We start from the raw sequence: 144179 nt of genomic DNA, 5'->3' as shown, positions 1-144179 counted from the left end.
AGGTTTAGAGAAGTTGATTGTTATTTCAACAGGTTTTACTGTTTTATTGAACAGATTCCTAGGAGTATACTTTCATTGAAACACATTCAGGAAAGTCACATCTTTGATAAAGAAAACATAAAAACTGCGCCTCATAGAAAAACAACAACACATAAATACTATCTACAAATAAAATGTAATAAGTAAGTTTATCATGAATTAATACAGAAAAGAAAACATTGAGATATAAATTTGATAGAGTTTTGTCTTTTCTATTTTGTATTCTCTTTTTTGCTCCCTCTACGTGTGTGTGTGTGTGTGTGTTGTTTGTGTGTGTGTGTGTGTGTGTTTGTATCCTTATACTGATTTCTTTTTTGTTTCTCTAATTTCTTTCTTTTTTTTTTTGTGACATGTTTATTTGTCTCCTGCTAAATGTAGCGATTTGTTTTGAATGTTTTGATATTCTCTTTCCCAATGCCTAGTTCTCAGTCCTAGAAGATGTGGTCATCATGATGAGCGTTGGACATGAAAATAAACTCTCGTAAAGTCATGAGACATTCATGCATCTAGTTAGGATGTATTTATGTGTTTCTTTGCGTGTGTGTGTGTGTGCGTCCGGCACGAGTTGTTCTACTGTCCAGGTCTTATAAATATCAGACCTTCTATTTCATGGATGTCATTATGTCATTGTCCTCCTTATCAACAATTGTATAAATGTGTCAAAACTCTGTCTTCCAGTTATCTATGGATTGCGTGACCCTCGTTTTGATTACATGTTGTAGGCCTGTGTTATGTAATTATCTTATAGTTGACGCACTTTGAACGCGACATTGAGTGACGTCACGGATAGTGTGGGTTTTTTTTATTGATGTATTATTTACTTCAGTTGGCATTAGGACTTCGAGACCTCAGCGACAGAGACTCGACTCATTCTCTTAGGGAGAAACATAGAATGATTTGGAAAATATGCATTGGAGTATGAAAATAATAATTTTTTTTTTCAAGGAATTGGCGAGTTTTATGAACAAGATTCTCGAACGCTCCATTTCGTTTTTTAAGCTTTAGGCGTAAATAAATGTTCTAATTGAATAGCATATTACAAGACAATCCATCGTTATTTGTAGGTGGTGATGTAATACGTATATACATATATTAAAGAAATTAGCAAAGTCTTCTCTCTCTCTTTCTCTCTCTCTCTCTTTCTCTCTCTCTTTCTCTCTCTCTTTCTCTCTTTCTCTCTCTCTCAATTTCTCTCTCTCTTTTTTTTTTATTTTTTTTCCCTAAATTAAAAGTTATTTACAAACATTTTCTTGTCATTAAAATTATTTTCGGCCTCAATTGTCGTCGACCGTGTTTTGAAGTTCTGACGTCACAAACCTAAGCCGATGAGTCACTAGCTCAGTACGAACTGGCCTACAAAATGTATATCATTCCTAACAACAATTAGAATGGCTTTTACCATTGGCTATTTCTTGACAACTAGGTCTATGGTAATTAAAGTGTATTGGGTTCAAATCAGACTACAACGAGTTCTTAATCTTTCTCTAATCTCCGCTTATTTTTTCTAGGCTAAGTGTTATTAAATCTCCGTGTTCATACTGACATGTTATTTTATGACCGTCTAACTTCTGTTCATATCCCTGATAGAAACACTGATCTCAAGAGATGTGAAAGAATCAAGAAATAGATCTAGTTAGGTCTACATAAATCATCATAGGAAAATACCCAATACTAACTTAGTGACCCTCCCACATCTGGTACTTTGTCAACCAATTACTCGCGCTGTTGGCTCCCTACTGTTGAGGCTAAAACAAAACTTTGCACGGGATATGATTAAGAGCAATTAGCTACATTTTTAATGACGTCATTCTGTGAAGGGACCCGGGAAAGCGCTGTCCTAACAATGACTTTTCTAGCTGAAAATAGTCGCCTGGAGACTTGTGTACTATTGTGCTAATAAATGTTTTGTTATTCACTTGTCAAGGTTACTCGCAAATTGAACTTAATTTTGACGGATATTTTTTGTTGAATGTACAGAGACTACCATCAACATCTATAAGTAAAAACTACAGATATAAGAGGCATTCAAACTAGTCTTCAATACAGTGTCGATAAAAAGTCAATAAAGGTTTCCACGCATGCGTGTCTCTACGTTTGTGTGCTCTATTGTTAGTTGAATCAGTTGACGTATTATTTAGAGATTAATGTTACATCGATACAATCCAATGTGTTTATTTTAATTTACATTCTATTCTAAAATACTAATAATGGAATAATATTTAAGCTATACCGTAACGAAAAATCTCCAGATACTTTGTACAAGTTAACTAAACAAAACAACTACACATCTTTTCATGGGCTATTTCCAACTATTCATATGAAATCGTAGAACACATAATATGTAGCAACATCATAAACCACTTAGACAAACATTATGTCCCTACTCAATACCAACATGGCTTTAGGAAATATACATCATGTGAAACACAATAGGACTAATTGATGATTTTTCAAAAGGTTTAGGTGATAGTGAGCAAATAGATGCTATCTTACTAGATTTTTCTAAGGCTTTTGACAAAGTTCACCACCAAAGTTTGCTTAAAAAAATAAAATATTTTGGCATTGATGGTCCACTGCATCTGTGGATTAAAGATTTTCTGATAGGGAGAGAACAAACTGTAATAATAAATGGCTCTAAATCAACACCAATAACAGTAAATTCAGGTGTACCGCAAGGAACAGTCTTAGGTCCTCTACTATTTTTAATTTACATAAATGATTTACCAAATTGCATTAGTTCAGGAACAAAAGTCAGATTATTTGCAGACGATTGCATAATATATAGAACAATAAAAACAAAAAAAGATACAGAAATTTTATAAAGAGAATTAGATGAATTACAGAAATGGGAATCAAATTGGAGCATGTCTTTCCACCCAGAAAAATGTCAGTTATTAAGAGTAACAAAAACACTAAAACAAATTAATTCCATTTATCTTATGGTAAACCAGTAACACAAACTAAAAACGCAAAATACTTAGGTGTTATAATAAATGAAAAATTGTCATGGAATCCCCATATAGATGAAAATATCAAAAAATCAAACAAAGCATTAGGGTTTATTACAAGAAATTTCTATAAATCAAATAAGAACATAAAACAAAAATATTATTTAAACTTGGTTAGGCCAATAATAGAATATGCATCCTCCGTTTGGGACCCCTCAACTCAAGAAAATTACAAGAAACTGGAATAGACACAAAATAGAGCAGTGTGATTCACAACAAACTAATATTCACATTTGACTAGAGTAACACCTTTAGTAAAATCTCTAAATTTAGAAAGCCTTCAGGCCAGAAGACTGAAAAGTAAAGTAGTAATTATACATAAAACACTGAACCATAATCCTCAAGTAGAAAAACAAAATTTAATAAGGTACTCAGAAAAACACAAAGATAAAAGCGCATTCCTCGTTCCCTATGCTAGGACAAATTTGTACAAATACTCCTTCTTCCCTTGTGCTATTAGAGCATGAAATGATTTGCGTGAGCTAGCCAGGAAAACCAGTGACTTGGTAGAATTTAGGTCATTGGTTAATATGCATAGGCATGACTAAGTGCATGACGCGTAGGACGTAATCATCTTCTTTTTTGAAGTAACGTCTGCATTATATAAGATAAGATAAGAAAATCCACAAGGTCTTACTTTCTAATGTCTATGAGCTACTCCTGTCTTCTACTGTCAGAAAACGTCATACACTTTTATAGTTGGTGTTGAACCTGAATGTCCAATCCCAATACAACCAAATCTTGCTATTTATTTTGAAGACTTTCTTGTCTACCTACAACTTTTGAATTTCCCAGTTAATTCTTGCCTCATAAACTCCTGTGTATTGTTAATTCTGACAATTAGCCATGCGGTGATAATTCAAAGCAAGGAACTGGAGAAAACAAATGTTAAAGTGTTGAAAGGGTTAAATTTGTTTTAGTAACAACAACTAGTTAATTGTAGCTTACGAGGTCATAGTTTCAGTCATCTTAATAAACCATAGCGGTTCTTTGAAGTTTGTTATGTCGTCTGCATCCAGTAAATACAGCTCATCTTCAATCAAAACATTTTCGGGATGACCACACAAACACATCAGGAAGAGATTCATTCGGGTGCTCAACCTTCGACCGCTTAGAGCCTTAGATTCATGAAACAATGTAACAGAAACACGACACCTCGATTCATGGTGTGGCCCGAACCCAGAATGGTCTGAACCATCAAGGAAACTTCAGACAGCAGACAAAAGCCTGGTTGGGGGGGGGGGGGGGGCAGAGAGTTTCCGCTTCCATCTTGACTGCTGTGGGAAATCCTTCCCAATGGCCAGTGGGACCTTATCTCAGATGACGACCGTATTGTCCAAACAAACATAAAAACAAAAAGTCAAAGATCAATACAAATGACTAGGTCTTCATTCGATTTCATATCAAATAAAAAATCCCATTTGACTGACATTCTTATGTTTTCTATTAACTTTCATTCAATTTTCTTTTGATTTCAGAACATATTGAAACAGATTTTACCTGAGGCCTAAATATGACATTCTCTCGTCCATCCTCCCCCCCCTCCCCACCCCCCCACCTGTCTATGTGAATCTTCGTAAGTCTTCCCATTCCTCCCAACACGAGTAGATAAAGCATTGATCATTCAATGGTAGTTATGAGAAATTTGTCAACATTAAATTTTAAAACTTACAAAAAAAAAAAGCTGATTTATTTTAAAATTTTATTTTGCAAAAGTGAAATCACAATATTCTTAAATCGTGAAATAAAACAAAAATCAGACATAATTGTTTAGTGTTATATGCATTTCTATCTTTAAAAAATCTCATAGTATTAATTTTCTTTAATAAATATTTTGACCTGATAAATGTATTCCAACGTTGGGTTCTTATCAAACTGTGTGGCTATAAATAGCCCCCGCCTGACCAGGGAAAGCTGCAACAAAACAGCTTTATGTCCTGAATGAACTCATCACATCCTCGGCCTGTCACCAGCTTTACGTGTTGCTAAAAACGAGACAGAGGATCAGAGTTTTTATCGTTGCCTTGTCCTATCAAATCCGTCAATGATCTTCCACGCCTGCCCCCCTCCCCCTCAATGTCTTATCAAATCTAATCAATCGCTGGGGGAAGCGAGCACCACTGCCACTTGTTTCTATACAGCTGACAAAATGAAGAGAGAAAAATGGGATAAAAGATCCCTTGAAAGAAAATCCAGTTGATTCTTACTTAACGATCAGACTTCTGGACAGCGGTCAGAGTGTCCTCTCTCCTAATGAGTTGTTATCCTTGTGTTCTGTTGATAGAATTTATGAAAACTGACCTCAGGCTACTGTGTTATAATGAGACGATCAAAACTGAACAATAGCCGAACTAGAAATGAAAATAAAACCCCTTCCGGCCATATTTATTTTCAACCGTTGGATTCTTCGTGAATTGGAATGTGATTGGTTTATTTTTTTATCGCTTCATGTTTATTGCATGCTCACTGCGTAATGGTCCAATCTCTTTTGTGGACCAGTTGAGGGGGGGGGGGGGGGGGAGAGATACTGAGAGAAGGTTTCCGTGCTGCCTTTAGGCGCTCAGCTAACACAACTTAGCTCGAGTCGGGTTTCGAGCCCGAACCACATGATAGGTAGCAAAAAGATGTATGCCTATTAGCCCTACATTCACACATGTATCGGTAAAAAAAGAAGATTTACAAAAATGCATATTTTATTTTAAGTAAGTAGAAAACGACCTGACGTTATCTCAATATTCTAAGGGTGATAGTCAATGCTATGACCAAAGACTATCATATTATTAGGGTTATGAGTAAAGGGTTTGGTAACTTTGGGTATTCCCATTGGAAAAAATAAATGCTTTAATGCTCTATATCAGTGATGCCCATCCCAATTCATCCTGCAGGCCATTTTAATTTCCGACACAGGTGACCGAAAAGGTACACAAACGAAATAAAATCGACCTAAAACAATTTTATTAGAAACCTGTGGATCTAGTACTTCGATTAATTAATGGGATATCTTAAAGTTATCTTTTTTTACGCGTCGGAAAATGGCTTGATTTTTTCTATTTAAAATATGAATATCTTTCTAACTACCTTTACCAGTGACTCATTTTCTTGTCTCATAGCAATCCTCCAATCTCTAGGCTTAGTTTAACAATCTTTATCCACAACTCAAACCAAGAATGGCGTCATATTTGTTTTATAATGCAGTTTATATGTTGTTAAAAAAAAACAACAGCTACACTTTATTTACAACACAAATATGTTGGATTATTATCATGTTCCACAAAACAAAAAATAAAACACTCTACACTTTCTCTGGTAGATGGTAACTGTGGGCTGTTCGTTTTATTTCGGAGTCGTTTGTATTGGCGTGTTAAAATTGTTTTCACTAGAAAGGCAACACCGCGGATTCGTTAAATTTACACTTAAGTAACACGACCTTTATTTGATGGGAGCTTAAAACTTTTAAATGTAACCCACTATATTGCAGTATAAATGTTGGAATGAATTAGAATTCAGTAATGAATACTGTATAAATTGAACAAGTTTGTGGCCTTTTACATCACGAGAGATGATATTTTCCCTTTACAACTGAAGAGGAAGTCAGCCCCACACTCTTTTCGGCAGCCGTGACATAATGCCAATAATTGAAATAATTGACAAAAAAAAAACTCCACTGACTGAACGGACTTTTAATGAACTGATAAATGTTTCACATATTGTCAGTTTAACTTTTTTACACGTTGACTGGTTCTAGCTTAAAGTTTCTCTAGTACTCTAGAAGACATTGATAGAGAACATTTTCGGTACCAACTTTCACTATCCGAGACGATCCATCTCTAAAGGTCTGTAGTTTGTTTTAAGAAAAATTAAAGTAAATTGTCCCTCGTGCAAGTCACGTTAATTATCGACCCCAAAAACATAGAAACTTTACATTACGCATGTAGTCCGGATCTCAATCAAAGAAAATATGAGTTATAAAACTCAAAACTTAGTTGAGACTCGAAATCTACAAATCCAGTGAAGGATGTAATATAAAACTCAGCAAGATAGATTGTCCAGTTAAATGGACAGACGGATCGATGTAGATCACAGGTTAAGTACACTTTTGGCTAAATTAACAGTGACCAACTGAGAGGTCTTTCCGACATTAATCTTCAGGATTTCTCCTCGAGATCTCATCCACCAGGATTGAAAGTCTGAGCCAAGTCATATCATCTTTCTCTTTTCTTATCTGACTTGTATACTATCTACTTTTCTTCTATAGAATAGGTTCGGTAATGAACGTTGGTCAAAATCGCTTTGTTTCTTTGGTGAGTAGATTGATAAGAGGTAGATCTTCTGTTTTGTATTGCAAACCATCTTTTCAGTTCATACACCAAGTGTTTCTCCTTAGAAAGTCACTTCATTAGATAGACAATTACAAAAAATCATTTAAATTCAAGGATTCTTTATCTCCACAGTATACTAGGACTTCAAAGACTTGGTTACATTACAAAATCTCAGCGGTTCCATCCAAAACGAGGCGGTTCCATCCAAAACGAGGCGGTTAGGTCAAGAGCTTCACGTTGACACAAAAAATAAACTCTACCACAAAGTTGAAATCTACGCACGACCATAACTTAGCGGGGACGTCAAAAACTGACAATATCTTTTGACAAACACTACATTGAATTTACAATCTGATATGTTCGTCAGAGCTGATTACTGTAAGTCTCTTAAATGGTGGTGCTTTTAACAAAGAACATTAGCAGCGAGGAAAAACAAGAACAATAACGGCAGGCTGTTACGTTAAGTCTAAGGTGAGTTTTATGTACTGTACATATTTGGTAGTGTCATCTGAAATCTTAAAAGGCAGGCGAGATGCGGGTCGTCCTCTCGTTAGGTGTACTGATGTATACAAGCGTGACAAGAAGATCTTAACAATTGAGACCTACAGGTGGGAGAAAGAAGCACTGGGTAGAACTAAATGGAAAGCAGGCATCAAGGAAGGCTCCTGGAAGTAGGAAAAAGGGTGAAAATGCTGCGGCATATGGTTAGAATTACAGATGCCCAACCTGGGATTGCAATGATAGTTATGAGAAATTTGTCAACATTACATTTTAAAACTTACACACAAAAAAAGGCAGATTTATTTAAAAATTCTATTTCGCAAAAGTTAAATCACAATATTCTTAAATCGCGAAATAGATTGTAAAGCAAAAAAAAAAATTACTTAGTGTTATCTGCATATCTTTCTTAAAATAATCCTGCACAGCCTATGAGGGCTTGACCTCTTTAATCGCATGAGAAGTTGCCAATGGAAAGGATTCTCTTGAGACGAAAAATGCCTCACAAACAGTGTGCATGCTTTGTAGGCTGACTTTATGGCATTGTAGTGTGCGTGTGCGTTAAGTTCACTGTAGCAAGTAGTAAGTGCGCTGTAGCTAGCGTTAAGTGCACTTTGGTCACTGTTGAGTCAGTTATGGTAAGTGTTAAGTGCACTGTTTCAAATGTTTGTTACTGTAGAAAATGTTTGTTAAGTGCACTGTAGAGAAAGTTAAATGCACTGTAGCGAGTGTTAAGTGCACTGTAGCGAATGTTTGTTAAGTGCACTGTAGTGAATGTTTGTTAAGTGCACTGTAGCGAGTATTAAGTGCGCTGTAGTGAATGTTTGTTAAGTGCACTGTAGCTAGTGTTAAGTGCACTGTAGCGAATGTTTGTTAAGTGCACTGTAGAGAAAGTTAAGTGCACTGTAGCGAGTGTTAAGTGCACTGTAGCGAATGTTTGTTAAGTGCACTGTAGCGAGCGTTAACTGCACTGTAGCTAGTGTTAAGTGCAATGTAGCGAGTGTTAAGTGCGATGTAGCGAGTGTTAAGTGCACTGTAGTGAATGTTTGTTAAGTGCACTGTAGTGAATGTTTGTTAAGTGCACTGTAGTGAATGTTTGTTAAGTGCGCTGTAGCGAGTGTTAAGTGCGCTGTAGCGAGTGTTAAGTGCACTGTAGCGAATGTTTGTTAAGTGCACTGTAGCGAGTGTTAAGTGCACTGTAGTGAATGTTTGTTAAGTGCACTGTAGCGAGTGTTAAGTGCACTGTAGCGAATGTTTGTTAAGTGCACTGTAGCGAGTGTTAAGTGCGCTGTAGCGAGTGTTAAGTGCACTGTAGAGAATGTTTGTTAAGTGCACTGTAGCGAGCGTTAAGTGCACTGTAGCGAGTGTTAAGTGCACTGTAGCGAATGTTTGTTAAGTGCACTGTAGAGAATGTTTGTTAAGTGCACTGTAGCGAGCGTTAACTGCACTGTAGCCGGTGTTAAGTGCTATGTAGCGAATGTTTGTTAAGTGCACTATAGAGAATGTTTGTAAAGTGCACTGTAGTGAGTGTTAACTGCACTGTAGCGAGTGTTAAGTGTGCTGTAGCGAGTGTTAAGTGCACTGTAGCGAGTGTTAAGTGCACTGAAGCGAATGTTTGTTAAGTGCACTGTCGAGAAAGTTAAGTGCACTAAAGCGAGTGTTAAGTGCACTGTAGCGAATGTTTGTTAAGTGCACTGTAGAAAGCGTTAACTGCACTGTAGCGAGTGTTAAGTGCGCTGTAGCGAGTGTTAAGTGCGCTGTAGCGAGTGTTAAGTGCGCTTTAGCGAGTGTTAAGTGCACTGTAGTGAATGTTTGTTAAGTGCACTGTAGTGAATGTTTGTTAAGTGCACTGTAGTGAATGTTTGTTAAGTGCACTGTAGTGAATGTTTGTTAAGTGCACTGTTGCGAGTGTTAACTGCACTGTAGCGAGTGTTAAGTGCGCTGTAGCGAGTGTTAAGTGCGCTGTAGCGAGTGTTAAGTGCACTGTAGAGAATGTTTGTTAAGTGCACAGTAGCGAGCGTTAAGTGCACAGTAGCGAGCGTTAAGTGCACTGTAGCGAGTGTTAAGTGCACTGTTGCGAATGTTTGTTAAGTGCACTGTAGAGAATGTTTGTAAAGTGCACTGTAGTGAGTGTTAACTGCACTGTAGCGAGAGTTAAGTGCGCTGTAGCGAGTGTTAAGTGCACTGTAGCGAGTGTTAAGTGCACTGAAGCGAATGTTTGTGAAGTGCACTGTCGAGAAAGTAAGGTGCACTAAAGCGAGTGTTAAGTGCACTGTAGCGAATGTTTGTTAAGTGCACTGTAGCAAGCGTTAACTGCACTGTAGCGAGTGTTAAGTGCGCTGTAGCGAGTGTTAAGTGTGCTGTAGCGAGTGTTAAGTGCACTGTAGTGAATGTTTGTTAAGTGCACTGTAGTGAATGTTTCTTAAGTGCACTGTAGTAAATGTTTGTTAAGTGCACTGTAGTGAATGTTTGTTAAGTGCACTGTTGCGAGTGTTAACTGCACTGTAGCGAGTGTTAAGTGCGCTGTCGCGAGTGTTAAGTGCGCTGTAGCGAGTGTTAAGTGCACTGTAGTGAATGTTTGTTAAGTGCACTGTAGCGAGCGTTAACTGCACTGTAGCGAGTGTTTAGTGCACTGTAGCGAATGTTTCTTAAGTGCACTGTAGCGAGTGCTAACTGCACTGTAGCGAGTGTTAAGTGCACTGTAGATAATGTTTGTTAAGTGCACTGTAGCGAGTGTTAAGTGCACTGTAGCGAGTGTAAAGTGCACTGTAGCGAGTGTTAAATGCACTGTAATGAGTGTTAAGTGCACTGTAGCGAGTGTTAAGTGCACTGTATCGAGTGTTAAGTGCACTGTAGTAAGTGTTAGGTGCACATTAGCGAATGTTAAGTGCACTGTAGTGAGTGTTAAGTGCACTGTAGCGAGTGTTAAGTGCACTGTAGCGAGTGTTAAGTGCACTGTAGCGAGTGTTAAGTGCACTGTAGCGAATGTTTGTTAAGTGCACTGTAGAGAATGTTTGTAAAGTGCACTGTAGTGAGTGTTAACTGCACTGTAGCGAGAGTTAAGTGCGCTGTAGCGAGTGTTAAGTGCACTGTAGCGAGTGTTAAGTGCACTGAAGCGAATGTTTGTGAAGTGCACTGTCGAGAAAGTTAAGTGCACTAAAGCGAGTGTTAAGTGCACTGTAGCGAATGTTTGTTAAGTGCACTGTAGCAAGCGTTAACTGCACTGTAGCGAGTGTTAAGTGCGCTGTAGCGAGTGTTAAGTGCACTGTAATGAATGTTTGTTAAGTGCACTGTAGTGAATGTTTGTTAAGTGCACTGTAGTGAATGTTTGTTAAGTGCACTGTAGTGAATGTTTGTTAAGTGCACTGTTGCGAGTGTTAACTGCACTGTAGCGAGTGTCAAGTGCGCTGTAGCGAGTGTTAAGTGCGCTGTAGCGAGTGTTAAGTGCATTGTAGTGAATGTTTGTTAAGTGCACTTTAGCGAGTGTTAAGTGCACTGTAGTGAATGATTGTTAAGTGCACTGTAGTGAGCGTTAACTGCACTGTAGCGAGTGTTTAGTGCACTGTAGCGAATGTTTCTTAAGTGCACTGTAGCGAGTGCTAACTGCACTGTAGCGAGTGTTAAGTGCACTGTAGAGAATGTTTGTTAAGTGCACTGTAGCGAGTGTTAAGTGCACTGTAGCGAGTGTAAAGTGCACTGTAGCGAGTGTTAAATGCACTGTAATGAGTGTTAAGTGCACTGTAGCGAGTGTTAAGTGCACTGTATCGAGTGTTAAGTGCACTGTAGTAAGTGTTAGGTGCACATTAGCGAATGTTAAGTGCACTGTAGTGAGTGTTAAGTGCACTGTAGCGAGTGTTAAGTGCACTGTAGCGAGTGTTAAGTGCACTGTAGCGAGTGTTAAGTGCACTGTAGCGAATGTTTGTTAAGTGCACTGTAGAGAATGTTTGTAAAGTGCACTGTAGTGAGTGTTAACTGCACTGTAGCGAGAGTTAAGTGCGCTGTAGCGAGTGTTAAGTGCACTGTAGCGAGTGTTAAGTGCACTGAAGCGAATGTTTGTGAAGTGCACTGTCGAGAAAGTTAAGTGCACTAAAGCGAGTGTTAAGTGCACTGTAGCGAATGTTTGTTAAGTGCACTGTAGCAAGCGTTAACTGCACTGTAGCGAGTGTTAAGTGCGCTGTAGCGAGTGTTAAGTGCACTGTAATGAATGTTTGTTAAGTGCACTGTAGTGAATGTTTGTTAAGTGCACTGTAGTGAATGTTTGTTAAGTGCACTGTAGTGAATGTTTGTTAAGTGCACTGTTGCGAGTGTTAACTGCACTGTAGCGAGTGTCAAGTGCGCTGTAGCGAGTGTTAAGTGCGCTGTAGCGAGTGTTAAGTGCATTGTAGTGAATGTTTGTTAAGTGCACTTTAGCGAGTGTTAAGTGCACTGTAGTGAATGATTGTTAAGTGCACTGTAGTGAGCGTTAACTGCACTGTAGCGAGTGTTTAGTGCACTGTAGCGAATGTTTCTTAAGTGCACTGTAGCGAGTGCTAACTGCACTGTAGCGAGTGTTAAGTGCACTGTAGAGAATGTTTGTTAAGTGCACTGTAGCGAGTGTTAAGTGCACTGTAGCGAGTGTTAAGTGCACTGTAGCGAGTGTTAAATGAACTGTAATGAGTGTTAAGTGCACTGTAGCGAGTGTTAAGTGCACTGTAGCGAGTGTTAAGTGCACTGTAGTAAGTGTTAGGTGCACTGTAGCGAATGTTAAGTGCACTGTAGTGAGTGTTAAGTGCACTGTAGCGAGTGTTAAGTGCACTGTAGCGAGTGTTAAGTGCACTGTAGCAAGTGTTAAGTGCACTGTAGCGAGTGTTAAGTGCACTGTAGTGAGTGTTAAGTGCGCTGTAGCGAGTGTTAAGTGCACTGTAGGTAGTGTTAAGTGCACTGTAGTGAGTGTTAAGTGCACTGTAGCGAGAGTTAAGTGCACTGTAGCGAATGTTTGTTAAGTGCACTGTAGCGAGTGTTAACTGCACTGTAGCGAGTGTTAACTGCACTGTAGCGAGTGTTAAGTGCACTGTAGAGAATGTTTGTTAAGTGCACTGTAGAGAATGTTTGTTAAGTGCACGGTTGCGAGTGTTAAGTTCGCTGTAGCGAGTGTTAAGTGCGCTGTAGTGAGTGCTAAGTGCGCTGTAGTGAGTGTTAAGTGCGCTGTAGCGAGTGTTAAGTGCACTGTAGAGAATGTTTGTTAAGTGCACTGTAGCGAGTGTTAAGTGCACTGTAGCGAGTGTTAAGTGCACTGTAGCGAGTGTTAAGTGCACTGTAGTGAGTGTTAAGTGCACCGTAGCGAGTGCTAAGTGCACTGTAGTGAGTGTTAGGTGCACTGTAGCGAATGTTAAGTGCACTGTAGTGAGTGTTAAGTGGATTGTAGCGAATGTTAAGTGCACTGTAGTGAGTGTTAAGTGCACTGTAGCGAGTGTTAAGTGCACTGTAGCGAGTGTTAAGTGCACTGTAGCGAGTGTTAAGTGCACTGTAGTGAGTGTTAAGTGCACTGTAGCGAGTTTTAAGTGTACTGTAGCGAGTGTTAAGTGCACTGTAGTTAATGTTTGTTAAGTGCACTGTAGCGAGTTTTAAGTGCACTGTAGCGAGTGTTAAGTGCACTGTAGTGAATGTTTGTTAAGTGCACTGTAGCGAGTTTTAAGTGCATTGTAGTGAATGTTTGTTAAGTGCACTTTAGCGAGTGTTAAGTGCACTGTAGTGAATGATTGTTAAGTGCACTGTAGTGAGCGTTAACTGCACTGTAGCGAGTGTTTAGTGCACTGTAGCGAATGTTTCTTAAGTGCACTGTAGCGAGTGCTAACTGCACTGTAGCGAGTGTTAAGTGCACTGTAGAGAATGTTTGTTAAGTGCACTGTAGCGAGTGTTAAGTGCACTGTAGCGAGTGTTAAGTGCACTGTAGCGAGTGTTAAATGAACTGTAATGAGTGTTAAGTGCACTGTAGCGAGTGTTAAGTGCACTGTAGCGAGTGTTAAGTGCACTGTAGTAAGTGTTAGGTGCACTGTAGCGAATGTTAAGTGCACTGTAGTGAGTGTTAAGTGCACTGTAGCGAGTGTTAAGTGCACTGTAGCGAGTGTTAAGTGCACTGTAGCAAGTGTTAAGTGCACTGTAGCGAGTGTTAAGTGCACTGTAGTGAGTGTTAAGTGCGCTGTAGCGAGTGTTAAGTGCACTGTAGGTAGTGTTAAGTGCACTGTAGTGAGTGTTAAGTGCACTGTAGCGAGAGTTAAGTGCACTGTAGCGAATGTTTGTTAAGTGCACTGTAGCGAGTGTTAACTGCACTGTAGCGAGTGTTAACTGCACTGTAGCGAGTGTTAAGTGCACTGTAGAGAAAGTTTGTTAAGTGCACTGTAGAGAATGTTTGTTAAGTGCACGGTTGCGAGTGTTAAGTTCGCTGTAGCGAGTGTTAAGTGCGCTGTAGTGAGTGCTAAGTGCGCTGTAGTGAGTGTTAAGTGCGCTGTAGCGAGTGTTAAGTGCGCTGTAGCGAGTGTTATGTGCACTGTAGTAAATGTTTGTTAAGTGCAATGTAGCGAGTGTTAAGTGCACTGTAGTGAATGTTTGTTAAGTGCACTGTAGCGAGTGTTAAGTGCACTGTAGTGAATGTTTGTTAAGTGCACTGTAGCGAGCGTTAACTGCACTGTAGCGAGTGTTAAGTGCACTGTAGCGAATGTTTGTTAAGTGCACTGTAGCGAGTGTTAACTGCACTGTAGCGAGTGTTAAGTGCACTGTAGAGAATGTTTGTTAAGTGCACTGTAGCGAGTGTTAAGTGCACTGTAGCGAGTGTTAAGTGCACTGTAGCGAGTGTTAAGTGCACTGTAGTGAGTGTTAAGTGCACTGTAGCGAGTGCTAAGTGCACTGTAGTGAGTGTTAGGTGCACTGTAGCGAATGTTAAGTGCACTGTAGTGAGTGTTAAGTGGATTGTAGCGAATGTTAAGTGCACTGTAGTGAGTGTTAAGTGCACTGTAGCGAGTGTTAAGTGCACTGTAGCGAGTGTTAAGTGCACTGTAGCGAGTGTTAAGTGCACTGTAGTGAGTGTTAAGTGCACTGTAGCGAGTTTTAAGTGTACTGTAGCGAGTGTTAAGTGCACTGTAGTTAATGTTTGTTAAGTGCACTGTAGCGAATGTTTGTGAAGTGCACTGTAGCGAGTGTTAAGTGCACTGTAGCGAGTGTTAAGTGCACTGTAGTGAGTGTTAAGTGCACCGTAGCGAGTGCTAAGTGCACTGTAGTGAGTGTTAGGTGCACTGTAGCGAATGTTAAGTGCACTGTAGTGAGTGTTAAGTGGATTGTAGCGAATGTTAAGTGCACTGTAGTGAGTGTTAAGTGCACTGTAGCGAGTGTTAAGTGCACTGTAGCGAGTGTTAAGTGCACTGTAGCGAGTGTTAAGTGCACTGTAGTGAGTGTTAAGTGCACTGTAGCGAGTTTAAGTGTACTGTAGCGAGTGTTAAGTGCACTGTAGTTAATGTTTGTTAAGTGCACTGTAGCGAGTTTTAAGTGCACTGTAGCGAGTGTTAAGTGCACTGTAGTGAATGTTTGTTAAGTGCACTGTAGCGAGTTTTAAGTGCATTGTAGTGAATGTTTGTTAAGTGCACTTTAGCGAGTGTTAAGTGCACTGTAGTGAATGATTGTTAAGTGCACTGTAGTGAGCGTTAACTGCACTGTAGCGAGTGTTTAGTGCACTGTAGCGAATGTTTCTTAAGTGCACTGTAGCGAGTGCTAACTGCACTGTAGCGAGTGTTAAGTGCACTGTAGAGAATGTTTGTTAAGTGCACTGTAGCGAGTGTTAAGTGCATTGTAGCGAGTGTTAAGTGCACTGTAGCGAGTGTTAAATGAACTGTAATGAGTGTTAAGTGCACTGTAGCGAGTGTTAAGTGCACTGTAGCGAGTGTTAAGTGCACTGTAGTAAGTGTTAGGTGCACTGTAGCGAATGTTAAGTGCACTGTAGTGAGTGTTAAGTGCACTGTAGCGAGTGTTAAGTGCACTGTAGCGAGTGTTAAGTGCACTGTAGCAAGTGTTAAGTGCACTGTAGCGAGTGTTAAGTGCACTGTAGTGAGTGTTAAGTGCGCTGTAGCGAGTGTTAAGTGCACTGTAGGTAGTGTTAAGTGCACTGTAGTGAGTGTTAAGTGCACTGTAGCGAGAGTTAAGTGCACTGTAGCGAATGTTTGTTAAGTGCACTGTAGCGAGTGTTAACTGCACTGTAGCGAGTGTTAACTGCACTGTAGCGAGTGTTAAGTGCACTGTAGAGAATGTTTGTTAAGTGCACTGTAGAGAATGTTTGTTAAGTGCACGGTTGCGAGTGTTAAGTTCGCTGTAGCGAGTGTTAAGTGCGCTGTAGTGAGTGCTAAGTGCGCTGTAGTGAGTGTTAAGTGCGCTGTAGCGAGTGTTAAGTGCGCTGTAGCGAGTGTTATGTGCACTGTAGTAAATGTTTGTTAAGTGCAATGTAGCGAGTGTTAAGTGCACTGTAGTGAATGTTTGTTAAGTGCACTGTAGCGAGTGTTAAGTGCACTGTAGTGAATGTTTGTTAAGTGCACTGTAGCGAGCGTTAACTGCACTGTAGCGAGTGTTAAGTGCACTGTAGCGAATGTTTGTTAAGTGCACTGTAGCGAGTGTTAACTGCACTGTAGCGAGTGTTAAGTGCACTGTAGAGAATGTTTGTTAAGTGCACTGTAGCGAGTGTTAAGTGCACTGTAGCGAGTGTTAAGTGCACTGTAGCGAGTGTTAAGTGCACTGTAGTGAGTGTTAAGTGCACTGTAGCGAGTGCTAAGTGCACTGTAGTGAGTGTTAGGTGCACTGTAGCGAATGTTAAGTGCACTGTAGTGAGTGTTAAGTGGATTGTAGCGAATGTTAAGTGCACTGTAGTGAGTGTTAAGTGCACTGTAGCGAGTGTTAAGTGCACTGTAGCGAGTGTTAAGTGCACTGTAGCGAGTGTTAAGTGCACTGTAGTGAGTGTTAAGTGCACTGTAGCGAGTTTTAAGTGTACTGTAGCGAGTGTTAAGTGCACTGTAGTTAATGTTTGTTAAGTGCACTGTAGCGAGTTTTAAGTGCACTGTAGCGAGTGTTAAGTGCACTGTAGTGAATGTTTGTTAAGTGCACTGTAGCGAGTTTTAAGTGCACTTTAGCGAGCGTTAAGTCCACTGTAGCGAATGTTTGTTAAGTGCACTGTAGCGAGCGTTAAGTGCACTGTAGTGAATGTTTGTTAAGTGCACTTTAGCGATTTTTAAGTGCACTGTAGCGAGTGTTAAGTGCACTGTAGTGAATGTTATTTAAGTGCACTGTAGCGAGAGTTAAGTCCACTGTAGCGAATGTTTGTTAAGTGCACTGTAGCGAGCGTTAAGTGCACTGTAGCGAATGTTTGTTAAGTGCACTGTAGCGAATGTTTGTTAAGTGCACTGTAGCGAGCGTTAAGTGCACTGTAGCGAGTGTTAAGTGCACTGTAGCGAGTGTTAAATGCACTGTAGCGAATGTTTGTTAAGTGCACTGTAGTGAATGTTTGTTAAATGCACTGTAGCGAGCGTTAAGTACACTGTAACGAATGTTTGTTAAGTGCACTGTAGTGAATGTTTGTTAAATGCACTGTAGCGAGTGTTAAGTGCACTGTAGCGAATGTTTGTTAAGTGCACTGTAGTGAATGTTTGTTAAATGCACTGTAGCGAGCGTTAAGTACACTTTCTTAACACCGGCGATAACTAATGGCAATGTAATAACATAAGCGGAAGCGTTTCTTAATCCCATTAACCTCAAATCATTAATCCTGCCCTAATGTTTAACCAAGTAATGAGCCTCCAATTGTTTCGTAACATTGCTTACAGGAGGAAACAAGAGAAACTAAAGCGGTTTGTAAAACGGTCGTTTATGATTTATATAGGAGCCTTGGAGATCTTGGAGATAATCTTATACTAACTGACACTGATCAACTTACCTTCTTATACTCTGTCCTGATACTGCAAACAAAGTTCAAGAGGTCAAAAGGTGCTAATCAAACACTTAGATTTGGACATAAACCGATGTGATTAAAATTACTTCACAATGTGTATATATGTTGTTGTTTTGCTATAGTACAATACAAAAAACTGTCCAACTGAAATCTGTCTCTGTTCAATTTCGAGCTGCCATCTGATATAGTGCCGTCAACACTGTGGTAGCCCATGCGTGTTAAAGTATTTCCTATTGCGAAGCAACAACTTTAAAACAAAATCAACCCAGGTCACGATTCTGCTGTGGGCGACACAATAATAACACTTTTCTGAGATAGATGCCACTAGCAATAACAAAGGCCAAGAAAACATAACCCCAGGCTATGAAAAGCTCAATCTCTATGCAGTACATTATACAACTTGTGTCTATAGACCTCAGTTATTTCCCTTGCACTTCTGAAACTATGTGTAACCATTTCTTAGGCTTTCAGAATGCACTTTATAGAGAACTCGCGTTTCACTATTATTTTTTGTTAGAACCTTTAATAAATCTTATTTTTTAATTTACAAAGAAGAATTTTTTTTTTTTAATTCTTTTATTTACATGCACTAAATAAAAGAGAACGATATATGTACCATTCTGTATTTCAACCCTACATTTGTATTACAAAACAAAACTATTATTTTATTCTTCACAAACTATCTTGTGGTGGGCAATACAAGCCTTTAGCAAGAAAAACAACAATATTTTTTTTTATAAAAACAAAACTTATATTCAGTATAATTGTATTAATTAGCTTGAATATGTCATGTAATTAAATTTGTAATGTATTTCAAATAAATAAATACATAAATCTGTGCTATTAAAAATATTTTTTCACCAATTAATAATGTTTAGCGCAACTTCATGCTTTAGCTTTCTTAATGCGTTATGTTCCTATCACTTGTCTGGACCTGTTGGGGTAAAGAGAAAGGGGAATAAGGGAGGTATCTGTGTGAATGTTACCGTGAACGCTTTTTAAATGTCTAAAAAGAAAACGTGTTCACTCAGGGCTCAAACCTCCGCAAGGGGACTAATTCAACTTTTACCACCACAACTGTCAAGTGCAATTTCTTTCTCTTGTTGAATACCAAACAAAAAAAATTACCAATATTTAATTAACTAATTGATTTTTTTAAATTATTATTCTTGCTCTTCTTATCTTATCTTATATAATACAGACGTTACTTCAAAAAATAAGATGATTACGTCCTACGCGTCATGCATTTAGTCATGCATATTAACCAATAACTTAAATTCTGCCAAGTCACTGGTTTTCCTTACTAGCTCAGGCAACCCATTCCATGCTCTAATAGCACTAGGGAAGAAGGAGCATTTGTACAAATTTGTCCTAGCATATGGGACGAGGAATGTGCCTTTATCTTTGTGTCTTTCAGGTAAGGTACAAAAAAAAATACTTAAAAAATTCAACTCGATTCGAAATCAAATGTGGGAGAAATAACATGCACAAACTTCTCATCTGACAGACAGACAGAAGGAGTTCCTATAAGCTTTGTTTAAATAAATGTGTTGCTACAGGGTTTGACCTCCCAATGACTCAGCCTCAAGCAAAACAATACAGCAGAAGATGACATTGGAAGATGACTTTGGAAGAGGACATTGGAAGAGGACATTGGAAGAGGACATTGGAAGAGGACAACAAAACAGAGTGACGGACAAGTGAAATTAACTACATCTGTAGAAAGTAGTCCATGGTGGTTTAACTCAGAACTGACAATACACAGTACAGTGAACGCAAATGAAGATTAAGCTATTGGATATAGATCTAGATAGGGGCCTACATCAACCTTTAACATTGATTACATAGAGAAAATGACTTGGAAGATCAGGGTTCTGAGATGACCTAAGAGTGTTTCAACTATTTCCAGGCCCCTGAAGCCCTAGGGTCACTTACAATTCTCCCAGAGGTCAGGAATAAAGCAGAGACCTTACACCCCCGCTTCTGTCTGACAGTTCCTTGCTGTGTTGATGCCTTCCCCCTGTCTGCTTAGGTCCATGACCTAAGGAGACAAAGTCTGATCACTCTAAGGGATATTCGGGAAACTTTATAAAGAGATTGATTTGTAATTGATTTTAAAACATTTTTTTTTACAAATTTTATCTCCTTGTTTTTTGTGACGGTACGCAGCGGTACGGCGTACCGGCACCTTTTTTAATGTGGTGAAAACGTTATTGCTTTTGTTGCAATTTAACGACGTTTATTATTAATTTATTAGTAGTTAAAAATTAGGCAATACATCACTGAATACAGGCACCAATTTTCTTTACAAAAAAAAAAAGTTATGCAACGTTTTCCCAGCAACTTAGCTTGTTATCTGACGAATAGGAACTGATCCTTGTTCTAAGTTCAACCGGTATAAATGTAGAGAAAATCACTGAAATACACAAAGTTTACAACATAAACTAATATTAAGATTTATAGTTCTAACGCAAGTACGTAAATGTTGATTTCACAAATCCTATATCGACTCACTCAATTCAATCTAAATACAGCTCACATTAAATTACGAGTCATTCCGGCTTGTCTTCCCCATTTCCACATTAACTTCCTTTGAACAAAGCTTATATCAACTCACTTTGTCTGGTCAAAAGTTTGGACTCTTGTCATTTCTTCCACACCCAGTCTCGGATCCAATTGAAATTTTGCACACTTATTTCTTGTACCTGATAAAACCAAATTTTTTTTTTTTTTTTTTTTTAAATAACCAATAAGTTAATTAACTATTGGTAATTGATTATTTTGTTTGGTATCGAACAAAGGAAATAAATCGCATTTAACAGATGTAGTGTATAAGTTTAATTAGCCCCCTTGTGGAAGCTTGAGACATGAGTGAACAAGTTATTTTTATGCATTTAAAAAGCGATCTTGGTAACATTTACAGTACCCCCTCCTTCATTCCCCCCTCCTTTATTCTCATTGGTTCAGACAAGTGATATAGGATCATAGTGTATCGAGAACGCTAAAAGCATGAGATTGCGCTTAACAAAAACAATTGGTAAAAATATTTCTAAACGCACAGATTTATTAGTAGTAATCTAGATCTATTACAAATTGAATCACCTGACTGATCTTTACTGATACAATTACACTTAATATAAGCTTTGTTTTTTAAAAAGTGTTTTTCTTGTTTATAACCTCAGATGTGATGGACTTCCATGTGGCTACATCAAAACCTCTTCAACCCATACAAACAATGTATATACCTTAATTTTACTCATGGTAAACACACACACACACACACACACACACACACACACACACACACACACACACACACACACACACACACACACACACACACACACACACACACACACTACACAACAGTAGACAGAATAGAGAAAATAAATATCTATCATCAAGCTCAAGATGTGAAAAGTCATTATGACCTTAATACCGAGTTTTGTTTTTGTTGTTGTTAGGGTGATACGGTGATTGCGACAATCCTCATCTGATAGCCTCCAATCCTCAATGTCAGTCATAAGTACGTGATGATTGTGCCCACGTTGTGACCTTGTCCCAATTAGTTTAATGAAGCTTACTGCCTCGTTTTGGACCTAGCTGCAGAAGTGGGACGCTGGTTTGTACAATCAAACTCATTTCATCTCGAGACGTATAAGATGCAATCATTTGCTCGATAGTTGGACAAATGTTTATTGCCGACAAAAAGTGACAGTTGAAGAGCAGGTGAAATGACAATTTAATAGCATCAAAGGAAATTGCTCTGATAATGTTTTTAGTTGTGTTTTTCAAAATGAAATTCCTCCCCCTCTCTCCCCCTTTTCTGTTTTTATTATGAAAACTTAAATTGCCAACTACAAAAAAATGTTGTGATAAATAAATTCTTTTGAATACAAATATACAAGGTCTAATTAATTGAGACATTGAAAATAAGTAATTGCATAATATTTGTATTACAGTTACATTTAGTTATCGTGTTCTTGGGTTTCCATTCACTCCCTTTGACTGAACAATAGAAATATATAGTCAAGTATCAAGTTAAAGGGCAAATGTGATGTAGTTGTTTTAAATCAAACACAATTTCATTTAGTAGGGAAAATGATAAAATGGTAAAGTGGTGGCTGAGCGGTAAAGCTCTAAGCTTCCGAAGCGAGGGATCTTGGGTTCAAAACTCGGTGAATACGTATATTTTAAACTTCGGGATTTCTAGGACACCCTTGAGTACCAACATCTCTAATGGGATACTTGACATTAACCGGGGAAAGTAAAGGCGGCTGGTCGTTGTGCTGACCAAATGACACCCTCGTTTACTATCGACTATAGAAGCAAGATTACCTTTACATCATTTGCTCTATAGGTACGAAAAAGGGGGGTGGGGTAATCTGTGTTGTTCATTCTGTGTGGTAAAGTCTTAGGTAATGTTATAATTATTTTATTTACTCAACGAATACTATGGAGAGGGGAGTAGAGAGAAACAGAGACAGAGAGCGAGAGAGAGAAAGAGACAGAGAGAGGGAGAGAGTCAGAGAGAGAGAGAGAGTGGAGGGGGGAGAGAGAGACAGAGAGCTATCGGGAGAGAGAGGAGGGAGAGAGATAGAAACACAGAGAGAGAGGTGAGATAAAGAAAGAGAGGGGTGGAGGAGACAAACAGAAAGACAGAGAGAAAGATATTATAGAGAGAAAGAGACACAGAGAGAATGCGAAAGCTACAAAGAGAAAGAGAATGAGAGAGAAAGATAGAGAGTGAGAGACAGAGAGAGTGAAAGAGAAAGAGACTGAGTGTGGGAGCAAGAGAGATTGAGATAAAAAAAAGAGAGAAAAAGTGAGAGACAAAGAGACAGAGATGGTGGAAGATATAGAGAGAGTGCCACATAGAAAGAGAAAAGAGAGACAGAGGGAGAGAACGTAAGAGAGACAGAGGGAGAGAAACGCGATATATCGTGATTTAAATGTAATTACCACCGCAAAAAAGACATTGTATAACTGTAGTATAACATATCAGTGTCTTGTCATCAAATCAATGCATAAATTATAAGCAAAGATGTGAAATGATTGAGAAAGATGTCACATCAGAATATTAGGGAAAACAAAGCTGCCAATTTGCTGAATTTAACGCCATGCTATGTTTATCCTGCTGTATGCTATGAAAGATCGTTGGAGGGAAATCAAAACTTCTTGCTGTACATGTTAGGAAGCATGTCCCTCCATCAATGAAAACCTGAGTGATTATTTCCATTTGGCATCAGCAAGTCCAAAATCTGGCCATTTAATAATTGATAGCTTACATGAATGAATCATTGAGTTGACATCGAGGCCAGTGATACAAATAATTATTTAAATTTAGCCAACATCGGGCCACTTCTACTCCATCCCTTCAATCAAAACAAAAAAACAAAAAAAACTTGATAATCACGTGTTTTTTTTTCTAATTACACAGACACCTATACATAGGACACATGGAAATAAATCAAAAGAAATTCTAGTTATTACACACGCTCACAAATACACATACACATTCTCACGTTGAAAGCCTGGTTCTACAAACGCACACACACACACACAAATGTAGCTACAGGTTGCAGCTAATAAGTTTTCTAGGGAGACGGATGCATTGCTATAACATCTTCCTTCACCAATCAAAATCCTACCCTCTACCCCCTCTCAATCCCTCCTCACTGTTCACGTGACACACACATAAAAACGTGATTATATATTGGACAGCTGTCAAGGGTTAATTGTTACCTTACTGCACATAAATACAACCTCCTCTAGCATCCCAAAGCAAGGGACAGGCTAGAAGCTGACCAAAGCAAGGGACAGGCTAGAAGCTGACCAAAGCAAGGGACAGGCTAGAAGCTGACCAAAGTGTTCACAATTGCTTAGCAATACTTTTTTTTTAAGGACATTGCTTTGTAGTTCAAATCAATTTAAATACGACATTATTAGAATTGTTTAAAAAACTAGATCGTTAAATTAAGTGACATCTTTTTCAATTCATACTGTTCTCGTAAGAAATGTCCTTCAAACAGATGGTTTCGAAGACGACTTTCATACAGTGATGCCAAAATACGACCGGTGGGCTAGATGCGGCGCGTGACGTGATTTCATACCCCCCCCCCCTATTTTTTTTTAAAAGTTGAAAAATGTATCTTTACCTAAGTTAGGGCACTGACTTTCTCTCTGATGGATTGGTACTATGACAATAATAAATGTGTAGGTTTATGAAATTGGAGAGCCGAAGAAATTCAAATGGACTCTGAATTTAGAATCTACCAGGAACAGTGAACGGATCTTAACTTTTTTGTGGAACATGATAATAAGCCAACATTTTTTGTTTGGTAAACTGTGGCTGTTTTAAATTACAACAACATATAAGTGGATTATTAAACAAATATGACGGCATTCTTGGTTTGAACAGTGAATAAAATATTGTTAAACTACGTCTCGAGATTGGAGGATCGATGGTAATATTTAGAAAAAAGAGACAAGACTATGAGTCGTTGGCAAAGCTATCTACGTTTTAAGTAGAGAAATGAAGCCAGTTTCTGACGCGTTAAAAAAAAAGATAAACTTCCAATATCCCACTAATCATTGTAAGTATTAGATCCACGGATTGTTTCAGGTCAATTTCGTTTCGTTTTTGTACATAATTGATCATGTGGCCCGCGACATGAGTGTCGGAAATTAAAATGGCCCGGAGGTCGTATTTGGTTGGGCATCACTGCTTTAATAAATCGTTGCAAATGGGAATCCGGAATGTATCTGCTAAACACGAAGATGACCTTACGCCGATCATGGTCACTCCAGCGTCCTTACTTTACTGCCTGGAATCTCTCTCACACTTGAATGTCTTCCATTCCACCTCCTTTACAATTTAGCATTAATGAACATATGAACATATAATGAACATACGTTTTTGTAAATCTAAATAATTGGGTTAAAGACGTCAAAAGAATGAACTTCAGAAGGTCACAATGTTTGTCACCTGAACTGCTAGATGGATAAAAGGGAAAGGGAAATTCTTTTGCTGAGGGAGTTTTACGAATAAAATTTTGAGAAGCACTGCTTTATTGGTTAAATCTTAAAACGAGTTCCTACAATTCGTGTTTATGTCCCAGTTTAACATTTTTCTCCAGTGCTAAGAGGATGATTAGACTTAGTCACGGAAACTGTAAAGATACTCTCAAAGTTTCAGTGTTAAAACTTAGTGAGTAAATGAGAACCTTAGACTTGCGTCATGTTCTAAAGTCTAGGAGAACTAGAAAGTAATAAAATCAAGAAGAGATTAAGCTGTAAGTCCTTGGACTGTTCTCAAGACGCTTGACTTCAAAAGGGGCACGATATGTGGACAAAGCTACTGCCCGGGTATGTGTGGTCATTTAGAACGACCGAGTCTCTCCATGGTCATTAGTGGGGGTCACGATGGTCGTTAAAGTGAAATCCTTCTTGTCTGGTAGACTATGTGATCTAACTCTCTGATAACATCAAACACACAACTCCCACAATCAAACACACAACTCCCACACTCAAACACACATACAAGCACATGAGGTCAAGGGAGATATATACATTATATAAATATTTGGATTTACATTTCTTTTATTTCTAAATAGTTTGTATAAATTTTATATGTATACAGTGAGTTATTTGTAAAACAAATAGGTGCCGTACTCAGTGATGGATTGCCTAATTTTGAACTACTAATAAATTAATAATAAACATCGTTAAAATGCAAGAAATGTATAATTTACCACTATATACATTCATATATACATATATAATTGATATATATATTATAAAACCTAATTTCCAACGCCAATTCGTGGTAATCGTTTGTTAGTCTAGGCAGGAAGGATGAATTCAGATTTTCATAACTTTTTGGGGAGTTTGCTATTGAAGCTCAATTGTTTTAAAACCTGGGAGAAATAAGAAATCTAGAAGCTGGCCAGCTTTATTGGTAGCAGGACATTAGTTATGGGTCGGGACTCATTGTGCTGGTCACGTAGAAACTCTCGTAAAACGGAGTCACAGAAATGAGAGAATTCTTTTTTATAGCTACCTTAGGACGTGTACATCTACGTACGTTTTCTGGGCTAGATGGTGGACTTGTATCCAACGGTCAGGCTCTAGAGAGAAAGAGATAGAGAGAGAGAGAGAGAGAGAGAGATAAAGAGAGAGAGAGAGAGAGAGTATCTTGATACGTACACTAAGAAGAATGATAAGGAACTTTAAGAAAATATTTTTATATTCAAACCTTTTTTTTTCATAACCAGTCCATGGATTAGTCAGTTCATGGTTAATTCTTTTCAAGGATTAGTCGATTCATGGATTAGTCAGTTCATGGTTAATTCTTTTCAAGGATTAGTCGGTTCATGGATTAGTCAGTTCATGGTTAATTCTTTTCAAGGATTAGTCGGTTCATGGATTAGTCAGTTCATGGTTAATTCTTTTCAAGGATTAGTCGGTTCATGGATTAGTCAGTTCATGGTTAATTCTTTTCGTGGATTAGTCGGTTCATGGATTAGTCAGTTCATGGTTAATTCTTTTCATGGATTAGTCGGTTCATGAATTAGTCAGTTCATGGTTAATTCTTTTCATGGATTAGGCAGTTCATGGATTAGTCTGTTCATGGTTTAGTTAGTTCATGGATTAGTCAGTTCATGGTTTAGTTAGTTCATGGATTAGTCAGTTCATGGTTAATTCTTTTCATGAATTAGTCGGTTCATGGATTAGTCAATCCATAGATTAGTCAGTTCATGGATTAGTCAATCCATAGATTAGTCAGTTTATGGTTTATTCTTTTCATGGTTTAGGCAGTTCATGGATTAGTCTGTTCATGGTTTAGTTAGTTCATGGATTAGTCAGTTCATGGTTAATTCTTTTCATGAATTAGTCGGTTCATGGATTAGTCAATCCATAGATTAGTCAGTTCATGGATTAGTCAATCCATAGATTAGTCAGTTTATGGTTTATTCTTTTCATGGTTTAGGCAGTTCATGGATTAGTCTGTTCATGGTTTAGTTAGTTCATGGATTAGTCAGTTCATGGTTTAGTTAGTTCATGGATTAGTCAGTTCATGGTTAATTCTTTTCATGGATTAGTCGGTTCATGGGTTAGTCAGTTCATGGTTTAGTCAGTTCATGGTTTAGTCAGTTTATGGTTTATTCTTTTCATGGTTTAGACAGTTCATGGATTAGTCTGTTCATGGTTTAGTTAGTTCATGGATTAGTCAGTTCATGGATTAGTCAGTTCATGGATTAGTCAGTTCATGGATTAGTCAGTTCTTGGATTAGTCTGTTCATGACTTAGTCAGTCATAGCTTAGTCAGTTGATGGTTTAGTGAGTTCATCGTTCTCTCCGTTTACGGTTCATGCTCTAGTCATTTCAGTGTAAGTTGATATGACATTCATTTTACATTGAACTAAACTATTTTTTTTTTAAAAAGAAGAAAAAAAACTATTCAAATCGATTCGATCAAATCTTTGTCAATAGAATACAAACTCTGTAGCCCAATATTGCAGAAGAGAAAGACCTGGTGTAATCCCACAATTCTCTCGCCCCTGTCACATATATAAACATCCAGGGAGACTCTAGCTGATTAAATCACACTCAACATTCACATAAAAACAGCAAGATTTTTTTATTTCCCTGGTACATCTGAGATGAATGCCATTTTTTTTAAAACGTAAACATCACTCAGTGAAATAAACGGAGATTTGTCTCTCTGGTGTCTTGGATGGAGCCACATAATTGAGTTATTGAGTTAAGAGATTATAATTTTAATTTCTAAAAACTGACAAATTTATTTTCGCAATGACGCAATTGCCGTGACACTTGGACAGTGCACTTAAGGGAGATCCTTGTTTGAGGGGGTGAACGGGTTTAAGAGACTTCTCAGAATCTAAGTGTTACATAGAATTGCTAGGTTGATGCTGGACTGCAAATTACCGCAAAAAAAATTCTTGGGAATCAATGAATAAAATTGTGTCTGATGTAGCAAAAAAAAAAAAGCTATTGCTAAGGAAGATGTATGTGTTTATTTTGTTATACTGTGGGATGGCTGATATAAAAATTGAGTTTACTGTTAAGATTTTCTTTTCCAGATTTATGTATGTCGATTAGATAAATATATTGATTATTGCACAGAAATTAAATGTAATGTTTTCATAAAATTCAGTACAATACAAGTTACTTAGTTCATTTCAGCATAATTTAATGATTAAATCATGTCTACATCAACAAACAGAAACTCTAGCAATGTTGTCATGTATACAATCAAGGCTTGGTTTCGATGTTTAGAATTGTTCCCCTTGTCTCTAACTTTGTAACTCATTATTCATGTCCAATGAAATATTCATTATGTCAATCAGAGACTAAATGTATTATTTCCACTCATTGATATATATCAAAACTAAACTCATTGCATTGATTTGGATCTTTTGTAAACCATTTACTACTGTGTATAATTATACAATGATATTTCGATATTCACTAAATAATATTTAATAGTATTCAGCCAAGGTCTTCCAGAGTGACTAGTGGATCGAAAGAGCCTAAAAGAGGACGCAGAAGCAGGGAGTGACAGTCCTTGATGAATGATACTGTTAGTGTCCTTGTAACAGGCCGTCTGCTTGGAGGACGCGGGGGGGGGGGGTCCTCTCAGAAATAATCCTTGCCCAGCACATGTTTGGTTTGGTGATCGGATTTGTTACACCTTGATTTCATTCTCTCATTCCTTTATTTCCTATGTCTCTTTTTGTTTTAAATGTTTAACTTAAAACTGTTGAGTTTGTATAGAAAAAAGAGTCACTGGGCTGTTTTCTTTGTCAGAGTTCCAAGGTGGTCTTCCCATGAAAGCTTGTTGTTGATGATAACGCCTAGATATTTATATGCCTTTACTTGTTCTATAGATGTAGTGTTTATTTGCAGTTCACGTATAGTTTGTTTTTTCTTTCTAAAATCTATTATAAGTTCTTTAGTTTTTGTTACATTCAGTTCTAGAAAGTTGTCGGTGCACCAGTTTGTAAACTCTTCTATCGAGCTTCGATACTGAGTTTCGTCTCCTGAAATAAGACCGACTATGGCAGTATCATCAGCGAATTTAATGAGTTTAACTGAGTCATAGATGCTTCTTATGTCATTAGTATAAAGAGTGTATAGTACAGGAGAAAGTACACAACCTTGTACATAGTACTCGAGTTAACGATTTGGTGTTGTTGACTTTAACATACTGGGGCCGTTGGGTTAAAAAGTTTAGAACCCATGCTTGTAAGTAAGGGCTTACATTTAAGTTACTCAGTTTCTTTATCATTAGATGTGGCTGAAAGCCGAGGAGAAATCTACGAAGAGGACTCGCGCATATGTTTTGGGTATATCGAGATGCTTATAAAGCTGGTCCAAAAGCAATAGAATGGCATCCTCAGTTCCTCTAGCTGCTTTGTATGCAAATTGGTGAGGGTCTAGGCTGTTATTGACTTTTGCTACAAGTTGTTTAAGCATGTATTTTTCAAAACATTTCATAACAATAGGTGTTAGTGCTACTGGGCCGAAATCATTTTAAGCAATCTATTTTTGGTTTCTTAGGCACTGGTATAATTTCTGAAGTTTTCCGAATGTGTGGAATTAAGCACGTTTGCAATGACTGATTAAAGATATGACAGAAGATAGAAGAGATTTGCTCCGCACATAGCTTGGTCAGCTTGCCACTAATTTTGTCTGGTCCAGAATCTTTTGTTACGTCTACTCTTTTAAATAACAAGGTCACTTCATCCTCAGTTACAAAATTGACGTAGGGCTCTTGTTTTCCTTTGGACAGAGTGTTGAAAAGTTCTTTGTGTAGATCAACAAAATCTTCTTTGTCAAAACGAGAATAAAAATAATTTAGTTCGTTGGCGAATTTCTCATCATCAGCCACTAAAATTTGTTCTCGTTTTGAGGCGCAGCCTGTTATTTTCTTTAATCCCTCCCAGCATTGTTTTGAGTTGTTCTTGGCAAAGAAATTCTCAATTTTTTTCTTTGTATGTTTTTTTCCCTTCAATTATTGCTTTTCTCAGTTTATCTTTAGCATTTATAAACTCTTCGTTGCTAGCCTTATACTTTGTTTTCTTTTCAGTAATAAGGTGTTTGATAACACCGTACCGCCGTATCAACTTTTGCACTGGCCTCTCCGTCTCGTTCTGGGCTTGCACTGGGTTCAACAGTTCCGGACTGACTTCACACACTTGGCTCGTTGTGTCGGACTCGATCACAGACCAAGATCAAGACGCCAGACATCTCAACTGTACTTGACAGTACTCCGCACTGAACCGTCGTAATGCTCCGTACAGAACCACTCCGTTGAACTGTGCTGTAGTCGACCGTGTTCTGAACCCCTGTCGTGCACCTTCTCTCGTGAACCTCGCTGTATTGATCCCCTTTTCTCAAGCGTCTTGACTGCGACACCTCCGCTCTTTATATAGGGTCCCTACTGGCTTTCTAGAACCGGACGGAACATCGCTCGACGTTTCTAGCCTCGTCACATGACTACATCCCTCGTGACGCTTCTGAGCTCTGTTCACGACGTCGATCCTTCCCGAACCATCATGTTGACACTCGTCTCGGCCGACCGTCGTAACTCGTCACGGTTGGCCGCTCGTCTAGCGCTGGCCTGGGGCAATTTGCGTCGGCTGACTACACTCACACCACTACCCTCCATCTGCCCCACCACCAGGTTTATAACAATACAGATGTTCACGGCTACCTGTTAATTCTTCCATCTTATTTTGTAAAGACTTGTTCCGATGGGTGGAAGGAAGCCTCTTTGTCCTCTTCTTCTACACTTAACTCGTATTCCTCCTCTACGTCCTCTCTTCTTACGTTTTGTGCTAGGGATTTGTTCGGTTAGAGCCTTAGGCTCGTTATTAGGTTCCAAGATGGCAGGTGTGTTGTCCATACTGTCAAGCGTCTTGACAATACATATTAAAAAAAACAAATTATTTAGAAGACACAAGGCAAAAATAAATGTCATGTGGGGAACGAGAAGGGGTATTTGATTGGGGTCTTTGGAATTGGCAATGTTGTTGTTTTTTCTAGGCCTGAAATTGGAGGTCTAAGAAATATTTACGGTGTCTAATACCGCACATCGCTTGCCGTATGATTAAAGGATGCAAAAAAACATACTATTATAAAACTAACCCTATACATTGAATTCAAAAGTGTGTGGTGAAGTCATTCAATCGGAGGATGCTAAACAAAAAAAAAAAGGGATTGTCATTGTAGTAAAATAAAAAGGGCCGAAATTGCGAAAGAACGATATGTGTGTGTGTGGGGGGGGGGATTTTCGGTTGAAAAACAACATAGGATATATTAAGGATATATTAAGGATATATTAAGGATATATTAAATATTGAGAAGCCGAGGGAAAGCCAGAGTTGTACTAACTTTCTTGTCAGAGTTGTTAAGTAGGACTAACTTTTGTTGTCATGGGCTGCTGGTAGGTGAAGGAAAGCAGATTAGTAAAAAGGATGCTGAAATGTACGGACCAAAAGCATGTGTGTGCGTGTGTGTATCGTGTGGGAGGGGGAGAGGTGGTATGAAGCGGGTCGTTCTGAATCAAGTCAAAAGTCTATGTCAGAGAACATGCGCATAGTGAAAAAAAAAACTAATAGGGGGTTCCAGGGAGCAGAGAGAGAGATAGAAGAAGAAGAAAAGAGGAAGAAAGCAGGCAGAAACAATAATTCACTGGTTAACAAGTATCGTTCAATTGTGACCCGCTTATAAGAACTTTAAAAAAAGGAGGGGGATTTCCGGCCATAATAAAATATAAATATTGAGAACCGATCAACGGGCGCAGCCGGTGTGTACTGCTAGTATTGGATCTTTAAAAAAAAAGAAAAAAAGATTGGATGTTCCGGCCATCATAAACAAAAATATAAAGCACCAGAGAACAAATCAATCCTTGAACTCTACGTGTACTTTGTGTTGTCTGTGCAGGGTATACAAGAAGGGAGCAACTGATTTAAGGGGACACAGAGACAGAGACGTGCCAATAGTGAATAGTGGAACTGGAGATAGAAGTTAAAATCGTTTAATATTTTGCGATTTAATTAGTATCTTGTACGTGTCTACGTTGTTATTATAACTCTGTAAATATTTGTAATGAAAAGTGATTGTATTTCGCTCATAAAGAGGATTTGAAGCTTTGTATCCAATTCGTGAGTTACCAAATACGCCTACGGGATTGGATTAGCTGTCAGGAGCAAACAACTCTACTCCCAATAACTCAACACTGGTTTATATGATGTGGAAGAACTAGAAATACTTGCTCTCTGTTTTTGGTCTGAGATCACTTCCGTAGAGTCCATTCTCCTGGGACTGGTGGAAATGGACCATTGAAGATGATGTTGAAGAAAGAAAAGCTGTGTTTGATACTATCTAACTACAGACCGATGCTACCTCCCCCCCCCCTTCTCCTGTTTACTAATGCCCTTGGGCACCTACGTGATGGAAAGCAAAGATAGTAGTGGCATAATCAGGGCATGTCAAGGCCTCAATCAATCACTTCATTTGTCGGGCAGCGATGTTTTGTTTCTGTCTTAAAGTGGATTTCTTTCAGCTTTTCTGTTTCATTGTCTGCCACAAACAAAAAGACTTTTTTGAAACATTAAAAAGATACAGAAAAAGAAAATGTAAGAGAAAGTGAAAAAGAGAAAAAGAAAGGGAAAGAGAGATGGAGCAATTGAGAGAAATAAAAACAGAGAGACAATGAGAGATTGAAGGAAAGAAAAATTGGAAAGAAACAGAGAGAAGCGAAAGAGAAAAGAGAGAGAGTCGACGGAAGAGATAAAAAGGAAAAGAAAGAAGTAAAAGAAAGATTTCAAGAAAACAATAAAGATAAAAGAGAGAACTGAATTTGGCTTCCATTGGATTTAGCAAAAGAAAGAATCTACATTTAATAGCTGAAGTTTAAATGTCAACACGAATTCGATGTTAAGAAAAACTGCAGTTGTCAGATAGACGTTTCATTTGATCCTGTCAGTACAAGGAAGTTAATTAATAACATCCGCAAGAACACTTTTTTTCTCTATATGAAGTTGATAGACTTAACATTTTACCTAAATCTCTGACATTTGACAGTATTATTGTCGGTAGATCACATACTTCCTAAGTAGTCTAATAGTCAAGTATATCTGAATTCTTTTGTCCTTCTTTGCCCCCAGAAAGTGGGCATTACAGATGCTTGAGAAAATATTTGGCCAATGAAAGAAAAGCAGCGACTACGGTTTATTGGGGCGACCGCTTATCCGTTTTATCTGGGGATTATTTTTTTTTTTTGTACAAAATTGGAACACGCCACTGATTATTCAATTGTTAGGCCAACATTTCGCTACGTCAGGACACTGGTGCCGAGAACAATGAGAAATGTATCAGCCCTGGTGACGGTAGTGACAAGTGCAAGAGGTAATAGACAAGGAAATAGCTACCTGCCAAACATGAAACTGATAAGTCTGAAACTGAATTGGTTTTGTCAGCATGTCAAGATATTCGCCCAGGAATTGCAATTTTATTTCATGTCATGTAGCAGAAATTGGCGCAGACTATTTGCGAAGCCAGTCCGTTAGGAAATGAGAGATAACCGGGAAAAGAGATATCCACAGTTTTCGGAATAAAATCATTTAATAAAGGTATGTACTTATGGATTCACTTTTTGGAGTTATTTGGATCGTCGTTGAAACAAAGAAATGAACTGTGATGTGCAAAATTACGTTCCAAAGTGGCTAAAAGATTTTCTTAAATTGTCGAGAGTGGGCTACGGATATTTGGTCCAAACGCTTAAAGGGGATCAAGTGACTCTATCCAGATGTGCGGAATGGCGTGTTGTCAAATGTCATCGATGATGCATTACTTAAAGAGGCTACGGAGTGATGGTGTAGTTGTATGTGTGTGTGTGTGTATCTTTGTGTGTGTGTGTATGCGTGTGTTGTGTGAGGATTATCGATATGTCTGGCTTCGTGTAAGAAATTAGCCATCACAAGTGGATGTCAGAGTTACGTCAGTGATCCTATGTAGTTAATTATTGTCGGGTGATAAGGCAGAAAGTTTTCTGTGCAGACTCTAAGCCGATAAGTGCAAGGGAGACTATTTCATTCTAACCCTTTGTTACCTTATATGATTGTCTGCTCCTAGCCTCTGTTCAAGTTAAAAGTGTAGCTTTTTATTTTTTTTTAAGTGTGTTTAATTTTCAATTTTTTTTTCTCAATGATCGCTTTCAAGTATCCTACATTATGTACTATTTTTTACTAAACGTAATTTTACATCAATATTTCCCTTTAACTTATTTTTTATCATTCTCTCTCTGAGTATAATCTCTTTCTCTCTCTCTCTCTTATTCGCAATGTTCGCATTTCATTTTTTTCTCCCTCTCATTCTCTCAATCTTTCACATTATTTTTCTCTCTCATTCTCGCTCTCTTTGTCACACTTTCCCTACCACATGAACGTCTGCATTGTCGTGTGGTATGCGCTCTGGACTGCCGTTCGGTGGTCTCGAAGATCCGGGGTTCAAACCTGCCTGGCGCCGTCCCCCGTCGTTCTTCAGATGGTTTGGTCTGGGTTGTATTCTCTTCAGAATCTTTAGGAACTTCCGAAGTATTTTGCACTCTCCATTTCTCAGGTTCTCTGTCTTACCATCACACTATAGTTGCTCTCTCTCTCTCTCTCTTTTACACACACACACACACACACACTTACTCTTCCCCTCTAACTCTGTCTTTTTTTTCCATATATTTTACTCTCTCTTTTTTCCCCTCTCTTTCTTATTCAGACTCTGTGCTCCACTTGTTCTACTAGATTGTATTCTGTCTATCCAACAGGAAATGGCTGCCATTTATCAAGTCCTATGTTTGTAAACAGATGTAGGATGTGGCAAGCTCACTCTTGCCTGGACATGAATCTCTAACAAACAGCGAGCCACATGTCGAGGACTCTGGGATTAAATGCAAATCAAATAGATTTATAATTCAAACTTTCTAGTATTTAGATCTAGACTAAATTGCACATTTTCTTTAGCTCCTATTAGCTTGCAATCTCTTCATGGGTTCTGGGTAGACACAGTGGAAAGGTATTTCGAAAATGGCTCTAACGAATTTTTCTTGAATTTGACGACTTTGTATACCTTTGAGAAGAAATAACTACCTAATTGGCACACAGTGAAAACTGTACCATTTGTTACTTTAAACACACACTTTCAAGGTAAATTTTGACCAAGTAAATTTTGTTTTGTATGTTTATACTCTTCAATTTCTAGTAGACGTTTACTGTTCTTATAGTAGGCTAAACTCCTTTGTCTAATATATATTATGTTCTTATGTCTATTATGTTAATAATTACAGGTAACAGTATGATGTAAAGTTGGTCTTTTGTTAGTCTTTAAGCTCTATACAAAGTGTCATTGTAAATTAATTGGCTTTGATAAATAGCATAGAAACATAAATTATGCTGCAATAAATATTTTTACTTTTAACTAATAATTGTTATGAATAGATAGACAGACAGACAGACAGACGGACGGATGGACGGATGGGCAGACAGACAGACAGACAGATAAATAGATAGATAAAAAGATAGATAGATAGATAGATAGATAGATAGATAGATAGATAGATAGATAGATAGATAGATTAATTGATTGATTGATTGATTGATTGATTGATTGATTGATACATAGATACATAGATAGATACATAGATGGAAGCACGGACAGACAGACAGACAGACAGGTAGATAGATAGATAGATAGATAGATAGATAGATAGATAGATAGATAGATAGATAGATAGATAGATAGATAGATAGATCCACATGTGATCAATCCTTGGTAGATTACTACAATTAACCAATCTCTAGTCTCAGCTACATCATTACTTTAGACAACACATAGATTAAATGGCACTTACTAGACGAGAAAGTTGAAACTTGCCACTTGTGTAAATTTTCGAGATATTTTGATGACAACTTTTCCACCTGTTTACTTTAGTGAATCTTCGTATTCAAACACTGAGTTAAACACATGACACGTTGTACTTCCTAACACATGCACATCAGGCGTTTAACTTTTGAAACACTGTGTTTAACAATAGTCACGTTGTCTAACACATGCACAGGAAACCAAATACAGACCCTATTGAGTTAATACAATTCTCCTCAACACCAAGAAATACTATGTCTCTGGGTCTCTAGTATTGTGTAATGAAAATCTAAATGATTTTTGAATATTTTTATTCTTTTGTTGCTAAAAATATTTTTAATGAAATGTGAGCATGTTAAGACTCCTATAAAATGTATAGGAGTCCAAATACAGATAAACAGTACGAGGTCAACTCTATGTAGTATAGACCTATATAAGTAAGAGGTTAATTCTGTTCACTTTACAAATGTATAAAATGTCAAGAAACCGTATCGACACTGTCCCCCGGGCGGACAAATGTTACTTTAAAAGTCTTCCCCTTGTCCGCTGAGATTTGAGAAGTGACTTAAGTCATGTGGTGCTGACTGAATGTGGAAGGAATAGAAAAAAAAAAGACCAGGAAATTTCGTCTTCGCTTTTTGATCGCTACATTGTTCCCAGCGCGTGCAAGGCGTCTGCTCTCTTGCATTTTGCTGAGCGTGAGCCTCGATTTGAAATTACGCTCACAACCGTAGTTTCAGATGGGGGGGGGGGGTTAGACGTGAGAGGGGGAACTGAACTGTATAAAGTCTGTCAACGTATGCTAATGAATATATCATAAATAAAATCAGCTAAGCGGGACACTGGGCGGGAAAAGTTCGATTCTTCCTGTTTAATAAAGCTGAGAAAAAATTGGATTAGAGCTGTGCCCAATCTATTGAGGAACCTTGGGTTCATCGTTTTGTCAGGCTTTAAATAAAGAAAATTAAAAAAATATAAAGAAAAGTAACATTTTAATTTATCTAGTGATAATTATTCATAAGTTTTTTTTTTGTTTTTTTGTTTAGAATCAGCTTACAAGAAATGTTTCCTGCGTGTTGTACGTGCCAAGCAATGCGTTGAACTGAAACAAAAAGTAATGGAGTGAAAATAAAAGTAGAATGATTCCTTTGACATTTAGCTCGGATGTTCTCACTGTAAATACTTTACATAGACACATGTTCAAAGTAAAGATCCCAGCACTCAGCAACAGAGACAATGCTCGGATTATACGTGTCACGTGCATGGGAATGAACGACTCCATTTACAATTCTTAAATGGTCTTCAGTGTCTAGCACTGTACTCATCAGCATGATGTGAAGCCAGTACTTTTCATAGTGTGGTCGAGTGGTAAAGCGATTGGCTTTCGAACCGAGGAATCTCGAGTTCAAATCCCGTGAAGACTCCGATCTCTGGCTTCTTAGGACGCCCCTGAGTCCGCCCAACTCGTTGTGGACTGGTATACGTTGCGGATGTAAAGGCAGTTGGTCGTTGTGCTAGCCACGTGACACCCTCGTTAACCGTCGGCCATAGAAACAGATGAGTTTACCATCACCTGCTCCCAAAGCTTACACGGTCTCGATGCTTTAGCTTTAGCTTGTTTTTACAATGCTTTCACTACACGAGCAGTGCAAGTGTCTAACTAGTTACATTACTTTGGCTAGACAAGATTTAAACAACTTATCCGAGGACAGGGACGAGAAAAAGGATGCTAAATTAGCATCATTACAAGCTTTGTATGCTATCATTACTAGTGTTTCAAAGTCTATGTTGGTCAGTGTTGGTATTACTATATCTAGGTTGGTACCAAAGGGTACCAACAATGTATTTTCCTTTCTTTGATGTAGCTCTTACATAGAAAAGTTTATGAAATTGAAACATGGGCCGACTTTTACAAAGCTTATATAGACTCCCTCTATCTGTCTGCCTGTCTAATAAAACGTTTGTGCACATTATTTCTCCCACATCCAATATCAGATTATGGTGAAATTTTGCACAATTATTTTTTTTTACCTGAAAACACAAAAATCAATACAAAAAAATAACCAATTAGTTTATTAACTATTGGTAATTAATTATTTCTTATTTCTTATTAATTATTTTTCATTACTTTACTGAAGTGGTTGTGTAAGCTGAATTAGTCCCCTTTATAGGTCGCCGCTTTAAAGTAAGTTTGAAACAAACAAAAGATAACTATACAATCTTCTATTTTCATAACCACCACACTAGCAGAGTGGTTAGTATGTCAGCTTGAGCAATGAATTTGAATGAAGATCAATGCTTTTGAAAAGCTATTACGGTACATTTCACCCAGATATCCCATTCTTTCTCCCAACCCCTCCATTTTTCCCTGGTCCAGATAAGTGAAAGGAATATGGCCTATTGAGAAAGCTAAATACGTGAAATTGCGCTAAACAAAAACAATTGGTAAAAATATTTCTAATCGCACAGATTTATTGTTATTGGTCTAGATCTATAACAAATTTAATTACTCGACTAAACCAAACTAATTGATACAGTTACACCTTGTATAAGCCTTTTTTTTTTTAAAGTATTTTTTTACGCTTTTCTTGTTAACCAAAACAAAAGCTGAATCGGAATAAAATATGAAGGTTAGGGGGTTATTCCCTGGCATGATATTTATACCCTCAACGCTGCCTGGTCAAGAGGTATGCTCTCTGTACAGTCGACTCGAAGATCCCGCATTCAAACACTGCCCGCCTCTATCCCTCCGCCGTAATACGAGAGGTTTGGGCTAGGATATTATAATCTTCTTATCTTATCTTATATATTACAGACGTAATTTAAAAAAAAACATAATTACGTCCTAAGCATTTCATGTGTCAATCTAGTCATGCATGTTAATCAATGACTTAAACTATGCTAAGTCGTTGGTTGTTTTTTGTTTTTTTTTGCTGATTCAGGCAACCCATTCCATGCTCTAATAGCACTAAGGAAGAATGAGCATTTGTACAAATTTGTTCTAGCGTATGGAATAAGAAATGTGTAATTATGGTTTAGTGTGTTATGTGTTATAGCTACTTTACTTTTTATTCTTCTGTCCTGAAGTGTCTCTATGATTTTACTAATGGTGTTACTCTAAATAAAAATCTTTAACTCTGAAGGAACTTAAGAAACATGTAAAATAAAACATAAACTATAACATCTATATACATATAAGATAAGTAACGGACATATTGACAAGTATGTTATATTACATTCACTTGCATTTTAATTGTTTTTAAATTAAAGATCTTTTTTTTATTTATTGTCAGGGCTTATGTTTGTGTAGATATAAAAACTCTTAGATATATTAAATATCTATTATAATATTCATTAAGTTGTATTAACTATAAAAGTCTAGTTGAATTTTAATAAGTTCATATGAATTTTAGGATATAAAATATATATATTAAAGTCCGATATGTTTTTGTGTGAGAATATTTAGTTAATTAATAGAATAATAAATTTATAAATTCTCTAGTTTCAGTCTGACAGACACATCCAGGGCCGGATATAAAGGAGAGGGGACGGGTCAGCAACTTTACCTTTCTCTTTTGAGCATTCCTTTCTCACATTCTTACTGGCAATACTTTAAATCTTTCAGTTGTCTAAACTGTGTTTAAGAAGTCTTCGCTTGTAGCGCGCTCGTAACATACAAAGGTGGCTCCGGACTTAACGACATTACGAAATTCCCAAACTATACATTTTTTTTAGATCAAAATTTGCATATTCATTTTTTTTAAAGTAGGAAAATGAAATTAAATTTAGAAGTTACCAGAACTCTATTTTTTTGTTCTACTGAGACTTGACATGCTTTAAGATATAAGAACAACTGTTCATATGTGGATTTTTATTCAAGCTTTCGAAAAGTGTAGGGACACAACAATCCTGCCCCGAGGGCTCAGTTAACACAACTCTGCTCGAGTCGGGTGTCGAACCTCGAGCCCCCTTCATAGGTACCCAAGCCAAGCCAAGTTCAAGCGTACTTAGACTCTCGACCACGCATAATATTGTAACGACTCTCTCTATCCCTGACAATTCAGGGCTCCAGATAACTTAACTATATAACAATAATTAATCATCAGCCAAAACTGCTGTAGCAAACTCTACTGGCTTCTCCATCTCAATCTTAATTCTGCGGTATTCTACTTCCGGTGTCGCTTCTAAAGGACAAAGGTCAACAAATAAGTCTATCACCTATATTTTTTGCTGCATGCAATTAATTTCAAACGCTTTGCTGATGTTACCTACAAACAGCGCGTTCGAACGCGATCGATTGTCATGTGTAATTTGCTATACTTTTTTGTTCAACTGGAGGAGGAAGAAGATTTGAATCTGAATATGATCAGAAAGTAACTCTATTCTTGAGAACACTGCGAAAAGTTATGATAATACTATAGTACCAAAGTGAATAAGTCAGAGTCGATAATGATGAAGTCCTTGACCTTCAGCTGTTTTGAGACTTCGCTAATACATTATTTGGATAAGGAAAGAAATGAATAAAAAAAGACATGACAAAAACATCATTCCACTCCGATTCCTAAACCCATTAGAAGTGATTTCTATTCTAATACACTTCCTCGTATCCTTTCATACAACTGGGACTAAGTCTTTTCTTTATGAGACTACATCATCTTATAGACCGGAGGAGAAAGTGGCTACTTTTAGAATATTGTTCAAGATTGAGCACCATTGAAGCTGACAGATTTCTCTTTGAAGGAATGGCATTAATAGTTTTTAAACATAGGTTGGGAAGTAATCTATGTTTATTTCTTTAGTAAGGCTTTTTAAATAAATTTTTTTCACAAATTTAGGTCAGAAAAACATTTTACTCCAGGTCAAAATAAACATTTTTGAAAAAAAAATGAGAGCTAAAAAATATCTTATCATGTGGTTTAGTAAGATATTGTCATCTGTTTGTCTTTACCTCGAGATTTTAAAATAGTGCAGTTTTGGTCACTGGTTAGATGGTTCTAACAAAATATTTTTAGGACTTCAACATGTTTGGTAATAAGTTAATTAAGCGATAGCCCTAGATGTCACTGTATATTAAACATTTTTCGCAATATAATAAAATACCTACATGTTTGTTGCTTTTATAATTTTTTAAATGCAAGAAAATATTATTCAACGTCTATTATTATTTTAATAAATTGCTTTGGTCTGAAATATACAAGTTGGATCTCAAAGTGTTCTCTAAATTATTTAATATTCATATAATTAAAGCTATTGCTAATCAGACTAAAACTTTGCATCTGACTCGCTGTTCTGTCGTATCCTTTAAGTTTATGGAAGCATCCAGTAATTAGAAAGTAATGAGCTCAACTTTCTGTAGTTTGACCATGATCATTCAAAAGTCTGTTTTAAGTGTCTTTCTTCTTTCTGTAGTTTGACCATGATCATTCAAAAGTCTGTTTTAAGTATCTTTCTTCTTTCTGTAGTTTGACCATGATCATTCAAAAGTCTGTTTTAAGTGTCTTTCTTCTTTCTGTAGTTTGACCATGATCATTCTAAAGTCTGTTTTAAGTGTCTTTATTTCTTCTTTCTGTAGTTTGACCATGATCATTCAAAAGTCTGTTTTAAGTGTCTTTCTTCTTTCTGTAGTTTGACCATGATCATTCAAAAGTCTGTTTTAAGTGTCTTTCTTCTTTCTGTAGTTTGACCATGATCATTCAAAAGTCTGTTTTAAGTGTCTTTCATCTTTCTGTAGTTTGACCATGATCATTCAAAAGTCTGTTTTAAGTGTCTTTCTTCTTTCTGTAGTTTGACCATGATCATTCAAAAGTCTGTTTTAAGTGTCTTTATTCTTTCTGTAGTTTGACCATGAACATTCAAAAGTCTGTTTTAAGTGTCTTTATTCTTTCTGTAGTTTGACCATGATCATTCTAAAGTCTGTTTTAAGTGTCTTTCTTCTTTCTGTAGTTTGACCATGATCATTCAAAAGTCTGTTTTAAGTGTCTTTATTCTTTCTGTAGTTTGACCGTGATCATTCAAAAGTCTGTTTTAAGTGTCTTTATTCTTTCTGTAGTTTGACCATGATCATTCAAAAGTCTGTTTTAAGTGTCTTTCTTCTTTTTGTAGTTTGACCATGATCATTCAAAAGTCTGTTTTAAGTGTCTTTATTCTTTCTGTAGTTTGACCATGAACATTCAAAAGTCTGTTTTAAGTGTCTTTATTTCTTCTTTCTGTAGTTTGACCATGATCTTTCAAAAGTCTGTTTTAAGTGTCTTTATTCTTTCTGTAGTTTGACCATGATCATTCAAAAGTCTGTTTTAGTGTCTTTCTTCTTTCTGTAGTTTGACCATGATCATTCAAAAGTCTGTTTTAAGTGTCTTTCTTCTTTCTGTAGTTTGACCATGATCATTCTAAAGTCTGTTTTAATTGTCTTTATTTCTTCTTTCTGTAGTTTGACCATGATCATTCAAAAGTCTGTTTTAAGTGTCTTTATTCTTTCTGTAGTTTGACCATGATCATTCAAAAGTCTGTTTTAAGTGTCTTTATTCTTTCTGTAGTTTGACCATGATCATTCAAAAGTCTTTTTTAAGTGTCTTTATTCTTTCTGTAGTTTGACCATGATCATTCAAAAGTCTGTTTTAAGTGTCTTTCTTCTTTCTGTAGTTTGACCATGATCATTCAAAAGTCTGTTTTAAGTGTCTTTCTTCTTTCTGTAGTTTGACCATGATCATTCAAAAGTCTGTTTTAAGTGTCTTTATTCTTTCTGTAGTTTGACCATGAACATTCAAAAGTCTGTTTTAAGTGTCTTTATTCTTTCTGTAGTTTGACCATGATCATTCAAAAGTCTGTTTTAAGTGTCTTTCTTCTTTCTGTAGTTTGACCATGATCATTCTAAAGTCTGTTTTAAGTGTCTTTATTTCTTCTTTCTGTAGTGTGACCATGATCATTCAAAAGTCTGTTTTAAGTGTCTTTATTCTTTCTGTAGTTTGACCATGATCATTCAAAAGTCTGTTTTAAGTGTCTTTCTTCTTTCTGTAGTTTGACCATGATCATTCTAAAGTCTGTTTTAATTGTCTTTATTTCTTCTTTCTGTAGTTTGACCATGATCATTCAAAAGTCTGTTTTAAGTGTCTTTATTCTTTCTGTAGTTTGACCATGATCATTCAAAAGTCTGTTTTAAGTGTCTTTCTTCTTTCTGTAGTTTGACCATGATCATTCAAAAGTCTGTTTTAAGTGTCTTTATTCTTTCTGTAGTTTGACCATGAACATTCAAAAGTCTGTTTTAAGTGTCTTTATTCTTTCTGTAGTTTGACCATGAACATTCAAAAGTCTGTTTTAAGTGTCTTTCTTCTTTCTGTAGTTTGACCATGATCATTCAAAAGTCTGTTTTAAGTGTCTATCTTCTTTCTGTAGTTTGACCATGATCATTCAAAAGTCTGTTTTAAGTGTCTTTCTTCTTTCTGTAGTTTGACCATGATCATTCAAAAGTCTGTTTTAAGTGTCTTTCTTCTTTCTGTAGTTTGACCATGATCATTCAAAAGTCTGTTTTAAGTGTCTTTCTTCTTTCTGTAGTTTGACCATGATCATTCAAAAGTCTGTTTTAAGTGTCTTTATTCTTTCTGTAGTTTGACAATGATCATTCAAAAGTCTGTTTTAAGTGTCTTTCTTCTTTCTGTAGTTTGACCATGATCATTCAAAAGTCTGTTTTAAGTGTCTTTTCTTCTTTCTGTAGTTTGACCATGATCTTTCAAAAGTCTGTTTTAAGTGTCTTTATTCTTTCTGTAGTTTGATCATGATCATTCAAAAGTCTGTTTTAAGTGTCTTTCTTCTTTCTGTAGATTGACCATGATCATTCAAAAGTCTGTTTTAGTGTCTTTCTTCTTTCTGTAGTTTGACCATGATCATTCTAAAGTCTGTTTTAAGTGTCTTTATTTCTTCTTTCTGTAGTTTGACCATGATCATTCAAAAGTCTGTTTTAAGTGTCTTTCTTCTTTCTGTAGTTTGACCATGATCATTCAAAAGTCTGTTTTAAGTGTCTTTATTCTTTCTGTAGTTTGGCCATGATCATTCAAAAGTCTGTTTTAAGTGTCTTTATTCTTTGTGTAGTTTGACCATGATCATTCAAAAGTCTGTTTTAAGTGTCTTTATTCTTTCTGTAGTTTGACCATGAACATTCAAAAGTCTGTTTTAAGTGTCTTTCTTCTTTCTGTAGTTTGACCATGATCATTCAAAAGTCTGTTTTAAGTGTCTTTCTTCTTTCTGTAGTTTGACCATGATCATTCAAAAGTCTGTTTTAAGTGTCTTTATTCTTTCTGTAGTTTGACCATGAACATTCAAAAGTCTGTTTTAAGTGTCTTTCTTCTTTCTGTAGTTTGACCATGATCATTCAAAAGTCTGTTTTAAGTGTCTTTCTTCTTTCTGTAGTTTGACCATGATCATTTAAAAGTCTGTTTTAAGTGTCTTTATTCTTTCTGTAGTCTGACCATGATCATTCAAAAGTCTGTTTTAAGTGTCTTTATTCTTTTTGTAGTTTGACCATGATCATTCAAAAGTCTGTTTTAAGTGTCTTTATTCTTTCTGTAGTTTGACCATGATCATTCAAAAGTCTGTTTTAAGTGTCTTTATTCTTTCTGTAGTTTGGCCATGATCATTCAAAAGTCTGTTTTAAGTGTCTTTATTCTTTCTGTAGTTTGACCATGAACATTCAAAAGTCTGTTTTAAGTGTCTTTCTTCTTTCTGTAGTTTGACCATGATCATTCAAAAGTCTGTTTTAAGTGTCTTTCTTCTTTCTGTAGTTTGACCATGATCATTCAAAAGTCTGTTTTAAGTGTCTTTATTCTTTCTGTAGTTTGACCATGAACATTCAAAAGTCTGTTTTAAGTGTCTTTATTCTTTCTGTAGTTTGACCATGATCATTCAAAAGTCTGTTTTAAGTGTCTTTATTCTTTTTGTAGTTTGACCATGATCATTCAAAAGTCTGTTTTAAGTGTCTTTCTTCTTTCTGTAGTTTGACCATGATCATTCAAAAGTCTGTTTTAAGTGTCTTTCTTCTTTCTGTAGTTTGACCATGATCATTCAAAAGTCTGCTTTAAGTGTCTTTATTTCCTCCTTAAAAACAAACTTTCACGTCTTTTACTTTGATTTAAAATGTGGAACAAAGACTAGTTCAAAAGTGACAAGTTTCTTATCTTATCTTATATGATACAGACGTTACTTCAAAAAAGAAGATGATTACGTCCTACGCGTCATGCATTTAGTCATGCCGGTACGTGACGTTTTGGCGCCACCGTTTTGGCCCCGCCGTCTTGGCGACGGGACGTTTTGGCGCGAGCCGTTTTGGCGACGGGACGTTTTGTCGCGAGATATTATTTGACGATAATTTAATAAGCACGTAGCTTTTATAACAATGTTTATTTCACTCTACCATAATATTGTATGTATAGTATGAATTCTAACACCGTTCAGCGAATTGTTTTTATTAGCAAGTGTTTGGTATGTATAGTTGGAGATACCATACTGTTACGAATGAACAGTGACAGGTAGAGGTCACTATGTGTGACCCCGGCGAGATGACACAGCACCGAGTGTTATCTGGAATCTATGCGTGTCAACAAAGACAGGATGTGACGTGCCTCACGTGTTGTTCCAGAGGACGAACAGATTTACGAAGGGGGGCATTGTGACAAATGAACAGTGACAGTTAGAGGTCACTGCGTGTGACCTCGGCGAGATGACACTGCAGCAGGTGTCCTCTGGAATCGACATGTATAAACAACAACAGGATGTGATGTTTCCTCCCATGTTGTTCCAGAGGATACTAGCAGTGTTTTTGCAACAATAGACAAGCGATTAGGGACTCTTTATAAACCAGAGAGTCCATGGGAAAAGAGTCAGTACAGTCGTCGTTACTGTTGTCTACTGTGCGAGACAGTAGAAGAGAGTGGACTTGAGCCGTTACAGTCGATACAGTCGATGTAAGACGTATACGCTACATGTTGCAGTGACGAATTGTTATAGTTATTATTCAATAAAGTTATAATAAGCTGAAAGTTGAGTCGTCAAGTTCTTTACAGTGTTTTTATTTGTGTGCCTACTAGTACATTTAGCCAGAAGATTCAGAAATACGTAACAATACAGTCATTAAATAAACCAATGTTAATGTAAACAAATAATTGCATCAATTTTTAGTCATCGTTTCATTTTTTTATATTTTTGTTTTTAATTTTAAAGTAATATCTTAAAAAACTTTTTTGAAAATAAAAGTGTGCCTCTTAATAAACACACATACACAAGCCAAAATGTTTATTAAAGAAAATGATGTGAAACACAAACACACATTTACATTTAGTGCGTGAAAAATATGTCTTAACACAAACACTCATGCAAAACATAGATATGAATAATTCTTTTAAATGAAATAATACAATAAACTTACATAATGTATTTCGCGCCAAAACGTCCCGTCGCCAAAACGGCTCGCACCAAAACGACCTTCGCGCCAAAACGGCGGAGCCAAAACGGCGGCGCCAAAAGGCGGCGCCAAAACATTCTGCTTCGTAGTCATGCATATTAACCAATGACCTAAATACTGCCAAGTCACTGGTTTTCCTGGCTAGCTTAGGCAACCCATTCCATGCTCTAATAGCACTAGGGAAGAAGGAGTATTTGTACAAATTTTGTCCTAGCAAATGGGATGAGGAATGTGCCTTTATCTTTGTGTCTTTCTGCGTATTTTATTAAATTTTGTATTTGAAGATTATGGTTCAGTGTTTTATGTAGAATTGCTACTTTGTGTCTTTCTGCGTATTTTATTAAATTTTGTATTTGAAGATTATTGTTCAGTGTTTTATGTAGAATTGCTACTTTGTGTCTTTCTGAGTATTTTATTAAATTTTGTATTTGAAGATTATGGTTCAGTGTTTTATTTATAATTGCTACTTTACTTTTAAGTCTTCTATCCTGAAGGCTTACTAAATTTAGTGATTTTACTAAAGGTGTTACTCTAGTCAAATGTGAATATTCGTTTGTTATGAATCTCACTGCTCTATTTTGTGTCTGTATTTATGTGAAAATGTTCTTTGCAACCAAAATTTTTTTATCACTAAATACTTAAAAGTATAAATAGTTTTAGATTCTTTGAGAAATCTAGAGAAATGATTCTAAAACTTTGCGCACAGACCAAAATTGTGTTTCTATATCCTTCTATTTGTACATGTGTTTTATAACTAGACATAACTATCACATCTCATAGATTTCAATGTAACCTATTTTCTTGGAACCTCATTTACACTACTTTCACGCCAGGTTCTTTAAAGTCTTCTAAAGATGGTAAGGGGGCCGTTACAAAAAAAAAAATCCTGCCCTGGACCTCAACCTGCATGAGTCCGGCATGAGTCCGGCAACAATTTAATGTGCAGCATTCAGCCCTGGTGTAGGCTCTTGGACTTGCTCCGTGTCTAATAGGTCAGTAAACCAGAACGTAACCTTACAAAAAATGATTAGGTCGACCTTTACTTTCATCTTCAGGTCTACACCGAATTACCTATAAAACAAAACTGCTTTTAACACGTTTAAGTGTTTATCGAACTATAGCCAGTAGCCCAAAGGGAGGACAGTAAAAGAGTAATACTGGTTTGATCCAAGGATAGAATTCAAGACATTAGGTTGGCTCAGTGGAATGACCTGGGGTCACGCGGTGTCTACGGTGTTTACTATTCAAGGGAGAGAAGTCTAATAGCTAGCGTTGTGTCAGTGTGCAGTCGTAAATCCGGTCCCGATACCGTCCTGAATTGTTGCCCTTTATTCCTGAATTGTGCATTTTGTTTGCTTGTTCATTTTTCTCTTCCTACCCCCCCCCCCCCCCATTCCCTTTGAAGTCAACCCAGGCTGTAAGTTAATAATAAGTCAGTAATGATTAGTCTTCAGAATATGGGCCTGGCAAGAACATAGAGTCTAGATCTTACATAAACATATTTCTGACAAAGCAGAGATCTTCATAGATTGTGAAATGGTTATACTATTTTAAAAAATGTAGCTTAACAAAAACATAAATCCAGCAAGTTGATCACTAAGGATGGATCCAGCATAGACCTAACAAGACTAACTAGGACTTGTAACATCAAAAGTAGTCATTTATCTATTTCTCATTTATGAAGCTGAAAAATTTACATAAAAGAGATACTTCGTTCTCATAAACAAACGTATAATGCATGATAATAAAAAAAAAAAGGTGCTAAAGTTTGCCCCCCACAAAAAGAAAAATTCTGTCTACTTAGAGTACACAATATTTTAGTCTGATGAAAAAGATCCAGATTTTTAAACACTAAAAGATATTAGTCTAGACTACAATAGGTGCATCGTTCTTTGCGAAACTGATATTTCGGGGTTTAGGAGGGCGCCACTAGTAAAAGTTTGTGAAACCCTGATTTAATAGATGGAGAAACTTTAGTATTTCGAGGATGCGAAGTTAGTTAGTGGCTATTAGCAATATATTCTTATGTTATAAACACATAGACTTACAAACAAATACACACATAACACACACCTGTGAATTGGGCACTGATCAACTAGAAAGGAGTCCAAGAGATTGTTAAGAAAAAAAGGGGGTTTGGACAAAAAGCAATATTCCTATATTGAATTGAGAAGCCGAAGAATATTCAAGAATTTATTTTTTTGGGAAGGGGTGGGGAGAAAAATGATACCAGCATTCAAGGGTCAAAGGTAATGTGTCCGAAAACAGGTGGTTCCGTACAACGCAACAGACACAAGACTTCACGAAATAAGAAGAGAACACATGGTTGCAGGCGGCTTCAGTGCGAGGCAGCTGGAGGTCACTTACAAAGGCCGTGGGATACACATTTTAGGCCAAAAGAAAATCCGCTGCCGAGGACAGACGTAAATCTAACTCGATCACACGGCGGGCAAAGGTTATGCCTGCGCTGGATGTAGCAAAATATGTAGGTCGCATCTAGGGCTGCGTAGCCACGGGAGATACTGCATTTCCTCATTAATCTTCAGACTCGAAGATAAGGCTTATTATTATTATTATTAGTAGTAGTAGTATGTTAGGAAGGAACAAGTATTCCACAAAACAAAATTCAATGTAGTCTTTTGATCACTGTCCACTAAGGAATGTTCTGGTGATGTGGCAGGTCTGCAGCAACCCGGGTATGCTGTTCTGCCTCACCGTGGCACCCGGCTGGAAACGGCTACTTGAGGGGGTAGCTAGGCTAAATAATGGCGAAACATAACTCCCGTGGGGATGCCCACGGGTAGACGAGAGTCCACCTCTTGCACGGGCGGGGTTGCAAAAAAGTCCCCACAAACCTGTCACACATCCTTGCGCTGTTCCTCAAGGGGCCGTTACATAAATGGTGAGTCCCCCACGGTTAGCTTGGTATAACGAAGGAAAATGGCGGAGGCTCCCGGTGTCCTCGGCCTTCGGTCATGTGCAGCCAAGCATGCGTCGGGGGCCAAAGGCATTGGAAACAGCAATGCTTTACATAGGCATTGACTCGGGTCTCTTTCAAACAGAACTCTGTTCACACAGGTTTTTTTTTTTTACTGTTTGGCGTCCAAACAGGTTTTTTTTTTCAAACTTAGAGCTCGAAGAGCCTTCGGCTCAGCTCTTAAGACGATCAAACGGTCTGCAGCAGTACCGCCCTCTGACAGGCAAAGAGATTGTTCCTAGGAATGTGAAGGGCCTGAAGGCAGATAGATAGATAGATAGATAGATAGATAGATAGATAGATAGATAGATTGATAGATAGATAGATAGATAGATAGATATATAGATAGATAGATAGATAGATAGATAGATAGATAGATAGATAGATAGATAGATAGATAGATAGATAGATAGATAGATAGATAGATAGATAGAAAGATAGATAGATAGATCGTTTCTTTACTACAATCCAATCGAACCTTGTGTTCCCCTAAGTAGTCTGTCTATGTGTCGACTTCAATTGTTTTCGTCCAACGTAACAAATACAAGAAGTCACGAGGTACCAGTATGATTGGGGGGGGGGGGGAGGTGATTTTTTTTTTTAAGCTGACCTTTTTTTTACCTAAGTGAAAAAAAAGTCAACAGGCGTAGCTGTTGGGTAAACAAGCTAAATATTCATAGTGTACATTTAATAGCAATGCGGAAACTCCCTTTTTTTTCTGTAAAAAGTTATATATGTATGTGTGTGTGTTTACTTCAGTTATGTTTTCATTGTTATGTCAAATTTCAGAGGCTTACTTTACTTTGAATGTTTTTATGGGTGCATAGACATGTGTGTATCCTACCAAATCAATGGCATAAAATTCAGTCAATGTGTAAATGTGTAGAATGAAAATAAATGAAGACCGATGTATTGTAATAGGAAATGTCTAGACTAATCTCATTAGTAGAACAGTCAGTTCACTGGAAACAGAAGTTTAGCTGGTGATAGAGTTGGTGATGGTGATGTCGCTGTGCTGGAGATGGCGCTGTGGGTTAATGACCTCTGTGGTACTAACAAATTATGTCGTTCAAGTCCTTATTTAGTTTTCTGAAGCCTGAACAATACAAAACATTTTAGATTTATTTCCTTTGTTGAGACAATTATCTTTTTTTTTAATTTAAAGAAAGTCGTTCAAAGAATCAGCAAAAAAAACCCACACAAAATAAGTAGATGATTTAAAAAAAAAAGATTTGTTTATTATTGGACTTATTTAGTTGTTTCCTTTTTTATTGGAGGGAGGGGTGGGTAGAGACATTTGTAAGTAAAGTCATGTCCCATGAGACCAGAAACTTTAAGATGTTTTTATTTCTTGACAACTTGAAGAGATCTGAAAGAAGTAACTAGATGGAGACCAGGTTTACTTTTATAAGACCACAAAACCTAAAATCTCATGACTTCTACAACACAAGAGCGTTATGGGAAGAGAATGCTACGTCAAGTCATCATACTAGGACAATTGATATTTCAGAGAATCAAATCAATTGGTGACGGAATACAATCTTAACTTTCAAGTTTATATTTGAATTACTTTTCGTAAGTTGAAATGTCTAGATAACGTTAGCTAAACTCTCTCGGAGACACAATTTTCTAATAAAACAACACAAAGTATCGGTCAAATGAAAAGGTCATTTGATTGCCATATTTCTTCATTATGACCATCTTGGCGTCCACAAGGCACACCCTTTGAGACCCCATTGAAAGATTTGGAATAAGCAGTAACTAGAGCATTGAAATATTCCTTTGACTAATCTAGTTGTTGTTTTAAAACGTATCTTTATTTTTTTTTGTCCGCTTTTCGTTCCACAAAATACTTAAGACAATTTAATGCAATGCATAATAAAATCTGATGTCAACGGTCGTTGACATTTTAAAAAGTTCATAACATCTTGAGATTTGAGGTCTAAGCATATCCTATCAGACGCCCCTTTATCCCGATGTAATATCCGGCACTGCTTACTATAATGAAAAATATAATATCTATTAGACCGTAGGCAATAACACGATGTGAATATTATGTATTAAATAACCCTAAACCTAAACCTAAACCTTTTCTTATGTATAAAAATGATAATGAAAACGGAAACATTGCTTGGAACTGAGCAGACGTATGTCTTGTCAAATGGAACAGTTTGCAGCAGAAGTTTCGATCTCAACTTAACATTCTAATATGCCATTACACTCCTCGTTTCATTTCCATTAGAGATTCTCTCTCGAGTCTTGCACAGAAAACCAATTTCCCGAGTTTGTTCTGCTGCACAAAGCCCAAAAAATCTTTAATAAAAAAAAAGGAAAGGTAAATAAATAAAGGGTGGGGGCGTTGGGCTGGGGGCGTTGAATGGGCAAGGAAGAAAGGTACGTCTGTGTTCTTTTGTGGCTTATAAATATTGACCTGGACAAACTTTTGAGTGTTCATAATTTAAAAAAATAAAATAAAACAATAGATGAACTCCACATTTATAGCCATATATTTCAATACTGTAAGATTTATTTCCCTTTTTCAATATCAAACAAAGTTACTTAATTACCTCTATTTTTGTTAGGAACAATGACTAATTGTGCCAAGTTTCAATGGAGGAACGTGTTTAAAATGTGTACGATAAAGATGATTGACTAAGAGAGATCCCTAACCCTATTCACGTTGCCAGTTTAATACACTTTCATCAGCACAGCCCTTATTCCCAGCTAAGTATAAATTCCCAGCGAAACACACATCCCCATCCTCCTATGCTCTATACACATCTCCAGCTTTTAACACTTCCTCAACCCCATTTGATCTCAGCTCATTACACTTCCTCAACCCCATTTGATCTCAGTTCTTTACACTTCCTCAACCCCATTTGATCTCAGTTCTTTACACTTCCTCAACCCCATTTGATCTTAGTTCTTTACACTTCCTCAACCCCATTTGATCTCAGTTCTTTACACTTCCTCAACCCCATTTGATCTCAGTTCTTTACACTTCCTCAACCCCATTTGATCTCAGTTCTTTACACTTCCTCAACCCCATTTGATCTCAGTTCTTTACACTTCCTCAACCCCATTTGATCTCAGTTCTTTACACTTCCTCAACCCCATTTGATCTCAGTTTTTTACACTTCCTCAACCCCATTTGATCTCAGTTCTTTACACTTCCTCAACCCCATTTGATCTCAGTTCTTTACACTTCCTCAACCCCATTTGATCTCAGTTCTTTACACTTCCTCAACCCCATTTGATCTCAGCTCTTTACACTTCCTCAACCCCATTTGATCTCAGCTCTTTACACTTCTTCAACCCCATTTGATCTCAGCTCTTTACACTTCTTCAACCCCTTCTAATCTCCAGTTCTTTAAACTTCTTCAACCCCTTCTAATCTCCAGTTCTTTACACTTCTTCAACCCCTTCTAATCTCCAGCTCTTTACACTTCTTCAACCCCTTCTAATCTCCAGCTCTTTACACTTCTTCAACCCCTTCTAATATCTAGCTCTTTACACTTCTTCAACCCCATTTGATCTCAGCAGTTTACACTTCTTCAACCCCTTCTAATCTCCAGTTCTTTAAACTTCTTCAACCCCTTCTAATCTCCAGTTCTTTACACTTCTTCAACCCCTTCTAATCTCCAGCTCTTTACACTTCTTCAACCCCTTCTAATCTCCAGCTCTTTACACTTCTTCAACCCCTTCTAATCTCCAGCTCTTTACACTTCTTCAACCCCTTCTAATCTCCAGCTCTTTACACCTCCTCAACGCCATTTGATCTCAGCTCTTTACACTTCTTCAACCCCTTCTAATCTCCAGCTCTTTACACTTCTTCAACCCCTTCTAATCTCCAGCTCTTTACACTTCCTCAACCCCTTCTAATCTCCAGCTCTTTACACCTCCAAGTATTTCATTGAAAGTATCTTATAACTAGACAAAAACACCACTAAACTATTTTATGGAGAGTCTATGCGTATTGGAATCCGTGGCTAAATTGTCTTTATAATGGAACAAAGATTTAGATAAATCTGAATCCTAAATATTGACAATAGTTAAACCCATATCTATGTGATATTTGCTTTTTGCGCCTCTGTTCCAAACAATGGACCATTTTGTAATTGACCTCAATATAGTCTTCCGCTAGTGATGGACATGTTTTGATCCTGGTAAGCTGGTGGTGTGGTGTTTACTTGTGATGGTTTGGCTGATTAATTCTCAGCTTCTTCCTGACTACTGCCCCCAAGTGTTTGCGTCATTTCAATATTGGTACTATCAAGATGAATGGCGGATGAATTCCTATTTGAGGTGTGTACAAGGGGACTACTTTTGGGTAATCAGAGAAGAACTGAAGTTTTGGTTGAAAGAGTTAAATTAAGACACAAAGTCATTCATAATTTACTTTGGTCCTGGATGCGACGAAAAGCGTTAAAAAGCAGATGTGTAGGTGACAGACAGACAGACAGAGTGAATTACTATAAGCTTTGTAAAAACAGAGGAGTAGGGCAGTAGCGTAGCTAGGGTGGGGGATAGGGGTCCACATTTGAAAATCCCTTCGAATGAGTGAACGATTTATTTATTTATGTTGTTATGTAAATTAGCGACCATGTTGTATTTATTCCACACATTAGACATATATTTATTAAGTACATTATCTCATGTCATGATGTCAAATGTCAAAATGCAAGAGCCTCCAATTCCCTAGCTACACAATAAGGTAAAGGATAGATAAACAGACAGATGTGTCGATAGTTCTGTGTACTGATTAGTGTTTAGAATATCATTGACTTAGGGAGATTGATCTAGATTATTCTAGATCATATTTCAAGATTTATATCAAACCATCCTTGATAGTATAAGAGGCATATAAAATATGTGAGTGTGTCTGTGTATATTTATGCCTACAATAACACAACTATTCATCAAAGGTTTTCTAGCTCTTTTCTCTTTAGGTAAAGCTGTTTACTTAAGACAAGGGTTACTCCTCCTTCTGCTAAGACTTTGATTTGTCTGACCTCCACAACTACAATAGCCCGAGAGAAAAAAAAAGAATGAGTTAAGTTATAGAGGAAGGGAAGAAAGTGAGGGGGAGGGGCAGTCAGTCACAAACTCAGAAGGTTAGGACAACACCGGAGTGAGTAAACCATTTTGCTCCTGATTTTATTTGATCCCGGGGTTTTCATGTAAGAACTTCCTAGCCAGCTCAGGACAATGTTAGGATTAAAGGATACTTCCGGGAGCTATTGGCTATGTCAAGTCTGAGATCACGTGACTCATGTTTCGGTAGGTCTATGCGACATGCCAAAGTTACAGTGGAACTACAATGTTAACATTGAAACTGTGTTTCCTGACTTTCTAAACACATACATAGCATAGTGTTTAGCGCTTTAAAAAAAAAAAAAGAAATATAAATAAATGAGTGACTGTAACACAGGAGTGGGCTCAAAATTTTCCCCTCAGGCCACATCTAAGTATTCAGCACAGCAAATATGTAAAGTGTTACTGACAAACTCTTTATCATGCTGCACTGAACCTTTGATCTATATTACTTGTAGGTTTTACCATTTCTACACTTCGCTTTCGTTATGAACAGGTTGTACATGATTGTGTATGAGTAAATCTTGACAGATTACTTGGATACTAATACACTGTGTGCATAATGAAAGAGAGTTACAGACCCAAACGTCCTTGTAGTTCTCATTGGTCTCAGCAGCAATCAGAACAAATACTTCATTCATAATATTTCATAAAATAGGTCCGGCTTTAGGTAATTGGAGGCCCTAGGCGAAGTAAACTAGGGGGCCACAAATAAAATATGAAAATAAAAGGACCAAAGAATAAAACTGCTCAATGAATTAAAACCTTTCTGCATCTATATCTAAATCAGCAGATTAAATAAATTAATACAGCGCGATTCCCGTAGCGTTCCGTGTGGCATCATAAGTCATAATAGTAGACATTTAGACTAGCAGACGAGTTATAGAGTTATATGTTTTAAAATTATTGTTGAGGCCTTGCGAGGCCCCCACAAGAATAACAAGAAGCATATTAGTGAACTCCCCTTTCTGACCTTGCGATCTATAGGGCAGATGATGTAAAGGTCATCTGTTTCTGTGGCCCACGCTTAACGAGGGTGCGATGTGGGCAGCACAACGACCAACCGCCTTTACTTTTCCCCTACTAATGTCAGGTACCCATTAGAGCTGGATGGCGCCCTAAAAATCCCGAAAGTAAAAATCCCAGTCTTCACCAGGATTCGAACCGGTACCTACGGTCGAAACCAAGCTCTTTACGACTCAACCACCGCGTATACTAAATGTACAGACAGACAGAAAGTCGAAGTGAGTTGATATAAACCGTGTAAAAAAACAAACAATAAGAACTTGTGTATGTCGCTGTAATAATGAAGTGCCGACAATATAGGCAAAGAGAGAACACAGACGTAGTACAGGGAATATAAGTCGGTCTACATGATTTCTGTTGTTGCTCTGTTATATATATATATATTTGTCGCTTTTGTCTTCATGGTACTTGTACATTTATTAGAACTGATCAAATCACCTTTTGATGTTCTGGCATTGTATAAAACATGATTACAAAAATCTTGACGTCATAATTTAAATACATTCTATTCTTGTCACATCTAGTTCTTCTATCTCCGCTACACATTATACAATTAGAAGTCTTATGAAATGTACAAATATAGTAAGGACTATAAGTACGTGGTTGAAACTATTTACTAGCGATTTCAAATAACTTTTTTTTTATTTTAACAGAGTTCAACTGGTTATATGATGTGAATATTGCTAACAAACAAAAAATCAATAAACAAGAAGATGTAGAAATAAGTAAAGTATAATCTGTAGAAATAAGTAAAGTATAATCTGTAGAAATAAGTAAAGTATAATCTGTAGAAATAAGTAAAGTATAATCTGTAGAAATAAGTAAAGTATAATCTGTAGAAATAAGTAAAGTATAATCTGTAGAAATAAGTAAAGTATAATCTGTAGAAATAAGTAAAGTATAATCTGTAGAAATAAGTAAAGTATAATCTGTAGAAATAAGTAAAGTATAATCTGTAGAAATAAGTAAAGTATAATCTGTAGAAATAAGTAAAGTATAATCTGTAGAAATAAGTAAAGTATAATCTGTAGAAATAAGTAAAGTATAATCTGTAGAAATAAGTAAAGTATAATCTGTAGAAATAAGTAAAGTATAATCTGTAGAAATAAGTAAAGTATAATCTGTAGAAATAAGTAAAGTATAATCTGTAGAAATAAGTAAAGTAATCTGTAGAAATAAGTAAAGTATAATCTGTAGAAATAAGTAAAGTATAATCTGTAGAAATAAGTAAAGTATAATCTGTAGAAATAAGTAAAGTATAATCTGTAGAAATAAGTAAAGTATAATCTGTAGAAATAAGTAAAGTATAATCTATTTCCTGCCATGAACAAAAAATATTGCATTCCTCACTCATGTTCGGACTCGAAGACACGCCTTATTAATCTATTTCCTATTAATTAAAACTATTGAAATAAGTTTGAGTTTTGATGGAAACATTTTAATTAACTTTTTTTTATTAAATTAATTTACTGAATAACAGAATCATCAAAAGAGAAACTCTATGCGGTTAATGTCATCTGTTGGAGTCTCTTTTTTTTTTAATTCAATGAGCTGCATCATTTGGATTATTGAACTTATGAGAGAAGTATTGCTGTTTTATTTTTTGTTCTTCTTGTTGTTTTTTGTTTATGTGCAAATGCTGAACTGTTGGCTCGTCAATAGTGTTTTTTTTTTACCATTAATGCATTTACCTTATCTTCTCTCTCTCTCTCTCTCTTTCTCTTTCAATGTCTGTCTGTCTCTCTCTTGCTCTCTCCTCTCTCTTTCTCTTTCAATGTCTGTATGTCTCTCTCTTGCTCTCTCCTCTCTCTTTCTCTTTCAATGTCTGTCTGTCTCCCTCTTGCTCTCTCTCTCTCTCTTTCTCTTTCAATGTCTGTCTGTCTCTCTCTTGCTCTCTCCTCTCTCTTTCGCTCCATCCTCTGCCTCTTTTTCTCTATCTTTCTTCTCTCTGTCTTCACTTCACACTCTCTGCTCTCACTCTTTCTCTGTTTCTCTCTCTCTCTCTCTCTTCATTCCCTCCTCTCTCTCACTCTGTCTCTCGGTTATATTTTCCCAATTCAGGCACTAACAGACATATACTATTGTACATCCGCCCTGCTCTACATCACTGAGGAGTAAGTTCTAATTGACACAACAAATCTGTTTCCTGTTGGTTCCCATCAAGTTCAAGAATGTATCGAAGCAGAAGAGAATGAGAAAGTCACTCTCTAAACAGACTCGCTGAAATCATTCACCTCTGCTGGTCCAGTCCTATTTTGTTTTGACGCCAAGACAAGGTTGATAAAAAAAAACTGTACAGGTAACATTTATCGATTAGTCTCTAGATCTTAACATGGTAAACCAATGTTTTGATGGTCAACCTTGCTCAAACTTTAATCAATTGAATCTGAAACAAAAAAAAAATTCTTTAAATAGGCTGTCCATTTCATTTGTTCGTCTAAAATTAAAAATATCTTGAATAAAACGTATACTAGTGGATTGTCCCATAGGCAACTGTGTGAATCAATAACGTGTGTAGTGTGACATTGTGTTATTGGACATTCTAAACTGACTAGTGATATACCTTTGAAAGTAGTTCATATCTCGTGTTATTAGTATTATTGCTATTATTATGTTATTGTTACTATTATTGTCATTAATATCATTATTAGAACTATTTTAAATTCAAATATTTCTCAATGTCTGACACTGCCAGGATCAAGATTTGATAGAGGAATTCGAAATTCATTCCAGTCTTTCCATACCTCTGTTCGCTGAAGAGTCTCTTGATATTCTGGCAAGACTGCAGCATTACCTCCCTTCTGGTGGGGACAAATTTTCTTGGTTAAAATATTTAGGCGTCCAAGATGTGTGCGACATCTGTTGTTACTGCTGCTTTGCTTTTAATTCATCGCTATTATTATCATTATTATTATTGTTTGACTAAAAAAAAGAAAAAAAAAACTAAAATCTTTCCGAATTACCTAAAAATGTGGACGCTAGTTTCCACACCAGACTCGAGCAGATTCATGGATAGACCTGAACGTTCTCATCTCTGTCTCTCTCGTTAGTCGTGTATCAACAAGTTCATCTTTCGCCGTATTGAACAACTCTCCAAAGTGTATTGATGTTTCAACACTAACAATATTGTGACCCCTGATTGATGTTACAATTCAGGTCTTAACCACTTTTCCCATCGGAGCTGGTGTCACATTCTGTAGGGTCAACTACCGGCCAGTTTGTTTAAAATGCTAATGATCTTCAACGTTCAATAGAGCAGCCACTGACAATCACTTGAGTTAACACCCGTCACAACTGAACTGTCAATTTGCAGAGCTCTAGAAAAGAACTTTTCTTTTGCTATGAAATGGTCGAGTTTAAATATTTGTGGGGAATTTCATAGTTGAAGGAATATTGATATAAAGAGCTAGCTTTTTGGTGTATTCGGTCTATAAAAATACGACGGAAATATTGATGAGGTATGTAGTTAAAAAGCATGTGAAAAAATTTGAACACTTTTTTAAATATTAACATTTTTAGTGTTTACAGTAAATGACATTTTATGATTAGTTTCATTTAAGCAAAGATATTTCATTTTAAATGATACCTGCGTATGTTATGGTACCTTGTTTCAATTGTTTGATTCGTTTTAGACCTAAACGTTTATAAGAGATTTGGAGACAGAGAGACTGGGGGGGGGGCGCTTATAAAGTAACTTGCCCCGGGCGCACGTTTTGCTCACTACGCCTCTGCTTGAAGACGCTAAGTTTCATGACCATTAAGAATCAGACTCGGTATTACCCCAAAATGGCGGCAGTCTCTATATAAATAGACTTGTCTTTTTTTTTTAAAGCTTTTTTTTTCCATGCTAAGGAAATAGCCGCGTGAATGCACATTTAGCAAGTTTAAAAAAACGAAATATTTTCAATAATTCTTTTGTGCGTAACTCTCCACTGTGGACAAAACAATACATTTTTTAGATACCAAAAAGCTAAAATGTCCGAATGGGAGTGCATTACGATTCGCAGGATGCAAAAAAAATAGAAGGAAGGGGTTCCGGAGAGCGAAAAAAAAAGAAAGAGAAGGAGATGGAGTGAGAGAGGAGAAAGCGGATGACAGGGAGAACAAGAGAGTGAAGTAGAGAAACAAAGACAGAGAAGTGTGGGCAGTTCAAAATTCAACTTACCAGAGACTAGAAATCATGGGATAAATACTATGTTAGAAGGTAGCGTTAAATTGGGAACTGTTCCAGTAAGATAAAAAAAAAAGTAGTGGAGGTTCCGGCCAAAATAAATAATACATGTAGCCGCCAGTAGCCGGTGTGTAATAGTGAAACTTTTAAATCTCAAATTTATTTTACATACAGATGTACTTTAAATGCAAATTTAATGTGTACATTCTTTTGAGTAAAAATATTCAAAATGTTCTAATTAATTTTTAAGTTAACTTAAAATATAGAATACCTCCCCACCCCCCTTTCCTTTTTAGAGACCTACTGGATTGTACATTTGATTCTACAGTCATGACTTTAAGTATATCACATCTACGGGATATAAAAACAACTAACAGGTATATATGTCAGTGTTTATAAAGAACAAAGCGCCAGTGTTTAGGAAGAAGGTAATTTCAAACCTGCAGGAGCAGCCATTGTTTACAAATCCAAGTAATGACATAAATAGTACAGTCATTGAATTTTTTTTTCTGCCGAGTCTGTTGACAAAATGCAAGGAAGGTGTGTGGCCTAGTTTCCATTACAAATTAAGATCAGCGGAAATGTAAGTAGTTTGACAAAGTCTGAACTAACCCGATGAAACAAAATGTCAGAGAGAACCCACTTTTAAAACCAACAGGTCTACTAGTACAAGACAGCAATATAACGGACCAGATGGTTGATAGGAGATTTCATTTTCCGTTTTTTTTTAAAATATATATTTCAATACAATACATTTAATAGCAAATAGATAAATCCGCAAACATAAAACTATTGAAAACGGTTCAATATAAGAGTGAGTCAGAAAACTGCCCTACACGATGAGTACAACAATAATATACCGACTACACATCCCCGAAACGTTTCATGTTTCATTTTACAGAGAAAAAATCTCCCACCATTTTTAGAAGTCAGTCCAGTTCAGAAACTAGCTAGCTCATCTTCTGTGTGCTGGAATGCTATGGAAGATATTTGCAGCTTGACCTGATCAAAATGTACTATGGTCAAGTGGTCTTGTTAATTAAGAGTTAGTCGATTGTGTGGCATAAAATGTGTGACAATTTCAGAAATACTTATCGCCGTAATTATTTTCCAAGTTCTGACAGAATTGTTCATTCTACCCTGTTATGATTAGGATTCAATAACATTTTTGTCTATTATCAGAAAACGTTTCTTTTGTTATAGAATTATAGGAGAATGCATTTTCTTTTTTTATAACACAATTACAAGTTTATAAAACCAAAAATTAATTTAATTTAATGGGGGAAAATCAACGATGGTATACTTAATTAGGAGAGAGAGAGATAATTAATATAACTCTTCGATCTCCGAGTTACAGGTTTTCCCTTATTGTGGATATATATAAATAGTTTGTGTGTGCGTGTGAGGTGCACAGGCTATAGTAAGTGTTGATAATCTAGCTAGTTGTAGCCTACAATTTGACGCCAATTGTGTGCAGAAGAGTTGGGCGAGAGCTGTGTATAGTTGTGTTATTGCTGTGTGGAAACATGGTGTGAAAGTCTTGTGTAAGAGTGTTCTGAAGAGTGGGGTCAGCTGGTTCTCTGTAAAACTGGTACAGCAGTACGAGACCTTATTTTTCCAGCTCTAGTTTTTTGGTGCAGCCTACTCATTATCGAACAAGTCACGTCTGACTGCCCGTGTCTCACTAACAGGAGGAGATTGGCTTTGGGACCTTTGACGCTAAGTTAACTCATTAAACCCTTATTGGTTTTGGCGTTCATCTAAATGTGTTGTCAAATCATATAGCTCTAACTCAGCAGCGTAAACAGTGAAACAGACTCGTCTCTTCTGGAACCAAAATGAGTAGGAATGTGTGTCGTCATGTATCTGCCGATGTGGTTGTTAATTCTGGATGCTAATGTGATCTACGTGTGTTACACGAACTTTTTAAAAATGTTATAGGATTCCCCCGACTCAGTCCTATGAATACAATTATAAATTTAATCTGAAAAATGTATCTATTCAAATTGTTTATTTAGATTACCTAGCCATATCTTTGTTATGTGTATTATGTTCTAATCGTCAGGCGCATGAAGTTTGCGAGACGTGTTCTCCGACAGAATCAATCGCCCGCTCCTCCCAAGGACGTACTTAGAGAACATGGCGCGGCACCTGCAGGAAGAACCCCAGGGCAGTGGATCCCAGTTGAGATGAGACTCTGATTTCTATGGAACTCTGATTTCTATGCAGACAGCGTGCCGCCCATGAGCTGAACGATCCAAGTAAGGACATATTTATAACTTTCTCAGAACTCATCGATTCCTACATTAGAATGTTGTTAGCAGTTCTATTTAAATGTAAGGATTATCATATCCAAGTAAAATAAAATAGTTTTATAAATACTATGTGATGGGCATATATAACCTGATTTCCTGAACTATATATATATATCACAGGACATACGCCTGCAGTTAACATAAGTAGACTTTCTATATATACATTCAATAGTTGTAGATAGTCATTCTATTTCCTACAACTTTATTGGGATTTAGTTGACTATGTGACACATTTCCATCTGTTCTTTCCCCAACTGTTGCTCAATCTCAAGAGTGTCTTTTTCTAAACACACTTTTGAACAGTCTCTAATTCTTTGGTTCAAAAACAAAGTCAATGCATGCCACAAGTTGAATGCAAGTCATTAGACATCTTTTGTTGGGCAAGAGGACCCAGGACATGACAGACATGAATGCAAGTCATTAGACTCTGAACATCTTTTGTTGGGCAAGAGGACCCAGGACATGACAGACATGAATGCAAGTCATTAGACTCTGAACATCTTTTGTTGGGCAAGAGGACCCAGGACATGACAGACATGAATGCAAGTCATTAGACTCTGAACATCTTTTGTTAGGCAAGAGGACCCAGGACATGACAGACATGAATGCAAGTCATTAGACTCTGAACATCTTTTGTTAGGCAAGAGGACCCAGGACATGACAGACATGAATGCAAGTCATTAGACTCTGAACATCTTTTGTTGGGCAAGAGGACCCAGGACATGACAGACATGAATGCAAGTCATTAGACTCTGAACATCTTGTGTTAGGCAAGAGGACCCAGGACATGACAGACATGAATGCAAGTCATTAGACTCTGAACATCTTTTGTTAGGCAAGAGGACCCAGGACATGACAGACATGAATGCAAGTCATTAGACTCTGAACATCTTGTGTTAGGCAAGAGGACCTAGGACATGACAGACATGAATGCAAGTCATTAGACTCTGAACATCTTTTGTTAGGCAAGAGGACCCAGGACATGACAGACATGAATGCAAGTCATTAGACTCTGAACATCTTTTGTTGGGCAAGAGGACCCAGGACATGACAGACATGAATGCAAGTCATTAGACTCTGAACATCTTTTGTTGGGCAAGAGGACCCAGGACATGACAGACATGAATGCAAGTCATTAGACATCTTTTGTTAGGCAAGAGGACCCAGGACATGACAGACATGAATGCAAGTCATTAAACTCTGAACATCTTTTGTTGGGCAAGAGGACCCAGGACATGACAGACATGAATGCAAGTCATTAGACTCTGAACATCTTTTGTTGGGCAAGAGGACCCAGGACATGACAGACATGAATGCAAGTCATTAGACTCTAAACATCTTTTGTTAGGCAAGAGGACCCAGGACATGACAGACATGAATGCAAACATATTGGCAGACAATGTTTTCAAGATCATTTTATTCATAGTTTAACAAACAGAAAAAAAAAAGAATATACATGTATATGTCAATATATATATAAAGTCTTATTATGAGTCAGAAAAAAAAAAAAGAAAATCAGTGCAGATTAAAAATGATTATTTCAGCACACACACACACACAAACAATTAAGACACCCACATACAGATTTGAAAACTTTGGAGGAAGTTTCAATAAAAGTATTTTCAAAGGAAAGAGGCAAGGAGCTAAGAACCTTCAAGTGTACTACAGGTCAAAGGGTGTACTAAAGGTCAAAGGGTGAACTGACAGCTGAGGATCAACAATAATAGATATGTACAGCTAACAAGAAGACTCAGGCAATATCCAAACTCTTTGACTCAACCAACAAACTGTAGCACAGCCTCAACTAGTGTGTATCCAGCTACTGGGCAGAGACTATGACACTAAGACTAGTAGACAAATGAGACTAGTAAAGTAACCGCTCATAAAATAAAAGCCAATTTTAGAATATAGTTAAATTTTTTTTTTAAAGTTTCTAGCTTACTGAGCTGAAGTTGCCACCAGAGATAAGCCTGGCTCTCACAAGAAAAAAATTGTTTTATACTTAAAGACTTAAACAAAAACGAGAAAAACAACTATGGAATCTTTTATCCAACAGACAGAGAAGTAACTGAAGCATAATGGTCTTTCTAGAACAGAGATCAATTCAACACAACAATGACCACTCAAGTCTCACTATGAAAGAAGGGTGATGAAATTAGAACATATGGTAAAAAAAAATGTTTCCCATAAACCATTCTGTAAGTAACAAGAGCTTCAAATGAATCTGCAACATTGGATTTGATTAAAATTCAGTCTAGATTCTAATTGTTTGAACATACTCAAGTTTGAACATATCAAAAGCAGAAGCTTCCTTCCTTCAGTGTCCTTAATCAATCCTATACATTAGAAAAGAAGAGGAACCAATAATCTTTGAGAAATGTTGAGTAGACACATACAAAAATATATAACATATATCCACGGATAACAATTGAAGTGCTTTCCAGTAAAACGTTTAAAATGTGTACTCCATCTAATAAAACTGGCCTTTTATTAATGATTTTTCATTCCAATGATATGTATTTCTACGGAATATTTAAAAGCAGCTTTGAAGAAAAACAGATTCCAAATGTTTTAATTTAGATTTTCTTTTTTTTTTAATAAAATAATTGACATCTATTATTCATAAACATCATATGAATTCTATTAATAATCTAGAAATGCTTTTAAAAAAATAATGACCTGTTCTAAAATGATCTTTTAAAAGATATTGGAAATGTAGATTAAGCTCATGAAATGTGTATGACATTGAAGATTTAAGGAAATTTTTTTTTTAATTAAAAACAACAACAAAAAAAAACAACACAATAGATCATTTCTTTAGCTATAACTAAAAGGCTGTCAGGAAATCTTTTCTTAACTTACAGAGAAATACAGCTCTACAACAACTAATAGAAATAAAAACATTTCTAACAATTCAATCTTAAGACAGAGCTATACAAGACAGCTTAGATCTACATGTATAAACACAAAGTTGTTACATTAAACAACCAAACATATCATCTGCAGAAGAAAAAAAAAAAAAAAAGATCAGGTATACATTAAAAAAAAGATTTCACAGCCAAAAATCTATTCAGGAAATAGTGACAAAATGTCCTCAGCAAATGTAGACGATGTCAATAACAGAATGGAAGAAACAAGGAAAGAATTGTTAGCAAGAATCTATGTGATATACATTACATATTAAATGGTCAAAGTTCATGACATACATGTCTTTCAATTAAAATTGTAAATATTTTTATAATCCATATCTTAAATATCAAATCATTTTGATTTAACAAACATTTTTGAGTTACAAATTGAACAGAGTTTTTAATATTTTTTTCTTTATATTACATGGTATTAATATAATTGTTCCACTTACAGGTGAAGGTGTTCTGGATCAGATGAAAAGCTGTGGAAATTTTTAATAAGAATGGTCTTCTTCATCTTTGTATATCAACAATAAAACATGCACAGAATGCAGTCAATAATAACAAATGTTGAATCAAGTCTACAAATATTGTTTCATCTAGCTCCCGTTCATTTAGATCTATGTAAACACAAGTGTATCACAATCAATGTCTCTACAACATTCAAACTGTCCAACAAAATTATGTACACAACTTTCACTGAATCGGACTTTTTTTTTTTATTTTGCTAAGTAAAACATTCAACAATACACTGACATTTTTTTTTTTTTCAATGTCAGATACTGTTAGTTCGCCTTTCTAACAAAATAATAGGTACATTTATAGGTACATGTGTGGATGTATTTTTCTCAAAGAATTATCAATTAAAGTGATGGTGATCACATCAACAACTGGTGCATAGCATTGCTGTGCAGGGGAGGTCACAGTGTTACATTTCAGTAAACCAATAATCCTAACCTTTTAACAACCCAGCTAAAACAGATAACCTTAACCTTTCAACTATACAACTAAAACCGATAACCTTAAACTTTAAAATACCCAGCTAAAACCAATAAGCTTAACCTTTAAACTACCCAGCTACAACCAATAACCCTTTACTTCCTCACACAAGACCAGGTACCAAAATAGAGCTGATCAATGCAACGGAATTCAGGCCAGGCTGTCAATCCCCAGTTCAATCCTAGTATCCCTAAAACTTGTGTATGTATGACTGATACTTAATACTTCAAGTGAATCTTAGCAACTAAACATGTTTCAATTCTTCACATTTGTCAGAATATGTACCATAAGGATGTCATCAAAATGTTGTACTCAAATTTTGCAGCAGTGATATTTTATCAAAAACCTTTACCAGAATTATGACAATGAAAGACAGATTTTCCCCAATACTACTATAAATTAATGTAAATCAATTTCCTCCTAACAAAAGCATATTGTTAGCATTTTTATGATGAAAATAAAAGACAAACCTTATTACACTGAACTGTCATATGAACATGTTTTTTCTATTGAAAAGATATCCTTCCTAAGTACAGTTTTTTCAAAAGTTTTAACTAAGCTTTGAATAGACCAATATCATTTCTAGCTCAACATAATGAGGTTTGACTTTTCACTATGTCCATCATGTAAAACAAGAAATAGAATAAAAATGAATAAATTGAAAAGCAAAAAAAAAAAAATGTTGAAATTCAAATATAAATAACAACATACAACAATGTTATGGATTATTCAGATTTTCTATTTACTTTTTTTTTCCATATTATTAATTAAATTTGGACTCCATATACTCAAAACCTGTCATTAACAATAGTCAATAAGTTGTTTTTGTTGTTTTTCATTTCTGAATATGGCATTCCAAGTATGTACAGTTTCAAATAGCTTGAGATTAAGTGTTGGTAGATCAAAAGAATAGGCAGAAATACATATTATTAAAATAAATATTTGTTTCCCGGTGATTTCAATTACAAAAACATACAACTCTAAATAACACTATGTATAAATGCTGTAATAACTGGAACAGACACATATGAATTAAAGAAAAAGTAAATTATTGAAATATTTATGCTTGAAGTATTAGCATCCCACATAGAGGTTTTATAAGTAAAGAGTTTTTGGCGTCCAATGAATGCATCCATTTTAATTCAAGTTAAGAAATCTCTAAGAAATGTTGACAGTCTGTCTGGATATAAAGTTTGTGATATGATACAGTCCAACAAAACAAACATGAATCAATTACAAATGTATATATCAATATTTGATCTTGTATAACGTCCAACACATTTCCAATCTGCATTCAGACATTCACAAACCTTGTACACTTAACAGTTTCTGTAATGCATTGAATCCAAACACAATTCTTACAAGTGCATACACTGCTTGCAAATGACTGACAAGTTATTCATTTCATGGACATTTTTCAGTAACTTGCAGCCAGATTCTTTAGATCATTTTAGTCTATTGCATAAATACTTTTCTTTTACAACAACTATTTTTTTTTCTGACCAGATATTTAATATACATTCATTTATTTGCAAAAGTTTTTCTCAGGAGTTCAATGAAGATATAATTTAAAACATTAGCTTAACATTAACGCAAACAGACAAACCTGTTTAATAAGTTTACACCGGGTAATGCTTAATAAATATTTAATGCTTGAAAACAGCTGGAAATATTACTATTATACTTTTTTAATTTAAACAATTTTTTTTCTAATGCTTTTTTTTTAACTTATAATATTCCTATACAACAATAAGTAGTGTTTAGAATATGTTACCCCGCCACAATCAAGCAAAGAAACAATTTTACCAAGTATATTTGACACAAACACTCTAAGAAATGCTCTAGTCACACGCACCAATCAGTACTCTTCAATCTCATCACTGTAAGCAAACCTGACATCTGCATCATCCTCATCCCGAGGTATCTGGCCATAGAATTTTTTGTCTGCCCAGCAAAGGTAGCTATACCTACGAGCAAACAAGAGGGTGACAATCAAGGAGGTGATCAACAAGATAGACAGGCACACGACTATGATGATGATGGCTGTGTTCTCTAGGCTCTTCATGGAGGAGGCACTGTCTTTATCCAATGGACTCTGGGCTTCCTTCTCAGGCAGGCACACATCCCCTACAAGTTTATAATTAGGGTTGCAAGAAATGCAATCAGCGCTGGAATGCCGGCACTCCTTACATGTGGGGTCACAAGGAAGGCAAGTATTAGCATCTGAATCAAAGATAAAAGGAGATTGCAAATTAATGCTAATTTTTAAACTTTTTGAAAAAGTAGAATATATAGAGTTGATTTCTTATCTGGTTGTAAATTTTACAAAAATAAAAAAAAAAATCTCTAATATTATAGCAAAAGAAAGTTGCTAATCTATAAGTATGTACATATAAACCTAGGTCAAAAGTCTATGGGTACTCAGCTGACCACTATATGCTTTTAAAAAAAAACAAAAAAAACTCACTAATAGTGACAAAGCTTCCTAGAAAACAAAGGATTGAATTGTAGGTGACTATTAGAGTAAGAAGGGTGACATGAACAAAGAGAAAAGTCACTCAATGGGATATTTAGGGTTAAAAAAAAGGGTTTGAGCAACACATTTATGCAGTAGTTGTGAAGTAGTAGTTGGTCCTAGTTGATTAATGCCAGGTTTAAATCTGACACTCTAAAAAACACTTTTTCATTACATGCTAAACAAATTTAAACTGTTATAATACTGGTTATTTGGCTTAGGATTTAGTGAAACATAGATCTATTTGATTGTATATACAGGACATGTACGAGAAGCAATCATAAATACTGTTATGGTTTATACAGGTTATAAAGAGTCCAGAAAAAATTCTAATAAGATAATTTAATGACAATTCAAGACAGACATAACATAAAAACAAATAAGAATAAGTTATACAAACATTATATACAGATCCATATTTATACAAACATACACATCTATATTGTTACACATCTATAAAGCAAAGTTTATGCGCAACTACTTTAGAGCATAATGAGCATGAATGAGATACAAGTCTGATGCAAAGTTTAAAAAAAAAAGTCTGTACAAAAAAGTTGTTTTTTTTTTGGTTAGGTCTTTTCAAATCCTGAGCTGAACTAATTGAAACTAGTCATTAAGCTTCTCAAAATTATCAATTAAAATCTTCATGTGCTAAACTTTAACATTATATAGTTAAGCCACAAGAACAAAAAAATGGCAAAAGACATAAAGAATGCTTGAACTGGAAAGCTCCTATTCAAGCCTTCTTTATTTATATAAGATTGCAAGACATACCCACTCTGGTACCACCCTGTTGAAATTGTTTCCAATTCTAGATGCATAACCATTCATGTTCTATAAATATTTAATAGCGATGATCTTGCATGGCATTGTGCCGCCCATAATTCAAAAGCATTTTTTATAGAGATTAGCTATGTCAAATTTTACGTAACCAGTGATACTAGTATGCAATAAATAATCTATTATTTTAAAGCCCTTTCATGGTGAAGTTTATCCCTTTGTTGCACATAACTTTTGATAATCAATGTGACAAAACAAAATTTTTTTTACTTGACAGTTAATTTATCAAGTCACAGGACTTTTTTTTATACCAAATTTTCTTTACAGTAAAACAGATGAAGTTTACAAAGTTTAAAAAAAAAATGCTTTTCAAAAGTTCATGCAAAAATAAAGCAAATCAAAGTTTCAAAGTAATGTATGAATGGTGAGGGATGTGCATATAGTGCCAGGGTTGGGCTGTGCATATAACAAAAAAAACTGTAAGTACATACACAACAATGCAATACATGTGGACTGACAACCACAAAGGAAGCTGGAGCTGAACCTAGGGAATGATTAGTTCAAAGAGAAAATGTTAATGTGATCACAAGGCTGGGACATGAAGCAACAGCTTAAGACATACAATAGGAAACATTGCAAGGGATGTGAGGACCAATGCATTGACATGTGTTTTTAATAAGTAGCAATCTGTTCATCAAGCAATGTTTGGTGAAGGAATGTCAAAAGTGAAGCTAAGTCATCATGAAGGGAATGTCAAAGTGAAATGCAATAATTCAATTATTTCCCATTAATAGAGTTATTTTGCAATTGTTATTATTTTTTTAAATCATGCAATCAAGTAAAGTTAATAAACAGCTTGTGATATTTATTGAATGAATGAAAGTATAAGAATTAGTTTCACATTTTTATTCAAAGTAAAACATGTTTTTCTAAAGAACAACTAAATGACAAAGATCAGTAAATATAAACACTGAGAGAAATGAAGAAAAGAAAGAAAAGAAATGCTTTAAATAGTGTATGAAGTGATTGAATAAAACCAAATAACTTTCAAGGTATATGAGCACTGAAATGATAGATGGAAAAAAGAAAAAGTTTGAAACGTTGATAAATAATGAACTAATTGCTAACATTAGCTTAGTGCTGCTTATTATAAAGACTTTGTAAAATAATGTACAGCATTTCATCAATTTGTTAGTTTCTAACTAAACTAAACAAAATTGTTGGAAATAGTAAGATGATTACTCGTTAAAGACCAAAATATAGAAGACCTGCTATTTCTAACAATTGAATGGTATCTGGTGAGACAAAATATTTCTCCAATATGTCTATTGATTCAGTGTGATCCAATTCCTGGACATTAAAAGAAACATCAATATCTATGTTGCTATTAGACAACCAAGTTCCTGGTGGCAGGACATGAGGTAGATAGTTGCTGTTCAGTTGGGAACATAACACTAAAACATCAATCGTGTTGTAACAAATATGTGCCATATCAAACCATGCACAAGGCAAAAGCATCATAAAAGGCAACTGGATAGCAACACTAGCAGGACTTGTGCGAAGGACAGGCTGGGTTAAAAAAGCAAGAGTTGGGATCAAAGCATCAAAAAAAACATAGAAAGGGGTCACCATCATTGTCACAGGACAACACTTGCACAGACTAAACAGGGGATGGGGTGGCTTACTGAGATAGAACCCAGGCAGGCAGTCTGGTGAACAAATCATTTGCTTGGCTTTGGGGTTCAGAAGCTGATGGCCTGGGGGGCAGCTCAGGCATTGGGTCAGCATTGGGCCGCTACATGAAGCACAGCTCACTTCACATGAGAAACACATGTTGTCTTTAGAATAGTAGCCATCTGGACATTTAGGCACACATTTCCTGAAAACAATTTTCAAACAGTTTTAGTCAAAAACAAGTAAATACATTTTACCTTTCAGAGGGGGGAGAAAATATTTTATGGGGACAACAATTAGGGGTTTTATTCTACTTGTTGAGTGGTTTTGACAAATGCTTAGAGGTGCCCAATCTTCAAACCTTAAAGTAATAAAAAAAATATCAAAAAGTATGCATTAAATTTGGTGGATTCTGGTACAAAAATTCGCGGCGTTCCAGTACCACCTCATCGTGGTCGCCGCGTGAACACTCCGCTCTCCTGGAGTGGCCAAGGGTACTGGTTGCTTGCCGCTGATGAATGAGCAGCCGGCAAGTGTAAAAGGAACTCAAAGGGGTTATGTCCAGCCCCCCCCTGTGGGGCCCCGGGGCAACGGTGAGTAAGAGACCTAACGGGATCTCCGAAAAGCGGATAGCGCTGGACACCAACTCGAGGGTTGGTCGGGTTCTCCTGGGGCTCGGCTGATTCGCGGGTCTCTCTTTGGGCAAAGACTGGACTGACTGGCGCGGCCTTAGCGGGCTGCGTTGGGCGGACCGGTTGGCGCCCACGAGCTAGGCTCTATCTAGCCCGTTCCCTGGCGCGCTAGTGGAGGAATCCGCCGCGACCAATGGCGACTCTGACACTGGGAATATCGAGAAACGCGTGCCACCCCACTCCTGCCTTGCAGGAAACTTATATGCCAATCTGTGGCGGTGATTGCTTGGGCAGGTCTCTGCCTTGCCCTTAGTGGCGATACAAGTATAGGCCATGCACGCTGCTGCATTAGAGCAGTAACTAAGGCCGCCAACGGCCTTAACCATACAACCATGATTGACACAGACACAGTAAAAAGCGGGCACGAGCAGACCCGAACAGGCTCCGTGCGCCGGGTAGTGGGCGTCAGGCCTGGACACGAAAAGTCAGCTACTAGTCGCCCCGCGACCTCGATGAGGGGGAATTTGTCAGGTCGTGAAAAGTCAGCTAAAATTCCTCCACCTAAGTCCTCTTCTCAACGAACACTGCATTCGTACCTCCTTCGGAGGTCCGATTCGAATAAGGTTGATGGAAGTCTGCCACAACCTCCTGCGGACCTAGATACACCGCAGGCAAATATGACTGGAAGCGAAATAGTGACGGGAGCCTCCGGCCCCCAAACAACCCAAATTGACACTAGTGGGATCCAACCCACTCCAGGGACTAAGCCCATAAACACTAGGTCCCTCCTGATCTTACAAATTAACATCTGCGGGGTCATCCCAAAGGTGTTAGAGCTCTCAAAACTCCTCCACGAGAGGGCAATAGACGTGGCTTTACTACAAGAGACACTAACTGGCAAACGCAATGCCAGTATCACCGGTTATACTGCATTTAAGTGCAAATGCACAGACTGCCGGGGGCTCATTACGTATGTACGCAACAATCTGGTTGCTACACAAGTCCCCGGTCCACGAGTGCATGGGCGTACCGACGCCATCACCCTCGAGATACATAAATTAGGGCGCAAACTCACGGTAACTAATTTGTATAACCCCCCCAAGCATGAAATTAGTCTCGAATATGACTGTACTAATATCAATACTCACAACGTCATCGCAGGAGACTTTAATGCTAAGTCTCAGCAGTGGGGCTATGATTCAACCGACTCATCGGGACATAAAATTCATGAACTGCTAAATAATTCTAATTTGTTCTGTCTGCAAAATAAACATACTCCCCCAACTCTATACCATACCGGAAATGGCAGCCAATCTAGACCAGACCTTACTCTAATCACAGCTAACCTAGAATCACATACTCAATTTCAAGTCCTAGATGACATTGGAAGTGACCATAGACCCATATTAGTCACAATTGCCCTCTCAGAGGCCAGTGGTGTAACCCCAAAAGCCCCGCGTAGATGGAGTTACACCAAGGCGAACTGGCCAGCCTACGAGGCAGCAGTCAACACTGCCCTTATGAATATTGCAGTGGAGGATAGGGACGTTGACATCATATACGGCGAAATAACAGCAGCTATGTTGGGTGCGGCCAAGAGGTTCGTCCCGCGGACTTATCCTGGCGTAAGGCAGAAACGCGTGTGGTCTCAGGAATTGAATAAGCTGGTCCTGAGACGTAAGCGAGCCCGGAGGCTTGCTGAACGGAAGGGTACCCCTGAAATCCGGCGGGAGTACAATCGGCTCTGCAGAGCCACGAGTGAACTGGCCCGACGCGTCCGGTCGGACCATTGGAACGCTGCCTGCGCCGGGATGGATCTTCGGGATACCTCGAAAGCCTGGCGTCTTCTGCGAAACCTAGAGGCCAAAGACACAGCGCGAACGGCTGCCCCTCTATTGTCACCCGGAGGGCCGGTCTCGACGGTAACCAAAATGGCCGGCTTGTTGAATCGACATTTTGCTAAAATCAGCAAGCCCGAAAAGAAGTCTGCCACGTCCAAAGCCCTCAACAAAGAACGTAAGAGGCTCGAGAGGGAGCCAGATGAGCCGGAAAGCCAAGCAACGTGCAACGCGCCCTTCTGTCGTGCTGAGCTGGACAGAGCGATAGCTAAGTGCAAAAATCGAAAAGCTCCGGGGCCAGACAAGGTTACCCCCGAGATGGTAAAACACCTTGGGGGCATTGCGAGAGATAAACTCCTGGAGTTTATGAATCGAACCTGGGCAGAGTCCAGACTGCCCGGGGCCTGGAAGAGTGCTGTCATTGTACCAGTCCTTAAGAAGGGAAAAGACGCGACTAACGTGGAGTCCTACAGACCCATTTCACTAACCTCAACCCTTGGCAAAGTTGCTGAGCGAATGGTTAACGAGCGGCTAGTTTGGTGCTTTGAGAGTGCCGGTATCCTGGCGCCAGAACAGGCCGGCTTTAGGGCAGGCTTGAGCCCGATCGACCAGGTCACGACATTCGCACAGGAGGTGGCCGACGGGTTCCAGAGGTCCGAGAGCACATACGCGGTGTTCATAGACCTAAAACAGGCCTACGATCGTGTGTGGAAGCAAGGCCTCTATCTTAAGCTAAGAGCTATGGGTGTGCGGGGCAAGATATACAATTGGATACAATCCTTTCTGTCAGGGAGGAGCACACGTACAAAATACCAGCACTCCCTTAGCAAGCCAAAACAACAACTTAATGGCCTGCCTCAGGGCTCCGCCCTGTCCTGTACACTTTTCATAGCCTTTCTTAATGATTTGCCCAGCTCACTACGGTCCAAAAAACTGCTATATGCTGACGATATTGTCCTCTGGTCAACCGGGAAGAAAGCCGACCAAATTCAGGCGGCACTTCAAGCAGACCTCCATACCATCTCCTCGTATTGCTACAAATGGCAGATTCAGATAAACGTTGCCAAAACGACCTGGTCCCTGTTCAGCCTAGGAATCGACATCCTTAAGGCTCCATTCGAGCTTCAACTCGGTGGGCTGCGACTCCAGCGTGAAAATACGCCAAAATATCTAGGGGTGACCCTGGATAGAAAACTGTCAATGCTCCAGCACGTCCAGGAAGTTGAACGAAAAGCCTCGGAGAAGTTAGCGTTATTAAGAAAGCTGGCCAGCACAAAGTGGGGTGCCAAAGCTGACATGCTACGCACATTGTATCTAGGGGCAGTCAGATCACAAATCGAATACAGCTATACAGTTCAAGTATATGCTAGTAAAACTGCCCTCGAATCACTCGACCGGGTACAAGCACAGGCTCTACGGTTCATTTGTGGCACCTTTAGGACAAGCCCAACAAACGCTGCTGAAATCTTTACAAACGTGGCACCCTTACATCTTAGGAGGGAGAGGGCAGTACTTACGGCCTATGAGCGCTATAAAAGGGGCGACTCTAGGCTACCCACCTCAATTTTAGTGCGACAGTGGAGAGAGAGGAACCGCATTAAAATGCGATCGTTCCTACACATAGCGGCCAATTTGTCAAATACAGCTGGACTCTCCACTGATAGAATTCCTATTAGAAGAATCAGTACGTGCCCTCCGTGGAGGAGATTGCCGGCCCCACAAATAAACCTGTCCCTGTTAGGGCAAGAGGGAGCCACCAAGAGGCGATTAACACCTGCCATTCTCCAAAATTTGGCATCCATTACAATAAAGTCCTACCCATCAGATGCCATATTCTGTTATACCGATGGGTCGGTAATGAGGGACCCCGATAGATCGGGGTATGGGGCCCTTATTGTCTACCCCGACCGGACTGAACCAGATAGGCTCTCTGGTCCATGCGGCTACGCTGCATGCTCCATGGATGCCGAACTGACAGGGATAACTAGGGCGTTCGAGGCCATTAGGGCCCGAATGCTCGAACGCGAGACTAGCGCCACTACGGTGGTGTTGGTCACTGACTCTCGCTCCAGTCTCCTAGTTGTGGGTGGCGGCGGGGGAGGGTCGCCCGTAATAGAAGAGGCAATCGGCGCCGCAGATAACATCCGCCGAGCTATTGGAGCTGTCGTTTATATGCAGTGGGCGCCTTCACATTGCGGCGTGAAGGGCAATGAAACGGCAGACGCCCTCGCAAGGGAGGGTGCAATGGCAGCCACACACCTCGAAGCACCAAGCACGTACTTACAAGCAACGGCACAAATCCGAGCACTCATTCATGAGAAGTGGTTAAAGTCCTGGGAGGAATCCGACAGAGCACGTGGTGTCTGGCAGCGCATGCGTCACCCAGATCGCGACGATCCATGGTGGCGACTGAGGAGGTCAGAGCAGTCAATAGTTGCGCAGTGCAGGACGGAACACTGTCCTATTGGGGCATACTTTGCCCGGTTCCGCACTAACTTTGACTCCCGATGCCGTCACTGTGGAGAGAGCGTCGAAACAGTGTCGCATGTCTTGTACGAGTGTCCCCAGCTCCGCGAGCTAAGGGGGGACTTGCCTGTGCAGTCACTCGACTTGTATGGTAGCTATGAGGCACTACGCCGGACGGCTAAGTTTCTTGCCAGAGCACTACGGGAGGACTAGTCCTTCCTGCTCTGATTTTTCAATAGGAGTTCATCTCAGGTACAAAAATTGAAGATATTTCTAAATTGTGTAGATTAGAAGTCTTTAAGAACTTGCTTTAAGATACAGATGATTTAATAGAAAAAAGTGTAGCTTATAATGCTGTAAGCTTTATATTTTTTAAAACAATTTACCAATTAAAAATGAATGTCTGGGAATGGTGTATCCCACCAGGAAATAATTGCAGTTATTATTCATTAAACCAACATTCAATTGTTTAGCTTGCAGAGTTGGTTAAAGTCTGTCTAAATTATATTTCAAGAAGTTAAACACCATACAATCTACTTACTTTAAATGTCCAATGTGAAAATTTTTACACTCTATGCAATCTGTGTCTAAGGGACCACGGCACCCTCCTTTACATTCTGCATTGCAGTTTTCTTGGCTCTATAAGATAAAAAGAGTTTGGTCTCAAAATGTGAAGAAAAAAAAATTGGCTTTGTTTTTTGTAAATGTCTGTAAAGTAAAACCAGTGATTAATAAGGATTTTATTATAAGGTAAGTATGTTTACTGAACTCACCTTTATACTATCGATGTTCGGTAAGGCTGTTGTTACAGGAGGTGGAGATGTTTTTGTTGTCTCATTCTGAAACCTAATTGGATATTCCACTGTTCCATGAAACACTAGGGACCAGCTCGTTAAAACACCTGTACAATTAATGTGTATTTACAATCTTGTACAAACAGATTATGCCAACACATATGTACACAACTGAATGCTTTATACATTAGTGATTAATGATTAAATTTCTTTTTTTTTAAACATTCTAACACCTTCACACAGAAGTTGACATATATATATTATATATGTATTATAAATATATATATAATATCATATCTGAAACAATTGTATAAAATAGAATGTGTCAAACCAACCCCTTGTATGCATCTCATTTCATAATATTGTGAATGTAGACAAATCTATGTGTTAAGGTGCAGGCTAGTTTCAAATACTTAACAAACGGATGAAAAAGTTTTTAACCAGGACTTTTAAAAGGAAGGCTAAGACCCTCATTAGTTTTGTTGCAAACTTTCATGATGCATTGAGGATACAAATAATGCATTAGGTGCACACTTGAATAAACATTCTAAAAAAAAATGTTCATTCTAATATTTATCTCGCTTAAAAAATATTTTGTGTGCTTTTTTTTAACCATCAATCATTATAAAACAACTAGGTTGTCATAGAACTGGAGGTGCCTTAAACAAAAATTAAAAAAAGATCAATTTGCATACCAACTGATTTACTGCTAATCAATATATAACAAAACCCATTACCTCTTGCTGTAATAGGATATAGTGTACGCAAGTAATGCCATTTGATACAAAATGGCACAAAATATATTATTATTGTTTTCAAAGTTTATAAAATAAGATCTGTTTAAAAATATCATTCAGAAGGGAAAGATAAACTTAGCTGATCTATTTTAGTAAAGACCGGATGTGTATAGCTCATTTTTTTTTTATCCTATAAAAGTTATCTCTCTTTGCTAAGGAGTTAAATGCATCTTTAAACAAAAATAGTAGCTAGTGAATTAAAACATGAAAAGCAGTATTAGATGTTTTTAAAAAAGATGTGCAAACAAATAGATATGTATGCCATTGCTTTGTTTGTATTAAAATTCAGCTCACCTCCTGATTCTTGGGAATTGTATTGGTCACCATCTTGAACCTCCAGAGTCCAAACTCCCTGAGGGTTCTCTCCCCAAAAGTGGACGGAGAGGAAGGGCCATTCTTTAAAACCTCCGGCGTTAACATCATTGGGCCTGTGTGGCAGGAGCTGAGATCTGGTCCCCTTAGGAGATGTGAGAAAGATGACCACATTGCCCCTAACTTCATAGGTCAAGGAGATGACCGCTTGGACATGCTCAAGATAAGTCACTTCTAATTTTGTTCCTTTGCAGCCATCAGTGACAATTTCACTGGTAAACCTCTGGTGAGGTGCCAAAGGTCTGGGACATAGACAAAAAAATACATATTTCAAATGCATGCCTCCAGGTTTCTGATGTGTTTCTTGACACTTGTTTTTGTGGCCAGGTTACTCTGTTTTTCTTACCAAAAAAAAAAACCCCACACCAATCGTCAATATTTAGCTTTTAGTTATTTTGATTCCATAATTAAGCTGAACAATATGGTATAATAATATAGTATGGCTGCCTCGTTGTGTGGTATGTGCCTTGGACTGTCATTCGGTTGTCTCAGTGGTTTTGGGTTCATACCCAGCCCGCTGCCATCCCCCACCATCCTGCAAGAGGTTTGGACTAGGAACTAAATTATCTTCAACTTTGAAGGAACATCCGAAACAAACATCCTTTTAAAGAGGAAAAGAACCAATGATGAAAACCTAATTATACTTAATGCACTCTTTAAAAAGAAAAATAAGCCGGTACAAAAAAAAATCTCTAATAGAATGAAATACTGAAACAAATACTTACACATCCTTGACATCTGATAGAGCTATGCATTCCCTTTTCTCTGGGACAGTTATCCACTGTTGAGCCAGCTTGACCATTTCATAAGCATCCATCAAACCATAACCATAACGAAGGCTCACTGAAAGATATTTGAAGCTATAAGTTGACTAAACAATATAAAGGAGCATGAAAAAATAAAGAGTACAACATATGAGAATGTGTTATTGCACCATTGTACTAACCACATGCAAAACTTTCCCTTACTCAACCTTAAAAGACTACAAAAATGAGCTTATTTAAAGACACACTTTCAGACACATTAGGACCAGCGTCTTTTTTATGAGCTAGAAGAGTGTGTCTACCTTTCAAACCAAATTTCATCACATTGAACAAGTACCTTTTCGGCCAACACCATTAGTCACCCATTCTCCATCTCTAATAGGTCCAGGCCTGGCGGTCATTAAAGTAATATACTGGACATCTCTCCACGTCAGATCTTTGCTGAAAATATCGAATATAAATTAATTAATAAGAAGGAATATAAAAAATAAACTATAATGTAGGACAGCTGAAGAAGGCCATGCTGTATTTAGAGGAAAAAAAACAACACTGACATAAATGTTTAGCTAATGGAGGCGCAGTGGTTGACTGGTAAAGTGCTTGACTTCCCCAGGTTCGAATCCTTTAGAAGACTCGAATTTTTAATTTCGGGAACTTCAGGGCTCTTATGGGTACCTGACATAAGTAAAGGCAGTTGGTTATTGTGCTGGACACATGACACCCTCATAAACCGTAGGCCTCAGACAATCTTTTCATCATCTACTCTATAGATCACAAGTTCTGAAAGGGGAACTCTTGTTTACTTTTTTAACTTTATCAAAAAAAAAACTAATCACATGCAACTTACTTGGCTTCCAGTATAAGAGCAACCATCCCAGCAGCCAAAGGAGCAGAAGCTGATGTGCCAGTGTGGCTTGTTGTACATTTTTCATGGAGATCTGTTGAGGCCTAGAAGAGAAAATTCAGCAAAAAAAATAAATTGGTTAAATGTAAACAATATAGAACTTTAGGAAAAAAGGCTTCTATTTAATTTACTAAAATTTCAATTAGGTCTAAATATTGCTTAATATCCTTAAAGGTAAATAATTGAATAAAAAAAAAAAAAAAGATTTGTGATCAGGTCATTCAAATATATCTATAGCTTTACACTATTGGATTTGTTAAAAAGTTGTATAAATGTTTCACTTCTGATTAATTTACTAGTGTCATGTAAACTTCACTGTAAGCTAGTTCTAACTGTATGTTAGTAAGTTAGCTCTAGAAATCTTCATTTTAAATGAAATTTAAACAAATTATTTGAAGACATGTTACATTGCTTTGATAATAATAAATATATAATAAAATCAGAATATAAAACCAAATAAAATAAAAATTCTGAAACTAACAATTTGTTTCTCATTGTATGCTCCACTGCTGTAGGTTGTAGCCAGTGTTGAGGAGCACTCCTCCAGATACCAAGGTTTTACCCCATTCTCTGACACACTGCTGATAGACAAAGTGAAGATACTGTTGGCATAGCCATCGCAGTTACACGAGTCCAGAGCACTGCCACCATTCCCAGATGCCCAGACAAATATAGAACCTTTACCACCACGACCCTGAAACATAAGTGAAGAAAACAGTTGAAAGAAATATATATATAAAAAATAATAAAACTAAGTGCTACATATTTCCATTGCTCATGACTAGTGCTCACATATTCTATGCCATTAATAAAGGCTTTCTTTGCCAGAGTTCCTGGACCATCAACAACTTTGCCATCATCATCAGGGCCCCAGCTGGCCGAGTAGATGTCAATGTGGCTGCGGTTAAAGCTCAAGGAAGCAGCCTCCACAGCATCATAGACTTCACCATCTAACATGCGCACACCTGCAGAAACACAATCATCCATAAATGACTATTACTTAAACTAATGCAGCTTAACATTGAGCAATAACAACAAATCACACATCAGAATGAAGTTGGGATGCATGACTAATCACTAACTCAACCACAGGGATACACACAAATAGCAATGTAGAAACATTACAAAATCAAACATTAAGTGGTGATTTGATTGTATCAACAGTGCAATAGAAGCATTACTAATCAAACCTGATATGAAGTAGCATTATGATTAGGAACTTACCTCCTATTCTGGAATTTGGAGCAATACCCACAGTGCAGTAACTGTTATTAGCTTCAGCAGACACTTCACCAGCACATCTTGTTCCATGCCTGGATACACACAGAATAACATTAGCAATGATGATAGAAAATACACATTAACATACATTTAATACAATGAGAACTTAGTTGCCATTTTGGATAAACAATTACGGTTATCAAAGAGATCAGGGGTGGACTGGGTGTCTAAATCGGCCCGGGCATTTCTTTACTATCCGGCCCTTAAATTGTATTCATAATATAAGATAAACGAATGAAACCTACAAGTATGTATGTAAGTTTATTGCGATCTATGGACTGTGGAGTATGCCCTATCATTATGCCGAAAACGACCGTCTTCACTTTTTCCCTCAACCAATGTCAGGTACCTATTAGAGCTAGATGGATCCCGAAATTAAAAACCACAATCACACTAGGATTCGAAAGCCAGGCGCTTTACCACTCCGCCACCGCGATTCTTGTCTACGGATGTAGGCTAGTACATTAGTTCGAAAAACAAAATGTGTTAGATAAAAGTAGTAGTACACTGTAACAGATTATTTGAACACGAAAAGTCACTTTTATAAGATAATATTATAAGACCTCAATCCATGAGGCCCTTTAGGAGCCCTACCATCCCATTTGGGTACCGGCCCACCGGGCATTTGCCCGAATGCCCATATAGCCAGTCCGCCCCTGAAAGAGATAAATAAAAAAATACAAATAGGGTTATCAAAGAGGTAAATAATACTTGCTTTGTTTGTCCTAAGAACAATAATTTTAAAAAATCTATCTATTGTTTTACCTGTTTTCATTTGATGGATCATAACGAGGCGTTGGGTCGCTATCATGGTCATTTACATCATAGCTTGCATAGGAGTCCTGGATAACACAAAATCAATCAAGAATTCAGAATGAAATAACATGAAACCAACAAAACAAAACAAAAGTGTGGTTTGCAGTCATTACATATACTGTTTAAATAAGACAGTTTAATCATCAGATGTATAATTAGTTATAATTAAGAAAAAATTATAATACAATATACTTAAGATGACTTTTGAAAATGTACATAGGTCCATTTTATAATATCATTTAAAAAATCTTTGCAATGAAAAGTGACAAACAACTTACGTAATTAGTTTTAAGGTCTGGGTGTGTACGCTCTAATCCATCATCAAGAATAGTTATAACAATATTTTTCCCAGTGAACCCTAACTGCCATGCCTTTATAACATTCATGTCATTGTTACCAAAGGCACCTTTATTCTGAAAAGAGAACAAAACATCTTGAATGAAAACATGTGCTCACAATATTCAAGAATTTCATTTTAGTTCCGTAGAACTTCCTTTAATGTCACTAGATATTGGGTTAACAAAAACATTTTAAAAATTGTCTTTCATTTCTTTTTTTCTATTCGCTTCATGTTTCTTTCCAGAAAGCAGATTTTTTGTTTGCCCTGGTGTTTAAACATATTTATAGTGTGGACAATCAAAAAAAAAACAACAACCCAAGACTGGCCATTTAATAATTATCTACAGACCAAAAATAAAAATGACCTGAGATGTTAATCAGGATAATAATGTTTAAATTTAATGTTTAATTGTCACTATGGAAAACAAATAAAAGAAAATGGCAGAGTGCTGTAAGCTATAAATTATTGCATACAAATACATTATGCAGCACAGATATCAAAAGCTAAATCTAAATTTATAACATCCTAGCCTTATAAGAAACCAAAATGTACATTCACACCAGACTCACTCATAATTTACATGTGACAAAGTTTATACCAGATGGTTCTTATTTAATGATTTGATTGCCAGGGGAACAAAAGAGTGTTTGTGTCTGCTTGTTTTTGCTATCGGTGTCTTGTATCTCTTTTGTGATGGAAAAATAACAAAATCCTGACACAAAGGGTGATTCTTTATTTCGAGGATCTTGTTAGCTTTTTTATAGATGTTTGTCTCAAACAACTGCCCAAATGGGGTTTGTTTTTTGCCAATGATTTTGCCAGCAGCATTTAGGAATGGTCTAGCTTTCCAGAGTTGTTGACAAGACAGATGGCATGAATTATGAAAGAGGAGCCATCAAGAGTGGCCTGTAAACACAGCTCACACACCCAGCTAGATAAAGGAAGGTCTGATCAGGGGATGGCTCAGAGGAGAGTAAGCAATCATAAAGCAATGTTGTGGCAGTTGATTTTGGTGTGGAGATTATTGGATATTATTTGTATAATTTATATATAAAATTCTCTTCATGGCTCAACCATTCCTGACACCACCAAAAAGTCATAGAAAGATAACTCTTTTATTTCTGCAAGTCAGACAAGTTACCCTACGTAACTTTAGCAGTGAAAAACAAAGAGGGAGGGGAGTAGTATTCACCCGTCACTAAATAGCAGTACCGGACTTAACCATTGTGGGGTCTTATGCAAAACAAATTTCACATGGCCCTGTTTGGGTACAATAAGGATAAGTGAAAATTAAAGAGTTTGTATTAGAAAATAAATTTGTCTTTGCATTTTATTCATTCTTTACTACGTACAGAATTACTTTATGAGCCTTGCATGTAGCGAAGTCATTCAGTATATCATAAAAATTCTGTTTCCTACAAAGATCACGCTCAGTAGCAAGAATTACCAAATGTCTCAATCTATCTTCAAGAATTGTTGACCTCAAGTAATTCTTCATTAGTTTGAGGAGGGAGAAGCTTCTTCACCAGATTCCACAATTAAGGATATTGTATAGTGCCATTTTTTTTTATCTCTTGAAGGGTGACACCCCAAAATGACAATTTTGTCTATATTTCAGGAGATTTTTATGAGTTCTCAGAACATTTTAATAATTTCCAGAGATTTCCATGACTTTTTCGTATATTTTGCAATTTCAGGAGATTTCCAGGAGCTCCCGGTAAATCAGTGGGCAGCGGAAAATCTGTACAGTTATAAAATTAATTGTAATTTTAATAATTTTAGCGTGGGGCCTATGAAAGTGTGGGGGCCCACTGTGGTCGCAAAGGTTGCAGTGGCCTAAGGCCGGCCCTGCAAAATAGTGGTGTATGCTATGCCGCAGGTCGACTAGTTTAAAGTAAAACACAAAATGAGAGCGCAGCTTTTTTCTATTTGGAACTTGAGTTGTTTGTTAAGTTGTTTTTTTTTCCTGTCACTATTTCATGATTTCTTGTGAGGTCAGTTGATATCTCTTAGTTTAGGTTGCCATTTGTCCCTTTGACATTTTAAAAATAAACCATAAAGTTTCTTGGTTTATAAGCTAGCAGCCAGAGCCTTATAATTATTGTTATGGTATTTTCTATGTGGATTCGTTTGTATTTCTAGTTTTAGATTACAAGTTAGGAGTTTCAGTGTTAGGTTAGAACTGTCAGTGTTGGTGTAACCCTCGCTAGTGCTGAAGCTACCGTTATCAGTATTGGGGTCACACTGCTGATTTAGGACTGTTGGTTTTCAGATGTGTTTGAGTCAGTCCTGAGTTGCCATTGTCAGTGCTGAGATTTTATTGCCGATAGCTGTTTATTGATATTACCATAGCCAGCAAACGAGGTGCTTACAAGTTTATACTAGTTTATGTTGTTATAACTTAGCATATCATTTACATTATAGATGAGCACTAAATTCATTATTTTTATTTTAAATCATTATCCACTTAGTTTGTTACTTAATTTGTGTGTATGGTGTGTCTGCCAGGGTGAATTTAAAGCTTCAATTAATCCAAATAATACACATCAACATTTGTAATACATCACTCTTCAGAAATAAATCATAATATATTTAGAGAAATCAAATATGAATACTGCACATATAAACATTAATATCTCATTGTAATAGATAAAAATTAATAATACTCAAATATATACATATTATTATGCAATACGAATGTAATTCATTCATTATCTAAATTTAAGCCCTGACTAATGTGAAGTATAGTATAGTACAGTACAGCGCTTCCCAAACTGTGTTCCATGGAATCCAAGTGTTCCTTGAGGCCTGAATATGTGGTATATACAGTATAGTATAGTAATTATTTTAACTTACTATCCTCACCTGTCAAAGCCTCCAAACACTCATAGGATTATCATCAGGATAAAGATGATCTATACCTTTACAATTTAAAATGAGTTCATCTTCCCTGGCACTCTTCTTATGTTGTTGGAGGTTTATAAAAAGTGATTATTAGAGATTTATTGAGATATCCACTAAAATTATATTGGAACCTGAGATCCAACACTCTATAAAAGGTCATACATAGATAACCAAAGGACCAAAGATGAATCTTACCAAATACCACTGATTACTCCAATATGGATCCAGTACGTTAAATTGTTCTGTACCTTTAGGGTGAAAGTCTCTCTTTTTTCTAGACTTGACAGTTTGTTGTTCAAACCAGTTCACCTTGAGTTCAAAGAAGAGCAATGCAACATTGTGAAACAAATAGGAGAACAGTTAGGAAACAAGCTAATGGCAAAAAACACAATAAAAAGGCAACCGAATCTTACATGTTACATGCAATTCATAGGGTAGCTTTTACATTCCACAATGAAGCCAATAAAACATTGTTGTTGAACAGTTCATTAAATTTGATTTGTTCAAAGGAAACATTGTGTTTTTTTTTCTTGTTATTTAAATGGACAGAATTTTAAAATTTAAAAAAAATCTGAAAGACTAAAGACAGAAAGAAAAATATTATTAATACATTTCTCTTTCTTTCTCATTTTATTTTTCTGACATCTGAATACATTTTTGTTATTCATTATTCCTCTGAACTTGACTGTCATAAAAATGATCACTAATTATAGAAATCTAATATAATATTCACTTCCATTTCTTTTCCAGTTCAAATATTATATTACTAGCCTCAACAACAATATTGATTGAGCCAATTTCTGCCATAATTTCACAATTGATATAGCTAGCTGGCCAAAGTGTACTGAGCCACCCACACACATACAATAGATTTGCATGTCTAGTGAAATGTGTTGACACAGAGAAGTAGGAAGAGTTGCAAGATTGGCTACTACACAAAAACTTAGACAATCATTTCAAAACCTAAATATCTTAAAATAGAAGTTGGAAACTCAACATTTTTTTAGGTAATTGTGGGGGAAAGAAACAGAGAAGATAGAAGGTATCATCAAGACATTATGGGATCCCCAGAGACCTAATGAAAGCACTGTATAATCATGCAGTCAAAGCATCAACTTTAAAAAAATCTCCCCCCCCCCCCCACCTATTATTATCTAGCAATTTAAAACAATATTTGTTGGTTGCTTTTCACCAATTCTTTTATCATGAGGCTCCTCTTACCACTTCAAACTCAAGTTAAACATATGGGGGTGAGCATGGTTACTACAGAGTTCTTGATAACAAAGTCAAACCCAGGTACAAAAATGGGATATGACCAAGATGACTACACCCAGGACCGAATTTGAACAAAGACCTAACCTATTTGAAAAATGGGGTCCCCTTATAATCAACAAAAGAAAAATTTTCTTTTGCTCTTTCTTCAACATGATTGAAAATATCCCTAGAACCATTGGGGGGGGGGGAACAAGTGGGGGCACAAAGCTAAGCTATAGTAGCAGTGATTTCACTAATCATGCAATGATAACTAGTCATCTATTTGATCGCTCTTTCTTATTCTCATCAGTCTCATGTTTAGCTGTATATTATTTATTTTTCATGATAATATTTCAACCTACAATCATAGCTTAACTGACTGATTGATATTTATAAAAATTCATGAACATGAAAAAAAAAAAGTTTTTATGTCCAAGTGGTTATTTTGAAATCCTTTTCTATATATGTATAAAAAAAAATAAAAAAAATTTAATAATGATTAAAATATTCTTTAAATATGTGTGTAATTTTTTTAGGTCATGTTTATACAAAAAAATTATTTGAAATCAAATTAAATTCTTACTGATTTAATATTATTTAGAGACAATGGGATTAAATGTTAAGAGTTATGAGACTGAGATCAAGTGACTGAAGGATCAATAACTGGGCGTCATAGCAGTATATGATATAAAATACACTAGCTATAGTCAATGTGGTTAGCACAAAGACAAAAAGTAATAATTTTATCAATATAGATTGGGCCCTTACTCTTTTTCAATAAGGCAATAACTAAAGTAAAAACTAAGTATCCTAATTATAAAATGCTTTAGAGAAAAAAAAATCTAATTAGAAGCTTTAATGCTGGTACGAAAAAAATCACTGAAATAAAAATGTAGATTTCATGAAGTTTTAGTCAATCCTGGGGTCAGTATTTTTAGCTTATGAACTATTAGCAGTCATCAAAGTTAGCTTTAAATTAATATGATTAAGCTCATTAAGGTCATTTAAAAATATACTGAATGGTAGACTAGATTTAATATTTCATTTTCCAATGCTTTTATTTTTTAGTTTTATAATTTTTAGCTTCAGTAATAGTAACAGAACTTTTTCATTGTAGTATGATCTAAATATATGCATTGAATGGGCGTAGCCAGGATTTTTTTTCGGGTGGGGGGGGGGATTATATATATATATATATATATATATATATATATATATATATATATATATATATATATATATATATATATATATATATATATATATATATATATATATATGCGTGTGTGTGTGTGTGTACATAATTAATCTTTATTACATTCTGACCCTTTCGGAAGACGTTTATTGTGCCCTAGAATAGGTTCTTTCTGGAATTAGTGGAAAAGTTGTACACTCCCTGTCCTTGCTAGCAAGGGGGTCTGGGGGAGCTCGCATCGCTCCCCCAGCGCGGGGCAAAGCCCCGCCGCCGAGCACTATTTTTGGTATTGAAAGCCAACAAAATGCATATTCTGGGGTATCTACAGTGCATTATCTTGCTATTAACAAGTTTTATTTCAAAAACTTAATGTGCTATTCTTACTAACTTAGACCCTTTCGCGCCGTTCGGCGCATTTTCCGGCAAGCTGTTTCAACAAAAATCTGTCACTAGGCAATGTCTGAAGCCTCTTCTCACCTGCTATGAGGATCTCAATGAAAGTGTGGCGTCAAGTTGTACTAGGATGTCATTGCAACTCTTATTATGCGTAACTCATTTTGTCGGAGAACATGTCCCGCAAAACCTCATGCGACGCTCTGTCACAACCTTACTAAGGGTTCGACTCCCAGTTTGGCATATGATTTCTTTGATTTAGACCCGATCTCTATAACTGACTCCTAAAATCTGTCTTAGCCATCTTTGTTGAGTCACATTTAGTGTTTTTCAATTTCGGCAGATGACTATTCACACTTTCTTAATAGAGCCCAGCCACTGGTAGAAATGTGTAACCTCTCTTGACTACGCTCTTGGAATTACATGCCTGTATTTCGCTTTAGATTTTATATACAAATTAGAAGTTTTATCGTCAAAATCATCTGTTGAGGGGTTTTAAACTAAAAAATCTCTGGATTTTTTTTTTTTTTTTTAAATTCAAAACCTCATTTAGCTACGGTCATAGAATTTGGTGACTGTAGTTTGCTTCAAAATAATATTGAAGAGAGAGGTTTTCAACTCAAAACGCTCTGTAGGGGGATTTTAAACTCAAACCATCTGGAGGGGTTTTATATTTTTTAAAAAAATCCATCAGGAGGAGGGGGATTTAAACTCAAAACCCCTCATTAGCTTAGCTACGCTCAAAGAATTTTAGTGTGTAATGTGCTTTTTTTTATATTGAAGAGGTATTTTTTAGCATCAAAACCCTCTGAAGGGGGATTTAAACTCAAAACCCTCTTTGGGTACGCTTATAGCATTTTGAGTGCGTAATTTGCTTTTTTTTAATATTGAAGAGGTATTTTTCAGCTTCAAACCCCGCAGGCAGGGGGTTTTAAACTCAAAACCCCTTTGGCTGGATACACTCATAGATTTTATAGTGTGTAATTTTTTTTTTTTTTTTTAAATATTGAATAGGTACTTTTTAGCTTCAAACCCCAACTGGAAGGGGGGGGGGGGTTAAACTCAAAACCCCTTTTGGCTACGCTCATAGAATGTTGAGTGTGTAATTTGCTTTTTTTATATTGAGAGGGGGTTTATCGTAATTTTTGGAGGCGGTTTTAAAGTCAAAATCTTCCTGAGCTGTTTTCTTGGAATTTGGGGATTGTCGTTTGCATTTTTTTTAGTTTTATTTATAGAAGAGGGGGATTTAACTGCAAAATCCCTGGTAGGGGGTTTTAAACTCAAAACCCCTGGTAGGGGGTTTAAAACTCAAAACCCCCCGGTAAAGGGATTTTTATCTCAAAACCCCCTGGTAGGGGGTTTTAAAATCAAAATCCCCTGGTAGGGTTTTTTTAAACTCAAAACCCCCTCGGCTGTGCTGTGGTAAGTGATGATTTAGTATTAAAATCTCACTTAAAATAAACAAAATGAAAGCAAAAAATCAGTCACTGAATTCCAGGAAATGAAAAGTTTATAAAAATTTGCTTTCATTACCTGGTCATGTTGATGTAATGTTGCATGGTCTTCATGGCTTGGTGATGCTGACCTCCTATGTCTGTGTGGGGCCTCAAACAGGTAGTGGTCATGAAGGGAGCCTATCTGGAAGCAAGACAGAAAAAAGAAGTTTAAACAAAAAAATTTTTTTTTAAGTTTTTAAAGGTACTTAAAAAAATTAGCTCTGCAGGTCACAATTACTTTTATAAAAAAATTACTTTTATTATTATTATATATTTTACCAAACAGTAGTGTTTTAATGGCTGGTAATGATTTTTTAATTTTTACAAGCCAGGATAATTTGGTACAGTTTCTTGTTAGCTGTTGTTGCCAAGATAATCCAGTTGCCTGTGTATGCCTACTTTGTGGGAATGTCCTAACCTTCAATATTGTCTTGTACAAGTTGTGTTGAGGAAAAAAAGACTGAGGGGTGTGTTATGAAGCCTCAGGTAAAAACGGGGGGGGGGGGGGAGGAGGGGGGAGAGTTGGGAGACAAAGGGAGACAATGCATTCATTCAGCTTATGATAAACCATCTTCCTTCGTACCTAAATCAATGGTCCGTCGATTTGAATTGAACTCCTCTGACCGCGTAGAGAATTTATTGGGGGGGGGGGGGAGAAAGAGTGGATGGCGTTTCATCAGACGAGTAAGACATATAGATATCTAGATCCAGTGTAAATGTGTTGAGTTCTCAAACTCTTCATTGAGACTGTGAAATGTGTAATGTGCATCCATCCTAAAGTCTACGCAGAATCTGGATAGAGACCCCCTCCTTTTTTTCCCCACATGTGTTTCAGGCGTGAAATTGTTTATACAAGTGACCTCATCGCTGAGGAGAAAAGAGGGAGGGGCAGGGAAGTACTAACAAATGTTTCTATTGTTAGGGTCACATGTCAAATGCACTGCCCACCGTTTTTTTTTTTGTTTTTTTTCGTTTTAATTAAATAAAAGCAACGAACTCATTTTCCTAGTCCTTTTTAGATGAATGTTTGAAGATAGCTAGGCTATCTATGTATGATTATATTCAATAGTGTTGTTACGTAAATTATTTTTTTAAGACGGTCTCAACTAGAGAGAGGTCTGAAAGGTTTCCGATCTAAAAATGAAAAGAATATTTTTTAAATTAATTTTTATTTCTGTACATAATGTTCTTTTAGGTCTATCCACGTCTCAAAACGATGCTCCCATCTCTAGAACCAAAACCAATGGACCATTTAGCGGCTTTTGTAAACACATTTCTTTATTTTAAATACTATTGAGCGCATTTCTCCATACCAAGATGAAAGCATCATCATTAGATGAAAATCTCTGTCCTACGAGACGCTAAATTGATTTTAAAAAAAAAAGTGTCCATGTTAGGTCAGTGTTAGTCCAAACCAGCCTAGTAAATGTCTGAGAAGTGAATACGTTTGTTTAAAAGTATATCATGAACAAAGACCGTTTGAACAAAGCTTAACAAAACATGGCTTACATATATAGAATGATATATATATCTATGTTATATTAAAAATATTAAACAACCTGAGAGAGAGAGAGAGAGAGAGATGACTGCTAAGTACTGTCAAATAACTGAACTACTGTCATATCAACAGTTACATGTTGCAATGATTACCAAGTGTAAGAGAGCAACATGGCACGTCCTCTAGTATCCAGCAAATCAAATTAAATGTCTCTATGTAGCCCAGGGGAGGCGAAAGAGAAACAGGTTTGGTTTATGTATTACAATTTATTCAAATGACACTGACTCATATTGCTAGCTATCATCTGTTAAATGTTACACTATACTTTCTATCATCTATTAAATGTTACACTATACTTTCTCTCATCTATTAAATGTTACACTATACTTTCTATCATCTGTTAAATGTTATACTATACTTTCTCTCATCTGTTAAATGTTACACTATACTTTCTCTCATCTGTTAAATGTTACACTATACTTTCTCTCATCTGTTAAATGTTACACTATACTTTCTAGCGTCTGTTAAATGTTACACTATACTTTCTCTCATCTGTTAAATGTTACACTATACTTTCTATCATCTGTTAAATGTTACACTATACTTTCTAGCGTCTGTTAAATGTTACACTATACTTTCTCTCATCTGTTAAATGTTACACTATACTTTCTCTCATCTGTTAAATGTTACACTATACTTTCTCTCATCTGTTAAATGTTACACTATACTTTCTCTCATCTGTTAAATGTTACACTATACTTTCTCTCATCTGTTAAATGTTACACTATACTTTCTATCATCTGTTAAATGTTACACTATACTTTCTCTCATCTGTTAAATGTTACACTATACTTTCTCTCATCTGTTAAATGTTACACTATACTTTCTCTCATCTGTTAAATGTTACACTATACTTTCTCTCATCTGTTAAATGTTACACTATACTTTCTCTCATCTGTTAAATGTTACACTATACTTTCTCTCATCTGTTAAATGTTACACTATACTTTCTAGCGTCTGTTAAATGTTACACTATACTTTCTCTCATCTGTTAAATGTTACACTATACTTTCTCTCATCTGTTAAATGTTACACTATACTTTCTAGCGTCTGTTAAATGTTACACTATACTTTCTAGCGTCTGTTAAATGTTACACTATACTTTCTCTCATCTGTTAAATGTTACACTATACTTTCTCTCATCTTTTAAATGTTACACTATACTTTCTAGCGTCTGTTTAACGCTACATCATATTTTCTAGCTTCTGGTTAACGTTGCCACGTCACTAGATGCAAGCGTTCTAATGAAGTTGGGTTTCTTTTAATGTTCTCCTCCAGGCTATTGTACTGTACCTTAAGTCTTGTCCTTTGAAATAATGGTGTCCAGAGTTTGGTGAGTAAAGAAACAAACAAGATCTAGTTGTCAACGAAGCTGTTGCGCGATCGAAATTACGTTACCAAAAACAGCATTTTTCCACATGTGGTCGGAGTTGGTGGCAAAGAGTATCTTAAAGTTATTTTAAGAGATGTCATGTGGTGCCAGTAGGTTGCAATGGGTATCAAAGTTACAGATGTCACGTGGTCCCAGTTGGTCGCTATGAATATCTTAAAGTTATTTTAAAAGATGTCAAGATAAATAAATCGAAATACTTCAAGAGAAACTGCGTCTTTAAAAAGACCAGACCAAACACTCTTGAAATTATCGCCATTTCCTTAACAACAGCGATTACCCTTAAGGACATCAAGACGTGTATAATTTAGTCTGAACATCAAGACGCGTATAATTTAGTCTGGACATCAAGATGCATATAATTTAGTCTGGGCATCAAGACGCGTAAAATTTAGTCTGGACATCAAGACACGTATAATTTAATCTGGACATCAAGACGCTTATAATTTAGTCTGGACATCAAGACGAGTACGAAGTTTTCGGGACGTATAAACTTTAACTCGGACAAATGATTGAAAGTCAATTTGTAACAATCATGAATGCTGCATTAAAAAAAAAACAACAGACGACAATATTCCATTGTTTCAAACATACGGCGACCAGCCAAACACAGAATATAATCCAAAACGTTACTTTAAAACCCTTTAACCTATGTATGGAAACTGCACAAACAGTGGCGATATCTGCCGCTCCGGAACTGGCTTGATCAGTCACTCCAGATTCTACTCCGTCTCAAGACAAAATTAAAACAGTGACGCATCTGGGCGCATCCATTGTCTTCCGAGACAGAAGGAACCTTATATGTATTGAGTACATTTTGCGTAATAGAAACTAATCAATAACCTATAATCCTGTAAAACGAAAGTAAATGGCTTGAAATCACAAATCAGGGTGGTCCAGATATAGCCCTTTGATAACAAAGCTTCCGTACAGTGATGATGCACAAGTACAAAAAAGAAAAGTGCCCCAGTTCTCGAAGAGGAGGTTGTATAAGAAAATATCAGAATGTCAAGACAATAAAGAACTACGTTGTTACTGTCTTGTATGGAATAGCTGTCGACTAGTTCAAGGCCCTGCTGGAGAGTGTAAAGCACAATTTGTTCATTAAATGGAGAAGTTATTCCTAAATTTAAAAAAAAAAAAGAACATGAAGAGTTTTAAACAATTTTTTTTAAAAGGCAAACACTGACATTGAAAGTATACTGCAGATAAAATTTGGACAAGGATTTCATCGTTGTAGCAGGAAGAAAGCGGCATTGACAAACATTTGTAATACTAGCACATTCCTAGGAAAGCTTAACATAATATTTTGCGATATGGACACAAAAGGACTATTTATTGAATAAAGATTGCTTTGAAATGATGCACTTGAGATTGAATCAGAACTACTAGCGATTGACTCAAAATGAATAACTTTTTTTTTGTAAGCGGAAATTTAAACAGAACCCCTACAGCCATAGCTATGTCATGTGTTCTGTAGCATCTCATTTATTTACCTTGTAAACAACACAAAAAGGGTAGTGTAAATAAGGAAATGCTGAATAATGAATGCACCATAGGTTACATTACAGCCCTGCTCCAATGCATATTTTAAAACTCGCTATAAGTATGAACATCGTAAGGGCTACAACTCGTCCACTTCAAGGTTGTCCTCGTCCGGACCAGTGACCTACATTAGGTTAGGAAGAGTTGTATTAGACCACATGCAGAAATAAAATACTTCACACTAACATAGAGTTCATTTCATTCACAGTGGAAATACATCGTAACATAGTAACAAACAAAACATAATCATGATACAAATGTTTCAATGGATAACAGACAAATGCTGAGAAAGTTCGTTTGTTGATGGCAAAGTGAAAATTGAAACCAATAATTTGTTTCTAAATGTATTAGATCTTGTACTGTGTTACCCATTGAAACGTAGGAGTATTTGTTAATGATTGATTTGAGACAAGTCCACCAGTGAAAGTTACGTAAGGCTGCTATTGAAATGTCTGTTCAAGTAAGGACCAAGTTCAATGTCCACGATGGTTAATTGAACAGAAAATCTCAAGTATTAAAATCACAAAACCAAATTATTTCTCTTCAAGCGGATCTTTGTGTGTGTGTTGGGGGGGGGGGGGGGGAATATGTCTCAATGGAGGAAAAAAATCATAGGATTTCCTACTGGACATTTTAAACAGTTCGTTGTCCATTTTCTGTTAACAGCACGCGCGCATGCACACACACACACATGAATAGCCCACATTAGCAGTAACAATAATGGAGACACAACAATGAAGTAATCGCGCTACAGAAAAACAAGCCATTCAATTGGTCGAGTTGTTTGGGTGTCTGGCTGGTCTGCTCCTATACTTAACTATAAGGAGATATTTTGGTCGTAGTATTATTGTAAGGTGTCCATTAGAATATTGATTGGTTCCACGTTCCTTTATGTTTTTAAAATGCAAACATTTCATCAATTACTTGAGTATCTAGCTTTGAGATAACAAGTCGATGCCCAAAATCTCTAAAACACTACATCATTTGTAGCATTTTTTGATGGGGCTCTATTCCCAATGATAACATTTACCTTAGACAAAAGCACTGCTGAATCTTTATACCCTAACGTGTAAGAGACTATACCATTGTGAAATCTAAAAGCCCTAACACGTTACAGACTGTTATGGGTGTTTGTGTTTCTATGGTAATATTATTTTTTAACAAACTCTAACTCACTACAATAACTAACATACCCTATCAGTTTCACGCTCTGGAGTCGTCTATCCTCGCTAAGACCAAATGAAGACAACGTCACCTATCATGCATCATTCACAACCAATCGCTAACATCTTCCCACCGTCACCATAGAAACACACAAACACACACTAAATAACACGATACCATTGTCAAATCTAACTTCCTTAACGTGTAATAGACAATAGTACCAGTGATGCCCAAAATACGGACCGCGGGCCGGACGTGGTTATATCCGGCCCGCTGAAACGTCGGCACAAAGTGTAGAAAATTCATTGTCCAAAAAAAAAGTTTAAACAATATCTTTCCCTACGTAGAGTAAATGGATTGGTATCGATAGTAAGGGGTAGAGTAAATGGATTGGTATCGATAGTAAAGCCAACATATTTGTTTTATAAAGAAAGAGTGCCTCTTTTTAAACAGCTTTAGGAAATCAAACAAATAAGGCAACATTCTTGGTTTGAGACGCGATAGTTAGATTACACCTAAAGTGGAGGATGGATCAGAATATTTACCTAAAAGAGAAGAAAATGAGTCGGATGTATGTCTATTTCCTGTTACCGCTGACGAGTCTACCGATATATCTGATAACGCTCAAAATTTTTGTATTTATTCGCGATAAAAACAACAGTTTTGAAATCAGAAAATTTGTAGCTATTTGGAGCATGCATGGATCGGCAGTGGCGAGGCACTGACAAAAAGTTTCAACCATCACAGATAATCTTTTTTTCCTAGGAGAAATTAGACTACTGATGGTGCCAAAACTATGGTTTTTAAGAGGTCAAATGGAACCGAGTCTCTGTGGTCTCGCTGAATTATTCACCAATAAAATCTATGTACCATGTGATGATAATCGTGTTCAGATTGAGCAATATTCGTCGTTTCTAAAATGCATCCGCGGCCAATGTGTCAATATCCCAGACATAACTTGTCTACAACTGAAACGGATAGACTTACAAACTAGGCATCCTTGCTGGATAAAGTTCAAGTGATGCAGACCATTGATTTCTAATCCGTGCATAAACTTTTCGAAATCTCCGAAAACAAGTGTTATGGATGATCACAATAATTGACTTAATAACTTCATCCTGTGCACTCCCAGGGAAGCATAGGTCCGCAACCACACCTCTCTCCAGCGAACTCAATTCTGAGCAATTTTCTTCATCTGCTCCCAATAATTACAAGGACTTATTAGTGGACAAACTTTTTCAGTGATGAATCGTGCGAAACCGATGCTACGTAATCGTATCGTCTCTTAGACAAAAATCTGGAATTCTAGATTCAGTTCTTCGACTTGGCGTCTCCACTCTGCAGCCGGATATTTAAACGTAGTTTAGGATAAATTTCTCATGAATGTAAATACTAGATTCACGGGTTTCTATATAAAAATTGGTTTATTGTATAATTCCCTTTTTTTTTTCACTTTTTCTTCATGTGACCCGCGACTCGAGTGTCGGATATTAAAATGGCCCGCCGTCCGAGTGAGGTTGAGCATCACTGGACAATACCATTGTCCTATGTAAATGCCCTAACTGGGCCTAACATGTAATAGACAATACCATTGACAAATGTGAATGCCCTAACTAGGCCTAACATGTAATAGACAATACCATTGACAAATGTGAATGCCCTAACTAGGCCTAAAATGTAATAGACAATACCATTGACAAATGTAAATGCCCTAACTGGGCCTAACATGTAATAGACCATACCATTGACAAATTTAATGCCCTAACTGGGCCTAACATGTAATAGACAATACCATTGACAAATTTAATGCCCTAACTGGGCCTAACATGTAATAGACCATACCATTGACAAATGTAAATGCCCTAACTGGGCCTAACATGTAATAGACAATACCATTGACAAATTTAATGCCCTAACTGGGCCTAACATGTAATAGACCATACCATTGACAAATGTAAATGCCCTAACTGGGCCTAACATGTAATAGACAATACCATTGACAAATTTAATGCCCTAACTGGGCCTAACATGTAATAGACCATACCATTGACAAATGTAAATGCCCTAACTGGGCCTAACATGTAATAGACAATACCATTGACAAATGTAAATGCCCTAACTGGGCCTAACATGTAATAGACAATACCATTGACAAATGTAAATGCCCTAACTGGGCCTAACATGTAATAGACAATACCATTGACAAATGTAAATGCCCTAACTGGGCCAAAAATGTAATAGACCATACCATTGACAAATGTAAATGCCCTAACTGGGCCTAACATGTAATAGACCATACCATTGACAAATGTAAATGCCCTAACTGGGCCTAACATGTAATAGACCATACCATTGACAAATGTAAATGCCTCGACGTGTACTAGATACTACCACACCAAGTCTACTTATCCTAGCCCTTAATAATTAGAATTATTAGCCTCCCACTTACACCCACTACTGTTCCATCCTGCATGAGTGGTCAAGTGGTTCTGACTTTTGAGTAGGCTGACCTATGTTCACATTGTGACATTTTTTTTTAATTTGACGATTTCAAAAGGTCTATGGTTCGAACTCTTGAGAACTGCTGAAACCCATCAAGAGAATGACGGTAATTACGACACTTACAGGTTCATCTCCAGTACTGCATGGCTAATGATGTTGCCAGGTTTAGGATCCATGCAGTTGTTCTCTTCTTATCATGTTCATAGCAATGTCTAACAGAACAATCGCAAGAACTTTAAAAAATAGTTTCTTAGGGGAAAATGTAACTAGGATTATTTAAAAATTGGTATGAAAGAAAAAAAATGCCAGATATGCCATCATATAATGAGAATCAAACCCTAAACCTACGTCAGCTCCACAATACTAGCCCTAAAATGTACCCAAACCCTCATTCTAAATCTAACCGTCGGCCCAACTCAAGCACAAAACTAAGCGGTAATAGTAAAATTACACACCAATATCAAGGGGAAAACACACGTTTGTAAAGACTTGAGGTAAAACATGTGCCATACTGAACATTGTTTTTTAATTGTCTTTCTTAATTGAAATGTCAAACAAGGCTTAGCACAGGTGTATATTTGTGTTTGTGAATTGTTGTTTTTACAACCTTAACAATAAGCATGGCCTCTTCTCTCTAGAAATGAAAAGCCAAGCCATCTTTGTATTTCTATAGGTACAAAAAAAAACACTGAGCCACTGGTGGAATGGACCATACACAGTTCAAAAAACAAGAAAAATATTAAACATCTTATTTTTTTAAAAAAAGCTTATACGAAGTTCAATTGTATCAATTAGTTTGGATCAAATTTGTAATAGATCTAGACCAACAACAATAAATCTGTGCGAAATATTTTTGCAATTGTTTTTGTTTGGCGCTATTTCATCCTTTTAGCTTACTCAATACGCTATGATCCTATCACTTATCCTATCACCAGTTGGAAATTTACTTTTTTTTTTGGGGGGGGGGGGGGGGGGGGAGGGCGGGTTGAATGAAAGAGATATCTGTGCGAATTTTACAGTATTCGCTTTTTAAAAGCATTTCTATATAAAACAAAAAGGGTGGGGAGGGAACGACCTAAATTCGAACTCAATGGCACAAACCTCCTCAAGCCGACATGCTAACCACTCTGCTAGTGAAGTTCTATGAAAAGAGTATATAATTATCTATTGTTTGTTTCAAACTTACTTCAAGACGACATATAAAGGGAACTAATTCAGCTTACACCACCACTTCAGTGAAGTACTATTTCTTTCCCTTGTACAAAATACCAAACAGAATAATTAAATACCAATAGTTAATAAACTAATTGGTAATTTTAAAAATAAATTATTATTGTGTTTTCCGGTAAAAGAAATCAATGTACGAAAATTCAGCTCGATCAAAGACTGGGTGTTGGAGAAATATCGTGTACAAACTTTTTACCAGACAGAGTTGATATAAGCTTTGTAAAAAAAACACCGACGCTAATGCCAGATTTAAATTTGGTCATTAAATAAAACTCATTTATCAGAGACAAGGAAATATTGGTACCACAGATTGATCATGATATGTACCATATAGTAGACTTTTTCAGCTTTATAAAACCTACCTATTAGAGCCGGTAATGAGAAGATTCCCATAAGTGTTTTTTCAAAAATTATTTTATTATTTCTATTCACATTATATGCATTCTGCATAAACTTAAGTGCTATTAAAGAACGCCTTTCAGCGGACACAGTTTATGAATTGAGCAAACGGTTAGAATATAGTGTGATGTTCATAATTCTTTGAGAATGGCAAGAGTGTGACGGCGCAAAGACGGTCCTTATTTTAAAAAAAATAGTAATATTTCCATTTTAAATTTAAAGCCATATTTAAATATTCACCAAATATCAGTACCATAAAAATAAATATTTAAACTACGAAATGTCATTCTATCTTTAAAATGGTACTTTCTTTTATAACATTTTCGCGAGAGTCGCCTTCAACGATACACACTAAAAACTTTTTTTTTTAATTTTGTGTGTATATGAAGAAGGCAGTTCAATTCAATACTTCTCTACCAACGCGATTCTACCAGACTATCTCAAGTTGAAATGGTCGAATTTCTCCCGAGCGCCATAAAATCGTTCTTTTGGCGACTTGCGCGTGACAAAACCAAATGATATTAATAATTGGGGACTGGAGGGGCGTAAACATACTTTTTTTTTTGTCTAAACGGCGCTAAATGTAAAAGTTTGAGAACTACTGTGCTTAGTACTACTGTCTACTTTCGAGTCTCTATCCTTTGAGCATATACCATGGCCCTACATATGACTATAATTAACCACAGTGTACACCAAGGGTACAACGACTGAACTTTTCCATGAACCTAACCCCTTCTTAGCTTTCAAAAAAAAGGGGGGAAAAAAGGACACGTGGCTGAACTGCTTAAAAAAAAAAACATTCAAGGTTCAACTTTTCTTAGTAGGTTTCCTTGTTCTAGTAGTCTAGTTATTTCTACCTAGTGGTGATGGGAGTCAGACGGTCGACCAGACCTGCACTCTCTGATGTAATGTCCGCCAATAAAAACCCCCACGATGTGTCCGGAATACTTTCTAGTCCCAAACTGTAAGCGTATCTGATGCGTGCTATCTAAAGCTGTCATTGCGGTACACGTGGTTGAACTGATTAAAAAAAAAAAAAACGCTAACAGCTTCAACATACACGGTTTCACTTCTGTTTGTAGGTTTCCTTTTTGAGCAGTCATTACGGAGCTTATTTAAAATTTTGTGTAAGTTATTTTTTCCATTTCCCATTCTCGGAACAAGTTGAAACGTTGCACAATTATTCATTGTCCCAAACAAAACATGAATTAATCAAAACATTAACCAGTTAATTAATAAATGTAATTAATAACTTTTGTTTGATACATGAGTGGGAAATAAATCTCTCAGTACTGAAATGTATGGATGTCAATGTGCGGGTTTTCCATAAATAAGAATTTGTATGTCATTATTTTGTTCTTGTTTTCCGCTCGTGGTAATCAGAGTCAGACAAGAGGACATCGCTGCACATCGGCAATTCTCAATAGGGGGCGCGGTTTAGAGAGACGTTCACATGAACAATAAGATCTGTTTTATCCGACTCTCTATTAGAAGTGCTTCTCTATACAATACAGTGCTTATTAAACTTAAGGTCACCAAGATGGGAGAATCTCATTTCAATGCCAAGAACTAGAAACGGTCACTCTGTGTCATGCAATTAGTTATTTTTAGACACTAATGTTGACCATCACTCATCACAGAAACAGATTGGACTTTTGCGTCAAAATTAAGGAACAATTTAAAAAAAAACATTAGCTTTCATTATTATTATTATAACTTGAATGGTTATTACTTTCAAATTGTCCTATTTTTCATATGGAATAAAATTACAAAGAATTATGTTTTGTTTCTTTTCTTTCACGTGCGTATTTTAACGTTTGTTTAAAAAACAACAACCTCGACCTGAGGATGCTGGGCCAAGACCAAGTAAGAGAAAGGTTTGAAGTTGTTTGTTTTAACGCCGTCTAAGCCATTAAACAAAAGATAATGACAAACTAAAAAAACTTTTGATGTTCTAAATCATTATACTACTAAGGGAGAATCGATTTTAAAAAAACAAACAACTTTTATATACAGATCTATATAGTGACAGGTTGTTTTTAAACTCCCTATTGAAGACTTCTCTTAAACCATGACATCTTGTTTTTCAATGTCTGATTGAGTAGCGCGAATTTCAAACCAATGAAGGGCGTCATTCGTGCCACGCTCAGAGTTCCGTTCCGTACATGATCGCTAATGGGAGATGGTATCAATTCAATCAATTGTCTGTCTTGTTTGTGGGGGGCGTAAATATCTTTTCGTTTTTAAAAGTTGAACATCGCGATTGGGGGTGGGGGTGGGGGGGCAACCTATCGACATATTTAATGGCGTGTATCTAATTTATGATTCCTACATGAATCGCCGACTAGTGAGGGAGGGTGTGTGTGAGCAGAAATGATCAGTGTATTGTTTTCTGCTTCAAAAAAACTTACATAATTATTAATCTACTATATTACATTTGAATGTGAAATCTTTAAAAAAATCGTTCAACTCTCAAGACAATATTAAAATTAAACATATGATGAACATTTGAAAAAGTCGACTACTGATCTAGTATTGGGATAAAAAGCGTAATAATGACATAACTGAACCAAACCTGGATATACTTGTATATGGTCAGAACTCTATTAGCCACTTAGAGTTAGAGTTCGATTCATACGAGTCAAGCAGAAATATAGAAATAGTTGGGCTTTTTTTTTAAAGAGTGGAGTTATGAAATTCACAGGGGGAAAAAATAAAGGGAAACAAAATGAAAGGGTACGCTCGTCACAAGCATACGATCTCAAAAGTGACGACTCTTTCGGCGGCGTTGGCCAGTACTGCTTTGTAGTGAGAACTGTGTGGCTACGTAATAGTGAGCTCAAATAACTGGACAAATTTGTAGGACACAAAACTTCATAGAGATTACACATTGAGGAAGGAATTGTATTTTATTGGGGGTGGGGTGGGGGGTTGTCTTTTGTTTCTAGCTTCTGCTTTTTATTTTTTAGAAAACAATTTTTTTTAAAAAAGGAAAAAAAACGTGTGCGTGTTTGTGTGGCGTAAGGATGTAACATTTTGTGAAGATAATTTAAAAATAAATCAAATGTATTACGAAATGTTCAAATTTCATGTTTTTAATGTAACAGCACGAAGTCAGAAAACTTTTGGGGGAAAAAAAGTTGATTAGATCTAGGGCATTCTACACCAGTGGAAGTTCCTACAGACTTCATCTCCTGTTTCTCATCTTCAAAACATTTACATTTCAGATTTTGCTGGTTATTATACACAGAGCGGTCAAACGAAACGATCAATGTGGATTTTTGAAAATGATATTTATATTTATGCAAATATATACGCGGATATTTCAGTGAACAGCTTGTCTTCTCTCCGTGTGTTTTTAAGCGGGAAAAAAAAAGGTTCCTCGGCAAAGCTTAGCCTTTAAAATCAGGATACGCAACGCTCCATTGCGGAAAGTAATATATTTTTTTTTGCTGACTGTATCGTCTTCCGCGTCCTGCCTAGTCGGTCTTGTTTTGTTTTAAATTGGGTCAGCGAGCTCACAAATTTCTAAATAAAGTGACTGCAGCTAGCTGGTATTGATCCGCTCGACGAAGTCAAAGAAGAGTTACATCCTTTGTGTGGGACTTTATCTCATCCTAAAGGGATTGGCCTGTGGGTGTTGAGAGGCCAGGGGAGAGAGGGGGTGTACTTCCTCTCTACCAAGTAAGCAATAATAACTGTAAGGGCAGACCGCCCCTTTCGAGACGACACAATTAGCGATCTCAGTCACGTCAATGGCTATCTCCGGTCTCATCCTCTGCAGACTTGTCTTCACGTCATACTTTGAAAAAAAAAAAAAACGAGGGGGGGGGAGCAGAAGCCAATGGTCACTAGTTCTTTCATGACGCTGGCCCTGCTTGTCCAAAAGTCAGTGACTCCAACAGAGAACATAAAACATTACATTTTCGAAATGTTGAGCCGTACCCTTTGTTCAACAGCAGCCATTTCAACAGGAGTAATTTAATTTAATCGACAAGATCTTAGAGTAACAAAAAGCCAACAACGTGGAAATCCCTGATACATGCACTTGATGCTTCCGACCACAAAACATGTTATTAAAAGCAGTGGGCGTTGCTTGTGTCTAGGTTCTAAAACATGTTATTAAAAGCAAGCAAGTTCAGAAAGAAGAGAGAAAAAAGTGTTTACAGTAAAGTACTAAACCATCTTTAACATTACAATGCTATCAGATTTCCTTGACTTTAAACCACGATTTTAAAACAGACACGTTTCCTTAACTTACAGCAACAAGAAACAACATAATTGTGGCCAGTTAGAAATATAATAAGAAGATGATGTATCTAGAAATATGATAAGGGAAAAATCAGCCCAAAAACTATAAATGACTAAAGCAGCTGTACCACCAATAAAATGTATAAGTTTAGGCGAAATGAAGAGAATTGAAGAAGAAAGCCAGCTAATGGCCACAATGTTAGTGTGGGCCAACCATAATCTAATGAGAGTGCTGGATATGTGGGCCAACTATAATCTAATGAGAGTGCTGGATATGTGGGCCAACTATAATCAAATGAGAGTGCTGGATATGTGGGCCAACTATAATCTAATGAGAGTGCTGGATATGTGGGCCAACCATAATCTAATGAGAGTGCTGGATATATGGGCCAACCATAATCTAATGAGAGTGCTGGATATGTGGGCCAACTATAATCTAATGAGAGTGCTGGATATGTGGGCCAACTATAATCAAATGAGAGTGCTGGATATGTGGGCCAACTATAATCAAATGAGTGCTGGATATGTGGGCCAACTATAATCAAATGAGAGTGCTGGATATGTGGGCCAACTATAATCAAATGAGAGTGCTGGATATGTGGGCCAACTATAATCTAATGAGAGTGCTGGATACACGTCAATCCCTAGGACAAAGTGCTTTGATTGATGAAATGAATAATGCACATAAAGTCTATCACTTTGAAATGACTTTAAGTGGTCTACATTCATCGTCTCGTTTACTTGTATTATAAGAAAGCTCTATGGTTCCGCTGCTTTCTCAGATATACACAGATGAGTACAGCAATGTCATATATAAGAAGAGTTGGTGGACAGACACAAATGGACCAACAACAAAACAGATCATCAACTGCCATGGAAGAAAAAACATTTTTTAAAAAGTATTTAAATAAGTGTCACATATAACTTTCATGTTGTGAGTTTAATCTGAATAAAAAATATATTTCATTCAATTCTTGTTGGATTCATAATTTTACACTCCAAATTTTCATGAATTAAAAGACCCAGGGATTATGTTTAGAATTATTTCTAGATTTCATAATTTTTTTCCAGGCAAAGAGGATTAACTGATGGGGATTAGGTGACGAGGGTTGTCACTTGAAGTAAATCTATTGTGGGAGTGTAACAAAAGTAGCATCAGAAAGAAAAAAAAAGAGCTGGGGGGGGGGGGGGAATGATGGTCATAGAGAAAGAGAAAAATCCAGACAACAGCAAGTCTATGGAGTTAGACGTGGTGTAGTTCAAATCCGATCGAGCGCCTAAAAGCAGCATCTTAAAGATTGTTCAACAGATGTCCACGAATGCAAGGAATACAAGAAATCAACACTATAGGTTATGATAGCAGAAGACAGGCTAAACAAAATAAACCGTAACCAGAAGATCTCACATTCTTCGCTTCTATCCCATAACCCAGATAAAATCACCGGGACATCAACGTTGACTCTTGAAAGACTTGCGGTTTAAATATCCTTCCAACTTATGTTGATGCCTTCTTTCCTTCCACCTGGAGCTGTGCTCTGTAAGATTGTTAAAGTGAAGAGCGAGCAGACAACCATTCTAATTTGACTTCGATTGGTCTCGCAGAAATAGCCAAGGACCATAGCAACACTTGAGCATAGTGGAAAGTTTTGAGCCATTCTAAATAACGGCGCGTGGATGAACCAAAATTAAAGAAACAAAATCACCCAAAGATCGATACATGTATAGCCAGGGCCGGATAAAGGGATGTCAAGCGGGGCTACAGTCACGTGGCCTCCACAAGAAAAGATCAAATAAATCCGCGCGAATTTCGTAGGGTAAGAAACTTTTAGGTTTGTTTAGTTTTGTTTTTCTAACAATTTTCTATCATTTTTACGGCTGGCGAAAATGTCCTGATGAAGAAGTGCACTCTTGTACAATGCTCGGAATAAGTCATTACAGATAGGACAGGGAGTCTACCAAGGGCCTTACCTTCCGCAAACTCAAAACTATGCACTTTTTAACTAAAATATGAATAATAGATGTATATTTTTTTAAAAAGTAAAGTGAGATTACATTCACAAAAACTCTATAAATATTGCTTCCAAAATAAGGCATGCTTTTATGTAAACATTTTCATTGATAAGTGGATCTTTAAATCAGGCCCTGGGTATAGCTAAACATCACACAAAAAATATATTTTGTTAACATTTAGAAATAGCATTTATATGGCTTTATTGGTGTGTGTCTAAAACAAACGTTCAACTCATTCATCAAGACTGATCGATTTCATAAGATTTGAATAAGGAAACCCGCTGTCCCTCCGATAAGCTGACAACCAAGTAAATTGCTTTCAAGATGTCCCACAGAAGCTTCAAACATCAGGCTTAGCCCCCGATTCACAATCGCGCATACATATTCATTCCACAAACGTTGCTTTATAAACGAGCCAAAGAAAGCAAAGCTTTATTCTGACACTGCAATTCTAGGACCCCCCCCCCCAATCCTATGCATTGGTAAAATAGCTTAGGGATATATATATATATTATATACATATATGTGCGTGTGTGTGTGAGAGAGAGAGAGAGAGAATGTATAAAAGTATTATAAACAGCTAATACAAAGAAGAACTTTTTAATTTTTTTGTTGTTTCAGGCTCCACCAATCAGCGTTTTCAAACTGAGACGATTAACCAACGGTTTTTATTTTATTCTTTTTTACATAGCTAATATCAACTCACTCTGTCTGGTAAAATGTTTGAACACGTTATTTCTCCCACACCCAACTAGGATCAAGCTGAAATTTTCCACAATTATTTCTTTCACCTGACAACACAAGAATAAAAAAAAAAGAATTAACCAATTAGTTAATTAACTATTGGTAATTAATTATTTTGTTTGGTATCTCGAACAAGGAAAAGAAATAGTTATAGTACTTGACTGAAGCGACACATAACAAGTTTTCTTAGATTTTTCGAATTGGTTTAGCGCGTCGTTAATTAAGTAGATCTGGTAACAACACTGCAACAAATGATGTAAGTTTTACGTGTCCAACAGTGCAGCCTAGCCCCCACCAAAAGGAAGAAGCAATCATTACACAGTGGATGCCCCTGGTTTAAGCAATCATTACACAGTGGATGCCCCTGGTTTAAGCAATCATTACACAGTGGATGCCCCTGGTTTAAGCAATCATTACACAGTGGATGCCCCTGGTTTAAGCTACCAGAGAGATAAAATCAAGAAAACCGCGAGAAAGAAAAAGATACTTGGAACGACGCGGCTTACCAGTGTACACGCCAAGGCAATCCGAGGGTGTTGTTTGGGAGTTCCTCCTAAGCGGACCACAAATAAAGCATGAAAACGGAAGTACCTGTCAGGGATTAACTTTATGCAAGCATGTGAGAGCGAGGGGCTGTGTTGGCCTTCCTCGTGTGTGTGTGTGTGAGTGCAAGGGAAACTTCTCTCACGTGCACCAAAAATTAGGACTAAAGTCTAAATGAGGTAAAACGAGGCAGTTTTGAATGACGTCATATCGTACTAGTCAGAGACTCAAAGAAGCTTGATCGGTGGAGCCTCGGCGGTTATGTCCCAAGTGAGTACATAATGACCAGAATACGTAGAGCTCAGAGATAGGTCATTTATATTTACACACTATTAGCAAAAACTAGAGTTGTGCCTGATTACCGATGAGAAAATTAAATAGAAAGTTATATACAAGCCATTTCCGGTGTAGTCAGGGTAAAGTATTTTGTAGACTTGGCAAGAGACGTCATGGTATTGCATTATGGAAGACAAAAGAAAGATAATATAGCAGACGATTGAGTGTTATAAATAAAGATAATATAGCAGACGATTGAGTCTTATAAAGAAACATAATATAGCAGACGATTGAGTCTTATAAAGAAAGATATTATAGCAGACCATGGGCGTAGCAAGGATTTTTTTTCGGGGGGTATTCCCCCCCCCCCGAAAAAAAATGTATATGTGTGTGTGTGTACATAATCTTTATTACATTCTGACCCTTCATTCTTTCAGAAGACATTTATTGTGCCCTAGAATAGGTTCTTCCATGAGTTAGTGGGAAAATTGTAGATTCCCCGCCATTACTAGCAAGGGGGTCTGGGGGAACGCTAGGAGCTCCCCCAGCGCGGGGCGAAGCCAAGCACTATTTCTGATATTGAAAGCCAACAAAATGCATATTCTGAGGTATCTACTATGCATTTTCCTACTATTAAAAAGTTTTATTTCAAAAACCTAATGTGCTATTCTTACTGACTTAGACCCTCCCGCGCCGTTCGGAGCATTTGTCGTCAAGATGTTTCCATAAAAATCTTCACTGGTAATGTCTGAAGCCTCTTCCCACCTGCCATGAGGACCTCCATGAATGAGTGGCGTCAAGTTGTACTAGGATTACATTGCAACTCTTCTTAAGCGTAATTCATTTTGACGGAGAACATGTCCCGTAAACCTCATGCGTCGCTCTCTCACAATCTTACTAAGGGGTCGACTACCAGTTCGGCATAGGATTTCCTTGATTTAGACCCGATCTCTATAACTGACTCCTAAAATCTATCTTAGCCATCTTTGTTGAGCCACATTTAGTGTTTTTCAATTTCGGCAGATGACTATTCACTGCAGTTTATTAATGGAGCCCTGCCACTGGTGAAAATGTGTAACCGTGCAACCCCTCTTGAATACGCTCTTGGAATTAGGTGACTGTTTGCTTTAGACTTTATATCGAAAAGAGAAGTTTTATCTTCAAAATTATCTGTTGGGGGTTTTCCACCTCAAAATGCTCTGTAGGGGGATTTTAAACTCAAAACCATCTGGAGGGGTTTTAAACTTTAAAAAAAAAGCCATCTGTAGAAGAGGGGTTTAAACTCAAAACCCCCGATTGGATCGGCTAGGCTCAAATAATTTTAGTGTGTAATTTGCTTTTTTTATATTGAAGAGGTATTTTTAGCATCAAACGCCTCTGAATGAGGGTTTTAACTCAAAACCCCTTAGACTACACTCATAACATTTTGAGTGTATAGTTTGCTTTGTTTTTATTATTAAAGAGATATTTACCTTCAAACCCCGCTGAAGTGAGGTTTAAACTCAAAACTGAGTCAAAACCCATTTAGCTATGCTCATAACATTTTGAGTGCGTAATTAGCTTTTTTTTATATTGAAGAGGGGGTTTATCGTAAATTTTAGAGGGGGTTTTAAAATCAAAATCTTCCTTAACTGTGCTCTTGGAATTAGGGGATTTTCGTTTGCATTTTTTTTTTGTTTTGTTTTATAGAAGAGGGGGAGTTAACTGCAAAAAACCCAGGTAGGGGGGTTAAAACTCAAAACCCCTGGTAAGGGGTTTTAAACTCGAACCCCTCTGGTAGGGGTTTTAAACTCGAACCCCCCCCCCCGGTAGGGGTTTTCTAAACTCGAACCCCCCTGGTAGGGGGTTTTAAACTCAAAACCCCTTTGGTTGTGATGGGGCAAGTGATGGTTTAGCATTAAAATCTCACCTAAAATAAACAAAATCAAAGCAAAAAATCAGTCACTAAATTCCGATACCCCCCTTCGGGGGGGGGGGGTCCCTGGCTACGTCCATTTAGCAGACGATTGGATCTTATAAAGAAAGATATTATAGCAGACGATTGAGTATTATAAAGAAAGATATAGCAGACGATTGAGTCTTATTAAGAAAGATATTATAGCAGACGATTGAGTATTATAAAGAAAGATAATATAGCAGACGATTGAGTCTTATTAAGAAAGATATTATAGCAGACGATTGAGTCTTATTAAGAAAGATAATATAGAAGACGACTGATCCCGACAAAGGAATAAGATACGAAGTATGTCCTAAAACGTGATCCAACAGTATACACAGCATCAAGTACAACAGGAGAACGTTCTGTCGGTGACTGGGTGGGGGTCAAAGTTCACGTGAAAGTTACTCGTAAACTCGCTTGCCTTGTGACATCAGTGAGATGCATTGTGAAGCCTAAGGATTCATATCTAATGGAGACAGCGTTCACCTGCCTCAAGATGGCGCGAGAGATAATTAAAGCTCTATTATGGCACGTTTTTAGTAATGTGTTTAGCCTCCAGGTGTATATAACCATAATGCATTGTCCTCATTATGTCAATAAGCACTATAAAAATTAAAAAAAACATAAGTATTTCTTAACATTATTTGAGGACAAACTATGCTGCAAAATACCAGCTAAGACCAGATATATGCCCCTTATCAGCCATTATCTGCCAGAGGATTATACTATTTACTTTGTAATAAAACTCCAATAGCAGATCTCCTTTTTTTTTTTTTTGTATTGTGCTACTCGTATGATTAAGGGCGTAAGTTACTTGGTGAATGATTTATATACGAAATTGTGAAGTCGGCTGAAGATTGGCACAATCTATTATAATTAAAGGCCCGATAGGGTTGGAACTATAAAATTTGTGCCAATTTTAAATCTATTGATACCTTACAATAAAAAAAAAAAGAAGAAAAAAAAACATGTTTTAGTAACACCAGTAAAACACAAGAGTTTGTATGTAGTCAGTATATTAAAGAGATATGTATACTAGGGACATATAGAGTAGGTACGTCTTAAGTGGACGTGATTTTCTTAACGTCATCTTCGTTTTCAATTATTAAAGGTCTTGCCGAGAATTTTTTTTTTCGGTCACACAAAAGTGGTCAATATAACGAGGTACGTCAGTCGGGAGAAGTTCGATATTTCTGACACAAGAAAAATATTGTTAGCGGAGACATTTGGAACTGAATTCTACAAAAAGGTTTTCAAGTCAATAATGGTGCAGACGAGTCACATGAAAATGGTGTAGGTTTTTACTGGTCCTTATTAGAAGATGAGACGAAGTCTTTTACTTAAAGAAATCTAATTTTGAAACATTGGTAATCATGTCTTTTTATTAGGTGAATAGTTCAAACACCGATTGATGACTATAATGAAAGTATACTTTGTTGGTTTTTTTGGCACCTCGAAAAATAAATTGGCCGGCTTCGTCAGTCCCTTTTTGTCAGGATGTCTAGGGGGGGCGCCCCACAGACGCTGTTATAGATGGAAACAAAAACACAACGTAGAGAATAAGGTGTTCTGCGTGCGTTCATGTAGAGAATAAGGTGTTCTGCGTGCGTTCATGTAGAGAATAAGGTGTTCTGCGTGCGTTCATGTAGAGAATAAGGTGTTCTGCGTGCGTTCATTGACACACCGACTAAACAACAACAAAAAAAGGCTTTTGAAAAAGACGGAAAACGCTAACAAACGTCGCGAGACAAATAGGAAAAGCTATCGCAGCAGAACAAATTAACCCAATCGACACCCCCCGCCCCCCAAGAACAAATGATTGTTCTGTCTGCGTTAAAAGTGACAAAATATACTGGTCACGACTAACTAGGTCTACTGTACTTTAAAGTCGAAGACAAGCCTACGACTTTATTTTCCACGATTGAAGACAAACGAAAAGGTTTTATGTTGAAAGCATTCGCTATTATTTTAGTATTGCGCTAATCTATATATATAATTCTCTTCGTCGCCCAACCATGATGGACACCACGCAAAAGTCATGGAAAGATAATTGTTTTATTTTTTGCAAGTCGGACTAGAGTTACCCCACGTAACTTTCACCGCGACTACAAAAAAAAAGAGAGAGGGTGGGGGAGAACAAGCAATCTTTCTCTTTAAACATTCTATATTTGACTACATTTATGTGTGTATTTTTTACACACCTTAATATCTGGTCTCATTAAAATAGTTGCATGTTTTTCTGTACCTTTGTTTTGATTTTGCCCCTTCATATTGAGCTTCGTTTCCTAACCATGGCCACCGCTTCACATATGTTTCGTAGAGTAAACAGGTCTTTCAATGTAGTCAACATTCCTGCATCAGGTAACTTTATTTCTATCAGTCGCATATTTGTGGAAAAATGTCATCGACGAAACTGTTGCTCTCGAACTTTGCAAGATGGCTGTAAGCTATGGCGACGCCCTGTCCGTTGTTCTTAATCACGGAAGCACAGTCATACACTCTGCCCAAACCCACCCCATTTGGACAACTGTGTCTTTCAGGAAGTGTTCACCCGTCACTAGACCCGCGGGTCTACTAGTGTAAAGATAATACAGATTTAGTAGAGATAGACAAAATTTATACAATGTCAACAGGTTCATTCTTTTTTTTAATTTTTGGAAGCATTATGGGTTAATACTAATAGAATAAAATAGTCTTAGTGAAAGTAAGGACTGAATGATTTGTGAATGATTGGCGAGGACCAAGATGCCGTTCTGATCATCATTCTAATATTGGTCTTTCGATGGATGCAACTTCGACTGCCACTAAGACGCAAAATGTTATATAGGCCAGACTATAACGAAGTGCATGTCTAGTAGACAAGCGATATTAGAAACTAACAACTCTCGCCCTTAAAATTCTTGAGATAGCCATAAATCTGACCTAAAAGTATTTATAGTATTATCAAGTGGCAACTTTTTGGTGTTAAGCCAATCCCTTTATAAATGTTATCAGTCCCTTTGATAGCACGGCCTTATGAAATGATTAAGGATAAGTTAGATGGGAGGGGGGGCTAAATCTTGATGCGGTGAAGGCAATATTGTGTACACATCTTTATGCAATATTTGTCAGAGGCTTGAAAAAATAATAGTAATTTAATTTATATAGCGCTGTTAATAAACATAATGTAGGCTTAAGGCGCTATTGACAAACATTGTAGGCTTAAAAGACAAAACAAGAGTTAGTTTTATTAGACGCAACCCAAAACCCATTATCAGCAAACTGATATTTCTTTTATGAAAAGAGCCAGAAAGTCAGAAAAACACTTAAATACATTTATTATTGATTATATTATCTATTTGAATACGCCTTGTGAATCTTTTTAGCACCTCTTAAAAGCATAGGAAAAGTTTTTGGTTGTATCAAACATAATTTCCAGTTAATAGTCAGGGAATATATTTTTTTATTCCCCCACAATCCCTTATTCGTGTCCACATCGTTGTAGTGGACCAAGCACTCTTTTAGACGGATAGGCTACCAGCACAACCGACCTCTATTCCCATGGATCACGTTGTATTTTTACCGACTGTGTGCGCTGATGGTAATACTAACATGGCGTTGTTAAACTCTGCTACCAGAGACTATTATCTCTAATGCCAACGTCAACAGCTGTCCCTTGGGTTATTACAGCAATAGACTAGACATAGTGCACGTGACACAGTCTCTAGTCAATAAACACAGGCAAGAAAATATTCACGAACGTAAAAGGATGAGCCCTAGCTACCAGCAAGATTTAGCTCGCTTTTTAAATATACTATAAAAACGTAGTTGTTGTTTTTAAACACACACTGTAAAGTAGAATTCCACTTAATGCTAAATGTTGAAACTATATTTTAAAAAAATAAATTCAGGCGGTATAAAGCAAATGCTAAATATAGATCGTTTGTCATAAACAAGAAGGAAAAACAAGTTTATATGGTGATACTAGTCTAGACATCCACAGTCTGCCAGGCAAGGAGTTCTGTGATACAGCGAAGACAATTGCAATGATTCGGACACTAAAATGATACAATAGCCCTGATGACCGTGGAGGAAATACAGAAAGCTAGCCAGAAGAAACGTTCGCTGGGCAATATGATGTCGTGGGCCGGACTGCCTGGTGATTCAGACAACAGAACGGCTTCTGATTGGAAGAAGTGAAAAACTTCAGTTACTAATACCCTCACAACACTCCCACGAGTCAAGAGAAACCGACAAAGACATCTATTCATCGAAGATTTAAGCAAATGTACCAACCAGCTAAGATCAAATAGGTACATTTAGTACAGTCATTATGCCATGAGATGTAGACGGCGAAAACAAAATCTAAACCGACCACAGGCGGACAATAGTTATGCAGGCGCTGGAGTGGCAAAATACGTAGGCTACAGCTGGGGCTGCGTAGCCACGGGAAATACTGCATTCCTCATTAATCTTCGGACTCGAAGACAAGCCTTATTTATTATTATACAATGAATCTCGTTGCACGATACCTCAAGAGTTGAAAGGTCAATGATTTGTTTAGACATAGCGCTCGTTGTTGGAATAATCCAAATGAGTAAGTGTCTAGTCACGAGAAAACTAGTGACAACGGAAGTAAACTCTACTGTTGTAGAACATTAAGAATGTAGATCTAACGCACAATGCTTCTTAACAATATACCCCGGGGCCGGATTTAAGTAAGTGGAAGGTCCCGGGACAGAGTTTTTATGGCGGACCCTACACTTTTTCGAAAACGTAAATAAAAATCCACTTGTTGGTCGACGCACTGCCTTAAGATCAAGAGCTGCATTTATCTATTACGAGTACGCTACAAGAGGACACTTCGTAACCACTCGTGGATTGCCGGTGAAAAAATCGGAAAAAAAAAATAATTCTGACCCGCTGAAATTCAGATTGTGTGTCTAATCTGGGAGTTCCTCCCTTGTGAAGTAGCCAGAGACAGTAGCCCAGCCTTCTCTCCCTAAAATCCGGCCCTGGCCTAACACTTTTGTTTTTTTGCAAGCGATCTGTTATAAGGAGGGGGGGGGGAGGATATAACTGACTTATTTTTATGTTGTACACGTGGCGATCCAAAGGTGCTGATTATTTAATACTCTTTAAATACGTTTAACGCTGTTATTTGTATTTCCAAGTTAAATCGAATGCTAGAATTGTCTACTTATTGATTATACAGTCAAACCCGATGAATTGGACCACACCTGGACGAGGTCGTTTTGGTCCTAATCACGGACGGGACCAACTAACCAGACTTGTTAATAATGTTTCAGTACTTTAGGATTCACTCCGAAAAAGGCTGGCTCAATTAAACGAATTAGACTATCAGGTAGTAAACCCTATGGTGGACAACAAATAAACTCGGTGTACATTAGACTGCTCAGTCAAGAGTACACGTTTTCTTTTCAATTGAATTCTGTCACATTATACACATATGAAACAGAAAGTGTATTGCGAAGGTCGTGGTGACCGTAAAGCAGAAAATTAATTCTAATAGCTGGGGGAAGTCACAAGTAAACAGGTAAATGTAAAGGCCTTTAAGCAGCTCGTAGCTGGACATCATTTGCCATTTAGAGACAAACAGTGCTCGGTTGCAGACGAGATCACGCAGCTTTCCATACAGATTTGTTTTAAGTGTATTACAAATGTCACGTTAACCTACCCAAAAAAAAAAAAAAAAGATTAGTCAGCTATTTAGGGACAAAAATGAGGGTGGGGAGATAGCTTAGTCACGTCCGAAGGTTTGTGAATTTTAAAAGCCAAATCACTGAACTCTCATTAGGTTCATAACGTTTGTACATTAAGAACTGTGAAGTGAAATGTACACAAGTAACTACAGGTTTGAATAACGTTGAGAACCAAACAAATTAAACTAAATACACTAGTATAGATTGCTGAGATTGTTATTGCTGCTTCCATTTCTTAGAAAGTATTATTTTCAAACCTCATTTATAATACACCTTTTTTTTTTTTTACAATATTAAAGGAAGATACTTCTGGTCAACACACACACACACACATAATATATGCTTGATATGGTAGGACATATAAAAAGGATACATTTTAATAGCTCAGAGACACGAATTAAATAAAAAATTACATGCTAAATAAAACTGAAATGGATGAAGTTAGCAACCGATTCACTGATATAATTGTAAAACAACCCCCCCCCCCTCCCACCACCAAGAGAATGAAACATGGCTTTGTAATCATCACTGAATAACTAAGTCTAAGTTAAAAACCATAAAATTAACTAATTTAAAAATTATTTTTCGACCAGGCTGGTGCTAAAATTATTCTCAATTGCAGGTTGAATTATTTACTAAAGAATAACTCTAAATGCCCAAGTAAGCTGCCTAAGAAAAAATAAAAATCCAATGACACGCTTTCTCCTTCCTTTATACATGTTGTACACGAAAGTTTCAAATGAAGGAAAACATTGCTTTAGCATTAGTTAAGGTGGTATCTTTACCAAAGTTGATGTGAAAATATATTAGGGACAAATGATAAAGAATTGCATTTTGAAGCTACCTCTAAGCGTAAAAGTAAATCCACTAACCACTGCAACAATAGCAAACAATGTTGTTTTTTTATCCAGAAAAATTAATATTGTTGCATCTTGTTTTGTTTTTTGTATGTTTCATCTTTTAGCTATTTATTTAAAAGACTTAAGTCAATGGCTCTGAAAAAATAAATAGTGTGTTGGGGACAAACTTTTCAACAAACAAGAAAAAGAACACATTTTACATACAGAGTAGTTTGCTCAAGATCTATAATTGTATTAGTGATTGCATTTGAATTGAAATTAAATGCTTGTAAATGTTTTTGTTTTCCTACTAATTATTTAGTGTATAGCCATGTATATGAGAGAAAATTTCACTTATCTGTTAAAGTTCTTGGTTTCTGACTTTAAATTCAAATTGGACTTACCTGCCCCAAGTTTTTAAATCCAGTTTGTCTAGCTACATTATCTGCTACATGATTGCCTCCTTCTATATGAACAGCAAAATGGTTAGTATACACATTGGCAGCTAATATATCAAATAGTAACTGAAATATCCATATAAGCTCTGTCCATCTTGACAAACTGTACAGCCTAACAGACATGATAGCCCTGAGAAGAAAAAAAAAATCAGTATATTGTGTTATATATATTGTTGTTTTTTTAATAGAGGTATAGTATATAAACTGAAAAAAAAAAACTATGAAAATATTTTTAAATTGCACATATTGGATACTACAGTCTGAACAGTTCACTACTGTCCAAACTCTTTTGTGAACAGGTATGGAGAGGGGGTACCTGGGAGAAGATTTCTGTGCTATCTTTAGGCCCTCAGCAAACACAACTCAGCTTGAGTTGAGATTCAAACTTGAGCCACTCTAGATTAACCATAACCCTAATCACTCAGCCACACAGCCCATTGTTTCAATATATATGTTAATAATAGCCACCTTTAAAATGCATTGACCTATTGATACAGAATAATGTTTCAGATAAGACAAACCAGCTTTGCAGCAACACTAGATTAACTATTTCCTCATTTTCACATCATTGGTAAGTAAGTACAATCCATACATGATATAATACATATATGGAAACCAGGATGAAATGGGTATAACCACTCATCCGCCACATCCACTAAGTGTAAAACATGTCTAACTGCATTTTTACCATGCAGAAGTATCACACATTATTTATTATTTTAGGTTGGCTATTCCTTCATTAGGAAAAATGAGTTGGATTACTATAACACTGTAAAATCCTGATATAAAAAAAAATAAAAAATGGTTAGGACCCTTTTACATGAAAATATGAGATCTTCTATAGGCTCTACTATCAATTTAAGCAAATATTAGGTGATGCCAAATGCCCATACAAAGCCAGTTTGTCCCTTTACAGAGATATACATTAATAAAGGATTACATAGCAAAAAAAAAAATAGAAAGAAAGCAATTGGCATTGAAAAAAATGCTTAACTACATTAATAATAGCATAGTCATTAGTAGGTTGAAAAGGTTTTATTAGATTATATTTCTAATAATATGAGTTAATTTAATAAAAATAAAAAATATTTTTATACTGGCTGGATAGAGATATCTAGAGCTTTTAATAAATGACTTATACTGGTTTACATTTTAGACTAAAGATTGTTCACACAGAGATCATAAATTACTATCTTGATCTAAAATGTGTTCTGCCCCACACACAGTGGTTCATCAGACTAAGGCCAGTGCCTAAGGAAAAGTTGAAGGCCTGACATTGATGGTCTTATATAATATATATATATATTATATAAATATAATACATAAAAGAGTATAGTAATGATACTACCTAAGAACCAAAATAACTACCTAAGATAAGTACAACACATAGATTTCAAGATCTGATACTCTTCACAAGTTACCTCAATCACAGCATCAGTACTGTAACTATATCTAAATCTAGGTCTAGAATCTATATTCTACAGCTTAAATCTAGATATTTATATAATAATTATGACTAGGGCTAGAGTCTAATAGTAATCTAGACTGCCTAGACCAGTGGTGCCCAAAATACAGCCCATGGGCAAGATCCAGTCCACCAAAACGTAGAAAAAAAAAAAAAAAAAGGTTGAAAAATGTATCTTTACCTACTTTATATTTGTGTGTTTATGAACAGGGAATATGAATGTAGAAAAGTAGGCGGACCTTTACTTTTCTTTTGTAGAAATATAATATGATAATAAGCCAACAACATTGTTTTATAAAGAAAGTGTGGCTGTTTAAAAAAAAAAAAAAAAAAAATTAAAATATAATATATATTGGAAATATAAAATAAGTATGGCGGCATCCTTGATTTCAACCACAAATAAAAGATTGATTAACTACAACTAGAGATTGGAGGATTGATGGGAATATTCATCAAATAGAGACAAGGAAATTAGTCAATTTTAAAGTTACATACACTGTCGCTAACACTTTAAGTAGAGAAATGAGGCTATTTTCTGACGTGAAAAAAAAAAAGCATAATTGTTAAATATCACATCTAGGGGGTTCTTTAGAGTCATAAACTATAGCAAGTTACTATCTAGATTCTCTAGAATGTAGAAACATTTTCTAGATCTATCTTGATCTAGAATTCTATTCTAGACTCTAGCTAGTCTAGATCTACAATGTCTAGAACTCAATGTTACTAACTAGAGCATAGTATACTCAATTTATATTATATTGTATAGATCTATATTAGACTAAGATCTAGATAGATGTCTAGCTAGATCTAGAAATATAAAAAAATAATATTTAGTTAATTTAGCATTTAGATATAGATTACTGATTTATTTGATTATAATTTATATTTATATAAATTTATAAACAAATAATAATATATTAGATCTACTAGTTTAGAGTTAAATCTACAATTACAGACAGACTCCACCCAGACCAGTCTACACAGTGACATGACATTCTTCTAGAGTACAGACACTGCAGACAGAGTAGATCTAGAGTATTCTAGTACTAGAAATTCTAGACTATAATACAGACTATAGATGGCTGCCTGGTCGTGCGGTTTGCGCGCTGGACTGTCGTTCACATTTATCGATGGTCGAGGGTTCAAACCCTGCCCGCTCCCATCCCCCGTCGTCCTGCGGGAGGTTTGGACTAGGAAGTAATTATCTTCAACTCTGAAGGAACATCCGAAACATGTAAAACATTTTACAAAACATTTTACAAATAAGTAACAATACTAATAAATAACCAATAGTGGCAATAGTATATATAGATTTATAGATTTATATAAATTATATTAATATAAATATAATATACAGATATCTAGAATCTAGACTAGAGATGTATTCTCATATATTCATATATAGATCTATATTCTATATATATATACATATATTTATGATATATATATATATATATATATATATATATATATATATATATATATATATATATATATATTTAATGTATATTTTATATATTATATAGATCTATTATCTATATTTGATCTAGATTTAATATTAGTAATATTATTACAATATTAGGTATATGACAACAAATAGATATATTCATCAATATATTGATATATATGATTATAATCTAGATCTATATATTATATATTACATATATATAGTATTATCTATATAGATCTATACTAGATCTATATATAATTATATATAATTATTTATATATATATATTATAATATTATATATATATATTAATATACAGTATAGAGAGAGAGAGAGTTAGAACTAGACTCTAGAGTTAACTACTAATACTATACTAATATAGACTAATAATAGATCTATTATCTATATAATATTAATAATAATATAGTATAGACCTAGATTCACAGACCTAGATCTAGATTCTAGATCTACTTATATTATACTTATAATAAGTTATATTCTACTAGATTATACTAATAATATTAGATCTAGATCTAGAATCTAGAGTAGAGTCTATGCTATGGCGCTATCCGACTTGGGAGTATATTTCAGTATATTATAGTATATAATATTTATATTATATTTATTTAGATCTAAATATTATATTAGAATTAGAGAGTCAGTCTCTATATTTAAAATATTATTATAGATCTAGACTAGTCACTAGATCTACACTACAGTTGACTACAGACTACAGTACTACACTACAGTGTCTACAGAGGCTACTGTCTACTCCGATACTAGATCTAGTTACTACTCGAGTCTAACACTAACAACAGTAAAGTACTAGAATCTAAAATCTAATAAGTAACTCGACTTTACTCGACTATGTGTATATTTAATATTAACTAGGACTAGAGTCTAAGGTTAGTGATACTCTTGTCTTAATGATTCACAAATCTCAATATGGAACACAAACCTTCCCTGATTTCTGGCTATATTAGAGGTCTACTTTTTTTTTTACACATCCGTACTTAAAGAAGGAACAAAAAACAACAAATTTATTGTAAGGCCTAGAACTCTGCCACTCAACAAAACATATACATTGTAAAATAAGTGGCCAGATTTCGTGCAAGACTTTGATACAAACCAAAATAACTTGCTGGCCTATGCTTCTTTGATTTTCTAGCATACAACAAATAGTGATCGTTAAGAAACATTTTTCTAAATTGAATATTTGCATTTACTAATTCAGCTAAATTAAAAGGGATCTATATTTTAGTAGTGTTGTAATGAAAGAAATTAAAAAAAAAGATATTAAATTAAATATAGAACGGGATCTACTTTGTAGATATAGATGTAGTATTATCAGGTCTAGATCTACATCATTTTGAAAGTAAAAATATAGGTATAGGCTATATATATATATATATATATATATATATATATATATATATATATATATATATATATATATATATATATATAAATTTAGGCCTTCAAGTGGACTTTCGACATTATTTTTGCACTAGGCATTCTCATATCTATAATACAATTAATATCATGGCTATCATTATAGCGATGATTACAGTTTTTTTAACAAGAAGTAGGGGTACACTAAAAAATCGGCATATAAATGTGAATAATAATTTACTTTATTATTAAGCTTGTAGAATTTGTATTTATTACAAAATAACGCTATTTACTTTGTAAAAAGAAAAATGCAGTGTCTCCATATAAAAATAAAGGTTTGTTCCCTTGCAGGAAACAAAGTCTATTTTTAGATGATCTTCTTCTGCTTAGTTTCCATTTCCTTTTCCGCTGTTGCTCTTAAAAATGGTAAGTGTTTATCCTTGTTTTCATAGTTTTTTTTCCATTATTTTAATCATTATCTATTTGTAATTAATAATGAACCGAAATTTGCAATTTTATCTTTCTATTATATATGGAATTATATACTTAGCATCATTTTCTAACATACTAAGATGTCGAGAGATTAATAAGCTTTTTACCTAGTACCAACAGCCTAGATTTAGATCTAGACTAGTTGTTTATATATCAACAAATGTATCGCCTGGATTAATATTATAAGTTAATTAAACCGTTTTTAAATTGTGTTAGCTTTTTCTTGTTTGTTGTATGAATGATTCAATGCAAACTAGATCTAGACATTTATCTTTTATTTATTAGGCTCGTGTGAGAACCAAGACTGTGAAGAAAGCAGCCCGTGTAATAATTGAAAAATATTACACTCGTCTTACTGCAGATTTTCATACAAACAAACGTGTTTGTGAAGAAATTGCCATTATTCCTAGCAAGAAGTTAAGGAACAAGATTGCAGGGTAAACATAAGATTTATCATGTATTATAGATTATAGGATAGATCTAGACATTTCTTTTAGAAAAATACGGTTTCTAGTCAGCGGTCAATGAGTCAAGACATGATCAGTTGTAGTAAGTTGTACTGGTACTAGATCTAGAGTATTTTAGACAGAATAAGAACTAATCTAGAGAGAATCTTCTTCTTGATGCTGATTAGAAACGTAATTCTTAAACTCGTTTTCACAACATTCCATGCTCCAATGGAGAGAATATGGAATATAATGTGCCTATAAATTTATGATAAGTTTATCTTTGAGCTTTTCATTAGCTTATGTTTATATTGCATTTAGACTCTTTGTGTAGCTAGATTGACAGATTCAGTAATTGTAGTTATGTTTCAGTATTTTTTTAATCTACTTAACTTTTTATTTCAAACTACCGGTATCTCTTAAGTGCTATTTAAGCATGGAATGGGTTGAATGAAACAAAAACCAACGACTCGACTTCAATACTCAACTTCAATACACTGATTAATATGCATGACTAGATCGGCACATGCAATGTTAAGAATGTAATAATCTTCTCTTATGTAGTAACGCTTGTAATTTATAAGATAAGACCATAAGTTAAATGATTTTGCAGATAGTGTTAATGTAAAAGTCAACTACATTTGTTGTATTTCTCCTTGGTCTATTTTGTGTTTGTTCTGTGAGTTTAAATGAGACAAATTCTGATAATACCAAAGTGACCAAAGACCAAAGTTAAACAGCGTTTCAATTTATTTTTTTGTTTAATGTGTAAAACATTAGTTGAATTTTAATTGTCATTAACAGGGTATGTAAGATTAGGCCAGTACACAACACTTATAAGTGGCTGTTAGACTGAAGACCACAGTGGTCCACAGATGTGGAAGCATGTTATACTTTTATGTCTTACGGTTTCAAAATGTGATCAAATGTGTTTTTGAATATATTGAGTCAAACAATTATGTATAGATCTCCGAAGAGGATAGTCATTTTAATTTTTTTTTTATATGTAGTTGTGAATGTCAAAGTCATATAGAGATCAATGTGTGTTTGTAGTTTTCCCTTATATTTACTGGTATTATGTAACACAATACGTTACATTACCACTGTTTGTGGTATCCTAACACAGCATATTACCTTTCATTGAATAGGAAAGCTGAACATAGTAATCTTTTATTTCTTTTTCTTATTAATTAATTTTCTGATATTTTTGGTCAGGTTTGTTACACATTTGATGAAAAGAATCCAAAAGGGACCAGTTAGGAATATATCCATCAAGCTTCAAGAAGAAGAGCGTGAAAGACGTGATAACTATGTTCCAGAGGTCCGTTTTATTATTTTGTTTTTTCTTCTGCTTAGTTGCAAGCTCAGTTAACTATTTTTTGTCAGTCTTTGGTATCGATAATAGAAACTTTTACAATTTGCAACTACTTCATTTGACCCATGTATTATACAGACATGCCTACAGTCCCGCATTATGCAGAACCGTCCCACCAAAGCATCAAAAAAGCTCAAGTTCACATTCACAATTTTTTGTTCCGGCAAGTCTGAATTCCAACACACAAAATATCGCAGATTTTTCATTATTTATTAATAGTGCGGAATGAAAATACTGAATACAAAATAAAATATATATATGTCTATGTTTATTGTTTACATTTCATCTCCTCCCGGACCCGGTGTGTCCTAAATTTACGAAGATATGGTTGAGCTAGATCTAGTAGTCTAGGTCTAGATACTAGATCTGTTTCTTAGAATCTAGTAAGTTAAGTAAGTGCTAATAAGCCAAATGCTCCATTCAAGGCGTATCAAACTCAACTGGGGTTTCTAAGTAATCTAAGAAAAGGATTTTTTTTTTTAAATACGTTATTAAAGATCTAGATCTAGACCTAAATGTAATTAATTAACTTGGACACATTAAGGCTAAGGCCTAAATAAGGCTATATTACATATATCTACTTATTACATAGTCTAAATTAGTTTCTAGATCTAGGACTAGCAATAGCACTAGATCTAGTTCTATCTAGAAATAGACTTAGAAGGGGATAGATCTCTAGATTTCTGTATGTTACATTATGTAATAAATTTAGTTCTCAATAAGTCCATAGATCTAGACATAAATATTTAGGTCTATAATATAATTATTATAGTCTGTGTTCTTAGAATTAGACTTATAGGACTTATTAGATGTAGGTTTAGACCAGTAGACTCTTAAATTATTTTAGAACTAGAGCCAACATCTAGAGTGACTGAAGTAGAGCCCTAGAAGAGGATAGATAATCAAGTAGATCTAGAATAATCTAGATCTAGTCATTAGGTTTAGATCTAGTAGTAACAAATAAAAATAGATAGTAACATTTGAGTCTAGGTCATTAGAATACATTTTTTTTAGAATTTCATCATATAGGAGTTAGAACTATTGATTTCAAAGGACGTAATTATGAATTAAAGGTTTTCTTACTTTTAATTATACTATTTACATCTAATTTATAAGAAGCAAACTAGTATTGTTATTATAGTTATATCATTGAAGTTTTATTTATATTGCCTACAGTATGGCTGACAAACATAAACGCGTTTATGTTCCACATTGGGGCCCAAAATTCCACATTTTCAACCTGAGTGTTCCACATTCTGGGTCTTGGGGGTAGGCATGTCTGATTATAGAGAAACAAAGATATTTAATAATATAATTAGTACGGTTTGAGCTACATTATCTATGGCATATGAAACTGTCTCTCTTGTATGAAACAGTGACACGGTTACAATGACTTCTGAATTTGTTTGTTGGTGTTGTATGATTCAGTTTTAATAAGTTTGTTCTGTTTTCTGTATCTAATTTTTTAGCCCTCCAAAATAAAGCATTTTGTATTTATGTACACATTTGGTGTTGTATGATTCAGTTTTAATAAGTTTGTTCTGTTTTCTGTATCTAATTTTTTAGCCCTCCAAAATAAAGCATTTTGTATTTATGTACAACTATTTTTGGTCAGTATTTTACCACCACTTTTAAAATGACTTGGGATTCAATCTTAGTTTTATTTTGTTCTTGTCTATGAGTGATACAGCACTTAATTTACCATTTATTTATTTTCTTTTTTTTTTTTCAAAATTTTCAGGTCTCTGCTCTTGAAATGGATATCATTGAAATAGATCCTGACACCAAGGAGATGTTGAAGGCTCTGGTACGTAGGGTTAGCTAAATTTCAGGACAAAATTTAAAAAAAACAGTCATGAACATATAATTTATTTTTTGATTAATGTTTTCGTAATTCTTATATAAAGTTTCTTGTATTTCAGGACTTTGCCAACCTGCCACATCTTCAAGTGACACAGCCAACTCCTACTTTTGTTGGAAGAGCCCCACCTGCTGGTCTTAGAACATAAGCATTTTTATTTGCTCTAAATTAAAATGTAAAACCTTATCACGCTCTTGTTTGTTCTCTGTTGTGCTGTGTGTGATTAGGTCTAAGTTTACTTGATTTAATTTTTGCTATTTCCAGATATTAAATACTGGTGTTTTTAAGTGACTATATATAAATATGTAAAACTTTGGTTGTAAATAAGGGCTACAGTACTGGAACAACTTCTTTAATTCTTAAATCATACCACTTCAAGGCTGTCTTGTGTATTGAGTAGTTAAAAGAGTTAATTGAAATCGATTGCCATATGCTGTCATAGAATGTTTGGTACATAGTTATTTCAAAAGTGCATTATAATTTATTAATGTTGTAATTTAAGTGTTGAGGCTGACTGTTTAGAATTGAATTGGCATAAAAATATGCTACATCTATGTAATGTTGTCAACTAATACAATCTTGACATTGATAAACTCTGCCAAGGTGATGGCTTTTCTGTGATTGCTAGCATTCAGCCGTGAAGGTATCCAAAAACACATTCTCACAGACATCTTGCTGTAAATTATATTATATAAATATATTATATGAAGTTATGGAATGCTGTTTGTGTCACCATGACACGCCCAAGAGACATAATGGACTGAGAAATACAAATCCATTAGTGCTTTCAATCACAACTTATGATATATGTTTCTGATTGGTCTTTTCGTTGTTGCAAATTTTTCATCCAGTTACCAGATGTTGCTGTCTGTCCAACTAAACCTAGTGGTCCCTCAACATCACAACAGTAGTTTCATTCTTTAAGTTAGGATTCTCACTCATTCTTTGATGAAATCCATCTTTATGTTTGGTACGGTATTCTAATAATCATAGTAAATATTTATTTTTTTTTATTGTAAGAACACGTTTGTTTTTTTTCGATGACGATAAAACTAGACAGCTATTTTTTAATTCTTGGAAAATTCCCATACTGTCGAGCTAGCCGTGTCCTTACTTTAGCTGTATGAAACATGCACCTTGTGTGTGCAACACAGAGATCATTGATGCATCGTTTTGGGTCGTGTTCTTTTGATGTCAAAGAGATTGGTACCGTATTGATTAACGTTTGTGATTTAATGAAATGGGATAGCTTAAGAAACGAAAATTGAACTCTGAATGTAGAAACTTAAAAAAAAAGTGGACATATCATTACTTTTTTGTGGAATAGGATATTAAACCAACATGTTTGATTTGTAAAGAAAGTGTGGCTGTTTTTAAAGAACGTAACATTAAAAGGCATTATGAAGCCAAACACATATGATGGCATTCTTGGTTTGAGCCACGAAGACAAGATTGCCAAGTTACGACTAGAGATTGGGGGATTGACAAGTATATTTAACAAAAAGAGACAAGAAAATGAGTGTGCGATAAGGGCCAGCTACAGAGTTGCTCACATCTTAAGTAGAGCAATTAAGCCTTTTCCCGATGGCGAATGTGTAAAAAAGTGCTTGCTAGCAGTGATGGATGAAATGTGTCCTGAAAAGAAGAATGCAGAAGAAGCTGTCAGCCTTTTTCGTATGACAATTACAAGGCGAGTGGAAGATATGGGGGTAAATCTTCATTCACAATTAAAAGACAGAGCAGCAGAATTCGAAATGTTTTCTATTGCCGCTGACCAGTCCACTGACATAACTGATACTGCGCAACTCTTGGTATTTATACACGGTACAAACAGCAATTTGTATATAACAGAAGAGTTAACAGCTATGAGGAGCATGCATGGGACTACAACTGGAGAAGACCTGTTCAAAGAAGTGTCAACCATCATGGAGGACCTTGCTCTTCCTTGGAATAAATCAGTTGGAGTGACTACTGATGGCGCTAGAAATATGGTTGAATGTCACAGCGGAATGACAGCAAGAGTTATTTAAAAATGGAACTGAACCCTGCTTCACTGCATCATTCACCAACAAAATCTCTGTGGAAAGGTTTTGAATCTGGACCATGTGATGATGATTGTGTTGAACACTGTAAATTTCGTTGAATCACAGAACTTTCAAAGATTTTCTGACAGAAATAGAGTCTGAATATGAAGACGTTCTATTTCACAATGAAGTGCGGGCTGGTTAAGCCGAGGAAAGGTATTAAAACGTTTTTTTTTTTTTATTTGAGACAAGAAATTGAAATATTTATGACCGATAAATCAAAACAAGTGCCACAACTGAACGACCCCTAATGGTTTTGGGGGTTTTGGCTATTTTATGCCACATCACATCTAAATGAACTCAACACCAAACTACTAGGGAAAAACAAATTAATTTCGCATGTGTATGCAGACATATGTGCTTTCCAAACAAAATTGCAACTCTTCATTCAACAGGCGGAAAGGGTGCATCTTGTCCACTTTCCAACCTGTACCACTCTACAAAATGATAAGCAGCTAAATATGTCTTTCCCTAGAGAAAGAATGATCCAACTTCTGAGGCTCTTGATGAATAATTTCAGTGAAAGATTTGTGGATTTTCAGAATTTAAAACATAAAATCCGTCTTTTTGAAAATTCGTTTGCTGCCGATGTGTCAAGTGCTCCGATGGATCTGGAACTGATTGACTTACAAAGCCAGACATCCCTGCTTGACAAATTTCAAGTGATGCAGACCATTGACTTCTACTCCATGTTACCTGCAGAAGCGTTTCCAAATATTCGAAAACAAGCGCTAAGGATGATCACAATGTTTTCAAGCACTTATTTGTGTAAACAAACTTTTTCAATGATGAAACGGGTGAAAACCATATTACGTAATCGCCTCACTGATAAACATCTAGATTCAGTGCTACGACTTGGCGTTTCATCTATGCAGCCAGATATTCAGAAGATGGTTTTGGATAAACTTCATGTATAACATTAATTTATGTAAGTAGGCCCTACGTCCACAAAAAAAAACCTATTAAAATAGTTTATTGTATATTAATTTTTTGTTCGTTTTGGTGATATGGCCCGCGACACGATGCCGAAAATTAAAATGGCCCGCAGACCAAATAAGGTTGGACATCACTGGGTTACAATATTTGTTGTATGATATGAATTTAACTTTCTAAGACCAAACTCTATTTAATGAATAGACCAGCACACTCAAATTCCGCTGACATTTGTGATCTCCCAATTAACTGTGATAAAGCATACTTTACAAGAGAAGAAATTAAGAGTGCTATCACAAAACTGGAAAGTCAGCAGGACCTGATGACATTCCACATGAAGCAGACCTGGAATGTTCAGTAGAAATGATGTACACGCTTTTTAAAAGGATATAGGTGGAGGAGGACATACCAGCAGAATGGAAAGAAGGATCTCAGCAACTGTAGGCTACTACTTACAGAGGAATCACACTTCTCTCATTCCCAGTAAAAAGTCTTCAACCGAATCCTCTTAGAAAGAATTAAGAACCTGGTAAACCTAAGATGGGGCATGATCGGGCCTGTTTTATAAAAAAAATAAAACGTGCACTTCAGGGCCGGAATGTGTATCAAAATCGGCCCGGGCGTAAACCGGCCCACAAATAGCATGTTATGTATTGTAGCCACGATTTTTCGGTTTGGGAGGGGGGGATTTTTTCTCTCCCGTATGTAATTAATCTTATTTACATACTGACCTGTTATTCTTTCAGACTTTTTTTTTCTACCCTAGAATAGACTCTTCCTTTAGTTAGTGGAAAGACAGTACACAGCACCATTGACAGCTAGGGAGTCTACAGCGCTCCCCCAAGCATTATTGCCGGTATTTTAAGCATTAAAAAATTCATATTCTGAGGTATCTACAATGCATTAGCCTGCTACTCTTCCGCTAAAAAAATTAAAAAACCAAATCTGCTATTCACTGTACTTACTTAATGGAGTCCAGCGATTGGTAGAAAATGGTAACTATAGTTTTGCTTTATTATTTGTATTTGAGCGGAAGGGTAGCCACAAAACCCCTTTTGGCTACGCTCATGAAATTTGGTGATAGTAATTTGCTAATTTTTTTTTTTAGTTTTATTGAAGAGGGGAGTTTCAGCCTTAGAATCTCCTGGAGGGGGATTTTAATATCAACCTCCCTCCCACTAGCGGATCCAGAACTTTGGAGTGGGGGAGGCGATTTTTTCCCTAACGCCCAGTAAACCCTAACCCTATCACTGGCGGATCCATGGGGGGGGGGCGGTAGGGGCGATCGCCCCCCACCACACTCGGCCGACCGCCCCCCCGGGCGAATTTTATTATAGAATTCACACAATTTGTATACGAATTTATTACTTATGTTAAAAATATATACTAATTATTTATATTTCAACCTATTTTTAGATTATTTCGCCCCCCCCCCCTAGTATGTTGGTCGATTTGGTGGGGTCGGGAGGGGGCGATGGTATCGTTGCCGCTCCCCCCGCCCCCCATACGAGTGGGGGGCGGTCCAATTTATTTGTAGAAATCACAGTTTGCTAACAGAATCAATTAAATATCCATATGACTAAAACTTGTTATTGATATTTTAACCGATCTTTATATTATGTCGTTCCCTGAGAAATCATAGTTTGTGAACAAAATTAGTTGAATTAATATATAAATTTTATATTATGACGCTCCCTTTCTGGTATTTTGGCCGATTCGGTGGGGTTGGGGGTAGGGCGATTGCATGTACTGCCCTCCCCACTCTAGCTCTCTGAGTGCTGGGGGGGGGGTCCTATTTTTGTGGAGAATCCTAGTTTGTGAACAAAATTAGTTAAATATATATATATAATATAAACTACGTATTGATATGTGACCCATTGTATATTATGTCGTACCACACTCTAATATCAAATTATATCATTAGTAAATTTAAATGAAAAAGGGTTGTACCAGGTGGAGGGGCGATACATGCAATCGCATTTCCCCCATTGGACAAATCAATACTTAGTGTTTTTGTATTATAGTTAAGAAATTACAAAATTTAAAAAAATCTGTCACTAATATAATTTATATATACTATAAAATAAATTCTTATATCGAGTCGCCCCACCCCTATTCTTTAATGCTAAATGCAATCTTTAGCAGAAATTATTGAAGGAGCGAGGATTAATCGTTTTCACTCTACCGCCCCTCCCATTTCCAAACAGAGTTTATGTAATTTCACATGAATTTATCATAATTATTTTAAGAAAGACTTTGTATTGGAAAAGTTAGAATTCAAACGAAATTTTTCAGTATAAGAGTCATGATTGAGATGAGTTCTAAACTCAAATGTTTTCATAGACGCCTTTTCCAAAACTTTACCCAATCTGATATTTTTCTAGTTGAATAAATTTGGAACTATAACTCACAATGTATACTATTTATCGAATAATATTTTTTTTCGGCGGCGATCTTCAAAGCCAAATTCTAAATATGTGGGGTATCTTATCTTTTCAAGGAACAAATCGGTTTTATTTTCAATGTAGGCCTATTTAGGGCCAATAAATTCATATTAGATTATTTTTCAAGTACAACATTATTCAAAAGGTCCTTTTTTAATAGTATGAATAATGAGCTTTAGGTCAGGAGAATGCGTTTCTGCATTGAAGAATGCAAGAAAACGCTTTTGTCGTCTGGGCTTCGCCCCGAACTTCACAGGTGAATAATGACCTGTACTTGTCAGGAGAATGCGTTTCAGTAGTGAAAAAAGCAAGAAAACGCTTTTTGTCGTCGGGGCTTCGCCCCGAACCCCACTAGTGAACCTTGTAGCGCTGCCCCAGTTGTTTTGTTTTTCGCCGACGGTTGAGAAATGCTGCTTTTTTTATTCTCATATATATATATATATATATATATATATATATATATATATATATATATATATATATATATATATATATATATATATATATATGTGTGTGTGTGTGTGTGTGTGCGTGCGCGCGCGCGCTGTATGCACGTTTATGCATAGGGTTAGGGTTTACTTAATTGGCGTTAGGGTTAGGGTTTGGAAAAAAGGCCCCCCCCCCCACTCCAAAGTTCTGGATCCGCTAGTGAACCCTATGCATAAACGTGCGCACAGCATAGGGATATATATATAGATATACGACTGAAGCAGGCCAATATAATATATATATATATATATATTGGTATAAACTTGGTGGTGAGACAGATGGAGGTAGTGCTGTGTTTGTTTTTAGACTACGCAAATCGCCCCAGGCCAGCGCTAGACGAGAGGTCAACCGTAGCGAGTGACTGTACACGCCAGTTTAGCAAGGACCTGTATTGTAAATATTACGCATGCAGGTCACGGCGAATGTAATCAAGGGAGTGGTCATCCGGTTCTAGAAGGCCAGTAAGGACCCTATATAAGAGCTAGTGTGTTAGAGTCACGTTTCCTCGCAATGTGACCAGTACGAGGCGAAGTCAGAGCCAGCACGGTGTGTGAAGTCAGTCCGGAGCAGAGACTAGGTTTTTGGACAACTATTTTGATGTTGTTAACTGTACAGCAATTGTGATGTATTTGGAATTAAACTGTTACTGATACTTAGGAACCGTGAGTTGTGAGGTTCTTTAATGTCGTTGTCCATCCCACAAGGTCATGGGGGCGCGGTGGCTGAGTGGTTAAGCGCTTCCGAACCTGGGGTCCTGGGTTCGAATCTTGGTGAATTTTGAATTTCGGGATTTTTAGGGCTCCTCTGGGTCCACCCAACTTTAACGGGTACCTGACTTTAGTTGACAAAGTAAAGGCTGTTGGTCATTGTGCTGGCCACATAACACCCTGCTCGTTAACCATTGGCAAAGAAGCAGATGATCTTAACATCTGATCTATAGATCGCAAGGTCCGAAAAAGAACTTTAGGCCTATTCTCATATACTGCTTTCTCTATAACTTAGAAATCTAGTTTTATTGCATCATAAAGCTGGCTACACACATAACAGAACATATCCACTTGTTTTTAATATCCTTACGTTCAGTAAAACTAATGCTGTCAAGATAATCTCATGTTCCAGCAAAGCCTCCTTGTATTTAGACTTAAGTCAATAACTTTGTCGTCTTGGCATTAGTGTTTCTTATGGCGTTAAGCCTGTTCATTCGTAAATGATGTCATCATAAAGTTGGTGAATGACACCAATCTAAATTAGACTAAATAGAGGCTAGACGTAGATCTAGATTTAATTTTATTAAACAATTTGAACAAAATTCACATCTATAAATTATTAAGATATAGCTTATCTTCTTACTGCTTAAGGGGTGCAGATTTATTACTTAATGTAAACATTAAGAAGTGAATCTAATGCGAAAAGCATAGTACACAATTACCCAGTAGTAAAGTAAGTAAAGTTCCCCTTTGAGATTTTGTGGTCTATACGGCAGATGATGTAAAGGTCATCTGTTTCTGTGGCCTAAGGTTTACGAGGGTGAAATGTGGTCAGCACAACGACCAACCGCTTTTCCCCAACTAATGTCAGGTACCCATTAGAACTGGGTGGACTCAGTTCTTAGGTGATCAGTTAATGTTACTCTACTTATTCCAGAAGAATTAAAAGAGTCTTTTCAAAGACGACGTGTCGTCCTGTTTGCTTTTATATGAAAAATAACGCCAAATGATTTTTACAAAAATATTACTTTAAACGATCACAACAAGACTATGGCTTGAATATTCCTGGTCCATTGCTGAATTCGATGGGGGCCGACTCTGAGTTTGTGTGATAAATAAACTCTCTTTGTAATATTGTAGCATTCCAGCAATAGTTATTATTACTTATTTTCTGCGCCTTCTTTTTTTTTATATTCCTTTGCATTTTGATTCAAATCAAAACATTTCAACACTGTTCATGATAATAATTGTGATTTGTGAAGGACTTCGTAGCAGGCCAACTCCATTAAACAAAAGAAAAAAAAAAAAGAATTCGTATCTGGAACAAGATTGAAAGGATAGCCCAGGACAGGGAACTATAGAGATTTATTGTTGGCGGCCCATGCTCCAATAGGTGTGGCGGGCTGTAAATATGCCTAAATATTTAAAAACAAAGTTACAAACGACAGTCTGTGTGGAAACACAAACTCAAAATCGGCCCCCGAAGTGGTCCACCCAGGCAGGCTTCAATATTTTCAGAAAGAACATCCGAATGAACTTATATCTAAGACAAATGAGAGATAAGAATGGAGAAAACAGGTTAACAGATCTTGTGTAGTGCCCCAACGGTCCACCACATCAATGGATAGGTGAAAGTGAATGTAAAGTTAGATGTGAACCGGGCTTAACTAGTTCCCCTTTCAGACCTTGTGGTCTATAGGGCAGATGATGTAAAGTTCATGTTTTTGTGGCCTACGGTTAACGAGGGTGTCATGTAGCCAGCACAACGACCAACCGCCTTTACTTTTCCCCAACTAATGTCAGGTACCCATTAGAGCTGAGTTAAAAATCCCAGTCTTCACCAGGATTCGAACACGGGACCCCAGGTTCGGAAGCCAAGCGCTTTACCGCTCAGCCACCGCGACTCCCCTGGCCTAACTGATGTATTATAATTGATCTAATTTTTTGAAAGTCACATGGACCATATAAAATAGGTTTAGGAAAATAAAGTTTATAAGATTATTATGTGTTTTAAATTAGGTCTAACTTATAACGCATACTAATTAGCTTTTTCTCTTTAAAAAAATACTTGCATAACTGATTTTAAAAATTAGATTTTTCGCTTTCAGGAAAAAAAAAAGTAGCCGTTGCATCAGAACTTTGAATGGTCTAAAATATTGTGATGTCCGATTTTTAATATCTTTTCTAGTTTACGAGATCTAAACGGGACGGACGGACAGACGGACAGACATTTCACACAAAATTAATAGCGTCTTTTCCCCTTTCGGGGGCTGCTAAAAATGGCTAAAATGTGGCTACTCAGCATTCAGAGGCGTGCACGTACATAGTTGGCCTTCCATTCCCTACCCCTAGGTTAATCTACTTATTTCTACTACTACATTAGCCAGTGGAAGCACGACTTGTTCGGTTGCTACTTAGAAGTTAATTGATTTGATGGTGCCAAAAAAAAAACGGCTCGAATTTGGCAACTCTATATTTTTTTTCCATATAATTATGCACTTCACTTTCAAAGACCAATCTAACATAAAATGATACCTGTAGGCTGCTTCTTTCTTGTGGCAAACAAATTATACTTTTGGCTATAATCTTTGTCAGCTATGGTCCTATATATTTTGAAACATCTGAATATTTGTTTTAAATCTAGGGCCTATTATTGAGTATCCTATTCTACCTGATATCAATGAATTGACTCCTACCCGTGTAGTTTTCATAGTATTTCTTTATTAACAAGAACAAAATGTACATAGGCAGAAATCGTCTACTTTTTCCCAGTGTAATGAACTACTGGAATGTATTTCGCTATTCTTGACCTACGAAAGGAATCTGGAACAAAAGGAAGTCTGTAGATTTTAAGATCATTGCATGCTACTGCTTTTGGAACTTCATCTTCTTCTGACTTCAGAAAATGGAGCAGACCCCTTTCTTTCAACGTACCTGATGAGATAAAAGGAAAACGATATTGCTTAAAAATAGGCTAGGTATTTTTAGTGACCTACTAAAAACACACTTCCCAGTCTAAAGATCACGCAATCTTTTTGGTAGCACTCATGCATTTAATTTGATAAATTCCTTAACTGTGTGGGTTTACTATTAAATAAGTAACCGGAGACAGCTAAAAACGATACTTCGTGGGCATACTGCAATAAACCCAATAGAGACTATGAAATAAATAGACAAGTAACTCGGGAATAACCATTCAAATACCGGTACAGAAACGTATAGAAACGAATGATATTTTTAATTGCAGTACATTTTATTTTCCAAGAAAACAGTAGGCCTAATAGATGCAGTCTTTGAAAATGTTTAAAATATTTTCTGAATTCAAGTTTGCACAATGAAAGTTCATTAAAGCAAGTTTGTTTAAAGAATGTTAAGTAGTTATTTTTCTTAGTGTTTTTGTATAGCCTATTACAACGAAAAAAAAAAACAAAAACAAAAAAACCCTCTTTGGAGATAGTATATTCGAGAGGCAGCAGTTTTTTCCTTAAGCCAAAAAGGGGGGTCTGGGAGAGTTTTATAAACTACCCTACGGGTTTCCGGCGCAAAGCAAACTGCTTTCTGAGATTCACATACTCATTTTTAATAAGGTTTGCTAACCTTTATTTTCTATCCGGTAAAAAGAGCTCATGTTTAAAAAAAAAGTTTAATAAAAAGGGATGGAACGGATCATTATATTATAAATAAAGAATGAGACAGCACAGGCCAATACTATTATGCGAAGGACATTCGAGGTAGACTACTTCAAACAGCTTCGCTCCCCTTCCTCCCCTTCCCGCGTATTAAAACGTCGCGTCTCCCTTTCCAGGACGGCGCACCCCACAGTTTGAGAAACGCTAGTCTATACTTATTGTACATGGAATAGCCTAGATGTAAGAAAGGCTACGCTAAACCTTCCCATCCGTCCTCAGCCGGAGCCCCACAATGCCGAGATTGCTTTCTCACAGTTAGTGGCAGTTCATTATAGAAAAACAGAGGATCCTTTCGCCTGGGAAACCAGGCAGGATTAAAGGAGCCGTATCTCACAACAAAATATGTGATTAAATGTTCATCTAGTTAATGGGGTATCGGACAGATGGGTAGACGAAGATCTTGGTAAAAATCTTTCCCTTACGCCAGGAATAATAAAAGGCTTGAACCTTAACAGACACTCATATAGGTTTACAGGGATTTATCTTTTAGTTCCATATTTACAACACTGGCTATCGTAATTTATTTACCTGGTGCTGTATTGTCCATCAGAAAGGCAAAAACTCCTCCTACAAATGATGGATTGGTCAATAGCATCTTAAGCGAAGAATCTAGTGTGGCATCTCCTGTGAGACATAAAGATATTGTTGTATAAGGCAGAAAACATTTAAGAAATGTGCAGGAAGTAACATTTCAGTTAGGCTTTTTTTTTTAAAAAAAAGAAAGAGTTGAACTTGGAACAAGTTTAGGGCCTACAAGAATAAATTCGTGTCATCGTAACTAAACCATCGACATATAAATTCGATATGGATATTTATCATATATAAAGGTCATTATTAGCATTGTATATTGTCTAGTCTCCATTTACGTAGGTCAATAGATCTAAGTATTTTGTTTAAATCAATAAATACGAAGTTTAGCAGCAAAAACTATATTATGGTCAATTCTTATTTTAAAAATGTATTTTAAAATTGAGTTTATAAATGGAATGGGATAAACTGATATAAATATCAACCAAGTCCGCCACACCGTTCCACAAGTGGGTCGTCATCAGTGTCCCGTTAGATGGAGTGGTGGTCCCTGCACGGAACAGTGGCGGTTACAGTATAGGAATATGAGACAAGCTCCCCATGGTTAGCGCTGCCCACGGCCACTTATACCGAGTAGACCCAGGACCGGGAGCGGTGCGCCGTGTGGTACGGTCTACTTTCTAGCCCAGTCTATGGCCGCTACTACTGGAAGCCCTCAGACAGGACAGGGGTGAAGAGCCCCATGTCCAGGCCTGTTTGTTGGATAAAAGCCTTTCTAACGATCAATGGGATTACGGCGCCATCGGCGCCGATTCCATACTGGACTTCATTGAAGGTATAAAATCCCCCAAAATAAAGCAAGCATTTTAATAAGGGATCGTAAAAAGCCTAATAGAGGGCTAAATGAGGGAGTCGATCACATATACATGTTACACAACTATCTTTTTTTAGCGGCCCCCGAAAGGGGAAAAGACGCTCATAGTTTTGTCCGAAATGTCTGTCCGTCTGTCCGTCCGTCCCGTTTAGATCTCGTAAACTAGAAGAGATATTGAAAATCCGACTTCACAATATTTTAGACCATTCAAAGTTCTGATGCAACGGCTACTTTTTTTTTCCTGAAAGCGAAAATTCTAATTTTTAAAATCAGTTATGCAAGCAGTTTTTTTTATAAGAAAAAGCTAATTAGTATGCATTATATGTTAGACCTAATTTAAGACGAATAGTAATCTTATAAATATTATTTTCGTGAACATTTTTTCTATATAGCGGAATTTTTTTTTTTTTTTTTTGAGGATTCGAATATGAGATTGAGCCTTTTCAAAACAAATAACTTATTTAGTTCGAACCGAGGGTCCCGGGTTCAAATCCTGGTGAAGACTGGGATTTTCAACTTCTGAGTCTACCCAGCTCTAATGGGTACCTGACATTAGTTGGGAAAAGCAAAGGCGGTTTGTCGTTGTGCTGGCAACATGACACCCTCGTTAACCGTAGGCCACAAAAACAGATGAACTTTACATCATCTGCCCTATAGACCACAAACTAGTTAGGCCAGGTTCACATCTAACTTTACATTCACTTTCACGTATCCTTTGATCTGCGGGACGGTTGGGGCACTACGAAAGATCTGTTAACCTTCTTTCTCCATTCTTATCTCTCATTTGTCTTTGATATAATTTCATTCGGATGTTCTTTCTGAAAATATTGAAGCCTACCTGGGTGGACCACTGGTCGTGCGGTTTGCGCGCTGGACTGTCGTTTGGATTTATCGACGATCGAAGGTTCAAACCCTGCCTGCTCCGATCCCCCGTCGTCCTGCGGGAGGTTTGGACTAGGAAGTAAACTATCTTCAACTCTGAAGGATTATCCGAATTATGTAAAACATTTTACCTCGGGGGCCGATTTTGAGTTTGTGTTTCCACACAAACTGTCTTTTGTAACCTTGTTATTATTTATCTATGATTCGCATGTTAATACTTTGACATACATTATAAATCACAGGATAATGGTCTTAAGGATTAAAGTACCAGTACAATTTATTTATGAAGGTCACCTCCGATCCTTGCCGGAGAGAATAAGAGAGATAAAATCAAATGTCCTAAAATTTCGTATGGATCCTTTTGCCGCTTCCCCCCCCTCTCCCCATAAAAAAAGATCTTTAGGGTACGTCATCTGATCTATAGATTGCAAGGTCTGAAAAGGTTACTTTACTTAAAAACAACAACTATATTCCGTATGCCTGATTGATATTCAGCCTGATTTAGAACAGTCATTGCTCTACACTGTCGTCTATCCCTTGTGTTCAAAACTTTGATGAAACACGTCATAATGGTCGGCGCGGAAGCATGGAAGCAGAGTTATAACAATAGTAACAACTAGTCGACCTGCGACGTAGAATACGCCGCTACTTTGCAGGGTCGGCCTTAGGCCACTGCAACCTATGCGATGGCAATCGGTACCGCTCTTTCATATGCCCCACGCTAATCCTAGGTGTAAATTATTAAATCAAACCATTTTATAACTGATTTTCTGCGGCCTCCTGATTTACAAGGATCTCCTGGAAATCTCCTGTAATGGCAAAATATACGATACGAAAAAATCATTGAAATTTCCGGAAATTAAAAAAATCGTTTGAAAACATAAAAATCTCCAGAAATATAGACCAAATTGTCATTCAATATGGAAAACGCCAATCCTACGCGCGATAAAAAAAAAAAAAAAAAAAAAAAACGGCATTATACAATACCCGTAATTGTGAAATCTGATGAAAGAAGCTTCTCGCGCCTCAAACTAATGAAGAATTACTTGAGGTCAACAATCCTCGAATATAGATTTAACCATTTGGTAATTCTTGCTACTGAGCGTGATCTATGTAGGAAACAGAATTCTTATGATATACTGTATGACAGTATGACTTCACTACACGCAAGGCTCGTAAAGTAATTCTGTACGTAGTAAAGAATGAATAAAATGCACAAGACAAATTTATTTTCAAATACAAACTCTTAATTTTCACTTATTATCCGTATCCCTTATTCATGTTAGATCGTCCATATATATATAGGCCTAAAAGGAATTCAATTATCCCCCCTATCTGTTAATTAGCACATTCTTTCAACATGCCACCAATGTGGGTTACTGGGTTACAATAATGAGACGGGTCTGACAAAACAATACCATTTACTATCACAACTTGTTCATGAAGTTCATCAATTTGTTCACTGATTCATGAACATTTCCCGCCATACTTCTCATGAACAGCGAGAACAGCCATTTTCAAACCCATTACAAAGAATACACACCACACAGTGACACGAATGTTCTCAGATACTTCGGGAATATCTTTGGATTCATACAAGTAGGCCTATTGTTTTTTGACAATGAATAAATTGTGCGAAATTGCAACTTGATCTGAGGTTCGGAAGTGGGAGTAAAAACATGTCAACTAATCCACCCAGACAGACAAAATGAGTTAATGTAATAACTAGAACCTGTGTTAAAAGCATGAGGATTCTTGGAGACCCATAAAGGCATCATGACACCCAGTAAAAGTGAAATGCCCATTATGGCCAGGTTTCTGGTTGAGTTCAGATCAACTGTCTAGTAAAAGAAACAAGTTGTTAGCTATTAATTTTAATACTGACTAATGACTATTTATTTTTATTCTTAAATTTTAGGAAGAGACAGAGATGTGCCTTAAAAATAGAATCATTTATTACCACTAGCAAACATAGCGACATTTCAACAGTGTATTTTAAAGTTAGAAGCTTTATGCCCACCTGTAGGTAAGAAAGAATGACTCCTATGAAAATGCCCATGATGATGACGTTACATCCGCCAAGCACCGAGTAAGGTATCGTCACAAATACAGCCCCGAACTTGCCTAAAATAGCAAACAATATGTAGATGATTCCTGCGACCTGAAACACACTTCGACTGGCTACCTGTAGTTACAAAAAGAACTTCTTAATAATCCTGTGACACTATAAAGAAGAAACTGACGGTCTGGTAACATTTTACGGTATTCATTTAGTGTTAGAACAAGTCTACGTTGAAAAACAACTTCTGTTAAATCATATAGCGCCTATTCGCTGTACATTTTGTAGTGGTCGTATCGTTAAATCATATAGCGCCTATTCGCTGTACATTTTGTAGTGGTCGTGTCGTTAAATCATATAGCGCCTATTCGCTGTACATTTTGTAGTGGTCGTATCGTTAAATCATATAGCGCCTATTCGCTGTACATTTTGTAGTGGTCGTGTCGTTAAATCATATAGCGCCTATTCGCTGTACATTTTGTAATGGTCGTGTCACGTGGTGTACTGGTGTACGCGTCAAGGTTGCCACAGAAATGGAAAAAGGAAGTTTTTCGGCTCCCGAAATGGGAAAAGACGCTATTAGTTTTGTGTGGAATGTCTGTCCGTCCGTCTGTCCCGTTTAGATTTCGTAAACTAGAAAAGATAATGAAAATCCGACATCATAATATTTTAGACCATTCAAAGTTCTGATGCAAGGGCAACTTTTTACTTTTCTAAAAGCAAAAATCTAATTTTTTAAATCACTTATGCAAGCAGTTTTTTTCATAAAAACACACCACTTTTAAAACTATTCACTATTAATAGTAAAAAACATGGGAGGCTCATTAGTAGGGAGTATAACCACATACCATATTTATGACACGTTTATTTACATTTTGTCAAAATATATTTTTTACATTTGTGTTGCTAAGTAAAGTAAGTTCTGTCAGGCTACATACTACACTTACTCAAAAAATGTTTACTTTTTTTTAAAGAGAAAAAAAATTATTTAGTATACATATAAGTTGGACATAATTTAAAAATAATAATAAGTAGTTTTTCATATTGTCACGTGAACCGCAGTGCCGTAATATGCATTAGTACACTTATCTATTTTAATTTTTTTACGGAAATGTTTTTTTTCTTGAGGATTTGAATAAGAGATTGACCCTCTACAAGGCTATTAGATCAATTAGATATTCATTATAAGACATCAGTTAGGCCAGTTTCACATCTAACTTCACATTCACTTTCACCTATCCTTTGGTCTGCTGGACCGCTGGGGCACCACACAAGATCTTTCGACCTTCTTTCTCCATTCTTCTCTGTCATTGTCTTTGATAGAATTTCATTCTGATGTTCTTTCTGAAAATATTGAAACCTGCCCTTTAACCTCCCTGGGTGGACCACTTCGGGGACCGATTTTGAGTTTGTGCTTCCACACAAACTGTCTTTGTAACCTTGTTACTTATGCCTTACTTGAAGGAGTGAAATTATTTGATTACGGAAAGAGGAATTCTGTTATTTATTCATTAAATCCAGGATCTATTCTATAGCATACACTTGCATATTGGATACAAATAAAAACAAAAATTGATAATACAAAGAATGCTTACAATCAAAATAAAAAAATACTTCTTAAAAAACAAAGCTTAGGCTATATTAATGTGTTCCAATTAGTTTGGATCAGTCATCTTATAAAATTTCAAATAGATCTAGACTAACAATTATAAATCTTTGCAATTAGAAATATTTATTTTAACAATTGTTTTTTTTAGCACAATTTCATGCTTGTAGCGTTCTCAGTACGCTATGATCCTATCACTAGTGTGGACCAGTTGGAAAAGGGGAGAAAGAACAGGGTATCTGGGTGATCGCTTTTAAAATGTATTTAAAAAAAAAGGGAACGACCTGAATTCGAACTTGTGGGCTAAAGCCTTCTCAAGCTTCTCAAGCCAAAGCGGTATCACTCTGATAGCAACGAGTCTCTGAACATGGAAGATTGTATGGCTATCTATTGTTTCTATTTCATGTTTTGGTTCACTAAGCCTCGGACGGAAGCCAAATATAAAGGAGACTAATTCAGCTTATACCACCACTTTAGTCAATTACTATTTCTTTCCTTTGTTTAAGATACCATACAAATTAATGTATTACCAATAGTTAATTAACTAATTGGCTATTTTTAAAATTGATTCTTGTGTTGTCAGTTAAAAGAAATAATTGTGCAAAATTTCAGCTTGATCCGAGATTGGATGTCGAAGAATTAAGGTGTAAAAACCTTTGGCTAGACAGACACACAGACAGAGTTGATATTAGCTTTGTAACAAAAAAAGGCATACTCTTGTAATGCCCATGGCACCAATGTTGCCTCCATAGGATGACGTGGCATGGCAACAGCCGAGTGTGCCGCCGATGAAACTGACAAAACCTTCCACGGCGATGCCCCTGTTAAAGGCGAAAGGTGGTGGGGGCGGAACGCGAGCTGTTCTGGCGCAGGCATTGTAGTCCCCGATGGAGTCCAGCACAGAGAGTATGGTGGCCACGAAGAAACTGATGAAACCACCCAGGCTGAAGGACACCATTCCAAACATCCCTTAAAAAAACAGAACAAGGTCAGGTCAACAATGAGAGTTTTCAATTTTAACCAAAATAAATAATACAAGAAAGTCTTGAACATTATATTCATCACACTCAATTTTTTCAAAAAATCAACTCACGCACTAATTCACTTGTAATAGGGTACTTGTATATATCTCTTTGTTAAATCAACTCACGCACTAATTCACTTGTAATAGGGTACTTGTATATATCTCTTTGTTAAATCAACTCACGCACTAATTCACTTGTAATAGGGTACTTGTATATATCTCTTTGTTAAATCAACTCAAGCACTAATTCACTTGTAATAGGGTACTTGTATATATCTCTTTGTTAAATCAACTCACGCACTAATTCACTTGTAATAGGGTACTTGTATATATCTCTCTGTTAAAACAACTCACGCACTAATTCACTTGTAATAGGGTACTTGTATATATCTCTTTGTTAAATCAACTCACGCACTAATTCACTTGTAATAGGGTACTTGTATATATCTCTTTGTTAAATCAACTCACGCACTAATTCACTTGTAATAGGGTACTTGTATATATCTCTTTGTTAAAACAACTCACGCACTAATTCACTTGTAATAGGGTACTTGTATATATCTCTTTGTTAAATCAACTCACGCACTAATTCACTTGTAATAGGGTACTTGTATATATCTCTTTGTTAAAACAACTCACGCACTAATTCACTTGTAATAGGGTACTTGTATATATCTCTTTGTTAAATCAACTCACGCACTAATTCACTTGTAATAGGGTACTTGTATATATCTCTTTGTTAAATCAACTCACGCACTAATTCACTTGTAATAGGGTACTTGTATATATCTCTTTGTTAAAACAACTCACGCACTAATTCACTTGTAATAGGGTACTTGTATACATCTCTTTGTTAAAACAAGACGTTCAGGGCCGGATTTAAGTAGGTGGAGGTCCCGGAGCAAGATTTTTGTGAGGTCCCTACAAGTTTGCGAAAGCTTAGATAAAAATCCACTTATGAATGTAAATATTTATATCTAAAAGTATTCTATAATTTATAATAAATAAATAAAGTTTTTGTAAATTTATTCTCAATTTCCCTTTAAAAAATATTTAATATGCATATTTTAGTTTTAAAAAATGTATATATTTGAGTTTGTGAAGGGTAAGACCCTTGGTAGGCGCACTGTCGTATATACGGATCTGATTGATTCCGAGCATGGTACAAGCGTACATTTCAGGCCTGCCAGACGTACAAATGTGAAACAAAATGTTAGAAAAAAAAAAAAGACAAACTTAGAAAAGGTTCTGAACCGTCGGAATTCGGATATATTTGCATTTCTTTTGTGGAGGCCATTGTTTAGTGGAGTCCCCGGGGCTGTATCCCCACCTGCTTTCCCTTAAATCCGGTGCTGTACACATTTCTATACTAACAGACACACACAAACACACGTAAGTTGTAGTTACCCGGATAAGGGAAGATGAACCAGTCTATATCGTGAATGACATGAGCACGTGCGTCTGTTCTGGCAAAGAAATCCTTGCTCTTAGGGTCATTGGATAAAGCCCCGAATACGGTCATAATGCCACTTATTAGCCAGCCTAGTAGTATACTCAAAAGAATCTGTGGAAAAACTAAAAGATTTTATACTCGACAAAAATAGTGTTCAAAATTTGTAAGCTTGTTTATTTTGATATATATATATATATATATATATTGTTATAAACCTGGTGGTGGCACAGATGTGGTGTGTGTGTAGTCAGCCGACGCAAATCGCCCCAGGCCAGCGCTAGACGAGCGGTCAACCGTGACGAGCTACTACGGTCAGCCGAGACGAGTGTCAACACGGCGGTTCGGGAAGGATCGACGGCGGTCCGGGAAGGATCGACGTCGTGAACAGAGCTCAGGAGCGTCACGAGAGTTGTAGTCATCTGACCACCTAGAAACGTCGAGCGGCGTTCTGTCCGATTCGAGAAGGCCAGTAGGGACCCTATATAAGAGCGGAGGTGTCGCAGTCAAGACGGTCGAGAAAAGGGGCTCAATACAGCAAGGTTCAGAAAGCGGGTTCACGACAGGAGTTCAGAACACGGTCGACTACAGCACAGTTCAACGGTGTGGTTCTGTACGGAGCATTACGACGGTTCAGTGCGGAGTACTGTCAAGTACAGTTGAGACGAACGGCGTCTTGATCTTAGTCTGTGATCGAGTCCGACACAACGAGCCCAAGTGTGTGAAGTCAGTCCCGAACTGTTGAACCCAGTGCAAGCCCGGAACGAGACGGAGAGGCCAGTGCAAGACTTGATACGGAAGAACGGTGTTATCGGAGAGATATTTGTTATCGCAGAGCTATTTGTACTGTTCTACGTGCTGCCAATTGTACAGTATTGGCTGTTATTTATGGACATTAAACCTTTACGTTATTTTGGAGCCCTGACTTGTCAAGTTCTTTAAGTTGGTGGTGTATGGTGCAGTTTGCAGAGAGCCTGGATAGTGAGATTCGTAACAATATATATATATATATATATATATATATATATATATATATATATATATATATATATATATATATATATATATATATATATATATATATATATAACTTCTTAACTAAAATAAAAACACTACAAGGTAAACAGTATCATAGTCACGGTAAGACTGAATACAAATACGACGTACACACACACACACAAAACCTGTTCCTCTCTCTCGGTATTGACATTCGTGGCATTTCCACGGCCTTGACACGGCCTTTCAAAAACAAAGTGACGACACAGATCTACAAAGTTTCATACAATTCTAGCGTAAACCTCACGTCTCGCTTGGTCACTTCTCGCTTGGTCACTTCTCGAACTGAAATTGCATTATATAGATTAAGGTTCTTCCGCTCCGTTCGACGCATTGGGCGGCAAGCTGTCCCAGTAGATATGCACAGCATTTTTTTAGTGCTCTGAATTGCAAGCCTAAAGGATTTT

At 36.5% G+C, this 144179-nt stretch overlaps 4 protein-coding genes across 5 annotated transcripts in view; 1 reads left to right on the top strand and 3 right to left on the bottom strand.

The window, feature by feature from the left end:
• LOC106078782 (G-protein coupled receptor daf-37-like) overlaps positions 1-36397 on the bottom strand; it is a 171519-nt gene extending 135122 nt beyond the window's left edge. Inside the window, exon 1 of the mRNA XM_056033584.1 lies at positions 35758-36397. The gene's annotated coding sequence lies outside the window, so the exon portion shown is untranslated. The remainder of the gene's footprint in view (positions 1-35757) is intronic.
• A 26796-nt stretch (positions 36398-63193) lies between these two features.
• Positions 63194-119478, bottom strand: LOC106071427 (furin-like protease kpc-1). The gene is made up of 17 exons (XM_056033571.1): positions 119340-119478; positions 115415-115598; positions 88959-89063; positions 84779-84892; positions 81618-81752; positions 81289-81365; positions 80467-80555; positions 80035-80207; positions 79724-79936; positions 79186-79286; positions 78676-78779; positions 78300-78417; positions 77497-77816; positions 76385-76512; positions 76153-76250; positions 70687-70880; positions 63194-67929 (listed from the first exon to the last, which is right to left on the bottom strand). Exons 2-17 carry the CDS (start codon positions 115589-115591, stop codon positions 67565-67567), a joined length of 2511 nt encoding a protein of 836 aa, XP_055889546.1. The 5' UTR covers positions 115592-115598; positions 119340-119478; the 3' UTR covers positions 63194-67564.
• A 640-nt stretch (positions 119479-120118) lies between these two features.
• LOC106053714 (40S ribosomal protein S17) lies at positions 120119-124133 on the top strand. Its single transcript, XM_056033561.1, has 5 exons — positions 120119-120199; positions 120551-120702; positions 121927-122032; positions 123828-123893; positions 124009-124133. Exons 1-5 carry the CDS (start codon positions 120197-120199, stop codon positions 124093-124095), a joined length of 414 nt encoding a protein of 137 aa, XP_055889536.1. The 5' UTR covers positions 120119-120196; the 3' UTR covers positions 124096-124133.
• Positions 124134-133308: 9175 nt separating this feature from the next.
• The window catches only part of LOC106053874 (solute carrier family 23 member 1-like), an 18525-nt gene continuing 7654 nt past the window's right edge, over positions 133309-144179 (bottom strand). The window contains exons 8-13 of one of the 2 annotated variants that reach the window (XM_056033549.1): positions 142674-142830; positions 140958-141211; positions 138598-138762; positions 138310-138418; positions 134822-134917; positions 133309-133538 (exon numbers count right to left, since the gene is read on the bottom strand). In XM_056033549.1, coding sequence (XP_055889524.1) covers positions 133363-133538; positions 134822-134917; positions 138310-138418; positions 138598-138762; positions 140958-141211; positions 142674-142830 — 957 coding nt within the window. In that variant the 3' untranslated portion in view covers positions 133309-133362. The remainder of the gene's footprint in view (positions 133539-134821; positions 134918-138309; positions 138419-138597; positions 138763-140957; positions 141212-142673; positions 142831-144179) is intronic. The other variant, XR_008778614.1, reaches the window with a different exon arrangement.

Source organism: Biomphalaria glabrata, chromosome 1, assembly GCF_947242115.1.
Source record: "Biomphalaria glabrata chromosome 1, xgBioGlab47.1, whole genome shotgun sequence".
Classification (NCBI taxonomy): domain Eukaryota; kingdom Metazoa; phylum Mollusca; class Gastropoda; family Planorbidae; genus Biomphalaria; species Biomphalaria glabrata.
This window is presented reverse-complemented; position numbering and strand designations above follow the sequence as displayed.

Coding starts and splice junctions, on each gene's coding strand:
- LOC106071427 (XM_056033571.1), bottom strand. CDS start 115,591: ATGTCTGTTAGGCTGTACAGTTTGTCAAGATGGACAGAGCTTATATGG. Junction 81,753..84,778: donor GGAGTAATCAGTGGTATTTG/GTAAGATTCATC, acceptor TTCTCTTTTCAG/AATAAAGGTGCCTTTGGTAA. Junction 67,930..70,686: donor CCTGCCTGGGTTCTATCTCA/GTAAGCCACCCC, acceptor TCTTTGATTCAG/ATGCTAATACTTGCCTTCCT.
- LOC106053714 (XM_056033561.1), top strand. Junction 120,703..121,926: donor TTAAGGAACAAGATTGCAGG/GTAAACATAAGA, acceptor ATTTTTGGTCAG/GTTTGTTACACATTTGATGA. Junction 123,894..124,008: donor AGGAGATGTTGAAGGCTCTG/GTACGTAGGGTT, acceptor CTTGTATTTCAG/GACTTTGCCAACCTGCCACA.